The sequence below is a fragment of the Barbus barbus genome (assembly GCF_936440315.1).
Source record: "Barbus barbus genome assembly, chromosome: 2".
Classification (NCBI taxonomy): Eukaryota; Metazoa; Chordata; class Actinopteri; order Cypriniformes; family Cyprinidae; genus Barbus; species Barbus barbus.
Window position 1 is genome coordinate 9,300,884 of NC_136730.1, and position 113,508 is coordinate 9,414,391.

A 113,508-nucleotide genomic window follows, 5' to 3' on the forward strand; every position below is an offset into this window, starting at 1 on the left:
CTTGCATCTCCAAACAGTATCTCTCCACATGCGGCCACAGCGCAGTAGTAAATCCCAGCATCAGAGAGACTGAGGTTCCTCTTGGGCAGGTTGTAGATACATTTGTGTGCAGCAGAGTTCACATCAGAGCTCCTCTCACATTGAGCGTTCCTGCGCTCCTGAGTGAATATAATTCCTGGAGGAGATTCTCCAGATTCACGTCTGAACCAGACGTTATGTTCTCCTGCACAGCTCCGAGTGAGGACAGTGCACTTCAGCACCACTGCAGAGTCTTCTGGATGCACTGGATCTATCACAGCTCTCTCATGATCAGACTGCATGTTCACTTCTCTGCCTAAAAAGAAAATAAATAATAATAAAAAAAAAATCCAGTTATTCATTTAGCATAAATATACACTCACCTAAAGGATTATTAGGAACACCATACTAATACTGTGTTTGACCCCCTTTCGCCTTCAGAACTGCCTTAATTCTACGTGGCATTGATTCAACAAGGTGCTGAAAGCATTCTTTAGAAATGTTGGCCCATATTGATAGGATAGCATCTTGCAGTTGATGGAGATTTGTGGGATGCACATCCAGGGCACGAAGCTCCCGTTCCACCACATCCCAAAGATGCTTTATTGGGTTGAGATCTGGTGACTGTGGGGGCCATTTTATTACAGTGAACTCATTGTCATGTTCAAGAAACCAATTTGAAATGATTCGAGCTTTGTGACATGGTGCATTATCCTGCTGGAAGTAGCCATCAGAGGATGGGTACATGGTGGTCATAAAGGGATGGACATGGTCAGAAACAATGCTCAGGTAGGCCGTGGCATTTAAACGAAGCCCAATTGGCACTAAGGGGCCTAAAGTGTGCCAAGAAAACATCCCCCACACCATTACACCACCACCACCAGCCTGCACAGTGGTAACAAGGCATGATGGATCTATGTTCTCATTCTGTTTACGCCAAATTCTGACTCTACCATCTGAATGTCTCAACAGAAATCGAGACTCATCAGACCAGGCCACCATTTTTCCAGTCTTCAACCGTCCAATTTTGGTGAGCTCGTGCAAATTGTAGCCTCTTTTTCCTATTTGTAGTGGAGATGAGTGGTACCCGGTGGGGTCTTCTGCTGTTGTAGCCCATCCGCCTCAAGGTTGTGCGTGTTGTGGCTTCACAAATGCTTTGCTGCATACCTCGGTTGTAACGAGTGGTTATTTCAGTCAAAGTTGCTCTTCTATCAGCTTGAATCAGTCGGCCCATTCTCCTCTGACCTCAAGCATCAACAAGGCATTTTCGCCCACAGGACTGCCGCATACTGGATGTTTTTCCCTTTTCACACCATTCTTTGTAAACCCTAGAAATGGTTGTGCGTGAAAATCCCAGTAACTGAGAAGATTGTGAAATACTCAGACCGGCCCGTCTGGCACCAACAATCATGCCACGCTCAAAATTGCTTAAATCACCTTTCTTTCCCATTCTGACATTCAGTTTGGAGTTTAGGAGATTGTCTTGACCAGGACCACACCCCTAAATGCATTGAAGCAACTGCCATGTGATTGGTTGATTAGATAATTGCATTAATGAGAAATTGAACAGGTGTTCCTAATAATCCTTTAGGTGAGTGTACATGTAACAAACGTAACAAATTCTGTGACTTTTAATCTTACCTTTAACAATGAGATACGTGGCTTCATCAAATTTGAAATCGTATGAATATTTAACACAATAATATGTTGCAGTGTCTTCTGTGTTTGTGATGCTCAGATTAAAACTGTTATCATCTTGTGCTGCAAAAAAGCGGTTATGTTTGTCAAAGTCATTGTCAAATGTGCCAGGTAAACCCTGATATGATTTTACTATCGGAAGGGGGTTCACTCCAACTTTTTGTTGAACCCAAACCATGCTGGGTCTTGTATCTCTTTGAAAAATACAGGTGAAGTTAACACTGTCTCCAGCTTGAACAATCTTCAGATGATTCTGAGCCACAACGTCTGCATTATCTGAGCTGCCTGAATGAAATCAGCATGAATAGAAATAGGCGAGGATACTTATTCTTTCGCTCTTTTCAGAACTATAATTTAGCAAAGTAAAAATGTATGAATTTAGTCACAAAATACTTACACTTTGAAATGTTAAGAATTAAGATGAAAAAATTAAGCATTTTAAATTACTGGCTACAAACAGGCCCAAACGAAAATCTCTAGCATGAAAGAGAGGGGGGAAGAAAACATATATCCAAATGTATAATAATATTTATTTTCTGTAATATAATTAATAACTAATTTGACCATACAACCCAAGACAGTACCTTATAGGACACTGTTAATGCTTCAAAAAATCCATTACTGTGGTCCATTAGCTAATAAGCTTGACATACTAAAAAGTTATTTAAGTAAACTACTACTCTCTTTAAAACTGTATACTTCCAGGCATCATTGAAGATCATGGGGTTGTGCCATGTAAACCATCAGACAGGTCCCTCCTTGATAGTGAGACTGAAAGAGAGAAACACAAAGAGGTTTGCCTTTATATACTTTCCTATGCTAAAGAACAACTTTACATTATTCTAAGTGTGTGTGCACATGCATTTGTGTGTGCATAAACACTTACAAAAAGACATACATGCGTAAAAAAATACATGTATATAAATATTAGAGCTAACTGCCCTATTTGTAGATGTTTTTACACTGAATTCCCAAAGCACTCATACTAAATAAAACACTTTGCAATGAAATTAAGTGTTTTGCCCTCGAACTAAACGTGCCTACGTGATGAAGACATTTTTATCTAATGGTAATGCTAAATAAATAATGAAATGAAAAACATATATCAGTTGAACATCTATTGCTAGATCTTTAATGTCACTTTTCATGTCTATTAAATGTTTTAATCATCTGCCACATTAATGTCTTTGAATTACCTTCTTTTGGGAGATTTCTCTGGTCATTACTGATATATGATAAATTGACTGACAGCTCTGTCCTACAGTCGTCATTTCTTCTATGTGGATCACATGGTCCCTTCCCTAAGTAAATAAATAATAAAAAATAAATAAACCTTGTTCGAGAGCCTAGAGGTCACTTTGAATAGCAACCTTCTGTGTAGCACTGCTAGCAGATGTAAAAGAAATTAAATAACACCTATGTCATGGAAAGAGCTGCGAATATGGTCTCTTGAAAAGGGGTCTTGGCTGAAAGCATTGGTATGATCAAAGAGTAGAAAGGGAGGTCAATGTTGTGGTTGGAAAGATTGCTTTTTGACGTAAACTATTTTTAAATACACACTGTTGTTCTGGGAAATTCACCAAGTAAAAAGGGTACCAATGGCAAGCTGGTGAGCGTGCTTAGTTTGATCACTGATGCGCAGCCATTATGAATCTCGTTTTCAAAACATGTCTGACCTGCATGTACTGTGTTTTGTGCACTATAGGGAATTAAGCATATTTGGATGCTTAGAATGATAAGCATGGACTGCGGGTGGAAATTAGCATTTTTTGCTATAACCTGGCACATGACATCTCTTCTTTTTTAGACTAATGTTTTTTGTGCATTGTCCCTGATCAAATAAATAAATTCAATTCAATTCAATAAGGACTGTGGGCTATGACACAGAGTCATACTTAAACCGAATAATTTGTCCATATAAGGATAAGATGTTTTGTTAAACAGTTCCAGTCACTGTTAAACAGCAATCACAGTTCCAGAGGCCACAGAGTACGACATCATTTCCTGTAGAGTGGCTTACAGGAAAAAGCTTCTCAGTACAGCCTGAGAACTGCTGTGGTGAACATCAGCGGAGAAACATTTAACTTCTGCACTGACATAAACACAATACAATTATTATATTATATGATATTATATTGTAATGTAATATTAGAAATACTAGAATTATTAATGTGGACCAATATAAGACATTTTACCTAAACAAAAAATTATTTTCCAAAATTCATGTACAGTGCATATTTACCCAATCCACATGTAGCAAATGTGAGTTTATATTTAATGCACAATATGACAGTGATGTGACATACGGCCAAGTATGGTGACCCATACTCGGAATTCGTGCTCTGCATTTATCCCATCCAAAGTGCACACACACAGCAGTGAACACACACACACTGTGAACACACACCCGGAGCAGTGCATGTACAAGTTATAGGTAACAATAAATAATAAGTAAATAAAACTGTTTGTTTGCACCTACTTTTGCAAGCATGATTTGCACACATCGTGGTTTGATCATTTTCCAGCCACAGGACTGATTCACTGGTGTGTTTTCACACCTTTCTTTTAATCAAAACCACATATTCACCATTGTAAGAGAGAAGAATTATAAAAAAAAAATATCCTCCATTATGGGAGTCAAAAAATAACCCTTCCATGTGAACTTTTTTGTCATAGGTTTGAACCAGTCTAAACCATATAGTTTTAAGTTCAGCGGTGCAGGCAGCAAAATCTATTTAATAAGCAACCTGGTCTCATAAAAATACGTATATTGACAAGGAGAATGTGAGTTTTTGCGATAAATGGTGTGAAATTCTGAATAAGTGTGCTTTTGATCTAATGGCATTGACCATACAAGAGATATCTGCACAGCTGGTGAATATTCGAAAATAAACGGAGGAGGTTAAAATTCAGCGTGGAATATCCTGATAAATGACCAAGTAGGATTTTTTTTTTTTTTTCACGCACTGGTTCGCCAGCTGAACAGCCAATCAGAATGATCAGATGGCCTGACTGACCGATGAGCTCCGACGTCAATTCAATATGTCGAATCAGCCGAAAACAAGCCGAAGAGGACCAACTTTGTTGGCCGACGAACAAAAACTACCCGATGGCCGACCGTCTGCTTGGTGTGTACCGGGCTTTACAGTACGATGACAACAGGTACTCATCTGCCCTGTCGTCTTCTTCACTTGACCGTGATTCAGACTCCAGCTCTCTGTTCCAGTCTCAACCTTTTTTAGAAGGCGGACGACAATTCAACATCTCTCGTCAAAGAAAAAATGCAGGAGGCGCAAAAAGAGTTCCCGCAAGATCCCAGTCTGTGACATGAAGAATGATACAGAAGTGATTAATGTCATCAATTTATCGAGCAAAGTGATCTCTAATGACTGTCTAACTGTCCTTAATAAAGGACTTTTGTTTTCACCAACTGCACACTGCAATGAATTTGACATATTGATTTGCAAAAAAAATTTCGCAACTTGAGACTTAAAGAATTTTTTTTAATATGAAACAGGCCAGTTCACAGCAGATTCACTCATTGGACTCCTGGTGTTTCCATGTCTGAGATAACCTCTGAGTCACGGGATAGTGACTGTGGTACATCTATAGAGGACAATAATTCTAGTGAATTACATCAGACTGGTTTTAGAGGTAAATTCCTTTCAAAAATAGAAATGCCTCTTTGGACACTTATTGTAGGCTTGTAGAAAGTGATGTTGTATCTATATTAAAATCTAAAAGACAATACAAACTTGCTCATAATTTGACGAAGGCACAATTGTTGGAATTGGAATCACTTAAAGATTCGTCTATAGTGTTTCAAAGTGCTGATAAAGGTGGACCAGTGGTGATTTTAGATCAAAAAGACTGCAAATTTGAAATTCAGAGACAACGTTCTAATTCAGTTTTATTTTTATTTTTTTTAATAAAAAATTGAGTATGAATCCTTTGGATAATTTTAAGACATCTGTACACAAAACTTTACAACTCTTTGTAGATTCAGGTCTGTTGACAAAAGATGAATATGAATATATGTGTGTTGAATATCAGATTACACCGGGACTATACACTCTGCCAAAAATTCACAAACTGTATAGGGAAATCCCTTCTAGGAGACCCATAGTGGCAGCAATTGGGTCACTTATAGAAAAAAATTCTGCTTTTGTTGACTTTCATCTACAACCTTTAGTCACGTCTTTACCTTCCTATATTAAAGTCATGATGGATTTTATTGAATTTATGAATAATGTGAAATTACCTGATCATTCTGTTTTTCTAGTGACCATGGATGTTGAATCTCTTTACACCAATGTTCCATTTCAGGGAGCAATTACATTTTTTCTCGATCAACGTCTTTGTCAGGTACCAAGTACTGCATGTCTGAGTGACCTGGCAAAATTGGTGCTTTCACACAATTATTTTTTGTTTGGGTCAGATTATTATTTGCAGATTTCAGGGGTTAGCATGGGTTTCAAGATGGCCCCAAGCTTTGCATCCTTATTTTGTGGGATGTTTGAACATCAGTTTGTGTTAAACCCTGGTGCAAATGATTTTTTGAGACACATTGTTCTATAGAAACGATATATTGATGATGTCTTTTTAATATGGAGTGGTACTGAATCTGAGTTATTGGAGTTTCATAGTTTGGTAAACAGTAAGCGTTTAAATTTACGATTGAATTTCATCAAGAGAAAATTAATTTTTTGGATGTGCTTGTTCTTCGCACTGCATCAGGCATTGAAAATACTTTGTAACGCAAACCTACTGACCGTAATACCATCTTGCACGGACAATCTTACCATCCTGTGTCATTAAAGCGCTCATTACCAATTTCACAATTTAGTCGTATTCGTCGTATTTGCAGCAGTGATGAAGATTTTCAACAGCAATCACATATCTTATCGGAGAGATTCAGACAACGATCATATCGAGAAGAGTGGATCCAGTCAGCAGTGAGTCGTTTTAAAGAGGTGTCACACCAAGAGAGTCTTGTTAAAAAACAGAAAAATTTTGACCGTCGGATTAATTGTTGTATTCAATATTCGCCTGTTTTGAAGGACAACAATAATGTTTTATTGAAACATTGGCATATTGTAGAGAGTGATCCCAGTCTCAAGAAATGTTTTGATAAACCACCTCGTTTAGTGTATAATAAAACACCTAATCTTCGAAATATCTTGGCCAGATCTGACTTGAAACCTGCTCCTCATTTCTTGAACAAAATACCACATGGGAATTACAGAAGGAATTACAGTGGCAATTGTCAACAGTGCAATTTAACATAATGATGTTTTAATAATAAAGTTCGGGAGGAGCACGTCAGATACTTAGCCTAATTAACACAGGAGGTTCGCACTCAAGTTAATCAACCCACGGATATAAATAAAGCTGACATACCTCTATTCATTTGACGGATAATCAGCAACCCTCCACCACCCCTTCTCCACTCAAGAGGTATCACTAGAGTCCTCACCACACTATGGGGGGGTACTCTGGGTTCGGGCCATTCCTGAGCCCGGAGCCCTTCCCCAGGACAGCATGCCAACTACGCATTACTATACTCGCCAAACACACATTACCTTACTCGTGCTAAATATACGTAAGTGTGAACTTGTGAACAAGACGTTGACCTTTACACATCCTCACACGGCGAAAACCTTTCAAATTCGGGGCACTATCTCGTGTAAGACGGCTAATGTTATTTACTTGTTGCGTTGCCCTTGTGGCGTATGTTATGTTGGTAAGACCGCACGTTAAGTAATGCCATCCGGAGCGGCGGTGGATCGCTCTCTGTTGGAGGTCCCCTGTTTAGCGAGCGAAGAAACTGAGGGTGCACTCCACCCCGGCAAATCCGTGGAAGCAGACACACCGTAGGCACATCAAGGGAGCCAGGTACAATATGCCGTAACCAACGGCGGCGAAAAGGTACATCCGCCGCATGTCGAGCAGAGCAGTAAACAAAGATATCCATTCCAGCTTTCAGTCTAATAGCAGTAGGCCTACCTCTGTGTTTGCCACATCTTCGGCGGCGTTTCTTGGCAGTAGGCCGCCGACACAGGTGCTCCGGTATATTCATCCGGAATGATGAGTAGTGCGAATGAGAACCACTCCTTATATCATAGCCAATGTTAGTAACTGAGGTCCCAATATCTAGCAACGTTTGTCGATCGTAGACGAAGGTTGTCGGCCACATCTCAATCACCGAGAGGCAGAAAATACCAAAAAGAATCCATAATAGAGAGAGCGACAGACGGCTGGCCAAACACAACGGCGCCATCTTGACATCCCCAACACATATATAATATACAGGGAGAGGAAACAAAAACCCAGGACTTATTTAAAGCCTCCACCAACACAATAATAAAAACAGAAAGAAAATTTCTAAGCTAACTTTACCCTATCAGACCAGAATATACCCACCAGTCCAGAGTGTAATTGTACACTGCATTTTGAGTTATCATGAATATACCAACGCCTAACTATCAGTCCCACACAAATTCACTCATTTACATGCTCCTAGCTCAAATTTCATGGCTTTCAATTAAAACTCATTTTCTTTAGAGTAAAAACAATGTTCTGAATCTTTGAAGACATGTTGCCTGAAGGTATAAACTGTTTCTTTCACAACATTACCTCTTCACAATTTCTCCAACATCCATTTCAAGTTCTTCCCATATTTCTCACTGTGCTTCTCTGGAGTCTCATTTACTGAAATTCAAATGTAACATCATGATCCCAACCTTGGCCTTGCCAACATTATGAAGATAACATTGCATTGAAGCTTTTAAAAAGCTTTTTAAAACTATTTTTAATGATTGGAGACGGCATTCCCCTTCTGCCGGCCTCCGTGACAGACAAAGAACTGGTCTGAGGTCCTGAAGCTTTGCGTCCTGTCAACGTAGCATCTCAATGCTTGGACGGGACAAAGCAAAGCTAGGGCTGGGTCTGCCTCCTCCGAGGGCAGCGCTTGCAGGCTCACCACCTGGTCCCTGAAGGGAGTAGTGGGAACCTTGGGCACATAGCCAGGCCGGGGCCTCAGGATTACCTGGGAGTCTGCCGGCCCAAACTCTAGGCTTTAACCTTCTTGTCCCCCTAAGGAACCTGATGACCAAGTCATGCTTACCCACCGACTTCCCTTCCACGGGGTTGTGATTGGCACCAATCGCAACCACATAGACTTTAAGGGTGGAGGGAGACAGCGTTCGCTCCAACGCCTGCTGCAAAAAGGACAGCACGACTCTGATCAGGCACTTCCGGGGGTCTTCTCGGTGAGAAGAACACCACTCAACGAACAGGTTCCACTTCAAGGTGTAAACATGTCTCGTAGGCGACGCGCTCGCCGAAGTGATGGTGTCAACTACCTCTTGGGGTAGGTCACCTAGAAACTCTGCGTCCCATCCAGGGACCAGACATGAAGTTTCCAGAGGTCTGGACGCGGGTGCCACAAGGTGCCCCGTCTCTGAGTCAGTAGATCCTTCCTCAGAGGAATCTGCCAAGGAGGGGCTGTCACGAGGAGCATCATTTCTGGGAACCAAGTCCGAGTGGGCCAGTACGTTGCCACGATCAGGACCTGCTCCTCGTCCTCCCTGATCTTGCACAGTGTCTGTGCGAGAAGGCTCACTGGGGGCAATGCATACTTGCGAAGGCCCCGCGGCCAGCTGTGTGCCAGTGCGTCCGTGCCGAGTGTTCCCTCGGTCAGGGAGTAAAACAACTGGCAATGAGAGGTCTCTAGAGATGCAAACAGGCCTATTCCTGGACCACCATAGTGGACATTGCACGGCCCAGAGACTGCGCAATGACCTTTGTTGCTCGTAGCGCGAGGTCAGTAGTGGTACGAAGCTCTCTGAGAACTTCTGGGTCGTGCCCACCCTCGTGCAGGTCCTTCAGTGCCTTGGCCTGATGAACCTACAACAAAGCCATAGCGTGTAGGGCGGAAGCTGCTTCACCACAGGCCGCATAAGCACTGCCGGTCAAGTGGAGGTTTACACTTGAGCCCGACCCTCTCGGCGGCCTGGGCAAGAAGCATAGCCACCATTTCCGGATCCGAATTCGGCATCGCTGGCTGCCCAGAAGGTGGCAGCGGTGCCAAATCATCCCCTCCAGAAAGGTCTGACTCACCCTCCGATGCAGCAATCGACATCCGATCGTTGGGGGGGATCACCAAAGGATACAAGTGGTACCCCATGAGAGGGTCCAGCCTGTTCCCTTGCCAGCTCCACAGGCTGCGAAGTGCCAGTGGAAGGAGGAGCCCTCGGAGGTTGCTTCCTCAGAGGGGAATTCCTCACTGTCACCGTAAGAATAGTTCAGCTGCTGTCAGAAGTAGATCTAGGCAGAGCCATGGGCACCCCGCCCCTTTGCAGGAAACGGAATCTGGTCCTCAACTCCGCGACGGTCATTTTCCTGCAATGGGAGCATGACTCGTCCACGAAAGCCGCCTCAGTGTGATTAATGCCCAGACACGAGAGGCAACGATCGTGACCATCACCCGGCACCAGGTAACGACCGCATCCAGAAACGCACGGATGGAAGGGCATCTTTAAAAAGACGTTCCACCCGTGAATGCTCTTTTAGAGAAATTACTCTTTTAGTGTGCTGATGCGCACAGGGGAGATGGCCGCTTGCAACACAATCAGGGGGTAGTGCAATCCGATGTGTGCAATCCACTCGAAAAGGAAGGAACCACCGCCGCTGAAGCGCAGTGACACCAGCACAAGAGACTTCCGGAGAGCGTGCTTGACTGTCAGATACCGTAGTCGATAGGCTTTGTCAGGAGCAGAACGATGAACTGCTCGGCTCCGAAGCGAAAATCTGAATATGCGCTGCACCTGCTGCCTACTTATACTCACGCTGTGATCAGCAGCAGCTGGATGCAATAATCGCATGCCAATGTACATTGGCTCGTTTAGATACACTCGTAGTGGATTGGTCTCTCTAAGCAAGATCCAAATTCGTCGGTCACCGACGTGACTCGGAGTGACCGACTGATAGGGAACAGAATATACGGGGGGCGCCAATACTAATATCGAATACCCCTCAGGAAAAGTGCAGTTGCACCCCTGCCTTCAGATACACAAAATGGACCTGGATAAGTAATAGACTGACAAAAGGGAATTTAATTTAGAGATATATTTATTAAGAACATACTACATTTAATATAATACATATGTCTGCAAACGTGATTTCTGTGAATCGCATGCCATTTAGATTCAGGAGATTGGCTCAAAATATACTGCCAAGTTGTCAATGAACTATCGTTTTGAAAAAAATAAAAAATAAATAAAACTATGAAAACTAAAAATGGACATCAAATTTTGGATTAGTATGATCACAAACTTTGTTTGAAACTACAAAAATGTATAAAATAATTATAATCATATTAATATTTGCTGCATGTTCAAAGATTTGGAAATATGTATTTAAAGATATTGTAGATTGCCCTTTTATACAAATTTAAATGATTAGGTGCATTGAGCCTGTCCATTTGCAATAACATGTTTTCGACCAGCAGATGTCCTCGGTGTGTCAAAGTTTGCAAAGTAAATACTTTTTAATAATTTTGAATAAATAAAGCTTTATTTCTCCAATGATTAAATTAGCATCCTACTGTTATTATCCCTTGGAATTAGCTTACATGAGCCAGTTCACACCATTGCAGTCCATACACTTCTACTAACCAGCCAATATGCTCATTTTTAGATTATTGGCAAATTAGAGTGCATACGCCTACTTTAATGGCCCTCCTGCACGGCTATATGCAGTGTGTGTTTTTAGATAGTGTTCAATCTTTTGTCAAATCCTTGAATCTTCCAAAACTAGGTCAGGTCAGCTCTAAGGGAGGTGTAAATGTGCTTCCTTCAAACCATTATTGATACTTTCATTTGTGATATTATTGAATAATTCAAGATTCAAGAGTTTTATTTGTCACATACACAATTATACAGAGTATAACCAGCAGTGAAATGTAGGTCAGGTCCGCTCCAAGGACAATGCAATTATAAAGTATACAAATATTAAGAGAAGAAAAGTAGAAAAAATAAAATAAAATAAAAGAATAAAATAAAAAGATAAGATAAAAAATATAAATATAAATGTGCAGGTCAGTATGTTGTTGACTTAAATAGTACTAAGAGGAATGTGCAAAATAATGTGCAAAAAAGTTGTACAGGGTATATAATAGCAGCAATATGAGGTAGAGAAAAATTATGAATAGCTTATTGATATGGTGATATTTACATGGAGTCAAGTGATGTTATGACACAGAGTTAGAGTTTAGGAGCCTGATGGCCTGGGGGAAGAAGCTCCTCCTAAGTCTCTCAGTTTTTGCCATCAGGCTACGGAAGCGCTTACCAGATGGAAGCAAAGTGAATAGTCGGTTACCAGGGTGATTTGAGTCCTTGAAGATTTTAACAGCTCTATTTTTGCAGCGTTTGAGGTAGATGTCCTGCAGAGAGGGGAGAGCAGACCCTGAGATGCGCTCAGCTAAGCCCACAACTCTCTGTAGTGCTTTGCAGTCCTGATTGGAGCTGTTTCCATACCACACTGAGAGTCAATACACTTTCTATGGTCCCTGAATAGAAAGTTTTCAGGATTGCTGGTGAGACCCTGAATTTCCTCAGCTGTCGCAGATGGTACAGTCTTTGCCTGGCTTTCTTAACCTGTGTTTGGATGTGTGTAGTCCAAGTCAGGTTCTCGGAGATGTTTACACCGAGGTACTTGAAGCTGCTCACCCTCTCCACAGGGGTCCCACTGATCATAAGAGGAGTGTAGGGCTGCTGCTGTCTCTTCCTAAAGTCCATGATCAGCTCTTTAGTTTTGCTCACATTCAGAGAGAGACAGTTGTCCTGGCACCATGATGTGAGTCTCTCTACCTCATCCCAGTATGCGGTCTCATCGTTGTTGGAGATGAGGCCCAGAACCACAGTATCATCAGCGAATTTGACAATAGATGTGGAGCTGTGAGAGGACACGCAGTCATGCGTGTAGAAAGAGTAGAGCAGGGGACTCAGGACACAGCCCTGTGGGGCTCCTATGTTCAGAGTGATGGAGTTTGAGGTGAACTAATTATAATAGTATTTAATAGTATTTAATTTGAGGTGAACTAATTATAATAGTATTTAATATAAAAAGTGCATAATGCAAAAAAATTCTTAAACCATAGAAAACTTTTATTTATTATGCTACAACAAATCACACTGAACACACTAAGTCGATCTAATTGACAGCTGACATTTTTTAGGATTGTTTCTCATGTTTTTGGAAAGGAAATTTAGTTCTGCCCCTTTTTCTGAAACAACCAGTCAAAATTCAAAGTGTCACTGTTTGATATTTTAACACTGTTGTGTATAAAAGAGGAAGGAGAGCATCACTGGTTTGACTAAGCTAATACTGAACTAGTCAGTGAATTCTAATAAGATGTGGAGTTGTTTTGTTCGTGAACTTTTTAACAAATCAATTTAATGATTCAGTGACTTTTTCACATAACAGATGCTTATTTGTCGCTGCCTGGTGTAAATGTAGTTTGAAATATTTTAAAAAATTACAAATATTTTTGGTGAACAGATTCAAAAGTCTCTACTCATCTGGATGAGTCAAAATCCCCACCACTATTTATCCCAGTAGTGAGAATAAAATTTAATGAGAGATTTTGGACTCTACCCTGACACTATCCAGTAAATAAATCTATATTGCTTTTAAATTGGCAGATTGTCAGATAATTATTAAGTAACCATATCATAAATATACAATATACATAAATATGCAACACTAACTAAGGTTTAAACTCTGGCATAGGTCAGGTTTTTTTGAGAAGACAAAAATCCTATGCATATCAGTTCCATGTTGTACAATTAGAAAATAATTTATTTGAATCACACAGCATATCAGCACCTGCAGGGATGTCTTTCCATACTGCCACACATAAGACTAGTGTATTTGTCTTTACTTGCAGAAATTCAACAATATATTCCACTCCTCCCTGATTCACTTCTCAGAGAATGTCTAGCACAGTGCAATTTAAGATGCATTTTTTTGTTGTTGTTGTTTTTTGTTTTGTTTTTCCATGAGCACATGGAAATGAAAGTATACCTCACATATTTACTTTGAGGGTGAAGATTGTTTTTCTTGTATGACTGGCTTGGAGTAAAATTTTCTGGAATGACCCAACCAGAGCCCAGTCTTGAATTTAAGTCTATCAGTAATATGGCATGAAAATTGCAGTCCACAGACACTGGTAGAGCTTGAGATTTTGCTTATTTAAGGCTGACTTTACACAGCAAAGATGGCACAGAAGCTGTAACTGTAGCAGCGTCTGACCATGAAAGGGTACATTTAAAGCCATCAGGTAGACCTTAATAAAACTTGTTGTGATTTATACAGTATGTCATTCAAGTGCATCCTCTCTAGATAGAAATTACCTTAAGCTATCAATGAAAGAAAATGCACAATATGCAGTATTTTACCCTTAGAAGCAGTAACAATATATATATAAAAAAAGAAGACATTTTTAAGAATATTTGAAGAAAATCAAAATAAAATGTATTAAAAATGTATGAAAATGTATTATTTTAGCACAACACACCTTAACTCACCACTAAGAACATTAACATAACACACAAACAGAGTTTCTCTTGTGTTTGGTGACAAAGTTCAAAATGATTTGATTGAGTCTTTAGTGCGGCACAAAAAATAATCTGGTAATAACCTATATATCATTTTATGGCAGCATAAACCATATGTGTCTCCACATCACTCATGCTTCTTACTGGTCTTCTGTTCAACTTCCAGTGCATGTCTGGATCTTGATCCTGGCCATATATCTTGATTGGGAAATATACACACACACACACACACAAACAAGTTTGTTTTTTGTGAAAAGTAGGGACATTCCATAGGTGTAATGGTTTGTATACTGTACAAACTGTATGTGCTATTGCCCTACACCTAAACCTACCCCTTACAGGAAACTGTGCATTTTTAATTTCTCAAAAACAAAAACCTCACTCTGTATGATTTATAAGCGTTTTGTAAAATGGGGACATGGGGCAATGTCCTCATAAGTCACCTTCTCCTTGTAATACCTATGTCATACCCATGTCATTATACAAATGTATGTCTTCATTTGTCCCAAAAACACGCGCGCACACACACACACACACACACACACATTTTTTAATTATTAACCTTCTTTTTTTAATACCTTTTGAAAGTGACAGGGTGCCTCTTCATTGTAAACCTGAGACTGGGCATCTAAGAAAAACAAGAAAATCAATCATTAATTTGCATCCCAGAGCACAGTTTGTTTTGTTTAGATCTAATGGATAAAGGTTTATTGTGTATTTTAGTGCATATTTAAAATTGTTAACATGCCCTTCTGCTTGTTTCTTTCCCTCAGCCTGATTGAGACTACAATCACAAGTACAGTGGGAAGCAAAACAATAGCACTCAGAATCAGTGTCAGTGTATAATAGATGTGACAGGATCTTGAAATTTCTTCAGTCGCCCCTGTTAAAACCACTCAAAAAAAAAAAAAGAGAGAGAGAAAGAAGGGGAAAAAACAAAGAGAACAAGATCATTGTAAGCTAGAAATAAAAATGCAATGAACGCTGAATATGAAAAATGTTGGAATTAATAAAAGATACTGACTAAGTGAAGATTGAACTATTACCATTTACCACCATTAACTAAGAAGGGATGGATTTAGTTTAAAATGCATGGCACATACCACAATCCGCATTTGTTGTATCCCCTTTGGACTGACTAGTCTCTATGAAGATTTAAAAAAAAAAGAAAGAATACAAAATAGTTAGTAGTAAGTGAATAGCAATAATACTAAATAAAAATAATAATGCTGGAATAAATAAATTATTTAAACAGATCAAATGAAAACATAAACATTACAATTTACCACCACCACTAAATGTGTTTTGTTGTGAAACATCATGTGGTTTGTCAAAAAACTTCCACAGTAAAAAATTCCAGAGTCGGAGACGTCCACATTTACAATCTTCAGGGAAGAAAAGGTTTTGTTCACTGACATCTCTGCAGGATTCTTCTTAAAGCCATTCAAATAGACGGAGTCCGCTGGTTTTTCACCCACATATTGTGTGGCAATGCAAAGTGGCAGAGAATCATTTGTGTGCTTGAACCAGGCTATATAACTGGGCTCTTTTAGGATGTTTGAACACAGAAGAGAGACAGTAGTTCCCCTCTTTACCGTTTTCACGAAAGATAAAGATGCTTGTTTTACAAAGATGACACCTGAAAGTAATGAAATATGATGTCATAAGAAAAATGACTGATTCAAATTCAAATGGAAGCTACAGTTTGCATTTACATTGCATGTCTGAAATAACTAAAAATAAAGTAATTACTATATTTCACTATATATTTAATATCTTCTGTGGAACTCAAAAGGACGATGGATGAACTGTCCCATTAAAACTGTGAAGGAACTATATGAACGTTACAATCATTGCAAACATGGTCATTCTGTTTCATTGTCCCAAATTCTATATAGCAAACATTATAAAAGATATTTACCTATTAAAAAAAGCATCAGAGGATGTGTTGCAGACAAATTCATGTTTACGTTCCAGACAAGTCGACTCAACTGAGAAGAATCAAATTCAGCTTTATTTATTTGAAGGGGGTGTGGCTTTTACACTGTACATGCACCCATCTATATTAAAGCAGACTATAATATGCACTGTATAGAAACATAGGGTTGTCTAAAATAAATTATATTGCAATGTTATAAAATATTTAAAAATGCTAATAAACCCACTTCTTATAGATCTTGAATACTTTTTTCTTTTTTGCCATTAAATGCATCAAAATGCCATCACTAAAATGGTTGTGCATTATTTATTATCTTCTTAAATAAGTCCAAAAAAGCCCAAATAATGTATTTACTTGTAAGTAAATAAATAAATAAACTAGTTAATTGCTATTCAGTGTATTTTTATATCACATTAAATTCAAATGAAGCCTGTGAATATATCATGTTTTAGTAAATCATTAAATAAGGTGCATGCACCTTTTTTGTTTTTCTAGAGATATGGGAGCATAACGATTGTAGACTGACCACACCTCAAACCGCATGGCCGTGTTTGAACAAAAGCAGCCTCTCATCAAATAAAGTGTCGTGTTAGAAACAAAGAATCATTTCCTGTAGGGAGTGACAGGAAGTAGCAGTTCAGTGCAGAACAAGCCCCAGTGAGGTGAATTTCAGCAGACCAACACGCACTTACTGAGCTTTAGTTCAGTTTTTAGATTAGCAATAGTTGTTTCATTTTATTATTTATCACTATGTTAGCAATAACAGTTATATGCAAATCTACACATCACCAATCATCATGATTGATTATTTTATAGTCTCATAGGTGTGTAGAAAATTAAAAGGGCTCTATTAAATGATTTTTTTATTTTGGAAAAATCTCTATAGTCATTAGCTTCAGTCTGTAATTGGTATATTATGCTTGAGTGTGATACCTGAGAAGAAATACAAGATGATGTTTATTTCAGGTGTGTGTCTGTTGTTTCTATTCACAATATTGAGATATAAAGTATGACTTCATTACATATAAACCATATAACAGTGTTTATGTTTTTGTCCCAAAACACAAAAAAATACAATTGCACCTGCGTTTAAGAAAAATATAAAAATGATTATTTATGAATTAATTTAACAGAAGTCATTTTAATATTGAAGTTGAAAACTGTATGTTTTGCAAATATCAATATTTTATGTTAAAGTATATATGAATAAGGGAAAGTGTATATCTTGGGTACTTTAATTGGTCACTGTTTATTTAAAAAAAATGAATGTTTAATAGTCTTTTTATTTTAATTTGCATTTTAAATAATGACAAAAAATTCCAGTGACCACTAAATTAATATGAAAATCATTAGGTGGGTGCATAATTATTATCAATATAAAATGACAATGAAAATTGTTGGAGTGTGATAAGTGATAACTTTTTTTTCTCTGATGTTGGTAGATGCAGCGGCATACACTTACTTTATACACTTGTGGTTTTGGACTATGAGCACAGGCCACCAAACAAAAAAACAAACAAACAAAAAAAACCTTGAGAATGGAAAGAATGAGAACAGTGCTCACACCTCTGCGGTTGAAACTTTCCATTTAGCCACTTATGATTAAAGTGTGATAGTGACTAACTACACTGCAATTCAAGTGATATTTGACCTCATGTTTTAGACTGGTGGCATTAAATAAAAGGCCTACAGTGTAGTGCAACAATTTCATAAATGCTATTGTATATTATTATTATTATTATTATTATTATTATATAAAAAAAGAAGACTTGTGATCATTTACAAATCAGGACAAAATTTATTTATTTGATCAAAGGCAGGTGGAATTGTTCTGTTGCAACACACCTTGTAATGAACATTTGTTCAGCACCATGGACAGAGACATATTATATTTGTTACATTTCACATTTTGACACATTTTCTTTTTTAGAGGAATAGTTCACCCCAAAAAGAAAATGTGCAGCATATTCAAATGCTAATTTGCATTAGTTAGTTTGCACTTTGTGTAGCCCAGAATATCTTTCTTATTCATTAATTCATTAATTTTTAAGGTCAATTTTAGCACAAACCACAGGCTCTAGCACAAACAAAGTATAAACAGAGGATGTGACAACAAATGGGGTTCCTCTGATAATGCATTTATAATGTCTGATAAACACTGTGGAAATCTGTTTTTGTTTTAGAACAGGGAAATGATTTACTAAGTTACTCTTACATAGGAATCAGATTTAGTTAGATTTCTTTTCTGACACTGGAATAGCAACATAAAACTACAAAAGTGCATACAAAAAAAGACAATACCATCATAAATATTTGTTTAAATAAGCATCTAATTGGCTTGAATTTTCCAATGATTGCCATTGTCCAGAAATCTTATTATTATTTTTTTCCTGTTTGTACATGTTTGCATGTGTGTGAGGCCATTATGTACAAAGGAGTGAAATCCATGCTCTGTAAAATTAGTATGTTATAAGTGCAATAGACTCTCTTTTAATTTTATTTTCTCACTAAATACTTTAGGAACAAACACCACTACAACACTTTCCTGAAAAAAAATAAAAAATTAAAATAAAATAAAAAATCTTTATTTATGAGGTTGTCCTAACACGTGCAATAGCAAAAGACAATGGAACCGCTTTATTGAGCAGAGAACTGTGTGGTGGAACAGTAAATAACTTCAAAAGCAGGAGCAGGATACCAATTTTCTCATACCACTAGGTGGCAGTAGAGACCATGGGACAAAATGTGCACAAATACTTCGCCAGGGAACTATACTTTACACCAGCATCAGGAACCTATCATTTGAATCAAAGGAATAAAAAACACCGCAATTTCCACCATAATTTTCTCTCAATCCTCGGTGTTCCTATGAATTGCAAACACCACAATAGGACAATGCACATGAATACTCACACATGAATAAATGCACATGACATGCACATATACATTTATTAATTTAGAAGATGTAAATGAAACAAACATACACAAAATTATGTGATTGAACATGTTATGGAACATACCATAACATAACTTTTCAAAGTTGTCCAGAAAACAACACAATCTAACAAACCTTACTATGCCTAACAAATTCATACATCTAACCATATACAGTATAGAGTCTAAATAGCACAGTAACATTTAAAGACATTTAAAATGACCACTTGTATCTTGCAATCCATATTTTAATGACATTGTTAGCTACTGTTATCTGAGGTAACAAAACACTCTATTTTAACTCTTAGGAAAAACCCTGGACATGATCCTTATAGGCATTATAGATTCAACTATAATACATTACAAGTGTCTTTTAGAAACTAGTTGCCCAGTATATTTGTGATGACAAATTTGTGTCATCAGTGATAATTCATTACACTTAAAATCCTTTATTTTGAAGATAAGTAGAATTGACAGAAATTATTTTGACAAGTTAAACATATGCAGCCAAATATGTTTTTATGAGACAATGATGGAAACATTTCTACAGTGTAGAAGTCAAATATTCCTCTAAAGCTCTGAATGTCACTGGTGTGATCTGACCTGTGCATACAGAGACTGGTCCTGACTGATCTTTGCTTTGGCTCTTCTGGTGTTCAGAGGTTTCTGACCAAAACTAATGGCTGCATAATTCAGAGTGTCTTCATTCTAATATTAAGAGAGAAAAGAAAGTCCAATTATGAGAGGAAAAGGACATGTGATATGGCATAAAATACACCAAAAGTAATAAAGGTTTTATCTTTTGTACTTACACTCTTAAAAGTGCTGGGTTATTTCTGTAAACACACAGTTGGGTTGTTCATGCTGGTTCAAATGGACTGCAAGGGGTTCACCACTGAACACCTGGGTTGGGTTATTTTTCCTCTTCATCGTATCTTCTGGATTCTTCACTCGTCTCGTCGTCAGATGGTCAAGCAACTCGCAGCAGTAAATTAATATGATGATATGATTATTTACCTCTATTTTTTTAATAAGCTGTGGTAAGAGCACACTGATTTTACAGTTAATGTGATATTTGATCTGTCACTGTGCAGGTTAACATTAGCGTTATTCTGTGAATGAAGTAGCCACCTACATTATTTTGTTGACAAAAAATGCCTCTTTATCGTTATATAAAAGTTATATAACGTAAACCACGATATTACAGGTATGTAATATTATTCTTAAATATTGTTAAATGTAATGTTGTCTACAGTATGTAAAGTTAGGCTTAATCTCTCATGGTGTATGAGGTCCTTTTACGCTTCCTCTATTTTAGTGAATGCTTGTGTTGCTTTAATCAGGACACAAGAGGTTTATCCAGGTTAACAGTAAGTTAGAGAGGCATAATAATAATTATTATTATTTCTCTCTAACAGTAAGTTAGAGAGAAATAATAATTTGTATTTGAGATTGACGAATAATAGGCAGATTTAACAGAGTTTTTCATCCTTATTTTACAGGATCTGTTTTGCCTCCCAAAACAAATTGAGAAATGGGTTCGCAGCAATGGGTCTACAAGCATCCCAGAAATCTTGAAGGAGTTCCCCAGACTTTTTGAAAAACTTGGCATGGTAAGAAATAATTTTGATTTTATGGTTTCGTTAACAGAAATTTGAAATGGTTAAATTGTTAGTGGGGTTGTGCAGATAGACAATATAGTGTATTGACGATAGTCAGAGATATCGCTGAGAGCTGATGTCTTTGTTGATAGTCAAGGCGATATTACAGGAGCTGCCCCACATCTTTAAAATTTGAGCACATTGTTTTCTGTGAGTGTACACAGCAGCAGCACCTCTGCCAGAACGTCAATAACATCTACATATTCCTAATATATTACATTATGTTTGTCTCAGCAATCATTAATGTAGGCTGACTAAGTCACACTTCAGCCATGCCATTGTCACTTGGTCTGCCTGTGTCATTTGTTTCTGATCCAATCTATTTAAATCCAATCCAGTCCGATCCAAGCTATTTAAAGGAATGAAGACATTTTCACAGGAAAAGTGTTTCAATGTGTCGTTTTGATTGTGAGATCAGTTTCACAGCAATGTATTATTCTTATGGTTTAGATGTTAAAAGGGAGAGTGCTTTCAAAGTCCTGCCCACTCTGCTTCCCCAATCAATATACAAGAACGGAGGAAAGGTCTTCAGACCCACAACCACAGACTCCTGGAAGTCATTAATTTGTTTTTTGTTTTTTTACTTTTTCTACTCTATACACAGTACTATACAAAAGTTGTAGGCCACTAGTATTTTCAACAGTCAAAAATTTCTTGAAGCATTTTGGAGATGTTGCCACAGTTCTTCTGGATTTAGTCTGTCTCAGTTTGTTCTGTCATTCCAGACAGACTGAATGATGATGAGATCAGATCTCTGTGTGGAGCACTGGCTGTTGTCAGACAAAAATCTAACTGGATTATTACAATTAATGGCAAAATGAAAGTTTGGAAGTGTAAACTGACATTTCCTACAGACACATTACAGCAAAAGATCGAAAATTACTGACTTAAAACCATTTTATTTTTTATTTAGCTGGCTAAAATACTAGTGGGCTAAAACTTTTGCACAGTACTATACTATATATATATATTGGGGGCTTTAAATACCCCATAATTTCTGCCATGTTGGTTGGATTCAATTTAGGTAGACAACCAAGAAGTGCCAGTAAGCAGAAATAAATCTAAATCAGTAATACAATAAATATTTTGTTTGTGCAACCTTTACCAGACCCAGTTCACAGGAAAACCCTGATGGTTTGGCTGATTTCCATCAAATACATTTAAATGTTATTTAAGTCAACTTAAATGTTACAACTTGTAAAAATGTAAGTTATGTTGCAAGACTAAGTGTTGTGTAATTAACAGGTGGGGACCAAACATGTTGATGCATCCCTGCTCATTATGTGCCTTGGTGACGAGACAACGACATCCCACACCTTCGCCATTGTTTCGGGCCATGCCATTGAAACGGACTTGTTGCTTGAGGCTGTTTATCTTTTTGAAGTCCTTTTTTACACTAATATCTTCCTTCCTGGGAATTTCTCCTGCATACAGTATATCATATTGATGGACACGAGCCTTCATGTGTGAAGTATTTGAGGGCAACAGTTTTTTTTCTGGCCACTTGTAATGTTTTAATTTTTTATCACATGTATTGTCTGTTGTAGGTCTCTTTGTTTGGCTTAGGTTTAATGGCACAATGTTTGGACTGATTCTCATGTGGTAATAATAAATTTCATAGTGTTATTATGCTGCAATGTTGACAACGAATAGGAATCTACAGTACATAGTTTACAAAGTTTTGTGTTTTAAAGAATCTGATCTACAAAAACTGTTGTTTTATTTGTGTCTGTAGGGGTTGGATGTAATGTGCAACAGTAGCACCCATTCAAAAGTTGTTTTAAAAAGAAATGTGAAAACTCATTAAATTGATATTTACAGTTGCATTTTTTTGTGTTGTGTAATTGTATTACAGAAAAATTATACTTTTACATTCTTTGTGATTGTTATTTATATTATTGGTAATATTGGTAAATACAAAGGTAGCACGGCAATGAGACAACAAATAACCCAATGTTTAGGTAATGTTTAACCCAGCAACACAGTTAACCTGACCCACTGGTTGGGTCAAATGGCTCAACCCAGCACTTGGGTCCAAACAACCCAGCGCGTGTTCTGTCCTATAGTTACTCAGCGGCTGGGTTAAGGTTGGGTTATTTTTTAACCCAGCATTTTTAGAGTGTACTGTAATATTTAAATAATAATAAAATATACACTCTAAAAATGCATTTAAAAATAATATTATATACCTGTAATATCGTGGTTTAAAGTTAAGCGTAGCTAATGCCGCTAACTTTACTTGAGAAAAAAAAAACGCGAAAATAAGTTATTGTTGGATTCGGCACGTTGCAGACATTTACTTGAAAAAAGACCTTAAGATCAATTTTAGTATGAGATCTAATTATGACAAAACATTACAAAGCCATACAGAAACGTTACACAGACAGTAAGTTAACTGAACTTACCCATGTATTTCTGACCTAACGATAATTCAACTTTTCCACAAGGCGTTAAAATATATAGCTAAAACTTAGCACGCACACACACACACACACACACACACACACACACACACACACACACACACACACACACACACACACATATATATATATATATATATATATATATATATATATATATATATATATATATAAAAATATATAACTTTTATATAATGATAAAGAGGCCTTTTGTGTTAACAAAATAATAACGCTAACGTTAACCCGCACAGTGACAGATCAAATATCACATTAACTGTGAAATCAGTGTGCTCTTACCACAGCTTATTAAAAAATAGAGGTAAATAATCATATCATCATATTAATTTACTGCTGCAAGTTGCTTGACCATCTGACGACGAGACGAGTGAAGAATCCAGAAAATACGATGAAGAGGAAAAATAAACAAACCGGTTGGGTCAAAATAACCCAACCCAGGTGTTCCGTAGTGAAAGAACCCCTTGCAGTCCATTTGAATCAGCATAAACAACCCAACTGTGTTTACAGTACCTCAAACAACCCAGAATTATGACCCAGCACAAATAACCCAACAATGTGTTTACAGAAATAACCCAGCACTTTTAAGAGTGTAACTTTAAATTGATACACAGATTAAACGCAGTCTTTCTACATTTAAGATCTCATATAGAATAAATACTTACTAGACTCTCCGGAGGTTTGGGTGCTTTAGGAAACCAAGAAACAGTCTTGTCATTATAAACGGCCGAGTCATGTGTTATCTTAAATTACTATAATAAATTAAGAAAGTTAAAAAAGTTAAGTTTAGAGAATTTTACCTTTATTCTGACCCATGCATAGTTTTAATCCCAGAAAAACAACAAGGGCCAAAAAAATGATGTTTAAGATTCCAAGAGCAATAAAAGCTGGATTCACATAACCGCTCTCTTAAACAAAGTAAAAATAAATAAATAAATAAACTTCTTAGATAACATTTTTCCACATTTATTAGATAAGTTCGGCGTTGTGTACTGTAGTATATGAATCAAATGCTCTTCTAGAGAGGGAAGATCAAACCAAACATTTCAGCATTTTAAAGCAGGTATTTTCATCTTACCTCTAAAATTGAGCTCAGTTCCTTTTCCAAACAGTATCTCTCCACATGCGGCCACGGCACAGAAGTAAATCCCAGCATCAGAGTGACTGATGTTGCTCTTGAAGAGATTGTAGACACAGCTCTGTGTTTGAGACTCTGTGCTGTTCTCACACTGACCATTTCTCTCTCCTTTGGTGTAAAGCACTCCTTGAGATTCTCCCGAGCTTTGTCTGAACCAGTAGACACTGTGTTCTCCTGAACAACTCTCAGTGAAGATGCTGCACTGCAAACTCACAGAATCCCCTGGATGAAGCGTGTCTATCAAAGACTGCTGAAGAGTTGTGTTTCTACCTATGGCTGCATCTTTAAAAGGGACATACGTGAGAAAGAAATAGTAAGGACAAAAAATCAGATGCCACAAACAAAGCTACAATAAGAAACAGAAAAACTTACCTCTGACAAGTAATCTGGTTCCTGCACCCATACCAATAATGTAATGTGCTGCGACTACACAGAAATACATTGCTGAGTCTGAAGGCTTTGTCTTTAAAATGGTCAGATTAAAATGATCGTCTCCTTTACTAACATTAAAACGATTTGTTTTCTTAAAGTCCTCATTCCAACTGGGTTGTAGATTTAAATATGAAGATACAATTTGTAAAGGTTTTCCATCAGTCGTCTGTTTAAACCATGCTTTTGTTGTTTGCAGAACATTTGAAAATGTGCAAGTGAGGTTCACATCCTCTCCAGCTCGAACTATTTTTACATTATCCTCCTGAACAACATCCACATCAGAGGAGCAGACTGCAAAATGAAGCACACAAGAGGTACCTTTTTAGTTGAAAGTGTTATGTAGTGTTAAATAGGTTGTAAATAAACAGTCGTTTAATATTTTAAAAGAAATTTAGGTACATTTACCTATTGTTGAGGAGAGCAAAACAATTAAGCAGTATGTCATCATCAGTCGTATTCCAAAACGATCCTTGTACTTTGAATTTCCCTGTAAAAGTGAACAATGAGTACAATATAAATATATATAAATCAATATAAATCCATTAACACATACTAAAAAATAATGGTAGATTGTAGATTAGACTATAGACTGTAGCCTTACCATGTGTCCATCAGCCTCTACTCCAGACAACTGATGCACATATGCACTTTCACCTTAACTTTTATGCTTTCACAGCCCTTACCACATCAAAACGGCTAGAAAAAATTCTAACCCAACCATTTTCCATTACTCCAAAAACATCTCTCATTTATTAAGACACATTATAAAACACTGTTAGTTACCAGTTTATATTTAACAAAAGCTGTCTTCTCTCAAAACTATCTGGTTAATATGTTGTTTCATTGCTAAAAATACATTATGTGGTTTGACAGAGGATAAATAAAAAAATATGGCAACAATATTACACATCTTTTTTTTTTTTTAAGGTTTGATGTTTTGAATGGAATCTACCTGAATAAATCATGTAAAATCTCCTTATTAAAAAATTATTTAATCTGACACAATGAATTTAATATTATTAGTGAAATGTGCTCATTTATTTTAAGTTGATTCTCAAAAGTCTGTGATTTTGAGTAAGGCCTGTTTGAATCTGGCTTTAATTTATTTTGTACAATTAAAAGACAACAGCCAGACAACCCAAGTAGGAAAAAACATTACTGCACTAGCAAACTAGCACTAGAACTAATGCAAAGCTACTCCTCACTGAACAAAGCTTCATGCCTCATAGTACATGCAGTTATCCATAACCAAAAGTTCTACTCTTCTGCACAATAATAATGACGTAAATTTCAACATAGAAACTCTTTCAAATGTCAAACATTACTGCACATTAAACATTAATACGTTTCCCTTTACTCAAAAACACATCAAGTAGCACTTAATTGCAATCTTTACTCTCCATATACAGCCATAGGGTGAATTCGGGTAATCTGGGACATTGGGTAATCTGGGACACCTAAACCCCAGTGTGTTTATTTCCTGTTCTAACAAAGTTTAGTCAACAGGGCTTTTACTATAATTTTAGCATGGATGTAATGTGACTGAAATCAGTTCATGGGGGTGATTCCACAGAAAGGGACAGGGCACTTGTCAATCAAGAAGCTCCCCTGGGAATTGCATGACAAGGTCAGTGACATAGGATTCTGACTAAGGACATAAATCTGTCATAAATAAGACAATGTTCCTCATTGTTGTCAAATTATGTTTGTGATCTATTCAAGCAACAAAATATGTATTAAAGTGTTGAAAATGTGTTTTAGTTTTTTTTTTTTTTCAAACATTTTTTTGTTGTCCCACATTATCAAATATGATTGAGAATGTGGGACAGCATGCTTTGGGTAATCTGGCACAGTCTTCAAATGGAGGAAATACATTTGCATTTAGGGATTTTATAAGTCTAATGACAAGGGCCAATATCTGCCATAATGAGAAATGGGTGTTATTAATGCTGGAGGTTATAACATTAGTATAAATTCACAGTAGCTAGCAGCCCCCCTGACACACCCACACACACACACCCATCCATACACACACGTTTATTTTTGTGAAAATTGGGGACATCCCATAGGCGTAATGGTTTTTATACTGTACAAACTGTATATGCTATTGCCCTACACCTACCCTACACCTAAACTTAGCCCTCACAGGAGACATTGTGCATTTCAACTTTCCCCCCAAAAACCTCACTCTATGATTTATAAGCGTTTTGAAAAGTGGGGACATGGGTCAATGTCCTGAAAAGTCACATTCACCTTGTAATACCTGCCATTATACAAATTTACACACACACACACACACACACAGTCAGCTAACATATGAAAATATCCAAATATGGTACCACAGCGTCAGGAAAAGAGATGGCAACAGAAAGAGCAAGGAAGAGAGAGAGAGGGAAATGAGAGAAATACGAAGAAGCTAAACCAAAGGAATGAGAGTAGAATGAAGGGAGCTATTGGTGATATTGTGTTTGGCATAAAGTATGGTGAATATAGACTTTTTTAGGCCTAATACATATGTCCCAGATTACAAAGTGACCTGTCCCAGATTATCAAATTGAGGCAGAATCTTTTGTTTTTTGGCACAAAAACACTAAAAGGTATGGCATGTCTCTTCTGGGTATAATATCTACATTCTTTCTTTTGGTGTGGTTAGAAAACATCTTAGGGATTTCAAAAAAGTCTAATGTGTTGATCTAATGTGTTAGATAGATATCGAAATAAATTGCAGAAGTCAAAATTGCAAAAAGTGTCCCAGATTACCCGAATTCCCCCTATGCAAAGCATGCTGGGAACTAACAATCACCACCAAAATAAAACTGCAAAATTGAGCTAATTCTCTTAAAATAAATAGGTAGTTTTCTTACACTATTATTATTATATATATTTTTGCTCAGTTTAATCCTTTCATCAACTCAAACCTCAAAACTGCTTAAATTAAAACGTATCTGTTGGTTATATAACTAAGTGAAATGTTCTTAATATTTTCTATACAACACTGGACCACAATTTCTTTAATAAAATATACACATTAGGTTTTTAATTATCATATTATTTTTTTTTATGAAAATTACAAGACCCATGATTCATTTTTTTTTATTTTTTTTTTGCGGTGTAGTGATGATGAGCATCTAATATATGAAAATTTTAAATACATTTCGAAAATAGTTTGAATCAAGGGGTTGGCACATGGCAGGGCATGATCAAGTTTAACTATGTTGCATTGATGAATGCAAAGATTATTCATTCATACATGCATAGTCCATATTTGCACACTCCAAGGGAAGTCTATAATTGTTTAGACCTCTTGTGATGGTACTTGGACACGTCTTCAGTGATGAACCTGGGGACATAGGGTGTTTTGAGTCTTTGCTCATCCTACACCTTCGCCCGGGAGACCCAGCCAGGGGTGACCAGCCACAGACTCCTGTCCAAGTGGGGCACCAAGCCTCGGATCCCCCCTCCAGGTCCACAGCCATCTCGAGGCCTTCTCAGTGGTCTCCTGGATATTCTTTATGGCTCTTTTGCACTTTCACATCATGAAGTTTAAGTGTTTGCTGTAATGATCTGCAAGTGAATAACCAGTACCCTACTTTGTCCGGCTCACAGCAGGCTCTCCATCCATTGCTCCAGTACTCTCCTATGAGATCTGCATATTCAGCCTTCTTACGCTCATTGGCTTCCTCAATTCTTTCTTCCTGGGGGGACAGTCGCCTCTGATGTTAACACCATATCTGGGTGAAGCAGTGTGTTTACAATGTTTTTTTTTAACTTGAGCTGCCTTCCTAGGTCGACCTGGAGTTGCCAGTCCCATGTAGTGGCTAAAAGCCCTCCCATAGAGCTAGACCGATGTTTATTCCCAGCTCTGATAAAGGAGATGTATTTTTTGGGGCATTCTGCTTCTTGAACTCTTGGATAGCTGATCGTGTGCCCCAAAGACTTGGTCATGAACTTGATCATGGCACCAGTGATATATTCCTTCCCCCAATGCCTTTGAACAGCAACTGAGGATATGCTTCAAGGTGCCCCTCTGCACAGTTGACATGCAGGTGTGTCTGCCACTCCCCAGCTATGCAAATTGCCTGGACTGGGGAGATCGTCATAAACTGATTGAATGAGAAACTTAATGCATAACAGTTCGGCTCTCCAGAGCTCTTTGTTTGCCCATGACGACTATCTTACTGCATTGCTCTTCCTCCACTACTTCTCGTATCTCATCCTGTACCAGTTGACGCTTCTCTTTTCCATAGGTTTTATCATAGTGTGGTTTGGGAAGACTGCCCAGTTCTGCCCACCCAACCACCACAGTGCCCACCAAGATTCTGTGCCCGGCCAGCTGTGCCTCCGCTCTGTTGTCAGAGGAGTTTTTAATGTCAGAGGAGTTTCATTACATAATACCGAGTGTAATTTAATTTGATGTTAAAATTTGTTCTCTAATCTCAATACTGTTTATTTATGGGCAGGTTTTGGATTCAGTCACGGCATCTTTCAGCTACGAGTGAAGTGTGACGCCACGGTCTGAAGTTCACAGCTCCCCGGCGAACAGCAGCCCTTCACCGGCTCAGATTTCGGCGACACACCGGCACGAGAATTGGCAATTACAATTACAGAGAACAGTTGAATACACTTAAATTAAAATGCTACTTTTAAATGTTAAATTTTCATGTCTAAAAATGCTTGTTAAACGAGTTTATATTGTAATATTATAATCTATGCTGTATTGACCCAAATAAATTCAATTTGTTGTGTATTTTTTCCATGTGTTCTTGCTTAATAATAAATGTTCATCTTTTGATTAGTGTTGCCTCTTCTCTGTCTCTCTTTGTGTTTGTGTGTGTGTTTTTTTTTCAGTCCATTTTAAGCAAGCAATATAATAATTTATACAATAAACAATAGATGACTTAAATAAAACAACCCGGGATGTTGGGTAAAAACATTTAACCCAACCAGCTGGGTCAAAATAACCCAGCATATGTCCTGTCCAATATTTACCCAGCGCTGGGTTGCCAAATAACCCAAGTTGGGTTGTTTTTAACCCAGTATTTTTTAGAGTGTAACTTCACTGGCTCAAGTGACTTTGAACTCATGGCTGATGGGGAGCTGCAGCTTGGTGGAATGCCCATTCAGAGCAACGTTTAGAGACTGAGGGAGTCCCAACCACCTCCGGAGAAACTGACTGATGGCTTTTTTTAGAGCTTCCACTGTTGTCATTGGTACATCATACATTGGAGCCATAGGTATTTGTTAGGTCTAGCCAGAGTGCTGCAAGGTCTTCTTTGTTTTCCCTTGCTTCCTGGATCAGCTGAGTTACTACTCCTGTGTGCTCCAGGTATCCAGTCACTTCTGGGATTCCTCCCTTCTGAGGTGTCTATATATTCAATCTTCAAGAGGAACTCAGTTAGACGTTGGGCCATTATCTTGAAAAAAGATCTTCCCTTCGACACAGAGTAGCAAGATGATACGAAACTGTTCAATATTATTTGAATCCTCTTCTTTTGGTATCCACACACCCTCTGCATGCCTCCACTGAGCAGCCACCTGTCATCTTCACCAGATCACCTTCAAGATCTTCTAGAGTCATGCTAGGAGCCTTGGGAACTGCTGGTATACATTATATGTTACCCCGCTGTGTCCAAGGGCAGAGCTTGCTCTTGCAGCTCTGACTACTTATTTGACTTCTTTCAGGGTGGGCTCAGAAATGTTACACTGGGTCCCCGGGTCTGGAGGTGCCACCAGTGCCTCACCTGCTCTCTCAGGATGTCACTGAAATTGAGATTGAGGTGATTAACCTCCTCTATGGAGCAAATAATGTGGCCAATTCGCTTCAATCCTAGTAGTCTCTTAGTGTAACTAAAGGTTTTGGAAATGAAAGCACTGCAAAGTGCAATGCCCCTCAGCCAGCCTAAGTGTGATTCACCTCCTCTGTGTGATATCTGTTAAGTCTGACAGAGCAATTTTCTCTTCCTTAGCCAACTTGAATTGAAGCTTCAGGGATCTAAGTTCTTGTCTCAGCTGAATATAAAAATAGAGCCCAATGTATTGTGTTAATATGAAGGAATTTTTGCATAGATTTTTCAAAGATGTTTTACCTCTATGAAGCATTACATTGTATTGTGTTTTAGGGTAAGGAAATGTCTGCAAACTTAACTAATAATGTCATACTGGAAAAATATTACAGTTCACATTAGTTAATGTTAGAATGGCGCATAATGGATTTGAAAACTCTCAGCTAGATAGGTAAGTTCATAGTGTAGGCCAAGAAATGTGTATTTTATCCATTTCCATCAAATGTTCAAATTTTCAACATTACTTACCTGTTTTTATTATCTATTTGTTTTCGAACACAAAGGCAGACACAAACATTAGTGATGCATTGTGGCTAAAATGCTTATAGCTTCAATATTTTCATGTAATGACCTATAGTCAATAGATGCCTGATGTTACAAATCTATGCTACTATGGAAAAACAAAGTAAAATTACCACCAACAACAAAAATGTATTCAAAGAAAATATGAAAGATTAATAAATATTCCTTCCTAAAACATTATACTTTATACAAAATAGTTTGTGTTTATGGTCTAAAACTGTTTATTGCGCATTTCATAGTAATATTGAATGGCTGTACTTTCTCAAGAAATGAATGTAACTACAGTGCTACATGATGACAAAAGTAATTTAAATCTAAAAATAGACAGAAACTAATAAATATCTAATATTGGCTAATACTTTTGCCCAATGCAAACAAACAAACAAATACATACATACATAAATAAATACATACATTTAAATGAATGAATGAATGAATGAAGAGACAAAAGACAACGTGTATAAAGCACCTCTTAGTTAGAGCCAAGATCCAAGAATCATCCAGACAGAATCTTCCTTTACCATTTATTCAATTGCATTTTGAGTCTGTGCTGCGATTCATGCCATGAAAGCAGCATTTGACAGTGAACATAACATCCCGAAAACATCATACGTGACAGTGAGTCTTACGTCACAGTCAACTTATATGTAGTGGCATTTTATTTAACTTTATACAAGGCCGTCATATCAGGAATAATATTAGACTAGTCTTAGATATGATTGATTATAATCACCTTATTGAAGATGATAGTTTTATTTTATTTATTGATTTTCTATAAAGCATTTGATACGGTGATTCATGATTCATGATAAATTGTTTGTTTTTGGAGATATGTTTTTGAAAGCAGTTAAAACATTGTATAGTGGGTGTAATAGTTCTATCAAACTTGCTCATGGTACCTCACAAAGATTTGATATTCATCGTGGCATTAGGCAAGGATGCCCTCTCTCTCCTTTTTTATTTTTGTTAGTAACTCAGGTTTTAGCATTGCATATAAAAATGATGACACTGGAGTATTTTTGAAAAACAAATTTGAAGTACCAAAAATAATTACATATATTGAGGAATTCACTGGTGTTGAAATGTTGAAAAATGAATCTAGATAAATCTGTATTATTTCCTCTCAAAGACTGCTCCTCTTCAGAAATAGAGAACATTCCAGTTAAACATAAATGAACATATTTAGGTGTAATAATTTGTAAAAATTAAAAACAAAGGAGTCAGTTCAATTTTGAACCAATTATTGAGAAAACTAAAAAGAAATTTAATTTGTGGTTAATGAGGGACAACTCAATATTATTGTCAAAGGCGGAAGGTATATCTAGATCTGTCTATATGTCATTATCGTTAGAGGTGCCTCCCAAGACACTTAAAAATCTAGATCAGATTCTTTATAACTTTATTTGGAGAAAAAAACACACATTATTTAAAAAGGAGGTAATTTGTAATCCTAAAGAGCAAGGGGGACTGGAGGTCTTAGATTATAATGCTCTCAATAACACTTTTAAAATTAAATGGTTGAAGAATAGAGAAAGTCCTTGGAATGCATTTCCTAAGTATATATTTAATACTCTTGGAGGCATAGACTTTTTGTTGAAATGTAATTTTTCTGTTCCAGTTTTCACAGGCAAGCCCTGTTAGCATGGAAATTGGTGTATAGGCACAATTTTCACCCCACAACTATTTCATATGGAATAACAAGGACATATTATTTAAAAACAAATCTTTATTCTATCATACTTGGTTCAAGGAAGGTATTCTTTTAGCAAGACAGTTAATTCCCATGGGTACTTGTTGTTGTATACTGAATTTCGTCAGAAATTTAAATTACCAGTTAAACCAAGAGAATTTGCTATTGTTTTTGACACAATTCCAAAGAGTGTGATGTTACTTTAAAAAAACTGCAACTCAGAAGAAATCAACATGGTTAATCCTTGTGGAAACATTTTCATTGAAAATGTTGATGTTTTATAACAACAGTGTAGCAATAAAATTAAAAGGAATGCTCTTTGTTCTGTGTCCTTACCTGCAGCAAGATTTCTTTTGGTCTTCTTTATTTGGTAATATCTCTTGGGTTAAAGCATGGAAACTGCCAAATAAGTTTCGTACCAATAACAAAATTAAGGAAGTGTCTTACAAAATAATTTATCCTGCTAAGCATGTTTTGGAAAGATGTAAGCTAAATATTTTGTATTCCTGTGAATTTTGTGGTCAGGATCTTTTTTTCCATTGTATTTACTCAAGAATATTTTAGAAGGATTTGGAATTCTATGTGTGTATTCTATGAGTGGAATTCTATGTGTGTATTCTATGAGTGTATGATAGAAATTTGTATATTTGATGTACTTTTTTTTTACAGAAAATGAAAATTTGAATTGTAAAGAAAAACATATTATACATTTGTTTATTTTTTTAGGAAAATTCCATATACAATAGAAGAAGTGGGCTCAATATAAACCAAATTTTGCACATTTTATAAATGACTTTAAATTATATGTGAATCTCTTGGAACAAACAAAAAACAAAAAAAGCATTGAAAACGTAATGCTCTGAAAGCACTAAAATTTATGTTATATTTATTTTCTTCCTTTATTTTTTTCTCTTTCTTTTTTTCTCTCTCTCTGGCAGCTAATGTTGATTTGATTATATGAATATGTAATACCTCTTAAGCATAAAAAAATAACTTTAAAGTTGACGACATAACACTGAAAACTTATATGAATCCACTGTAAGCAATCAATAAGAAATCAGAAAACCCACAAATACACATACACACTTACCAATGATCATATGAAGTGAAAATGTGTTTATAATAAATTCATGCAGAACACGTCTGGCGAACATTTGTTACACCCACCAGGTTCAATTCAAGCGATTTGATTGGCTGATGAATCTGTCAATCTGAAACGAGAGGCCTGAATGATAATGCACGGAGCTCAGAGTGAAAACATCAAATAAATTGTTATTGGATGAAATTTTCGGCGTTGTTTGTTTACACGGACAATCAGTAAATTAGTAAATAAATACACATAAATAAATGAGAATAAGGAAATATGTTCCTGTTAAGCCAGCAGGTGGCTTTCCTGAGCATGAGAGTTTCACACTAAAAGAAACGGCTAGTATTTCAAATCGATAGGCCTACCATCCATGCACGTGCTTCAATATCTCTGTCTGCAGGCCTCTCCTAATTCTTGGAGAAACGTTTGTGAGGATGCAGTGCAGTCATATTCCATCCCAAGGGTTGTGGAATGGAATGGAAAATTCAGGAATAAGGTAAAGGTATTTGTTAGCTCTGAGTTTTCACATATGACCAATATTATGCATAGTGAAGTCATGATAATTATAAACTGGTGAATAAACTGGATTTGTTTGCTAACGTTTGTTGTCTATTGTAATGATTGGAAAAAAAAAAAAAAAAAAAAAAACTTGGACTGGGTTTCAAGAAAAATAAGCAAGGCCATTAGCATAAAATCAAGAAAATGTATCAAATTTGTTATGCAATCAGTAAGACCACTTTTCTTTTCTCTTCTTTTTTTGTTAAATGTGTTACCGGAAATATGTTGATTGAAATTGCATATTTGATAAATGAAAAGTCTGTTTGGATGGCTGTGTTAAATGGTCTGACACCAAAAAAAAAAAAAAAAAAAGAGAAAAAGATATGCAGCAGTGAATAAAAGATGCAGAAACAATAATGTATAAAGCAGACTTCATGTCTTGTTATTTACAGAAATGTAAAGCCACTCATATATTGTATTGCTATATTTTTGGGCAGAAGATTAAAAACATGTATGTACTGTAGACATAACAGATTTTTATATAACACAATTTATTCAAAATTACTTTGTAGATTGCACATCATGCCTTACATTTCTAATGAGAGTATGAAAAGGAATTTGTTCCATGTACTTTGAGACAAATCATCTGATTTTTAGATACAATCAAGTGTCAAAAACCCAATTTACTGTTATGTAACTAAACAGAGCAAACATCTGTGGTTGGATTTCTGTTCTGTATAGATGGCCATATGCACATGCAGCCAACTATATGTGAAACTTAAATAACATGTTAAAAATGAAATTACGTATTGCATTAAAAAGCAAATCTGCAAATCTGGCATGTATATTGTACATTGTTACAAAGCAGTACTGAAAATTTAAGCATGTTTTGCCCCATAAACTTATGCAGCATTTAGGCTTGAACTGAAAACTGCTGTTTCTAATGACCTTGAGCGATTGTTTTTTTTAGTATACATGCTGTATGTCACAAGAGAATCATCTTCAGGAATCTTTACTTCGGGTTAATTTGCCATGAAATAACATTTTGCTGCAAAACTCAGAATGTCTTCACTCTACAATAACGAGGAAAGAGAAACAAAGTTCAGAGAATTAAAAATGTCACATAAAATGTAAAGTTGAGTCTTAAGAAGACATCAGCATGATCATTTGCACTTAAGACTGACAGTAATTATATGATTTGGACCTTTTGAAATCACAAACATAAATGTAAGCACTTACTTGACACTCTAGAGATTTGTTGATTGTGGATGAATAAAAAAGGTCATTAAAAAGCAATTAAATATAATATCTTTGTAGTGTCAGTTATTGCATTTTTACATATAAATATATTATTAGTATACAGTATGTGTGCCAAAATTAAACCTTACTTTTATTTGGATCCTGGCATAGTTTTATGGCCAGAAAAACAGCTAAAGTCAAAAATATGATGCTTAAAATTTCAAGAACAAGCAGTGCTGGATTCACATTGACACTCTCTGAAACTGACAAAAATTCAAGACATAGTTCAGAGAGCTAACAGTAAATCAGTTCAATTATATTATTTTCTCTTATATTTGAACAAAAATTTTCTACTGAGTGAAAACATCAAATATTTATCCAAAAACCTTACCTCTAAATTTTAGTTAAATTTCTTTTCCAAACAGTATCTCTCCACATGCGGCCACGGCACAGTAGTAAATCCCAGCATCAGAGTGACTGATGTTGCACTTGAAGAGATTGTAGACACAGCTCTGTGTTTGAGACTCTGTGCTGTTCTCACACTGACCATTTCTCTCTCCTTTGGTGTAAAGCACTCCTTGAGATTCTTCTGAGCTTTGTCTGAACCAGTAGACACTGTGTTCTCCTGAACAACTCTCAGTGAAGATGCTGCACTGCAGACTCACAGAATCCCCTGGATGAAGCGTGTCTATCAAAGACTGCTGAAGAGTTGTGTGTCTGTCCACAGCTGCATCTTGAAAGGTGACATAAGAGGGACAAAATGGTAAGGACAAAAAATGTGACACCTCACACCAAACAAAGCTACAATAACAAACAGAAAAACTTACCTCTGACAAGTAATCTGGTTCCTGCACCCATTACAATAATGTAATGTGCTGCGACTACACAGAAATACATTGCTGAGTCTGAAGGCTTTGTCTTTAAAATGGTCAGATTTAAATGATTGTCTCCTTTACTAACATTAAAACGATTTGTTTTCTTAAAGTCCTCATTCCAACTGGGTTGTTGATTTAAATATAAAGAGACAATTTATAAAGGTTTTCCATCAGTCGTCTGTTTAAACCATGCTTTTGTTGTTTTCAGAACATTTGAAAATGTGCAAGTGAGGTTCACTCCAGCTCGAACTATTTTTACATTGTCCTCCTGAACAACATCCACATCAGAGGAGCAGACTGCAAAATTAAAAAAGTACATTAAGGTCTGAAATTTTCGTCAGAATTTTATGCACGTTAAAAAATAAATACGACCTCTCGTTGTGTCAACCACGTTTAGACACTGCCACACTGAAACTTTTGTCCGTCATAAAAAAATTTGGATCAGATTCGATTTTCTGCATTTTCACATCCATAAGAAGCATATTGATAGGAAAGGATGACGAATATGAAAAAAACTAAAAAACGCATGCGAAAATTTCAACTTAGTGTGCAAGGACCTTTAGTGTTATGTAGTGATAGATTGTTGTAAAGTATTAAAGTATAAAAAAAGTACATTTACTTATTGTTGAGGAGAACAAAACAAATCTTATGATCAGTGGCCTTCCAAAATCCCCCTGAAATAAATAAATAAATAAATTGATAAAAACATGAATCAGCCCCCCACCACCCATGCCAACAAAAAAAAAAAAACCTTTCACACCAACTAATAGAGGTAGATCAGTAAACTGTCCATACCATGTCTCCTTCAATCTCGGCTTCAGACAAATGAGACGCATATGCACTTCTGTCTTATTTATTCAGTCCTTTACGAGCTGATTGGTCACTTGGGTTTGCATTGAGCTGAAACCACTTGTGTGACAGCAGCCAATCAGCTCATGTCATGAAGTTTGCAATGTTGCACTTTTGTTTCTTTAAGAAGTCAATATCTAAATGTAATATAAATGTGAAAAAAAGAAAATTATGATTAGAATATTAACAGTTATTTGTTTTGCTATTTGTATTTACAAATTAAGCACTTTTTCCTGATACATTCTGTATTGTTTTAAAGCAGATTTGCTGAAAATCACAGACCAAAGGTACATTGTAACTGAATATCATAAATATTATTTTTAGCATTATAAAGTTAGTTGCATTATAAAGTTGGCAGGTGGGTCAGATCTGTGTTAGTGAGTATGTCACTAAATAGTTTGCACTGAGACTTGTTTCTGTTTTCACACCTCATGCTCCATCAAAACCACAACATGTTAGGACGCAGCTATTTCATAAAAAAAAGGTTATGTACACAGCTGACATCTGATAAACTGCCTATATTAAAACTAAAGGTTTACATAAAGTTTTGCATCTGTACATACATATGGAGTTAATGCTTGATTATCTGGTTCGTAACATAAGAACAAAAACAAGAAATGAGTCTCTTATGTTGTAACAACAACAATAACAATATTTAAAGGGGATATAACACACACACACACACACATTTTCATCCAATCTCATGTTAATCTTGAGTACCTATAAAGGAGTATTGCATCCTTAATATCTCCAGTCTTTAGCTTTATCATATTTATAAAAGAAAGATACAACTTTTCGATTCTCTCCGAAAACAGGCTAGTTCCTGGAGGCGCGCTGTGGGCAGAGCTAAAGAGTGAGAGCACTTGAGCGCCGATTGCCAACAAAACACAGACATTTGATACCGTTTCACTTACCGTCTGCAGTTCTGAATCATGACCGGATCTTTTATCGCTGGGACCACTCCATCTTTCAGTATCAAATGATGTGCAAATCCAGTGTCGAACTGGGTCTTGTTTTAAAGCGTTCATCAACAAACACGTTTATGTAACGCTGTGTTCTTCGGGAAGCTGAACAAGGTTATCTTTCCCTAACAACCAAAAACACGCTTCATTGGAGACATTCTTCCCGAGCAAGTCCTATGCAGTGCAGCTGAATGAAGCACGTTGATGTGCTCTGGTTGTGTGTGCAGGTATGCTCTTACAGCAGAAGTGCCCATATAAGGAGTTCCACCTTTCATGACGTCATGAACAGCCACGACTGACAAAAACTTTCTGAAACTTACAGAAATACTCTGTTCTACATCCAAATAATTTTTTGAAACTCTGGCCATGTTTAACATGAGAATCTAATTCTTTAACAGTGTAAATAACTCAACATGCATGAAATAGCATTAGACCCCCCCCCCCCCCCCCCTCCCTCTTAAATATTGGCCTGATGTTGCCTATCATTTTAGTGGGTGTAGCAGTGGACATTATACTTTTTTATTAATTTAAAAATTAGTATTAAAAATACGTCTCTCTTGTCCACGTTCATTTCGTACATCAAAGAATTAACCATGAGAACCAGTGCTTTGTGCTTTTCTTTAGGCCTTAAGGTCATTAAAGTCAGAAGTTTATGGGCCACATATTTGATATTTCAGCACCAAGGACAGAGACATAATCAATAATTTTACACTGCCATAGGACATGACCTAGCAAAATCTTTTTATATTTGTATTCATGCAGAAAACACAAGCAGACACAACGTTTCTGTGTAAGCATAATTTTGATTGAAAGAAATTGGCATGACCATTGTTACAATGTATTGCCAAAGCATAGTGTTTACATTGAATCTAGAACATATATGTATTTTAATAAATAAATAAATGTGTATATATAATTAAATAAAATAGAACAAATCAATTCTATGAATTCTAGCATTCAATCAACCAATCAATCATCTCTCTCTCACACATGCACACACACACACACACACACACACACACACACGCACACACACACACACACGTTTACTTTCAAAAGAGAGGTTTTAAATTCAGAAACACATCCCACTGTTCAGTATTCTGATGTCTGAAGGTCTTTGCATATTTCAATAGCAACATGACTAAAGCCATTTCCTACCCACAAGACTGGCCTCTGTCTGTTTTTTGTTTTTTTTGCACAACACTTTGAATCGAAACCACAGAAACAACTTTCAAAAGGCCAACTACTGAATATTGCTTTCCTTTGGCAGAAAAAAAGATATGCTGCAAAAAAATAAATAAATAAAACAATAATAATAATAAAATAAAAAAAAGCTATGACAAAATGATGAGGTAAAATATAGAATCCTACAAACAAAAATATTTATCCATTAAGTGTCTTACTTAACATGTCAGCACCTTTACTTTTACTTTTACTCATACTTGTTTAATTATTTATTAGTGTTTTTTAAAATTATTTATTCAAATGAAGACAGGAGAGTAACCCATGTTAACATTAGAAGAAAGCACAAGAACTAAAGAGTATAATTTTCAAAACAAAAGAACAAGTCTGAGCATATTTATCAATAACAAATTTTGTTCTAGACAGGGATTTCAACTTCTCCACCTCTTCTCAGCCTAAGACATTTTCAGCAAATCAGTAAATCTAAAACTGATATGCTGTGTTGATGCATAAATCTAACAAACAGGGGTCCATGATAGTCATTTAAAATTGCAGTTCAGTTTATTTGATAAAATAATTTAGCTTTTTTTTTTTTTTGTCCAGAAACATTTTTATTTCAGAAATTTCTAGTAAATTTCATAATCAATTAGAAACTGCAAGTAAAACACTGACTTAAATGTGAAATTTTTAAGTATAAAAACTAAAATATTTTACTATTTTACTACTGTAGTACTCTAATAGCATTTCAGTAATCTTTATCAATTAAAGCACTTTTTTTTGTAGAATTTGATAATTTATTTTTACAAAATGTATAGATTTCCCATGTGCAAATATTAAATTATCTTGTATGTTTTTCTCTGGGTCTTCTAGGGGCGCTGGACTTTTGTTGAAAGCTCAAAGCAGCATAATTCAAAGCATCTCTGTCTTCATCCTAAAACAGCAATTATGATACATTCAGTCAGATATATTGCCTATAAAGGCAACATATGGTATAAAAGCACATTAAATATTAAACAGCTTACCATTAAGTGACCAATCTGAATATTCTGAGTCCCATCTTGAAAAACAATAAGAATTGGTACATGTAACTGCACTGTCCCTGAAAGATGTGGATTTTCTTACACATTAGAGAAATTTTATGCAGTAATTCCTACCTTTTCGTCGCTGCATGTACAGCTGTGTGCCCAGAAATATGATCACAATCACTGATAAACAGTTTAAAGTTCCTAAAATCAGGGCAATTATACTCCAAGGTTCCTGAAAACCTTAATTAAAAATTAAAGTAATTAAAAAATGTGCAACAAATCTGTGAACAGACAGAACATTTTGCAACTTAAATGGACACCTGGCATGTCGGGTTTTCTTGCATCTCCAAACAGTATCTCTCCACATGCGGCCACAGCGCAGTAGTAAATCCCAGCATCAGAGAGACTGAGGTTCCTCTTGGGCAGGTTGTAGATACATTTGTGTGCAGTATAGTTCACATCAGAGCTCCTCTCACATTGAGCGTTCCTGCGCTCCTGAGTGAATATAATTCCTGGAGGAGATTCTCCAGATTCACGTCTGAACCAGTAGACGTTATGTTCTCCTGCACAGCTCCGAGTGAGGACAGTGCACTTCAGCGCCACTGCAGAGTCTTCTGGATGCACTGGATCTATCACAGCTCTCTCATGATCAGACTGCATGTTCACTTCACTGCCTAAAAAGAAAATAAACTATAATTACATGATGGTAATTTGACCAGACACAATGTACTACACGTGTCACAGTAATATTTAAGTGAACATTCTGCTTACCTTTAACAATGAGATCAGTGGCTTCCTCAAATATGAACTGATATATATATTTAACACAAAAGTATGTTGCAGTGTCTGATTCTATTGTATTTGTGATGCTCAGATTAAAACTGCTCTCGTCTTTTGCTACAATAAAGCGATTATGTTTGTCAAAGCCATTTTCAAACACGACATCTAAAGCTTGATATGATGAAGCAATTGAAAGGGGTTTCTCTCCAGCTTTTTGTTTGACCCAAACAATAGTGGTTCTTGACTCTGTTGGACAAACACACTTGAAGGTAACATTGTCTCCAGCTTGAACAATCTTCAGATGATTTTGAGCCACGACATCTGTATTATCTGAGCTACCTAGACAAATTCAAAATGAAATTTCCTGGATGAGAAAATGGTTAGTATTGCTTGCTGTTGAATTTCTTTATTATGCAGTACAGGCATATAAATACTTACATTTTGAAAGGTAAAGCAAAAGGATGAAAAAAATATTAATCATTTTTAGGAGATCTAGGAGATTTAGACCGGTTGATTCAGAACCTCGAGTGAATCATCTAGAAAAAATATCAATAGTAAAAAATTACATGCATGAAGATTTTTATTTTATTTATTTACTCTTTTTTTGTTGTTGAGTCAAACAACTTGTTTTAGATATTACTCATTTTTAGGTTACCTGACAACTTTTACAACTTTAGTTTTACATTGTGTGGATTAAAAATATTTTTAATGCACGTCATTCATGGATATGTGTTAAAAATGTTGCTTTGTAAAGCTGATTAACAAAACAGAAAATAAACAAAACAAAAGGCTCTGTTTTAAATCTGTACTTACAGACTTCATTTAAGATCAAGGTTGGTTTTCATGTAGGTTCTATGACAGGTTTATCTTCCTTCTCAGCACAGTCCAAAAGAGAAAGACACACAGAGACTCACCTTTATATACTGTACCTCCCTGTATGAAAGAAAATTTACATGATCCTATTGGCTGATTCAACATAATGCTCATCTTAATGGCATGTTCACAGTCATAGTAACAGCTAATTTAAAGTTTTGTAGCAGACTGACACATTTACACCTGAATGCAAATGAAACATCTACAAAACATTTATTGACACAAATGAATTTAACACATCGAAGTATTTATGTTGACTTAAATATGTGCATGGCATATATTATAGTGATATTTGAGAGGTGTTTGTTTGTTGTTTTTCAGCAGAGGAGGCTGTATCTGTGTCAAATAATACTGTAATTATGTAAGGAGTTATGTGGAAACTTTTTTTAACACAGCAGTTGGCTGTGAACATAACTGAAGTGTATGTTTTTCTTCCTTCCTGCTGTCACACTTTGACCACAGCTAGAGGATCCTGCACTACTGTTATGCAACAACAGAAATTCATGAGCAGAACTGAGGCCGGTACCAGTGTAAAACCTTGACCTTGAAAACCTAAAGGTCTGTCTGTGCTTGCCTTGTTTAGCATTATAACTATAACATGATGCACAGAATTATATTTAATCAAAGTAAATGGAGTATTTGGACCATGACACCACTTAATTATGAAGCAAATAATATGATATAAATGGAGAGAAGAATTTCTACGTTATTCATTATTTGGCATTATTATTCTGCCTTCTCTCAGTTCATTATTATTAATTATTGCAAATATCTGTTAGTTAGTCACATCAGATATGACTCACTGTTTATCTGTTTATGTATTGAAGCATCTTCTAAATGTCCTATTTAAAAAAAAATTGCTATTTTTTGGTAGTTGTTGAACTTACTGTATAATTAGTGTCAGAAAAAGAAAAAGGAAGAAACAAAAAAACAATGCATGTAATGGAAAAGAGCAGTGAAAATAATTTCCGCTGAGAACGGTGTTTGTGGGCTGTGAATGAGCGTGGGAGGTAAGAAAAAAAAAATAGCATGGTGGTTAAAAGGACTAAAAATATATAGATCACATGAGCTGCCTGATAAATAAATCATTGATTTATTCACTAATTTATAGACACCATTGCTTATGTAATTCCTTTCTGTAATTCCTCCATCTTCTGTAAACAATTGTTAGTATTTTACACTAGTGTGATTTAATCCTCTGATCCACAGCAACATTAGCAAAAGGAAACAGCAGTAATAAAACAAGGGACATTTTCTATTGTTCTAAAGCCATTTATTAGAGTGAAGCACTTGAAATTTTGAATTTGTTTTTGCTGAAGTCTGCCTTAACAAGTCTATAAGTACATTGAACAACTACAGTATATTTTTATTTGTTAACTTTCTGTGTTCTTGTATTTTGTAGTTGCATTAAAAATGTACCACACTGTATATCGATGTGTCTCAATGTGAATGAGAAAGGGAGAATTAAAGGGCACAGGTGAAAACAAATCAGGACTAGAGTATATCGTCCTGGTTTGTGCTGCTGCCGACTACACAGCAGACCTTACAGACTATTTTGATGGCCTCAGGGTAGTTTTACTGCTTCCACCAGAGGGAGTTAATCTGCATCCAATTTGTCCATCATACAGTATTTACTGTATGCTCACCTGTATTATTCACTGTGATATTTAACTTACAAAGATGTTTAAGTGTCATCACAAATGTTTGCACCATGTGTCTCTCAGGGCTGACCATCATGTACTATTTGAGATTTGCTGCTATATTTGAAAGGACCTATTATTAAGTCAACCGCAAACATGGCAAAATGCATGCAGCTAAAGTATAGCTATTTAATAGTTAGAATATGAAAAGGTTCAATTTAGAACAATCAAACAAAAACATACATTTGATAAATATTATTTATGTGAAGTTAATTGCACATTAACCATTACCTGTGTGTAAACCGTAATCTCAGTCCTCATCTTTTATATTTGCAGGTAAAAATACGGTTACAATATAGTTTCTGAAAATGGCAGAAGACAATTATAAAACATAATTGCTGTGCGCTAGTTATCTACAGTGTGTGAAATGAATTAAAAAATAAAATAAAAAATAAAAGGTTATTTTGAACCATGATCTACATGGGTCAAAGGTCAAGATGAGCTGTTAGTACAATCTATTATTGAATTAATTGCACATGGGAAATTAACTTCCTTGTGTCACACTTTAAATACACCAGCAGTTTATTAATGGACTTAGTCATCTCTTTGTGAACAAGCATGCCATCAATTTCGAGATAGATTTACTATCTAATGAAGTCGTGCTATTACATTACAAAAGCAGTAAAACTCAAGAAATGTGTTTCAGTACCATGGACAGTGATTTAACGCCATTTCAGCACATTTTGTTAATATAATGTGTTGTTTACACACCAGCTTCTAAAATTTAGACTGTTACTATAAGACAGAAATGTGTGTGCCAATATATGCCACATGAGTGTATACATTTATGTATACAGAAATAAAGGTAATGTTTAAACATTCAATAATAACAAACACTGGTACTTTGATTTTATGGGTTTCTGAAATTTATCACAGGTGTTAACTTCTGTTATAGGATAATAATTAAAAATTTAGTTTGACTTCTAAGTGGTACACTAAGGAAAACCAAACACTGCGCTGACTAATGCAGTGGTCGGCTGGAAGAACATATAGAAGTAATTATACATACATGCTGAATTTTCAGCATCATTACTCCAGTCTTCAGTGTCATATGATCCTTCAGAAATCATTCTAATATGCTGCTTTATAATCAATGTTGGAAACCGTTGTGCTGCCTCATAATTTTCTTTGGGACCTGTGATGTTTTTTTAGGATTCTCTGATTAATAAAAAGTTAACCAGAACAGCATTTATTTAAAAAACAAGTTTTGTGTTACAATATACAATGTTATTCAAAAGTTTGGGGTCAGTACATTTTTTCTTTCTTTTTTTAAAGAAATTAATACTTTTATTGAGGATGGATGTATTCAATGAAATATAATAATAATAAATACTTATATTATTAGTAAAGTTTTTTTTTTTGAACAAATGCTGCTCTTTTTAACTTTGTATTCATCAAAGAATCAAAGAAAAAAAGTGTCACGTTCCAAAAAACAATATGAAGCAATGCAATAGTTTCAAAACTCATAATAAATCGGCATATTAGAATGATTTCTACAGGAACATACACTGAAGACTGGAGTAATGATGCTGAAAACTCAGCGCTGCATCACAGAAATAAATTCTATTTTAAAGTATATTAAAATAGGAAATTAATATTAGAAATTGTAATAAGATTTCACAATATTAGTTTTTTCTGTAGTTTTGATCGAATAAATATAGCCTTGATGAGCAGAAGAGACTCCCTTATAAAACATCAAAAATGTTACTGATCCCAAACTATATATATATATATATATATATATATATATATATATATATATATATATATATATATATATATATATATACATACATACATACAGTACCCCCCCCACACACACACACACTCACACATACACATATATATATATACTCAACAGGTTTTAATTAAATACATTCTTGGATGCAACTTTATGGATTTATAAATTCATCAATAAATGATAATGATTAAGGTTAACTTGAGTAGAATTTAATTAAGTACTTGCACACTAAATAGCTCACAGCTTGTTTAATCTGGTGGTCTTGGATTCTGACTAACTTTAACTTCTAAATTTTAGGGCTTCCAAATAGAAACCTCTGAACACTTTTCAATTTCAAGTAATTTTATTGATATCTCACACTTGTATATATTGAATTGTCTTGTGATTTTCTTTCTCTGGGTCTTCTAGAGGTGGAGGGGTTTTGTTGAAGGCTCAAAGCTGCATAATTCAAAGCATCTGCGTCATCAGCCTGACACAGAACAGTAATTATGACATATTCAGATGGATTGATGGATTGCATAAGAACATAAAATTCATTGAAATATTTTGATTGGTAACAGTGATCACATTCATTGAACAGATATTTGTACTGCATAATATCAAGAAAAAAAATATTTAGCTTACCATAAATTGACCATGCTGAGTGTTATGCATCTTATCTTAAAAAAAACAATATGAATTTGCACATATTATAGTTCCACTGATATTGAACACCGTATTAAAATTTAAGATTGGAATGTTAATATGAAATAATGCATACCTTTTTGCCGGTACTTGTACAAATGTGCACCCATAATAATAATCACGATCACAGATAAAGTTACTATAATCAATGCGGCTGTAATCCATTGTGTCTGGAAGCATTTGTCTGTAGTAATGCAAATAAACAAAATGTATTTTTAAAAATATATCAGAGCCATCTCAGGAAATTATTTTCATTGAAACTTAAATGGACACCTGGCATGTCAGGTTTTCTTGCATCTCCAAACAGTATCTCTCCACATGCGGCCACAGCGCAGTAGTAAATCCCAGCATCAGAGAGACTGAGGTTCCTCTTGGGCAGGTTGTAGATACATTTGTGTGCAGCAGAGTTCACATCAGAGCTCCTCTCACATTGAGCGTTCCTGCGCTCCTGAGTGAATATAATTCCTGGAGGAGATTCTCCAGATTCACGTCTGAACCAGTAGACGTTATGTTCTCCTGCACAGCTCCGAGTGAGGACAGTGCACTTCAGCGCCACTGCAGAGTCTTCTGGATGCACTGGATCTGTCACAGCTCTCTCATGATCAGACTGCATGTTCAGTTGTGCATCTAAAAAGAAAACATAAATAATATTCAGTTATTTAATTAAACAGAATATAGAACATATAATAAAGCTTGTGGTTGTTCATCTTACCTTTTACAATAAGATCAGTTCTGTCTCCAAATGTAAACTTAAAAAAATGTTTAACACAATAGTATGTCGCAGTGTCCGATACTTCTGTGTTTGTGATGCTCAAATTAAAACTGCTATAATCTTTTACAATAAAAAAGCGCTTATGTTGTTCAAAGTCATTTTCAAATGTGTCAGGTAAACCTTGATATGATGAAGCCATTGAAAGGGGCTTCTCTCCAACTCTTTGTTTGACCCAAACAACACTGGTTCTTGGCTCTTTTGGAAACATACAGGCAAAGGTAACACTGTCTCCAGCTTGAACAATCTTCAGATGATTCTGAGCCACAATGTCTGCATTACCTGAGCTGCCTAGAAATGAAATCAGCATAATAGGAACAGGTGAGAGGATACATAGTTTTGCTTGCTTTTAAGAACAGTCATATAGCAGAGTAAAAACAAGTATGAATTTACTCTGTGTAACAAAATATAGTTACTTACACTTTGAAATCTTAACCATTAGGATGAAAAAATGAAGCATTTTGTAAAGCTGGCTGCAAAGAGACTGAAATGAAAATCTCTACCATGAGAAAAAAAGAGTGAGTGAACACATATCCAGAAGTATAAATAATAATAATAATAATAATCATTATGACAACAACAATATACTTTCAGGACACTGTTACCAAACTTCAAAACATTCATTACTGTGGTCCATTACTCTAGTTAAGCAACTTGACATACTATTATGTTACTCTAGCAACCACTACTCTCTCTAACAAACAAAACTCTGTTTTAAAACTGCATACTTACAGGCATCATTAAAGATCATGGGGTTGTGCCATATAAATTATCACACAGGTTTCATGTCCCTCCTTGATAGTGAGACTGAAAGAGAGAAACACAAAGAGGTTTGCCTTTATATAGGCCTACACTTCCCTACATGCCAAAGAAGAACTTTACATGATTCTAAGTGTGTGTGTGCGTGTGTGTGTGCGTGTTATGTACGCTTATGTGTTGTGCATAAACACTTATACAAATACATACATATATAAACAAAGGAAGTAGTAGAGCTAATGCCCCTATAGAAATTTTGTGCTGAATTCCCAAATTTGTTTGATTTGTTTTCTTCTGGTAATGCAAATGCTAAATAAATAATTAAATGATAATAATATATCAGTTGAACATTTACAGTTAGATCTTTAATGCCACTTTTAATATCGGTTCAATGTTTTGATCATCTGTCACATTCATTTATTTGAATTACCTTCACCAAAACCTTTTTAGAGAGCCTAGATGTCACTTTGAATAGCAACCTTCTGTGTAGCAACGCTAGCAGATAGAAAAGAAAATAACACCTATGTGATGGAAAGAGCTGTGAATATGGCCTCTTGAAAATGGGTCTTGAGTGAAAATGTTGAGTATGATCAAAGAGTTGGAAGGGAGCTCAGTGTTGTGGTTGGAAAGACTGCTTATTGGTGCAAAGTATTTTTAAATACACGCTGTTGTTCTGGGAAATTCACCTCAACAAGTTTATAAGGTACCAATGGCAGGCAGCTGAGCGTGCTTAGTTTGATCACTGATGCTCAGCCATTATGAATGATGTTTTCGAAACACATCTGACCTATTTGTACTGTGTCTTGTATACTATAGGGAATTAGATGGTGGGAATGCTACTATATTAAATGACAGTCAAACACTGTGATACAACAGACAGAATAAATGATAGCTGCCTTTAAATATATATATATATATATATATATATATATATATATATATAAAGGAACCATTTTAAATATCCTATTATTTTTTTTCATGTAAATTACTGGAACCCCAGAAATAATGAATGCATGATATATACGAGTTTAGAGATAAAGGCATTTTACCACATCAGAAGTCTCTGCTAACTGATTGAATTTTCAATCTGAAATCAAGAGACTATTTGAACCACATGTTTACCACAAACGTCCACAAGCGATTGCAACATCACAAAAAGAATGTGATAAAAGGATAGTGAAAATATAATACCAAAACGCTTGTCTTGACTGATGAGGACTGTGGTAGCAAGTATTGCCTCAAATCACACAGTCATGCTTAAATAGAATCATCATTTGTTGTCCATATATGGAGAAGATACTAAACAGAGTTCCAGTTAGAGGCCACGGTGTATAGCATCATTTCCTGTAGAGTGACTGGCAGGAAGAAGCTGCTCAGTACAGCCTGAGAACTGCTGTGGTGAACATCAGCGGAGAAACATTGAACTTCTTCACTGACATAATCGGAAAATAATAAAACTGCATTAACAATATTTTATAATGTGTTATACTTAATATTAGAAATATTTATTTGTATCAGTATCAGACATTTTATCAAGAAATTCTATTTTATTTTATTTACCTAATCCACCTGTAGTAAGTGTGAGTGTATGTGTGTGTGTGCATGTTTATGTGGTTTATGAGGACACAAATTTGTATAATGACATGGGTATGACAGAGGTATTACAATATGAAGGTGGTTTATGAGGACACTGCCTATGTCCCCGTAATTCAAAAGGCTTAAAAAACATACTAAATGGTGTTTTTTTGAAAATCTAAAAATGCACAAAGTTTCCTGTGAGGGCTAAGTTTAGGTGTAGGGCTGGTGTAGGGCAATAGCACACACAGTTTGTTCAGTATAAAAACCATTACGCCTATGGAGAGTCCCCATAAACTACAAAAACCAACGTGTGTGTGTGTGTGTGTGTGTGTGTGTACAAGTTATAAATAAGAACATAAGAGTGTTTGCATCTCTGTGCACACATTTGCATGCATGATTTGCACACATCACAGTTTGATAATTTTCCAACCACAGGACTGACCCACTGGCTTGTTTTCACACCTTTCTCTGAATCAAAACCACACATGCACCATTCTCTGACTAAAAAATGACTTGCCTCCATTATAGGAGTCAAAAATAACCCTTCCATGTGTACATTTTTGTCACAACTTATTCCTTAGTTTTATGTCTAGTAGAAACAGCGAAAACAGCTAAATCTTCTCAATAATTCACTACACCGCCGTTTGAAACCGAAAGGGTTCTTTGACTCATGGTCTTATATACTGTAATAATTAGTATAAACCAATGCTGCAACAATATTTATCAGGCTCAGCTTTTACACCTTGAGAGCCCACTTTACACCTTAGAGCTGGGGTCGGGCCTGCTGATGTACTTGAGAACATGTGTGGCTTTTATACTGCAACCATCCTTCAGATACACATAATGGACCTGGCCAGGTCATAGACTGTCAAAAGGCTATTTAATTTAGAGATATGATTACTAAGAACATTCTACATTTAATCCATTAAATATATCTGAAAATGTGAATTCGGTGAAATGCTTCCATGCCATTTAGCTTCAGGTGAATGGCTCGAAATAAACTGAATGCCCCTGAGCAAAAAGTCACAGTGACAGTCAATGAACTAAAAAAATAGTTCTTAGAAACTATTCTATGAAAACATATTTGGACTAGAAGTACATAAATGAAATAAATATTGGATTAGTATGATCACAAACTTTATTTGAAACAACAAAAATGTATAAGATAATTATAATCACATTAATATGTTACATATTCAAAGATTTAGAAATGTGTATTTAATGATGTTGTAGATTGCCCTTTCATACAAATGTGGCAAAAATGGCAGTGAGCCTTGAGCCTTTCCATTTGATTTATCTGTCGGAAAATATGTTAATAGATTTGAACTATACTTAGCATGAAATGAATGTATTTTAAATATATTGCTTTTTTACAAGGGTCTGTCAGTGTATCCTAATTAGAACAAGTGTTGATTCTATTAATCCATTAATGTTTAAGTGTGTGCCTCGACAGATTTTCTCGCACAGAGAGAGGAATTTCTTTAGCGAGTTTTGTTTGTGCGGTCGAATATCTGGGGAATAGACATCTGTAGGATTTTTTTCCCCTCTCTCTGTTTTCATAAATGTAACTATATTAATTGCTGTTTGGCTTTACACTGTGTTTGATCCCAAATATTTCTGTATGTGTTGTGTTAAATTAGCATCTTGCTGTTAATTTTATGTATAATAATTCCCTATAGGAATTACATGAATCGGTTCACACTGTAACAAGCCATACACTTCTACTACTCAGCTGATATGCCCATTTTGAGATTATTGTCCAATCAGAAGTGGTGGTTTACTTTACTGGCACTCCTGCACAGTTATTTGCAGTGTGTTTTAAGATACTGTTGTGTTGGATAATAAAGTAAAATATTCTCTCTGCATTGAAGCCAAAAAGTTCAGTTTTGTGTCAAATCCTTGAATTTTTCTCCAAAGGCCAGGTCAGATCTAAGGAAGGTAGTATGCATCCAACAAACTATTGTTGATACTTTTAAATAATATTAATATTTAAATACTTTTAAATGATAGTATTTAATACAAAACTGCATAATGCAAAAGTTGCACAATTAAACCATACAAAACTGAAATTATGATATAATACATCATACTGAACACACTAAGTGGATCTTATTGCCAGCTGACATTATTTCGGATTGTGTTTCTCATGTCTTCAGTATACTGGTCAGTAAAGAAACTATTAAGAAAATTTCGTTCTGCCCCTTTTTTAAAGCAACCAATCAAGCTTCATAATTTGAGTGTTTGATCTTTGAACACTGCTGTGTATAAAAGAGGAAGCAGCCTAAAATAAGACATACTAACAAATTGAAACTTTCATCCACATAACCAGGGCCCTTTAGTTCTTTTAATTTGCTGTATGAATCTGAGCTTAATACATACTGTATACTATATTAATATGTCTACTAGATGTGTTTTACTTCTGTGACCCTCAATCGTTATTGGGAGGACTGTAATGTCAAATCTTTCTATTAAGGTTGTAAGTAATCCCTTTAAACATTTAAGATCTTTACCTAATTAATGATAGCAAAACTAGGTATACCTGTATTTTTTTTTCATTTTTCCTTTATTGTATTATTTTATTTAAAACATTAATGAGTTCTTTTATCTTAGTTTTGGATGTTAACAGGGTCAGTATGCTTAAATTGTTAGTGATCTAAAAGTCATTCATTTTGTCCATTTAAACATGTTTGCATGCTTCGGACTTCTTTATAAACAAGTTTATTTCTCTTATATAATAAGTACAGGTGCTACAAAATGAAGTTCAGAGTTTTGTCTACCCTTTTTCTCCTTACATTTGCAAGTATGTTTAAAATTGTGTTTTGATTGACCATTTTATTTCATATTTCTGCTTGTTACCATATTGCTTTTTTGTTTTTAGATGGAACATGGGAAAGTGATCATTTTATTCACCAAGATCCTTTGCTAGTTGCTGAGCTTGGAAGCAGTGTGATTATACCCTGCTCTCACTCAGACGACTTTATAAATACTGTTTCATGGTATAAACATTCTGTTGGGAAGAAACCACTTCTCATAGCATATTCAGAACATGGCTCTGGAAGTGTTACATATCAAAATGTCTTTAACAATACAAATCGATACTTTATCAGAACTGGTATTAATTTGACCATCATACACTTGCAAGAATATGATTTTTGCAACCTACTATTGTGCTGTGAGTTTCTTGAACATTATTACATTTGGAGAAGGGACGATTCTTCTACGTAAAGGGGAGTTCATGACTATATCTGAGATTTACCCTCAATTTGACTGCACATATGCGTGTGTTGTTTTAATGTATTTACAGAGTGTTACATTTCTTTCAGAGAGTGATGGGATAAGAAGGACCACGGTTCTCCAGCAGCCTGTGTCTGACAGACTTCATCCAGGAGATTCAGTGAATCTGCAGTGTTCGGTCATCAGTCAGATCTGTGCTGGAGAATACAGCGTCTACTGGTTCAGACATTCATCAGGACAACCTGATCCAGGAATCATTTACACTCATGATAACAGCAGTGATCAGTGTTTGAAGAGATCAGAGAACGGCTCTCCTACCCAGAGCTGTGTCTACAGTCTCCCTCAGACTGAACTCACAACATCTGATGCTGGAATTTATTACTGTGCTGTTGCCACATGTGGGAAGATACACTTGGGAAATGGAACTAAGTTGAATATTGAAGGTACAGATATATTTGATTTTGATACAGAATATATAGCACCACACTATCTTCAGTCGACAATTTGACTTATTTCTTTGCATTTATGGTCTGTTACCATTACAGCATCTTTGACTTTGACTTCTTGGAATCCAGTTGTTATAACCCTCTTCACAATAAGCATAATATCCATTATTGTGAACATATTTCTGGTGAGACGGATTCACAAGAATCACAAAAAAGGTACAAAAAATATATTAACATAAGCTTATGGTAAAATTATATGATGTACTAATATTAAACAGCAAATTGCTATTTTTGAAATTCGGATGTTTAATTAAAATATATATATTTTTCAAATTATTATCCAAAGAATCTTCAAAACAACCCAGAAATCAAGGGAATCAGGTAATCCATTTTTATTTGCACTTCATAGAAAAGAGTTTGGGTGTTTTATAAAAGCACATTAGCCTACATAACTGCTGACAACTCATAGTAATGATAAATTTTGACTTCAGAAAAACAATTATATGTGGATCAATGTCAAAATTTAGCAACTAGATTAAAGCTTGTTTTCTCAAAGTTTTGTCTTAAACCATTTCCTATGTATAGTACATGTGTAGTTTCTGTAGGCTACAGTACATTTATACCAATTCATAAAATGTGTGGTTTTTCAGTGATGTAGTTTGATGTGTGTGTGTGTGTGTGTTTTCCTCTGCAGGAAACAGATGCCTTAAATTATATAGCCCTGAGTTTTCCCAAAAGGCTTACAACCTCAAAAAGATCTTCAGGGAAAACCAGTCAAGAAGAAACTGTTTATTCACAGATCACAAAGCAATAGTTCAGATAATTATTAATACTATTGTTGTTGTTGTTAACATAGTTTTTGTAGTAGATGTTAATTTCACCAATCTGGACATTATAGGATATAGAATAGAATACTACTTTATTGTGACTGAGCAAATGTACAACAACATGTAGTGCTTCTCCTCAGACGTACATCTGAATTTATTTTTTTTTAATTTATGAATATGAACAGGATAAATATAATAAAAATACTTTCCACAACTTCCACACCTTCGTTTCAGTCAATCATGTGGGGAAAAACTGTTGGGTTGATAGATTGTTCACATTAAAGTTGAGCGGTAACTTCATCCGGTTGATTACCGACAATTGCTGGACCAGCTGATACATGAGATTGTAAAACTGCCAACAGTTCCAAAACACATGCTTCCTTGATTTATTGCTTCATTATTTATTTATTGATATTTTTATTTTTGAGCTAGAGCTAGCTAAACAGAGTTTAGCCACTAACCAGTCGCATTTTTTTCCAAATTAAAATGATTTATGCAAATAGCATTGATACAGCAATATGATGAACACAATGACACAATGGATTATTCCAATACACAGAGGACAATGATAAAACCTGAAAATGGACAGAAAGCTAACTATGCTTAATGCCTCGCACTTAACTGTGTTAAACCGAAGTGTCATTTGAGTATAGTGTTTGTTAAATTGAAAGTAATAGCCTGTGAATGATATGGGGTTTATGGAACATATTTACAGTATATTTACAGTGTCTGCTGGATCAAACATGCATCAGAATATACTGATCCAGGAATCATTTACAGCCATGATAACAGGAGCATTTTTACGCAGCATATATATATATATTTTGGAAGTATGGAAAACACAGCTGATTGTGAGGTTCATCTACTGGTTGCCATTATGTACATCATGCAGTTTAGAAAACTAGAGCTGTAACATGCTATGTAACAGCTTCAGTCTGATATTACAGCTACTGTATTTGTATCTTTCAATTGTTCGCTAATTAAAAGATCTATTTCCTTGACTTAGATCATTTCTGAATGTCAGATAATTATTAATTACAATAAGTATTATATCACAGGAACACTCATCAGATCATCTTGCATTCTGTGATAAGGAAATCAAAATATATTTTTTTGTATTTTCCCTTTGTAGTCTGAAGACACAGCAGACATAAATTATGCAGCTCTTTATTTTACTAAATAAATAAATTAAATTATATAAAATAAAATAATAACCACCAAATATGCTCAAAATGAGCTCTACTGTTTACACAGATTATTTACAAATGATGGTGATGATTCAAAGCTTTGTATAGCAAGCAAATTGATGTGTACTGTACACTGCATTGTCATATTGCTTTAAGAATATGCTTGAATTTTTATAATTGTTTAAATGAATAATGAAAATCATTTTTATTATATATATGTATATATATATATATTGTGGCGGGAGGAGCCAACGACAGACACAGTGGGCGTGGCGTCAAGCCTCGGAGAGGTTTTTATTAAACAAAATATTAAAATAAAGTGTCCAAAGGGGGAAAAGTGTCCAAAATAAACAGGGATCTGGTGTCCTCGTTGTGCTGCGGGGCTCGTGAAGGAAGGCAGTGTTCAGGAGGGAAGGGTCCAGGTAAGGGGCGGAGTCCGGCGGCCGCACACGCTCCCGTCTGGAGGTCCCGGGGCGCGGGTGACGGCGGCTTCTGTGGCGGCTTCGTCCAACTCCTTCATCCCCGGGTGCTCGACGGGATTCCACGGCCCGGCGTCCTGGCCCGACGGCCGTATCGCGGGTGCGGTGTCGGCCGGACTGCGGGTCCGGCCGCTCGCGTCTCTGGCGGCGGCGGGTAGTTCCCTCTACGCTCCCTTTCCTGGACCCACGAGGACACCAGCGTGCATGCACGGGGAAGAGACCGGTCTCCCGAGGAGAGGCGCGCTCGGCGTTTAAACGGCGGCGGTGATGAGGCTCTACTCACGTCAGGTGCGCCTCATCACACGCCGCCAGCCCTGGCTGTTTCAGCGCCCCTCCTCTCTCACACACCCACTCCCGTCGGGAGCCTGGTGAAGGGCGGCGAATACGGGACGGGGTGGTGATGATAGACAGGGGGGAGGCAGCCGACTCGTCACAATATATATATGATACATTTTATTTTTTAAAGCACTTTACATTTTGAAAAAAATCTCAAAGTGCTACAAAAGTATCATAATAAAATAAAACAGTTTAAGCAATTAAGAAACTCAGTTATAAACAACTACCAACTGAGAGCAACACAAGTTAAGCACTAAAAGAAACATAAAACTTGAAAGTTTTTTTCAAAACCATCAGTCATTTGTGAAGCCCTCAGATGTTCAGGAAGGGACATTGAAGGACTTTTTAAAAAGGTACATTTTTAAACCCTTTTTAAAACCATCAGTCGTTTGTGGAGCCCTCGGATGTTCAGGGAGGGCATTCCACAGGCGAGGGACAGCACAGAAGGCTATGTCCCCAATTGTGCGGGTCTTGGTCCTTGGAGGAAGGAGTCGGTGAGTGTTTGTGGAACGGAGAGAACATGCTGCGATCTGTGGAGTAAGGAGTTCTTTAAGGTAGGAGGGGGCATTTCCATGGATACACTGATGTGTGAGGAGAAAGACTTTATATTCGATCTGGGCAGAAATGGGAAGCCAATGTAGAGATTGAAGAATTGGAGTGATGTGTTCGTATTTACGAACTTTAACCTGATGACTTTACCAAGAGGGAGCATGTAGAGAATAAATAAAATAGGTCCGAGAACTGACCCTTGTGGAACCCCGCAATCAACAGCATATGAAAGGGACCTTGAGCTTCCCATCGCCACAGATTCAGATCTGTCTGTGAGGTATGACTCAAACCAGCGCAGAACAGTATTATTAAGTCCAATAGAATGGTATAGCCGGTTGAGAAGTATACCATGGTCAACGGTGTCGAACGCTGCAGAAAGGTCCAAAAGGACAAGGAGGGATGGTGAACCAGCATCAGCTGTCATCAGCAGGTCGTTTGTAACTCTCACAAAGGCTGTTCCCATGCAATGGGCGGAGTGGAAACCAGACTGAAAGTTTTAAAAAATCTTGTTGTATTTGAGATGGTCCTGAAGGTGCCTGGCAACAACTTTCTCCAGAACCTTGGAAAGAAATGGCAGGTTGGATATGGGCCTATAATTAGCAAGGGTTTGAGGATTAAGGGTAGGTTTCTTGAGTAGTGGTCTGATTATTGCCATTTTTAAGGCAGATGGTACATGACCAGATTGAAGAGATTAGTTTATTATCATGGTGATGAGGGGACAGATGGCAGAAATATTTGCTTTCACCAAAGCTGTAGGAAAGGGGTCGAGGGCACAGGAGGAGGATCCCATCCCCCTGATAGTATCTTCAACCTCAAGTTGAGTGACTTCTGGAAAACAGCAGAGCAGCCTCGAAATGCCAGACTGCAGATCAGCAGCTGGGACAGACGAGGAGGAAGGGACAGAAAGGGAGGAGCGAATTTTGGCAATTTTTGTTCTAAAAAAGGTCATAAAATTATTACATTGTTCTTCCGTGGCTCCTGTGAGTGGAGCAACTTGAGGTTTAAGGAGATGATTTATAGTGGAGAACAACCGTTTAGAATTGCCAGGACTATTTTGAATAATATTTGAATAGTACTGTGACTGTGCTTCTTTGATGGACTTTGAATAAGCTTTTTGGTGGTCCCGATAAGCCAATTTATAAACAGTAAGTCCAGAGGCTTTGTACCGCCGCTGAAGGCGTGACCAGCCGCCTTCAATTTCCGTAGGTCACTTGTGAACCAAGGAGCTGAACGGGAAAACATAACTGTTCTGACTTTGATGGGTGCATGGAAATCCAAAATACTGCTCAATGTCTTATTGTAAAATTCCACAGATTCAGTGGCCGATGAGAAATCTGCAGAATGAAGATATTGAAGTCTTGTGGTCAGGTCTTCTACTTTTATGTTCTTCAGGTTTCTGAAACGTATTTCATGTTTGTTCTTTTTTTTTTTTTTTTTTCAGTGTTGCATGCACTTTATTAAACTGGCTAAACGAACTGCTATCAATAACGTGCACAAAGGCTGCACCTGGTAGCCATGGCATCTGGCATGGCATTTTCACATCCATTAATAATATAATTTCATGTTTGTTCTTGATATAGGAAGACAATAAAGGAATCTCCACAGAGATGACCTTATGGTCAGATACACCAAGATCATACACAAATGGTGCACTTAGGGGAGCAGACTCAGTAATGACCAGATCAAGAGTGTTCCCCTTGGTGTGTGTGGGAACATCAACATATTGTCTGAGGTTTAAGCAGTCCAGTAACTGCAAGAATTCTGTAGCAAAATGGCAAGAGGGGTTGTTAAGTAAATTGTACAACTCTTAAATGAAACATTAATGTTGCATTAATTCTTCAGATATTAAAAGCAGGGAATGTGTCGTATCAGCTATAACCATTACTTCTGTATTCTGAATCTTGCATTGGATGGTGACACACACAAACCAGGATGAAGATGAGGGAGCTGACTTTGAGAGAAAAGCAAGCAATTTGAATGCTAAAAGAAAAGAGGAAGTCAATTAGAGGTATAGCAAAAACAAAGGGCATGGAGAAAACCACCAGCGACACCAGCAACCAGCAACTACCTGATCGGCTGAGAAAACAACATTAGTTGATGACAGACAAATAATAAAAGCTGTGAAAATGAACCATAAAAGATGTGTCTATAAAATCACCAACATCTTCCAGAAAGCTGGGGTGATGCTCTGACAATCTACTGTCCTCAGGAGACTTTGACACAGAATTACAGATGCTACACAGCAAGATGCAAACCTCTGACCAGCACCAAAAATAGAAAGGCAAGATTAGAGTTTGCAAAAAAGCACAAAGGGCCAGAAGAGTTTTGGAACTGTGTTTATGATAATTTTTGATGAGACAAAGATGAACCTTTATCTAAGTGATGGGAAAGCAAAAATGTGGAGAAAGAAAGGGAACTGCAAATGATCCCAAGCATACAGCCTCATCTGTAAAGCATGGTGGAGGTGGTGTCATGGCATGAGCATGCATGGCTGCCTCTGGAACAGGCCCTCTAAACTTTACTAATGACTTAATGTATGATGACAGTAGCAGAATGAATTTACAAAACCATCTTGCCTACCAATATTCAAGAAAATGCCACCAGATTAATTGGGAAGTGCTTCATATTGCATCAGGACAATGACCCAAAAAACCCTGCCAGTTCAGTCAAGGAGTTTATACGGGCGAAGAAATGGAAAGTCTTAGATTGCCCAAGTCAATTTCCAGATTTAAATCCGATTGAACATGAATTTCACCGGCTGAAGAGGAGAGTAAAGGCAGAAACTCCCCCAAAACAAGAGACAATTGGGATTGGCATTAAAGGCTGGGAAAAGTATTTCAAAGGATGAGACCAAGAGTCTGGTGATGTCTATGGGTCACAGACTCACTGCTGTGATTGTGTGCAAGGGATCAACTAAATAATAGCTTTTAATCTTTTATATCTGCCTTTTGTTCAACTGTCCCAATACTTATGCTCACAACAATGAGTGGGATGAACTCTAAAAGTGCTGTTCTTCTTATTTGGTAAAACATGTATGTGTTGAAATGGCTAATAATAAAATGAGACATTCTGTAGTTTTGTCTCATATTCATCTTTTAATCATATTCGCAAATGTCTTGAGTCCACAGCCAACAGAGCAATTTTGTCTTTACTGTTCCACTACTTATGGAGGGCACTGTATATATATATATATATATATATATATATATATATATATATATAATTGAAAATTAAATATGATATGTAAGGCCATCTGGGCCATTAATTCATTTTAACAATATAGAGAAATGCTGATGATAAACTGAATGACTAAATTATTTTAGATATATTTTGTAAATTAGAATATAAAATGAATTAGAATATAATTTTTATAAATAATATTTAAAATATAAAAAATTAACTAAAATATTCAGAATTTAAATTAGAAGATGACATATAAGTATATCTGCCCCCCCCCCTTTTTTGCAAGTTAAATTGGACCCACTATTCAGATATCTAGTAAGATCACATATATATTAACTCCCATTGTTTTTTAAATTCACCTGTGTTCAGTTGATTGACTGTATATAATAAATATTTTTGACCTTGTCAGATCTCACAACTTAAATAGTAGATCATATGCTGCTGTTATAAACCACAAAATTTATTTGAATGCAGCATGCCTGTCAATCATGGTAACACGAGACACACCGGGGGAATATTCATGTCAATTTTTGTTATCATTATTCGGACCCTTCATGGCATCACACCATATCACCATCAGCAGATCATAAATCTTTCCACACAGACAAACAGTTCAGATTATTCTGCAGAGTACCAAATACTACAAAGGTGGCACAAAGGATGCATCTGTAGCTGCAATAGCTACATTTACATAGACTGTTTAATGTTGCAGAGGTGCCATGAATGTATTTACAAAGGATTTACAATCGTTGAAATACTTGATGAAATTAATGTTTTAAATATGAATTTATAACTATGAAAAAACAAATTCATTAATGAAAATAAGACCTCTTTCATAGATCCTCTGAAATTATCAGGACGGAGAGAAGTCCAGTAAAATTGGATCTAACACTAGCTAACTGCAATAAGTGCAATTAACAGTGATCTGTGGTTTAGCATAAGCAGAGTTTCACTCGTTTTTGTTCTGTGACAAAGGGTCTGATGATCTGTGGGTCACCGTGTGGCAGCATATACAACATTTGGCTCCACCTCCTTCAGTCTTCTTACTGGTCTTCTGCTCTTCTTCTTGTCTAAACTTAGAGCTGCATAGTTCAAGTCTGCATCTTGCTCCTGGCAATATAAAAGTGCAAACACATTATGGATGTGCTCTGCTCAGCCTTTATATATATATATATATATATATATATATTTATATGGGCCTGTCATTTAACGTTATAAACCTCAGCACAAATCAAATGTATAACATGTAAGGCCTATGAGATACCTGCTGCAACTGTTTGTTCATCTCGTTGTTTTCACAGTGCTGGGCATCTAAGCAAAACAAGACGATCATCATTATTTGCCATCCTAAGGCAGTAGTTATTATTTATGAAACTATGGTAATGTATTATTTGGTATATACGGTAACACTTTAGAATACTGTTTCTTATTTACTGCATAACTATTAAGGAATTATTGAAGAACTAACAGGTAATGATTCATTAACACTTAGCGCACTACTGTTAACTACTAAGGAAGATGTGTTAACTAATCAGTATGTAATACAATTTTATGATTGTGTTAAGTAACAGTTAGCTAAAGAATTACTAATGTATTCTGTCACACCTCCTGAAGAACTACTATTAATTATCTACTAGTTAAGGTTCAATAAAAATAACTATGAAATAACTACTACTGAACAATTATACGCAAATAGTCACTATATTAATCAGGTTGTGGCCCACAAATCAAGTACTTGAGCAAAAGTACAGATACCCAATAAAATATTACTCCAGTAAAATTATAAGTAGGCCTATTAATTTTTAAAATTACTTGAGTAAAAGGACACTATAGTGCCAACTTTGTTACAGTCCACTACTACTATTATTAGCCTATAATGGAAATGAAATATGCATTTTGTTTGCTGCACACCCAAAAGGACTCATTACTATAATTGTACATAAGGAGGGGTGAGAACCAGAAGGGCGTAAGTGACATTTTGGGTGAAATGGATATATTTAATATATATATATATATATACTGGCAAAAGTATACTGTCATCCATGAGTATACAATTTTTTTATTATAAACGATTGAAATCAGTGCACAAAGTCAGATCAACCTATGGTAAGTTTTTGTTTTGGCCCTCCTGTAAAGTTAGTGAAATGCCACTTAAGCCTTTCTGGTTCTCACCCCTTATGTTTTTGCCTCTATGGTAAATAATTTCCTTGTTCTGTAGGAAATCTGCTTCGGACAGGAACCGCAACTCAACTGTCTTGCCATAACTATCCAACTTACTACAGATACAGAACACTCTGTAAAATGGTGGTTTGTTAATTAATCAATTAATTTATTTTCTGAAACACTGGGATGAAGCTGTTGGGTCATATTTGTTTTTTAGTCTTAGGTAGTTTTTGTGTTGTGTTAATGCCTAGTTAACGGCAGTTTCCCTGAGCCCAGCTCCCGTATAAGTAATTAATTCCTTATTAATTACTAAAGGTTTCCACTATATTTCCACTTTAGAATAGGCCTACTCTTGCAGGTTCAAAATAGGTCCAGCATAATTATTTGATAATTATTTATTAATTACTAATGGGCTCCCTATGTTTTCACTTTAGAATACTGTTTCAGGTTCTAAGTAATACTTGAAGAATTATCTAATAATTATTTATTAATTACTAAAGGTTTCACTATATTTTCACTTTAGAATAGGCCTACTCTTGCAGGTTCAAAATAAGTCCTGCATAATTATTTGATAATTATTTATTAATTACTAATGGGCTCCCTATATTTTCACTTTAGAATACTGTTTCAGGTTCTAAGTAATTCTTGCGGAATTATCTAATAATCCTTTATTAATTACTAATGGGTTACCTGTATTTTCACTCTCCCTCAGTCCTTGCTTTACATACAGAAATTGAATTAATAGTAATATGGTATATGCTGAGGAGGCACACATACAGTACTTTATATAAAATATAAAAACTAAGGTAAGTTATCGCATGGCACTGGAGAGGTGGTGGGGTTCCTATCGGATGCTGATTTCTTACAAAACAAACTCAAAACAATTCACTATATAGGCAAAACCTCTGTAAAATTTATTGCATTTATTAATATTGCATTTTCATACTGCTACTACTGCTAATAACATTTATATGAAAGGGTCACAACTCAATGTAATTGTGTATGACTGTTCATTAGTAGTTACTTCTTAATTATTTTTATTGAACCTTAACTAGTAGATAATTAATAGTAGTTCTTCAGGAGGTGTGACAGAATACATTAGTTATTCTTTAGCTAACTGTTACTTAACACAATCATAAAATTGTATTACATACTGATTAGTTAACACATCTTCCTTAGTAGTTAACAGTAGTGCGCTAAGTGTTAATGAATCATTACCTGTTAGTTCTTCAGTAATTCCTTATTAGTTATGCAGTAAGTAAGAAACAGTATTCTAAAGTGTTACCGTATATACATAAGCAGAACTATGGTAATGTATTATTTTGTATGGAAATATGGTAATATCATTATTAATTACAGAAACATAAAACAATAAATTATTCTTATAGTTAAAGGTTTTTGTAACTGTATTTACTATTATCTATGTGCTATTGCATTTTTCACATGCCTTCTTTCCGCTTATTTCTTTCCTTAAACCTGATGAAGACTACAATGGCAAAAACAGTAGAAAGCAAAACCAAGCCGCTCATGATCAATGTCAGGGTATAGTAGATGTGACAGGATCTCTCAGTTTCGACAGTCACCTCTGATAAAACCAATCAAATAATTAAATAAATAGAGAAGGGGGAAGAGAGAGAATAACATTATTGATGTAATATAGAAATAAAAAAAAAATATGATAAAGAAGAGACTAATTTAGTTTAAAATGCATGGCACATACCACAAGCCGCATTTGTTGTATCCCCTTTAGACTGACTAGTCTCTATGAAGATTTTAAAAAATAATACAAAATGGATAGTAGTAAGTGAACAGTAATAATACTAAATAAAAATAATAATGCTGGAATAAATAAATTATTTAAACAGATCAAATGAAAACATAAACATTACCATTTACCACCACCACTAAGTGTGTTTTGTTGTGAAACATCATGTGGTTTGTCAAAAAACTTCCACAGTAAAAAATTCCAGAGTCGGAGACGTCCACATTTACAATCTTCAGGGAAGAAAAGGTTTTGTTCACTGACATCTCTGTATGATTCTTCTTAAAGCCATTCAAATAGACGGATTCCGCTGGTTTTTCACCCACATATTGTGTGGCAATGCAAAGTGGCAGAGAATCATTTGTGTGCTTGAACCAGGCTATATAACTGGGCTCTTTTAGGATGTTTGAACACAGAAGAGAGACAGTAGTTCCCCTCTTTACCGTTTTCACGAAAGATAAAGATGCTTGTTTTACAAAGATGACACCTGAAAAAAATACATAGTCTAAAAGTTCTTTCCATAATTTCTATGTAACTTTCAACTGCAGAACTCAAAAGAAGATTAAGAAAACCATGGCATCCAAACAACATGGGAGACCTTTGAAAAACACTGAGGCATTATTCAAAATGTCTTTATGTTCCACAAAGAAGAATGTAAGTAAGTAATACAGGTTTGGAAATATATTCAAATTCAGTTATTTAAAGCAAATTAAATATATGATATAAACAAATAGTACTACAAGTATATAGTAAATATACATTACACAATTCATTTTTCATTGTCCCACATTTACTATCAAACATCATAAAAGTATATTTACCTATTAAAAGGAGCGTCAGAGGATGTGTTGCAGACAAATTCATGTTTACGTTCCAGACAAATCAACTCAACTGAGAAGAATCAAATTCAGCTTTATTTATTTGAAGGGGGTGTGGCTTTTACACTGTACATGCACCCATCTATATTAAAGCAGTTAAAGCAGACTATACTATACTATGCTATGCTATGCTATGCTATACTATACTGTACTATACTATACTATACTATACTATACTATACTATAAACTGTATAGAACTCATTTGAAAGAGGGCTGGAGAGATGTCTAAAATGAATGTTGTAATGTGATAAAATAATAGAAATGTTAGTAAACTCCTTAAAGGTTTTGAATTTCCTTATATATATATATATATATATATATATATATATATATATATATATATATATATATATATATATATATATATATATATATATATATATATAAAAGTGCCATCACAGCACTTCTGATCTAATTAGGTCTGTAGACCTAGCTGTACATAATATTCTAAAATCACTCAAAAAAGTCAAAATAATATGATGAACATGTAAATAAATAAATATATAGTTAAGACAGGCTATTGTTGTCTCGTGTATTTTAAAATCTCTTATTTGTCTACATCTAAATGAAGAAGCTTAATAACAGACCCGAATGCCTCCCTTACATTGCATAATTTTGTGAAAGTCTTACAACATTCACAAAACTAAAGCTAAAGGTCAGCCGATAGGTGGAGACATTTCTGTCATAGTATCATGATTCATTTTTATGAGCATGGTTGAAATGTTGTGGGTCATCAGAGCTGGCAAGCAGGTAGGCCTACATAAACAGCAAATTTCAAAAAGATGAAGAAGGATTATTATTATTATTATATAATGTTTATTCAACCTAAATTAAGAAACCGGTGATAAGTAGTACTATAGCTGTAAGTAAAATACATATGTAGGCTACAAGCTAAATAACAAAATTGTGCACAGTAAGTCTATGAATCCATCATATTTTAGAGCATTATTAAATAATTTGCTTGTATCTTATTAACATTTTTTTTTTTCAGAAATATGTGAGCATAGCAATTATAGAACTGCCACACCTCAAACCGCATGGCCATTCAAATAAATGCAGCCTCTCATCAAATAAAGTGGCGGGGGATGGAAACAAAGAATGGTTTCCTGTAGGGAGAGACAGGAAGTAGTAGTTCAGTAGACCAACACACAATGATTGAGCTTTAGTTCACTTTTTAGATTAGCAATAATTGTTTCATTTTATTATTTACCACTACATTAGTGATAAATCTACATATCACTAAAATTATTTTATAGTCTCAAAGGTGTGTAGAAAATGTAATTATATATATATATATAGATAGATAGATAGATAGATAGATAGATAGATAGATAGATAGATAGATAGATAGATAGATAGATAGATAGATAGATAGATAGATAGATAGATAGATAGATAGATAGATAGATAGATAGGTAGATAGATAGATAGATAGATAGATAGTGTCAAATTGTGTATAATTGTATATTTAATTGTGTCATGAATATTTAAATGTACAAAAATTACCTCTCAATTAATATAAAATCATTTGGTGTGTACATAATTATAAATCCAAAATGCCATTTAAAATAGTTGGAGTGTAGTAAGAAACTGTCTTGCTTTCTTTCTTTCTTTCTTTTTCTTTTTCTTTCTTTCTTTCTTTCTTTCTTTCTTTCTTTCTTTCTTTCTTTCTTTCTTTCTTTCTTTCTTTCTTTCTTTCTTTCTTTCTTTCTTTCTTTCTTTCTTTCTCTCTCTCTCTCTCTCTCTCTCTCTCTCTCTCTCTCTCTCTCTCTCTCTCTCTCTCTCTGTTGTCTGATGTTAGTAGAAGCAGCATCACAACACTGTATATGCTTGTGGTTTTGGACTATGAGCCAAGGCCACAAAAAAAAAAAAAAAAATGCAATCACCTAGTAAGACTGAGAATGGAAATAAAGAGATAGCCTCATCAGTGCACGCACCTTTGCAGCTGAAACTTTCCATTGAACCACTTATGTTTAAAGTGTGAGCGTGACTGACTAAACAGAAACACAGTGAAGTTTAGCCTTGTAGCATTAGGCCGGTAGCATTAAATAATAGGCCTATAGTGTAGTGTGGCAATTTCACACACTCCCAAATGCTACTGTTTATTTAAAAATGACTTGTGATCATTTACAAATCAGGACATAATTCATTAATCTGATCAAAGGCAGATGGAGGTGTTCTGCTGCAACACACCTCGTCATAAAAAGGATTTCAGCACCACGGACAGAGACACATTATATATTTGTTACATTTCACATTTTATACTTTTAAAGGAATTGTCCACCCAAAAAAGAAAATTTGCACCACACTGTACCATAATGTCTTAATATTCAAATGCCAGCATTTTCACCCAGCAAATTGGGATAGTTTATTTTTTGTGTCCTACAATGCAAATTCAATTTTCTTAATTAATAAACAATTAGTTATCAGTTTTTGATTCATCTTAGTAATGTTATGTACCACATGGGGAATTTGCCCTTTACTTTGATGATTCATTTTTCAGAAAGCACATGGCTATGATGTCAAACTGATACCTTTATCTTGTTTGCCATACTTATTTGACTCAGTTTCACATGCAAGATTAAGCATTTAATGTTTTTTAAGCCTCAAAAGCACCTACATGTAAAATCATTAGCCCCTAGAACATCTCAGTTAGTCATATATCTGATAATTATGAGACAGATTATCTCATTTGTTTGTAAAAGGTCAGTTTAATCACAAACCCCTTTTGCACAAGAAATGCATAAGCAGAAGATGTGACAGCAACTGGGGCTCCAACCAGAAGACAGATTGTTAGCAGCATCACTTCCTGTAGAGGAGTGACAGAGAGAAGCAGCTCAGTACAGAGAGAGAAGTGCTGATGTGAACTTCAGCGGACCAGCTATAACATTCACCTGAGTGAACTAAATAAAACATTTGATATAATCACATTTTAATGCAGTCAGCATTGATATACTTGAAACTTTTAAAATCATGAATACAGTACTTCACAAACTGAGTAAATGTAAAATGTAAGGCAGCTATTTTTTTTTAATTACATAAAAAATTATAAAAGCAACAAACTCTTAAAAGAGTTTCTGAAAGAAAGAGTGTATTAACATTACAGTTATTTTTGATTAGTTAAATTTGTGTTGCACTTATTATTGAAATACAGGTAAAAAGATTAAAGAGATCATGAGATGTTTGTTTGCACTTGTGTGGGTACCTTTGTGCATGCATTGCTTGCGCACATTGTGGTTTGATAAATTTCCAACCACAGGACTGACCTCTTGCTTCTGTTTTGAAGCCCCTTTCTGTATCAAAACCACAAAAACATCCTTCTCAACAGACAAACATTTCTATGTAATTAAAGAAAAAAAATCCCCAGTTTAATGGTGACTGGTGAAGTATATATATATATATATATATATATATATATATATATATATTATTTTTTTTTTTTTTTTTTTTTCTAACATGTAGATTTGCATGTTTATGCATGAAATTCTGTTGAGTTACAGTTTATCTGTGCTTATTTGACCTACTATATGCATCATGTGTGCAGTATAAATGCATTCCATACAATTTGAGACATTTAGAACATAACTTCATGAGAATTGTTTGAGAATTGTTTTGTAATGATATTATGGATTCTGGACAAGTATAGAGTTTAGATTTTAAAGTAAAGATTTTTTTTTTTCTAACATAAAAAGAGATACGAATAAAATGTTTTTGAGACATACAATTAAATGGTCATATATTATTATTATTATTATTAAGTGTTTATTACAGACCATTGTTATTTGTACAACTGCAGACTTTCAAATGCTGACGTTTTATAGACCACAAAAAAGAGGTCGCTCTGTATTGCAGCCCTATGGTAGAACATCGCCTCATTTCTCACATTGTACTGTGTGGCTTCTTCCTGTTTCTGCAGGAAATGACACTCTTCTTTGCTCGCTTTCTGACTTGAGTCCCACCGTTGCAAAGTCACACTTCTGTGGTTGAGAACAGACCTCTCAATCAAAAACATTCTGACTTCAAAGGTGAGATTATCACAAACAATAAAATGTTTATTGCAGTGAGCTACAGTATTAGGAAACTAAAATAGCTTTGATGTTTTCCTGTTACAGACCAAGGGTAAAATAAAACTTAACCTCTTAAGGTGTACATTTCTGTCTATAACGGTCTGTGAGTTTAATCGTTCTCACGTTCAGATATGATTTTTAACATTGAGAATATGACCTTATGAAGTTAATAATGTATTAATGCACAATGTGTTGCAGTGTTGTAGAGTTATCAAAAAAGGAATATAGGGAAAATATTATCACATACTGCCCCCTACTGGTCCCCCCTTCTTTTCACTTGCTGTCAATATTCTCACCTACAGCCAGGAATGGGAAGTATTTCAAATACATGTATTTAAAATACATATTTTAAATACAAAATACTATTTTGTATTTAAATACCATTGAAAAATACATTTAAACTTAGTATTTTTGTATTTTCAAAATACATAAAATACTTTTTGCCAATCAAACTCTTTATTAGGCTTTTGGTTTCCTGTATCAACTAGTAACATGCCACTTTCATGCATGTGAGCTGCAGCTGTATGACGCCATCTAGAATTGGGTAAGCAAGTTTTCAGAATTTCAGAAGTCTGATTACAAGCTTGTCGCATTCAAGTGCTGTTGGAAAGAACAGGAATCATGGAGGGCGCCAGGTTTCCTGGGAAAATCTTATTAAAACCAAAATTGTAGATATATAAGGTATTTAATTTTGAATAAAATGTAGCATCCCATTCGTTGACAACCATATAAACATTCACAGAACTATCTATATATTTTACCTTGTTGATGATTCTGGATTTTCAGTCAAATACATGCTGTTTTGCTGTGTATAAAACACACAAAATGCTTGAAATGGTTATTGCACTACAGTGTGCATGATTTTAACATTAAACCAAGGTGATCTTGAAAAACAGGAGAAAAAAAAAACATCTGTCCCAGCAGCAACTGTCTTCCCCTCCACCATGTTTATGGCCTGCACAACTCAGAAACTTGGGTATAAAAATTATTTTATTAGAAATGATGAAATTAGAAAATATGACAAACTAACCAGTTTCCAACTAGAAAATTAATATTTACAAAAAAATAAGTGAATAAAAAACGTCTGAAGGAGGGAACGGAGACGTCACGTTGGATGACCGACGAAATTGGGATCTCGCCAGAGAGACCAATCCACTTCGAGTGTAACTAAACGAGCCAATGGACATTGGCATGCGATCATTACATCCAGCTGCCGTTGATCACAGCGTGAGCATAAGAGGCAGCAGGTGCACCACATTAATTCATGTTTTCGCTGAGGACCCGAGCCGGTGACCCGGCAGCTCAGCAGTGGTACAGCGACTGTGGCGACGGGACGTGACGTCTCCGTTCCCTCCTTCAGGGAACGAGGGTTACATACGTAACCAAGACGTTCCCTTTCAGTCGGTCACTCCGAGTCACATCGGATGACCGATGGAATTGGGATCCCTACCAAAGCGCCACAGAAGCTGCCCCTTCCAGTGCCCTGTGTAGGCCTCCTGATCCTTCCTATAAGGCAGACGATAGGACCGGGCTCTACACAGAGAAGGTCAACTACTGTTGTTCCTTGAGCAACCCACCAGTAGGACTTGGATAACACTGGGAAACGTGCCCTTCCCTTTGGAAGAGGCACACTGCGGAGTCACCTCCTCCCAGAGGGGGTTAAGTGACATTTAGACATGTGAAGTAACCCCGTAGGGCCCTATAGCACATGGAAGTCTCTGAGATGGCTTAGGCTGCATCATTAGAGATGGCAGAATGTGGTCTGCCAGGGGAAACACGGCTCTAATAATCATACCGTGGGATACACATATGGGATCCCGACAGGGTCTCTCATATGGGCACTAGCCTCACACCAGATTTCAAGAATTCATTGGCTGAAAGGCCTGGCGCTGGACGCTCCGCCACGTCCGGATGCCGGAGTGCTGGAGGACTCGACAGGGTTTGCCTGGTTAAGGAACTCTCTGGAGAATTAGGCGTAAGGACGCCGCAAGTGTGACTCTGAGCCGGGCCTCTCAGTGCCACTACCCATTTGAGGTGAGAACACAGGAGGAAACCGGCTCGACACGTAGGCTATAAAACCTAACGAATGTGTTGGGAGTCGCCCAACCCGCAGCTCTACAGATGTCTGCTAGCGAGTCACCATGATCCAGCACCCAGGACGATGCGACACCCCTAGTGGAGTGAGCGCGCAACCTGAGCGGGCAGGGCACACCTTGTGCTTCATAGGCCAAGGTGACAGCATCCACTATCCAGTGGGCCATCCTCTGCTTGGAGACAGCCTTCCCCTTCTGCTGTCCTCCGTAACAGACAAAGAGCTGTTCTGAGGTCCTGAAGCTTTGAGTTCTATCCACGTACTGTCGCAGTGCGCGTACAGGACAGAGCAAAGCTAGGGCTGGGTCTGCCTCCTCCAGGGGCAGCGCTTGCAAGTTCACTACCTGGTCCCTAAAGGGAGTGGTAGGAACCTTAGGCACATAGCCGGGCCGGGGGCCTCAGTGTTGCACTGGAGTCAGCCGGCCCAAACTCGAGGCACGATTCGTCGACCGAAAATACCTGCAGGTCCCCTACCCTCTTGATCGAGGCCAATGCAGTCAGGAGTAGGGTTTTCATAGAGAGAAACTTCAACTCGACTGACTGCAAAGGCTCAAAGGGGGCAGTTTGTAGGGCTCTTAGCACCAATGCCAAATCCCAAGAGGGTAGGGAGGGAGGCCTAGGAGGATTTAACCTCCTGGCCCCCCTAAGAAACTTGACAACCAGATCGTGCTTCCCCACCGACTTCCCCTCTACAGGGTCGTGGTGAGCGGAAATGGCAGCAACATAAACCTTAAGGGTGGAGGGGGACAGCCTACGCTCCAACCCTTGTTGCAGAAAGGAAAGCGCGGCTCTGATCGAACATCTCCGGGGGTCCTTATGGTGAGAGGAACACCATTCGACGAACAGGTTCCACTTCAGAGCATAGGCCTGTCTTGTGGACGGTGCACATGCTGAAGCGATAGTGAGTGCTACCTCCTGGGGTAGGTCACCTAGAACCTCCGTGTCCCATCCAGGGACCATACGTGGAGTTTCCACAGGTCCGGACGTGGGTGCCAGAGGGTGCCCCGTCTCTGAGAAAGCAGATCCTTCCTCAGAGGAATCGGCCAGGGAGGGGCTGTCGCGAGGAGCATGAGTTCCGGGAACCAGGTCCTGTTGGGCCAATATGGAGCCACTAACAAGACCTGCTCCTCGTCCTCCCTGATCTTGCACAGTGTCTGTGCTAGTAGGCTCACTGGGGGGAACGCATATTTGCGCAGGCCCTGGGGCCAGCTGTGCGTCAGTGCATCCGTGCCGAGCGTTGCCTCGGTTAGGGAGTAGAACCACTGGCAGTGGGTGGTTTCCGGAGATGCAAACAGGTCTACATTTACATTTACATTTACATTTATTCATTTAGCTGACGCTTTTATCCAAAGCGACTTACAATTGCTATACATGTCAGAGGTCGCACGCCTCTGGAGCAACTTGGGGTTAAGTGTCTTGCTCAGGGACACATTGGTGTCTCACAGTGGATTCGAACCCGGGTCTCTCACACCAAAGGCATGTGTCTTATCCACTGCGCCATCATCACCTGGTCTACCTGAGCAACTCCGAACCGACTCCAAATCAGCTGGACCACCTGGGGATGGAGTCTCCACTCCCCTGGAAGTGCTGCTCGAGACAGCTCGTCGGCTGCCCAATTGAACACTCCCGGGATGTGGATGGCATGAAGGGACCTCAGATGCTTCTGACTCCAGAGGAGGAGGTGGCGGGCGAGTTGCGACATGCGACGGGAGCGTAAACCACCTTGCCGGTTGATATACGCAACGGTCGCAGTGTTGTCCGTACGGACCAGAACGTCCTTGCCCTGAAGGCGCCCTCTGAGGCGGCTCAAGGCAAGGCGTACTGCCAGCAGCTCAAGGCAATTGATATGCCAACGCAGTTGGCCGAGGCATCTGTGAATACCACAGCATGCCTCGATACCTGCTCCAGGGGCACTCCTGCCCGAAGGAATGAGGGATCTGACCACGGGCTGAAGGTTTTGCGGCAGGTCGGTGTAATCTGAACCCGGAGAGTACCGCGTTTCCACGCCCACCTCGGGATTCGGCCATGGAGCCAGTGCTGAAGCGGTCTCATATGGAGCAGACCGAGCGGAACTATAGCCGCAGCTGCAGCCATATGCCACAGGAGCCTCTGAAAGTGTTTCAGTGGGACCGCCGTCCTGCCTGATAAAGTCTTGAGGCAGTTTAGCACCGACTGAGCACGTTCCTGGGTGAGGCGTGCTGTCTGGTTGACCGAATCCAACTCCATGCCGAGAAAAGAGATCCTCTGCGTTGGCACGAGTTTGCTCTTTTCCCAGTTGACCCGAAGGCCCAACTGGCTGAGGTGCCTGAGCACCAGGTCCCTGTGTGCGCACAACTGCTCTCGAGACTGTGCAAGTATGAGCCAGTCGTCGAGATAGTTGAGGATGCGCACAACACGTTCTCTCAGGGGAACAAGGGCCGCCTCTGTGACTTTGGTGAAGACATGAGGCGAAAGGGACAGCCCGAAGGGCAGGACCTTGTACTGATATGCCCAACCCTCGAACGCGAACCGCAGGAATGGCCTGTGCCGTGGGAGAATCGAGACATGAAAGTACGCGTCCTTCAGGTCGATTGCTGCAAACCAATCTAGGGGACGGACGCACCCGAAAATGCGTTTCTGCGTCAACATCTTGAATGGCATTTTTGTGAAGTGCACGGTTCAAAACTCGCAGATCCAAGATCGGTCGTAACCCACCGCTTTTCTTGGGCACAATGAAGTAAGGGCTGTAAAACACCGACCTCATATCGGCTGGAGGGACTGGCTCTATCGCGTCCTTCGCTAGCAGGACTGTGATTTCCGCACGCAAGACAGGGGCATCGATGGGGGGACGCCGGGCGAACTGAATCGCGTAGCCGAGTCTGATGGTCTGCAGGAGCCACCGAGACGGACTGGGGAGCGCTAGCCAGGCTCCGAGAGACCGTGCCAGCGGGACCAGCGGGGCCACCGACGTACCTGCGGAGGGGCAGCGAGGTGGAACACAGGGACCCGCCCTGGGGCCTGTGACGGCCTGGCTTGTGACGGCAGGGGGCGGGGTCTGGGTGTGTAGTGTAACACTCACCTGATTCCTCCTCGTGCGGGAGGAAACACAGGAACCCGGCTTGAGGCTTGTGACAGCCCGGCGTTTGATGACTTGAAGCGGGGACTCGAGTGCTACCGCCCTTACCTGGTTCCACGAATGGGTAGGAGGGGTGCTCTTGGGCAACCACCCACTGCCTGGTGAGAGAGGAGGAGGGAAGTGATCCTGTGATGCACGGGTCACCACTCTCCTCCTCTTGAGACCCAGAGATTGAGGAAATCGCTCTTTTATAGATGTTTTGGGTACCGCTGGCTGCTGGGCCAGCGGCGGAACAAAAGCAAAATGAAATAAAAGATTCTCCACCCGGCCCTCCTCCGGGGGAGGGAGTGGTGCGGTCACCATCTCCCGATGAGCAGTCTCCTCTATCTCTGGGTCGCCCGTCTCAGGGCCTCTTGCACTTGCGCTTACCGCCAGGTTTGGCGGGGGCCTGGACGGGCTGAGCGTCCTGCCTGCGACCGGCTCCACGACGCTGCCTGGTGGAAGGCTGCTGTGGCTGCGCGGGGGGGCCACAGGGGGGCGCCCACAGCGACGAGCAGGCTGAGGGGCTGCAGCCGGGGTGGAAGCAGCAGGTTTCCTCCGGCGCATGATGTGTTTGATCGCCTCAGTCTGCTTCTGTGCTGCCGAGAACTGCTGGGCAAAGCTCTCGACAGCGTCGCCGAAGAGGCCAGTCTCTGACATGGGAGCATTCAGGAACTGTACCTTCTCCTGCTCCTTTATGTCAGCGAGACACAGCCAGAGATGGCGCTCCTGGACCACTAGCGTGGACATCGCACGACCCAGAGACTGAGCGGTCACCTTTGTCGCTCGAAGCGCGAGGTCCGTCGCAGCACGCAGCTCATGTAGAACCGCCAGGTCGTGACCACCCTCATGCAGGTCTTTCAGGGCTTTGGCCTGGTGGACCTGCAATAACGCCATGGCGTGGAGGGAAGAAGCCGCCTCCCCACAGGCTCTATAAGCACTGCCAGTTAGACCTGACGAATACTTACAGGCCCGTGAGGGGAGACACGGGTCACCCCGCAGGGTGGTAGCGGCTGTTGGACATAGTTGCATGGCCACAGACCGCTCCACCGCGGGGACCGCACTTAGCATGAAGGAGATTTGTTTCGGGCAGTAAAAGGTGCCTTCCACGATCTCGTAAGCTCCTCAAGCACTTCCGGAAAGAATGGCACCGGAGGGGGGCGCTGAGAACCAGCACGATCCCCACCGAGAAACCACTCGTCCAACCTCGAAGGATCGGGACGCGGTGGAGGATTCCACACGAGCCCGACATTCTCGGCGGCCCGGGAAAGTATAGCCGTCATCTCTGGGTTTGGCTCGGACAACGCTACCACACCCGAAGGGGGCAACGCAGCCGAGTCGTCATCCCCGGAGAGAGAGTGCTCACCTTCCGATGCAGCGATGGACATATGGTCGTCAGAGGGGGACATCACCTCTGGCAACATCACCTCTGACTCCACCCGACGCAGCGTCACCCCGGGTGCCAGGACGAACGCTGGATCGCAGCAGAGGCAGAGGGCCATGTTTGACATAACGAAGCCTATTACGCAACTCCGAGATGGTCATGTCCCCACAAGAAGAACATGAACCATCCACGAAAGATTCCTCAGCGTGCTGAATGCCCAGACACGTGAGGCAGCAATCGTGACCGTCCTGAGGCGCCAGGATACGACCACACCCAGAAACGCATGGGTGATAGGACATCTTTAAAAAGATGCGATCACCCGTGTTGCTCTTTTAGAGAAATTTGCTCTTTGCACACTCTTAGTGTGGTTGTCAGCCGGAAAACAATCTTTTTCCCGTCCGACGTGACCACCGCTGCTGCGCCGTACCGCCAACACTTGCTCGCTCTTTCTCACTCGCAGGATAGGAGAGCAGTAATGCACTGCCACTCGGCTCTGAAGCGAAAGGATGAATTAATGCGGTGCACCTGCTGCCTCTTATGCTCACGCTGTGATCAGCGGCAGCTGGATGCAATGATCACATGCCAATGTCCATTGGCTCGTTTAGTTCCACTCGAAGTGGATTGGTCTCTCTGGCGAGATCCCAATTTCATCGGTCATCCGACGTGACTCGGAGTGACCGACCGAAAGGGAACTGATTGCCTGTGAAGGCAGCATAAGTTAAGGTGAGGATGTCATGGCCGGTTGTACTTGTTGATTAAGGTTAAAATGGAACACCATTCAGGGGTGCGTTTCCCAAAACCAACTACGGTTAGCTAACGATGCTTTTGGGAAATGCATCCCAGATTAGCACTTAGCATGAAGGAGAAAAAAAAGAGCACTAGCAAGAGAAACATACCATTAGCAGTAGTCAGTATTGATAGTTTTTTTTGTTGTTGTTTGGTCAGATTTAGGTTTTTATCACCTAGCTCAGGGGTCATCAAACTTGATCCTGGAGGGCCGGTGTCCTGCAGAATTTAGCTCCAACTTGCCTCAACACACCTGCCTGGAAGTTTTGAGTATACCTAGTAAGACCTTGATTTGCTGGTTCAGGTGTGTTTAATTAGGGTTGGAGCTAAACTCTGCAGGACACCGGCCCTCCAGGACTGAACTTGGTGACCCTTGACCTAGCTAGTCAAATGTGTTCATTCAACTTTAAGCATTACTGGTTGCTATGCCAATACGACAATATATAATTGGTGGTGGTAAAGCGCTTTGGGTAGCCAGAAAAGTGCTATATAAAAGTAAAGAATTATTGTTATATATTAGGGCCGGGACTTTAACGCGTTAATTTAGATTAATTAATTACACAAAAATAACGCGTTAAATTTTTTTAACGCATTTTAATCGCACTTATTTTTGCACCGCGGAACGTTTCTCACTGGATGAGTTTCGGCGGACCGATTATACTGGAGCACCAACTAGCGTTCTGTTTCTCAATTCCAAGAACGCAAAGAACGGACTTGCGTTCTCGTGGAGAGTGAGACCGGTCTTGCCAAGCTTCCTTGGAAGAACGAACTCGGAAGGACGCGAGAACACAGAACGCACACTTATGAGAATTGAGATGTACTGCATTCCTGCTTAACTGACCGCATAGTCTCAGCATAAGAAACGGCCAATGAACAATAAATATTACAAAATGTCATAACTTATTAAAACATTTCATACTATTATAGATATTACTTTCATATAATTGTATTGTTTTATTTTACAGCGTTATATGTTTTACTGTTAAGAGCTTCCGTACACCGGCCACCCACAGCGTTTTCTGGGATTTCTAACGGCTCGATTCTCTCAAGTCTGCACTCGATGCATCCTCAGTTTCAAGAACATATCCGGGCACTTTCATGAATCCTCTATACTTGCTTTCTTGAGAATTGGAACTGAACTTCGACGGTTAATGATGACGTAGAACGAGAACACAAGGACGCAAGATCGCTGAAGAACGCATATTGAGAAACAGCCAAAAACAAACCACAGTGAACATGGACAAAGAAGCTGATGAGACCGCTTTGGTTGGCCCTGTGGATGGGAAATTTAAAAATCCATATAAAAAAACTTACTTCTCACTGTTCTCAGGTCAAATATTTATATGCGATTAAAATGCGATTAATTTCGATTAATTAATTACAAAGCCTCTAATTAATTAGATTAATTTTTTTTATCGAGTCCCGGCCCTATTATATATATGTTGGCAAAGATATAAAGTGTAAAGCGATTTAACTTTTTCTATATCATCTATATATCGTCATGTTATGCAAATATATCTGTGGAGCTTTTAGTGGGCAGGAGTTATTGACACGTCAGAGCGATAAAGAAACATGCATAAATGAGTAATAAGGAGCTTTCTGTGTGGGTATCTCAAGACAAAGATAACTATAATGCTAATAATAAAGATATAAACTTCAAAAAACTTGTTCTAGGGAATACTCACACTAGGCAAACCCTACTAAAACCCAAGCACGGTTGTTCTTTCGCTATCAGAGGATTATTACAGAGGCAGCTGAGTATAATGGTGGAATTTGCAGCTTTACTCATAAACTACGATACCTATTCATCAAGATGAGAGCCAGACCCATTCTGAATCTAAATGTACTCAAATTAAATTAATTGAAATAATGATAACAATAGCGCATACAAAAAAATGGTAAATTAACTGTTCCATGCTCCGGCGTGGTTAGAGATCACACTACATGCGTACTGCACACAAGCCAAGTCTTCAAGCAGACCAGGGCATGGTTAAACAAACCACACTGGACACGGTACAGAGCAGTCACACTTGTGAAATGAACTGGACTTTGGGGGTCAATCGTGCTCAATCAAGTGAACAGCAGATAGCACACTACAACTATAACCATAACAGCACAAAAAATTATGAATAATAAAAACACTGACAGCCAATCGGAATCATTTCTGCTTGAGCTTTAGCATTTAAAGTGGCAGATGACAGAACTGCATTGTATACTTAGAATGCACTCATATAGCTATCCTTATAATTATCAGTTTTGGTAAGGTACAGGCCTTAATAGTGTTACTTTACCGGATGGCCAATTTCACATGTATTTTGTGTATTTTCAAAATACTGCATATTTATTTAAATACATTTTCCCACACAGTATTTTTTATTTGTATTTAAATAAATTTTTGCATGCAGTATTTTGTATTTTTATTTTAAACACATTTTGATGTATTTGTGCTCATCTCTACCTAGAATTAAAGAAGAAGAAGAAAAAAAGACGTTTTGTTGTTATAAATTATTGTTATAAATTATTGTATTTAGGTTAATTTAGCAATTTTAAATTTCTTATTTATATATCCAGGGAACAGGTAATTTAGATGTTACCATATTCAAGTTACCATTTTTTTCAGTGTAGTAAATATAATAGTTTTATATATATATATATATATAAGTAAGCTAGGGAGCTTGAGTGCTACTATATCGTTTATTAGTGAAGTTTTATTCAAAATAATGCCTTGATGGTTCCTGTCATGCTTTGCATGCATTTTGGTAAACAAAAGCTTTAATGAGGTGTGTCACTGAAACTTTACTGTGGTTTCACTTCACTTTGCCCTTTGTTTAATTTACAATTATAGCAAAATTTAAAACTAACTTAAAATGAAAATGAACAGTTTGAATTTATTTTTAAAATAAAAGCTGCAATTGTAACTGAACTAAACAAACAGTCTAGAGATTGTGACTCCTTAAATATTAAGTATCAGCTTTCTGTGTGGCCAGTTGAGGTTAACTTCAGGTCATTTGCCACAATATTAGCAGTAATATGTTGTTTGTTTTTCTGCAGCAAATGTATGTTGCATTCAGGCATTCAGGCTTTTTGCAGTTTGCATCATTTGCATAAATTTGTTAATCATAGTTTGAGCCTTTCCAACCCACAACAATGACCTATTTTCATGTCTTTGTTTCAAAACCCCACAAATAGAATTGTTAGCAAAACATTTTCCATTACCAAAAGCAACTGACTGCATCAGTAATTATTAGAAATGTTTGTGAATTCATTGCCATTTTGTGAATTTTGTGATTTTGTGAATTCATTGCCATTTTACTTCCATTGTCTTTATTGCACAATTTGCTGTTTGAAGAACAGAACATATGATCAACCATTTAGTTTGATGCTTTATGTTTGCAGACAGATGAGATGCTACATGCAGTTTCACTTTTCTTCTATGATCTCAGGCCACAAAGCTCAACCTGCAAGTGTGAAAATAAACCAAACCTCAGAAAGCCCCATCAGAGCGTACATTTATGTGGTCAAACATTTCCTGAGAAACTGTTCACACTGTACTTTTAATATAGAGGTAAATTATTCCCATAATAAAGTTCACACTACACTAATATCCCAGGGGGTGTTTTCATGACAGATAGAAATATGTACAATAAAAACAATCAATGGAACTCCTATAGATCCTTGAAGCTAATGTGTTATTTTTCAACCATTAATAAAATTATTTATTATCAAATATTTTAAACAAAAGAACATAATTTATAGTTAATACTTAAAATGTATACAGTCAGCACCATGGACAAGGACTTGCAACCTTATACTTACCACTGTCACTGTCACTTTAAATTCTGAAAATGTACAGAGTATTTTTGTGGCTAATATGGCATATTTGCTATGAATAATTTGGCCCGTGCTATTAAATTAAATTAACATATGTGTCAACAGCAAAGTTGGATTTGGTGCATAAGTGTATTTGGTGCACTTTTTTTTTTATGATAACCTAATACTTATCTGATATGCTCTAATTAATTAATATGTAATTTAATAATGCAATTAAATATGAAATATAAAAAAATCTTCACATTAGGTAATTGACATAGTTTGGTGGCGATGTTTAAAAATCTGAACACAAAACATATTAAATTAAACAAGATTCTAAATGTAAACATTGAAACAATATATAGTTAGTTTGACATTCATTATGACTAAATGTTGTCTTAACATGTCTGTGAACCAACATTCAGTGCAAACCCACACCTGTGCACTTTGCTCTCCTTGAGTTACACAAGTCTATAGTGTATGTCGTCCTATATAAAGCACAGCTCAAAGCCGCTCTCTTCACAGCACTGTGTGATGAGTTCTCGCTCTTTGGCACTCAAGTTAATGGATGCGTAAGTCAGTTTTACTACTTAAACTGAGATAAGTAGGTATTTACTAAATATTTTAAATGTACAAAATAGTGTTAAACAATCCTATTTTATGTCTCTCTGTTTTAGGTGGAAAAATGCCTGGTAATATTTCTATAATATCTGCATGTGCAAATTGTCTCTCAAGTTTCTGTAATATACAAATACATACTGACTTCAATATTACAGTTGCAATTTCCATAAACTGCATTGCTTGTTGAATGAAAATTACAACTTATTTGGTGTGGAATTATTTAATTATTTATGTTTAAAATATTATAAGAGCGAAAAAAAAAAAAAAAGTAAATGTAAATGTGTATCTTGAATGCAGAGAAAGCCGCTTTGGATAAAAGCATCTGGCATCATTTATTATTATTATTATTTAGAATAATCACACAATTTTGAAGTAACTTGCTTTTGGAAATCAATATTCCATCCAGGAAATAGAATATTGTATATTTTTATTGATATTATAATTAGTAATTTGCTAAATATCTGACTGATAACTTCTTTTGCAGTAAGTGATCATGTGTAGAACCAATGCATTTTTGATATATAAATTTATTCTCATTTATCCAATCAAGATTATTTTTTTAATAATTATTATTTATTTATTTTGTAAATGCAAGATTTTTGTAAATTATAGGCCTTTGTATTTCTGTATTCGAAATGTCAAACAATAATTATAAGCAGTTGTAACTTTACAATATAATAGTAATAATAATAATATTATTATTATTATTATTATACATCTCACAGATTAATATAGATTATATATAGATTATGTTTATATTTTTCCCCCCAATCGTTTAGAACAATAATAGAATAATATAATTACAACACACATTCTTAAGTAACTTGCTCACACAATATTCCACCCAGGAATAGAATAATAATCTATAAATTTCCACTTGATGCAAAAGAGGACGTTATCAGTCCTATATTTAGCAACTAATACTAATTATAATATATACAGTGTATACATATAATTTGTTCCATAAAGATCATTGTTCTTTCTTTCTTTTTCTTTCTTTCTTTCTTTCTTTCTTTCTTTCTTTCTTTCTTTCTTTCTTTCTTTCTTTCTTTCTATGTCATCCTTTCTTTATTTATTTCTTTAGATTGTTCAGCACTCTTCCATGTGGTGTTTGTCTGCAATATTGTGATTTTGCTCTTCAGTGGAATCGTGAACATAATTCTATGTGACAGACTGAAGAGAAAAACATGTGAAGTGTGTGCTGGTAAAGTACATTTTAATGCTGTTTTAATTTTGTTTCCTGAAATGCTAAATAAAACCAATATTGTAATGTTATGAAGACATTCAACAGATGCTACACTTTATGAATGATTTAATAATGATTAAATTATTGATTGATTGATTTATTAGAAAGAGAGAGAGAGAGAGAGAGAGAGAGAGAGAGAGAGAGAATTCATCAGTGGCCATTCATTGTAATATTATTTTAAATGATACTTGTTACCATTATTTTATTTTATCCCTTTCCTTTTGATTCTTGTAGCACATCGGAGGAGGCTTCATCTAACTGTCTCTCATCAACCAAATTCAGCATCTGATGTCAGTAGTAATAGTGTATTTCATAAGATCTAATTAGTTTAATTTAAAATTTGGTACTCAGGTTAAATCTTCATGCATTGTAATAGAAAATACATATAAATTTTTTTGTGTGTTTGTTTTATTTGTTTGTTTTTTCCCTCCGTCACAGGATCAAGGGAGTATGGACCTTAACTACACAATGCTACAGTTCCCCGAAGACAACACAAAAGCAGCGAGCTCAGAGAATGAGCAGAGAGAGAAGTGCAGAAACATCACAGTCTATTCCAGTCTTAAATATCAAATATCAAACGTCACTGAGGAAAACTAAGTCAGAATTATCAGGTGACTACTAGAGCTGTGGACATAATTGTGAATTTTTATGTTTTTTATTAATTTTTTTTATTAAACAAATGTATTGCTCTTCTTTTATTCGCGTGAATTTCCTCTAGTGGTTCCTCAACCATACATCATACAGATTCTTTATTAGTCATATTCAAATTCACAGTTGCAGCAGTATATGTATATACAATATACATAAAAAATATACTATACAAAAATGTGCAAATGATGCAAATATAGACTGCATACAAAATACAAGAGAACTAAACATTCACTATGTCAAAGAATAATTAAATATCCAAGTGGTTGTGTTTTCACCATATAAGAAATCAACCTATATAATGTAGACTATGCCTAGATAATGTAGATTATGTTTAATATATATATATATATTATTTCAGATAGCTGCCTTTTCTACATCCAGACTACAGCAACTCTATTTTTGAATCAATTTACTACTGAAAAAGCAGGTAACATTTGCAGACAAAGCCTCTGACTTGCATGCATACGATAAAATATACCAGCATGCATGATAAAACCGGAAAATTGACAAAGAAATCCACCATAAGTAGTCAATATGGCATGGCAAATGACAAAAAGATTTATGGTTTTGACCTTTTGCGGACAACGTGTCCGGTTTCATTCCAAGGCACGGTGTGTTATGGGCTCTATCTATGGGAGATGAAGACCTTATATTTGAATTATTCCACATCAAACGATTGTTCTTATTTTATTCATCATCTTCAAAATTGTACACTCGGTGTGATGAAACATGCAAAAGGCTTTGTGTATGTTTTTTATAAAAGTAGTAACATTTCTAATATCTAAGAGTGGCACGATGAATCGGTGGTTAATGCGGGTAAGGAGTGGAGCAGATGTTCATTTTGAACATTTATCTAATCCCGACTCGGGAGGGTTTCAATACTTTTTAAATTATTTATCTAAAATTAACTCAGCCTTTATTCTTCGAATTTGACGTTGGTTGTGTTTATTTCACAGCGTTTTGTCAGAAAATCATCCCAGAGACCCCCAAGAATTGTTGGAATGTTACGAAGTCAGAACAAACCATTATGTTGTGTTTAAATAACAGTGCTCGGTGTATGTACATCTGTTTCAGTTCTAGCCCTAACAAAATAAATTATTCTGATTTAGACATGTATATGCTATCCCGGCTATTTTCTCAAACTTTCAGGTATCAAACACGATATAAAACAAAGCAAAACTTTGACACTAGTTTTAGGTAACACATTTTTTATAATGAGGAACCAGTGACGTGGAAATAAGTAAATAAGTAAATAAATATTTTAACAGGCAAACGTTAAGGGATGTTGTGGACCCCACATTGAAGGCCATAAACATTATTTTTCAATATTTTATTTCCATAGACATATTTAAATTCAATTCACGTTTATTTGTAACTTTTTCACAAAACAAATTGTTGCAAAGCAGTTTCTACATTATATTTAGAACCTTTAATATTTATATTTACATTATATTAATTAATTTTATACTGTATCATCCCCTAAACCTATCCAGCACAGTAAACTTTCTTAATTTTTCAATATTTTCATAAACATCATTTAGTATCATTTTTATTTTATTTTTTTAAAAGCTAATTTATTTACATTTTTTAATTTCATTAAAAAAAGTTATGCTCGTGAGTACAATCATTTGGGGTATTACTACACTCCATACACACCCTACAGACAAAATTATTTTTACTGTACACCTACCAAAATTCTGCATACAACCATTTTTAATAAAATATTGTTTTTAAGCGATCTGAATTATGAGGACTCAAGAAGTTTAATCATAAACCACGTTGTCATATCAGAGTAATACCTATGTCATTATACAATTTTGTATCATGATAAGTTACATAAACAAGCATGCACATAAACACCTAGCACTGTTATTTAAACACAACATAATGGTTTGTTCTGACTTCGTAACATTCCAACAATTCTTGGGGGTCTCTGGGATGATTTTCTGAAAGATTGTGAAATAAACAAAACGCTGTGAAATAAACACAACCAACTAGTGTTGCTTTCGTCAACGAAAATTATGACTAAATATCGTTGTCAATGAACCTTTATCACGTGAAGAAAATGAGAGAGAGGCTACGTAAATGCTTCACACAAAGACTCGACTAAAACAGGCTGCCAAAAACAACACTACAGCCAACGTCAAATTCGAAGAATAAAGGCTGATTTAGTTGTAATTTTAGATAAATAATTTAAAAAGTATTTAAACCCTCCCGAGTCGGGATTAGATAAATGTCAAAATGAACATCTGCTCCACTCCTTACCCGCATTAACCACCGATTCATCGTGCCACTCTTAGATATTGGAAATGTTACTACTTTTATTTAAAAAAAAAAAAAACATACATAAAGCATTTTGCATGTTTCATCACACCGAGTGTACAATTTTGAAGATGATGAATAAAATAAGGACAATCGTTTGATGTGGAATAAGTTTAAGTATAAGGTCTTCAGATGTAGGGAAACTGCTTATTTAAACTTAAAGTTTTCTGTCTCACAACGGGCCAAAATGACGGGGGCGGGGGGTGCCAACATGGTACACACACACACACACACAGACAGACACAAGCACTATCACTCTGGCAGAGAGAGAGACAGAGAATCTCAAAGAAAAAATTCTTCTTTCAGCTTAAACTAAACACAATTTTTTGTAAACCTCTCATTGGAAGATGCCTGCGCGAGTAGGAAATATTTTTCTCTTGAAAAACGTAAGGGGTTTTATTTATTTATTTATTGTTTTATTCCCATTTAATTATTAGGAGTGTTATTTAAAATCCTTTTTATATAACCAACAGAGTACAGTACATTGTGATATGGTCGTATATTCTGTTAAAATTGTTTATTCTGTTATTGCTTTTAAATCCAATATCTTTTTCATACATCTCCCATAGATAGAGCCCATAACACACCATGCCTTGGAATGCAACCAGACACGTGGTCCACAGAAAATCTTCAAAAACCCCCGAAAATCTTCAAAAACATTCCTCAGGACTTCATTTATCTACAGACATATAAAAACATCATATCTCATCCACAGATGATGTTGAAATTTCACACATGCCTATTCCAACATCTGGATCTCATTTGAAGGGTCACGGGGTCAGCACGACGTGGGTGGTTGCGATGTGGGTGGGCCGTGTGGGGGAGGGGAAAGGTCAAAAGGTCAAAGCCATAAATCTTTTTGTCATTTGCCATGCCATATTGACTACCATGGTACACTGCCAACGCAACAAATTTTCTCCATAAGTGTCGCTTCGCTTCATCTGAATATTTTGTGTACTATGGATATGGGTAAAGAAAAAAAAATTAAGTGTAAGAAGGCGGTAATAGGTTATTGTACGTTTTTTGTTGTTGTTTTTTTTGTCTTTGCACGATTTTGGTGTGGTAGTTACTTTTCCCCTTGGATATTGTGGTCGTTATGATGTAGGCTACCAACAAATGAAAAAAGTTCTTTAATATGAATACTCATTTTATGTACATGTGTGTTTATATACTGTATGTGAGCATAGACTCCCAATGTTGGTTGATGTGTCCTCAAACACCAGATACATTATAAAGGTTACTTTATTAATGATATCTAGCTGTGTATGATCACAACATGAAAAACAAAAAGATTGATAAAATCAACTTTATATCGACATTTCAATATTAATAAAAAATGGCATATCGATTCTGGATTACACATACTGTATACATGATATGTTAGAACTTTAATGTCATTGTGTATATTAAACAAAAATTAAAATTTGCTCACCCTCAGGCCATTCAAGATCCAGCCATCTAACCTTCGGGTTACGAGTCCAACTTTCTAACCATTAGGCCACAACTTCCACACATTCATGACCACACATTCATTTTGTTAAGCTATGTATTTGTTCAAGATTGATTAGTAGGCTACAGTCATACACATTTTTTTTTTTTTTTTTTTTGTGGAATGAAAGGGGGGACGTTTGAGTTCTCCCTCTTTTCCTCACAATTCGTCGTCAAGCAGTTGTTTGTTTTTAGTTTGTTTGAGTTTTCCCTCTTTCCCTCACTTTCCTTTGCTTAAATAGCTTATAAGAGCACCATGCGCATTTTACTTTCACTTTTAAATGAGAGGCAATTCGGCATAAATTGCTTGAATTCAATTCAAGCAAAAACAAAATACAATGTAGAACATAGAACTTTTATTAACAAAACAAATAAAAATACACCATGCTAAACTATATGCCGAATATAAAATAACAAATAACTTACACAAAGTTTAAATAGGTATACAAAACTAAAAATCAGCAAAGAATGAGGAACAAATAATTATGAAACGTAGAACGTTTATTAGCAAAACAAATAAAAAGGAGGCACGGACTGCATACACCTTGATGTAAAATAATGGGGAAAAAAAGTTTAAATAAAATTAAAATCAGCAAATACTGTGGAACCAAATAAATGAGAAATGAATGTTTAAAAAAAAAAAAACTACCATTATCACTTAGATTAATGGCAGAAGTCAACAGGCTTTTCAAAATCCAAAATAGTTTTAAAACAGGCGCTTTTACATTTCGTTTTGAAACTCTTCCGCCATGGTCTTGTCTTTTTCACCTCACTCTCCTCGGGTGATAAATTAAATCTGATCTGTGATGCGTGACTGTCACTCGGTTTTAATTGTAGTGTCCTCTAACTGAACTAAATGATTTTTCTTACTATAATAAAAAAAAAAAAAGAAAAAAAAAAGACGGTGGGGGACGGTGCCACGGTGGGCAAGTGACGTAACCGGTTTTGCGGCTTAACATCGGTATCACCACCAACACAGTCTATCACAGCAAGCCTACCCAGTACCAATGACTAGCCATAAAGCACAGTCCAGTCAACACATTCTTCAGTGTCTCCAGACCAAATCCATATGTATAGAAAAAAAAATATAATCAAACTCTGCCTTTGACCAAAGCTTTAAAGGGGTCATTTAGTTTTAGGGGTCATAAATTTCAGAACTTACTTTACTTCCTCGTTAGTCTAAAACCAGCTTATAACCAGAAGCCCACCTGCCAAAACTGGAATGTGCCACTTTATGACATAATAATGTGGCTAAACACTGCCTCTGCAGAAGAACATCAATGCCTCCTTCTACAGCGCTGCCAGTTTAGCCCTGCCCACTGATTCGCGCACATAGTAGGTAAATGTCAAGAGCTACAAATGCAGTTCTTCGCAGAAACCAAATGATAAACTTTATTTGATCAACTTTATTTTTTATGAAGTGCCAGACCACATCAGTAAGAACTTGGTCCTTTGTTCACTTCATTTTACCCCAGATTCATTTACAAACAAGGCACAATTCGACACACGATTTTCAAAAAGACTGAAACTAAAAGACTGCTGTGTTAAATATATTGGACCATGTGTAACTGTTTTCATTACGTGATCAGTAGTGCTTTGTCTATTACAGATAATTTGATATGAGTATTTATCCATTTTTAACCTATATCACAGGAGCGTCCATCTGTGAAGGATATAGATTGTCAAACACACACAAGCCAATCATAGCAGTGGGTGTTTACTTCAGAGTCTATAATCCACCAGGCCTGTTTAAACTGAGTGTTCTGATGAGGTGAGTCGAAACAGGACAGAAAATAGCCTATTACTTCTAAATTATTGCTTTTTGATGTAAAAAATAAGAAATCTTGATAATTGAGCGTAGTGTTAGTTCTGGCAGGTCACCTTAGTCAAGCTCGCTTCAGCTGACTCTCAGCTGATCCCCATCTACCTTTAGGAATACGACACCTATCTAAGCATCCATATATAGGGTTGTCAGTATTATCAGCAGTTTTCACATTGCTCAATAGCTAATTAAATGGCGATTTCGGCAGGCAATAATCATCATTATCACAAGGAATCAGGAATTTAGCGAGTGGAATTTGTGTCCCCAATGGACTCACCTAGAAATCATTCAAGTTCGTTAACTTGAACACGTGAATTCGCCTCATAATTTGTTCTGCCCGATTCGGAAGTGACTGAGTTAGCGTTTCTTCACGCATGGCTAAATTTTTGAAAGAACTCCACAAGTTATGCGACCGACTCAAGAACAAGTTCAGTTGGGAACTTCAACCCCAAGAAGGATATTAAGAAATTAAGCATTCTCGCCACAGCTGCTATGTTTTCCGCTCTCTCGAACGTCTTCACAAGCTAAGTTCCTTTTAATGCTCTCAGCTTATTGGCAACATGCGTGTTGCTATGGGTATCCGCGTTGCTTAAGGTCATTAGTTGTTCAGTTGGTAATGTGTGGTACTGTTACTGGCATACGCTTGTCGTTGCAATATGCTACGCTTAAAGGGGGATACAACACCATTTCATGCATTCTAAGTAGTTTACACTGTTAAGAGTCGGATTGTTATGCACGTGCGCGCACTCAGGGTCCCGAGCAAGAGCGCACCACTCAACACATTTCGTTCATGGTACGGAAGTCATTGGCAGCACAGCAGTACTTGCTCTAGAACAGTGCTTCCCAAACCTATCCTGGAGGACCCGCTGTCCTGCACATTTTGGATGTCTCCCTAATCAGACACACCCAATTTAGTTCTTGCAGTCTCTACTAACGAGTTGATGAGTGGAATCAGGTGTGTTCGATAAGGGAGACATACAAAAGGTGCAGGCCAGGGGGGCCTCCAGGACAGGTTTGGGAAGCACTGCTCTAGAAGAATGTCTCTAAAGATGTGTTTTGGAAGTGAGGAAAGGATAACGTTTTCAGTGTTATGTGAACAGTGGATGCAATTTGTTTTTCCGGGGCAGCAACAGAGTTTCACAACGTGTTTGTTCCCGTCATTTCTGTTTTATAACAAGGTACATTCTGACACTGGATTTGCACATCGTTTGATACTAAAGACGGAGCAGCCCCAGCGATATAGATCCCCGTCATGACCAGGAGCTGATGTTAAACTTCATCAAATATCTGATTGTTGTCAATCGGCCCGTAAGTGCTCGCGACTCTTCAGCTCTGCCCATTTCTCGCCTCCAGGAGCTCTGCTGTTTTCGGAGAGAATCGTAAGCTGTATCTTTCTTTAATAAACCCAATTAAACTGAAGACTCTTCGGAGATGTGAATGATGCAATACTACACTATAGGCGTATCAAGATTAACATGAGATTGGCCAAAACTGTGTCTTATGTCCTTTTACCTAGTCAAGTCACCTTTATTTTTTTAGTAGGCTACTTACAGCACAGATTTAAGCAGCAGAAAATAACGACCATGTTGCAAACGGAATCATTTCTGCTGCGGCGCAGCTCCAAGAGAAAATAGTAAACAGTCGTTGTTCAGTGAAGTCGTCTACTCCGAAACCTTTGCTGCTGACATGCTGCTTTTCAGCCAATGACTTCGCAGGCAGCGTTTGTTTATGAAGGTCATGCAACTGACCTCAGAAACCATCTTTATTTTGCTCAACAACACAGGATTGTGGGTATCAAGTCAGTTAAGGATACATCTATTCTGCTTTTAATTATCGACCAAATTAAGCTATCTCAGGAGGCAGGAAGTAAGGCTAACATTGGATTCGATATGTCTTGATGCCTTCTTTCCTCGAAATGTGTCTTTCAAAAGCAGCATTTTCCAGTTTCGAATGCAGCCTTCATTTCAGCGTTGATTCTGCGCCGGTATCAGACAAGTTTGTTCTGTCTAGTAGTTTTGGGAACATGCTTGTTCTTAAGCTCTTGGTTGTATTGGGAACATGCTGGTTCTTAGTTATAGCTGTATTGTTGGGAACACGCTTGTCCCAGAGCTATCTGGTTGTTATTGGAACATGCTTGTTATAAAAGCTGTAGTTTTATTGGGAAAATGCTTGTTCTAAAAGATGTAGTTGAATTGGAAACATGTTTTTCTTAGCCTATCAGGTATTATGCAGAACATATCGCGTAAGCTTTTAAGGTATTGGCAACATTCATTAGACCATCTATTGAAGGCAACATACTTGTTGCTACAGGTTATGTGGGATTTTGCAAAATATTTGTTTTGGTCATTGGTTAAGGGCAACATTTGTATTGCTAAGGCTTTGAGATTTTGCTATCAGTTTGTGTTGGGGGATATCAGCATATGGTTTTGTTTTGGGGGGTTATCGCTGCTCTCCCTGCTCTCATCCATGCTAGGCTGCATGGATGCGCAGGGAGTTCTTGCCCAGAACAAGACCATTCCACCAATCCAAACTGTATGCTAATTGTCAATCATCTTTGACGATAGTGGTCCTGACAGAAAAAATATAAGTGGACCTTAGAGAACCGTACAAAATAAAAATTAAAAAGGCAGTTCATGACCCCTTTAATTTCTGAACAGAAAATCTACACCGTGAATCCTTTGTAGGAATTCAACGATAATGTTATCACACCCTCTAATGTTTTGAAGATAAGAAACCAACACACACATTTATTTATTTATTTATTTATTTATTTAAGACACTGACCAATCAGATTTTTACTCTCTTCAGCTATTTGGGTAACAAATGATTATGCATAATTAAGAGTACAAACTCCAAATTGTGCATGACTAAGAGATCTTGCCATAGACCTACTACAAAATGCGAGCAAGCAACTGAGTTAGTATAAGTGTAGCCCCTCTGCTTCTACTCCCCTCATTCTTGCTCCAATCAGGATTTGAACCAGTGTTTCGGCATGGGAGGTTGGTGCACTAACAAGACACCTCTTCAGGGGAGTGAGGTTTACCTGTGCAGGTCTTACCAGCTGCCTCCGTTACATAAGAATTCACAGGATGACCTGTGACTACTGTAAAATGAAACCGGATAAGGGATAGCTCACCCAAAAATGAAAATGTTATTGTCATTTACTCACCCTCATGTCATTCTAAAAATGTATGACTTTCCTTCTGTGGAACACAAAAGAAGATATTTTGAAAAATAAACTTTCTTCAAAATATGTCCACAGAAGAAAGATCATATATAATTGAAATGACTTGACGGTGAGTAATGGCGGTATTTTTAATTTTGGGTGAAATATGAATTAATAACAATCAAATATTGATGTGCATTACATCTCACAAATGACACTATATTTGATTACTTTTATGTTCACCTTCAAACAATGTCTAGTGTTTTTTTTTTTTAATACACTAATTCTGATGTCTTACTCGCTTTGGTATATAATTTAATTAAAAAATCAAATCTTTGTGCAGAAATTTTAAGTTGACCAGTGACTTTTTGGGGGGGAATTTGACCTCTGAAAACCACAACATGAAAATCACGACTGCATTTGTGTTTGGGTAAACATACAGGATAGGATACAGTTTACAGTACAGGTTGTACAGATAAATTCTTACAAATGATACGCATACATTAAAAACAATATATTTGCTGAATTAACAAAATTAAACCATAGGTAAAATGCTAATTAAAGGTCCCTTAAACCTTTTTATTTTTCTCTAAATATACCTGTGCAATTCCTATTTTACACTAAATAAAACAGTAAATGCATAAACTTACGAATGTTAGTCTTATCAATCAAGATTTCAGTTTAACCTGTTAGCCTGCACCAGAGCGACCTCGCACTGAACGCTCTTTGTTTGCATGTGTCATTGTTTTCTAATAGAATAAATGAAACGGGACAAAGTTAATCTTGTCAAACTCTATATCATTCTGAGGGTCTAAGCCTCAAGCATCGACGACAGATCGCTGTTTTTCGATGGAAAGCTTATAAGGAATGAGTGGCACAAATTTGCTACATTTGTGTAAGCAGTACACATCCAAACACGCAGAGTAAAAAAGCCGTACGTACCTTTATCATTGTAATAACGAGCCACAAACGCGTCCACTGCTGAAATCCCAGTTTAGTTAGAGAGGTAAGGGTCCACAGAAAAACATCCCAGCGAGCACTTTTAGTCCAGCGAAACAATAACGTTGTAATAAGGATGAATATTCCTTTGTTTACGTTTCATTTCTTCAGAGAGTTATTGTTCGCGTCCGTTATGGAATAAGTTACGCTCAAAAACAGCGTCTTGGTGGTAAAAAAACAAAACGATTTTGTAGAATACGGTCTTACAAACATAATGAGACCGTCTACGGAAAAAAAAGTCTCAGAAAAGCGGAATATAGATTATTTGAATTTGGCGCTCCCTCCTGCCGGCAGTGACGCTTCTGTGACGCACGCTGTCATCTGAGCGGGGCATAACTTAGCGATCTGCTTTATCCATAAAAAACTGTTTTTTTTTTCTTCTACATTTTTTATATGTGTGTGTGTGTATTGTGTGGGGAATGTGGCTGTGTCTGCATGATTATAATCTGTATGGACGCACATCAGCGTGTTTATTAGCGACTCTATGACGGCTATCATTGTGATTCATTGATCAGCTATTATTGATTATATGGCCCATCTGTTTGATTATAATCTGAATGGAAGCACATCAGCGTGTGTTTACTGACTCTATGACCATGTCTGGCAATATCACTTCACGTCTGGCAGTGATATTTATCATTGTAATAACGAATAACGAAGAATACTTCAGTATACATACTATATACAAAGCATTTTTTTCTATTTTTTTTCCTTTTTTATTACTCAAATAATTATTTTTGTATTTTTTAGTGCTCAAATAAATCTGTCTATTATTTTATAATTGAAAAACTATGCAGGAACATGTATAATGACTAAAATAGCTTGTATAATTCTGCAATCCATTTGGTGGTTATTTTTCCTCAAACAGGGGGTGGGGGGACTATAAATAGTTTCAGAAAAAATATTGCAGGAATCTCATTTTTCATGGTATCTTCTTCAAATTTGAAATATGAACTGATGAGACACATGGCTTTCGATCCATTACTTTTCTGGATTGCTCCAGGACTTATTTCATGTATTTGTATATGAAATAAAAAAACATTCAGTGTGGAAAAATATTTTTCAAGGCACGTCAGTGTCTATAACTTTTTATCTTTTTGAGCATTATCAACTCTGGATGATAGATAGTAAAGCCCAGAGTCTCTTCTTTCCAAAGATACCTAATTTGTTTGTGTAAGCACACTTTGTCACAAACTGTTACCATTTTAATTCAGGTAGGTTATTTTCACCTGCGAGGCCCTAAATGGGGTTGAAGGTTAAAGTGTTAACTAATATATTTTTAAATAAGGCAAAATATATGATGATTCTATGGCTAATGTGTCAGATTAAAAATTATTATATAGTATATGTATGAAAAAAATATATATTTCGTAATTGCAAAACCCTAAAGATTGGTTACAGAATCTGTTTCAAATCAACTGAGCATATATATATATATATATATATATATATATATATATATATATATATATATATATATATATATATATATATATATATATATACACACTAGGCTGTATGTGAAATTTTACATATTAGAATACATATTTTAAGCACTTTTATGGCTTCTTAAGGCAGAGAAAATTATGTCTGTCCTCACAGTCTGTGGGTTTCCAGATGTTCTCTTCTCTGTCCAGAGCTCCACAGCGCAGATTTCCAGCAGGACACTGGATCTCTCCCTCCGCAGACCAGGCTTTATATTGAAGATCATCTCCACTGACCCAGAACCAATGACCAGCCATAAAGCGCAGACCAGTCCACACATAAGCTGTCTGGGATGTTATGGTGTCATTTATCACCTCTTCCATAATTGCCTCAGAACTTAGACTTGCCAGATCAGTGTACTCTTTTCTGCCATAGTCCAGGGCTTCATCCCATGTCTTATTCTGATGCACCAAAACTGGGCTGAAGACCTCCATGCAGTAAAAAGACAAGAGTCTCAGAGCATGGAATATTGTGCAGTTTAGAATTGGATTGTTTTAGTCCGCCACAGTTTTCAGATTCATCATTTGGTTGATAACTATCCCAGTTGTCAATTGGTTCCCTCTCACCTCCAGCCCAAATCCATTTTTCTGGGTTGTTAGAACTTCTGTATAGTCCAACCCAGTTAAAATGATACACAGAGTCTGTATAAATGGAGAGCATTTCTGCCTCTTCTTTATTGATAGTGGAAAGGTCGTCGTAGCGCTCTCTGCAGTATTTCTGTGCATCGTTCCAAGTCATTTTTTCTTTCACAATATAGTGGATTCTATAGACAATGAAGTTCAGTTCAAAAAGACTCAAAAGTAAAAACACAGTGACTGCAGCCTTCATTTCTGTATGGATGATTTACACAGTAATGCCTATGTGTGCGCTCCGCAACTATAATATTATCACATATCTTAAATGTTTTTTTTCTTTTTTTTTTTTTGTAAATAAGAGACCAATAAAAAAGCTGTAAGGGAACTGGCCAATGAGAAGATCACACCAGTATTTGTGTAACAAATTTAAAGAAATCATGCATCATTGCAAATATTCTAATGGTAAAGAAAACAGGTCATGCAAGTCGAGCAAAGCACAACAAAAAATCTGATATGGCACACTGTAAGAATCAACATAATAAAAAATAAATAAACAATAGGCCTGTGTAATATTTTCTAGGAACTGGAACTGTAGGGAATTTAATAATTCTGGTTTCTTATTGGTTCTATTACCACTTGTTTTGCATTTTAAAGAAAGAAATACATTTGGAAATAAGCAATGGAATTATTATTACATTTACAATCCTCAGCAGTTTGTTACCACATGATGATCATTTTATATATAAAACAACATAATACAAATCAGAAATAAATTTAGTTATTTTAAAAAGTGTTTACACAGACTTGACAGTTTATTGTAATATATAAATGCAGTCTAGTAACTATATACTAAAAAGACCAAATATTTAATGACATACTTCATTCATCCTTTCATTTTGTTTAAAATACCACAGGTCTTGGTTCATTTTGGATTCTGGCCTACTTGGTGTCATTTAAGAGTCCTTCAGTGGCTGCACGAGCATGGTTTGGACTGAAGAATATAATGCTGCCAAGGACGACCTTGCAGGTTTGTTTTAATTAGCCTATTAATTTTTCATATTCATATTTATAAGGTAATCTGTTGCATCGCTTTACTAGTTTACTGTGTGGTAAACTTTTCCAAGCGAATCAGTGGGTGACCTCTCCGATTGATACCGACCACTTTTTTAACCTATTTGCTCAACCTAGGCTCATTCGAAATATGCGCTCCTCTTAATTTCATCATTTCATCAAACCGTTATTAAATAGGCCAACCTTACTGCACGTTTCAAAGTGAAGCGTCAGTGAGTCGCGCTAAAACGAGGGTTCAATATGTGACCCTGGCATGTTTTTGTTACGTTGATGTAGGCATGTACAGTATTGCTGTGTTTGTATTACGTTGCTTCAGGTAGGCTACGTATTGCAGTGGTTCAAAATTCAGATATCTGATGAGTGTCGCTAAAAGTTAATGCTGGATCATGCTGGAAATATCCCCTACACCAAACCCAACCCTAAACCTACCTGATAGTCTTAACAAATGCAAAAGTGATATAAAAATGTACTTGATGATAAAGCTGTGCTATTTTAACTTCCTTACATGGACCTGAGCCTTTTTGTTGAACAGTAGATTTGCAGGGTTTGTACCGAAGTGCAACACCATATCAATTGTATATCAAATATCAATGTACTTTTTTATACAGAAAATAAAATTTTTAATTGTAAAGAACAACATATTATACATTTGTTTATTTTGTTAGGAAAATTCCATGTACATAAGAAGTGGGCTCAATGTAAACCAAATTTTGCACATTTTATAAATGACTTTAAATTATATGTGAATCTCTTGGAACAAACAAAAAAGCATTGAAAACATGTAATGCTCTGAAAGCATTGAAATTTATGTAATTTTCTTCCTTTGTTATTTTATATTTTCTCTCTCTCTGGCAGCTAATGTTAATTTGATCATGTGAATATGTAATACCTCTTGTTCTTGTGGCATTGTGAAGTGAAGTGAAGTGACATTTAGCCAAGTATGGTGACCCATACTCGGAATTCGTGCTCTGCATTTAACCCATCCAACGTGCACACACACAGCAGTGAACACACACACACCGTGAACACACACCCGGAGCAGTGGGCAGCCATTTTATGCTGCAGCGCCCGGGGAGCAGTTATGGGTTCGGTGCCTTGCTCAAGGGCACCTCAGTCGTGGTATTGAGGGTGGAGAGAGCGCTGGACATTCACTCCCCCCACCTACAAACCCTGCCGGCCGGAGACTCGAACCTGCAACCTTTGGATTACAAGTCCAGCTCTCTAACCATTAGGCCACGACTTCCCCTGAATCAATAAAGCATAAAAAAACAAACAAAGTGAAAACTGGAGGCGGCCCATTCAAACCAGTGCAGATTCGGCTACATAAAGAGCTTAAAATATCATTTTGTTGTGATGTTGGGTGCCAGAATCAATGTTGTAGAGGCTCCAATTTGAAATTTTAAAACCGACGACAGCTGTGGTGAAACGAGATAAAACAAGCGGACTGGACAGAAACGATAATCAAAAATGCTGGCGTTTGCAGCGCACTCTTCTTATCAGAAAAGCAGTAGCGGCGCTAGGGCGGGGCTTGACGGGCTATAGCCCCATCAGAAACTTGGTTAGCCCCGGCACAGCCCCCTCAAGTATTTTGATTTTCCTGTTTTTTAACTCTAGGCGTCACTCTCATTAACACTGAAAAATAAACATTAAAAACCTTAAAAAGTGATTAATATGTTGCCTGCAAACAATTCATATTATGGGGGAGGGGCCTTTTCATTGATGACTGCAGTTTTAATCATTTTAATTATAGGCCTATAATTCATTGTATAAATTAATAGACCTGATTAAAAAAAATTAAAAAATAAACCTTTTTAAAAACATTTTCAGTGAGGAGTAAGCTAGCCTATTTTATTATCCTCACAGTGCATCATGCGGAGATGCGCTATAAAATTATTGCGAGGCAATAATTCAATGTAATTTTATAATAAAAGTAATCTGATAATAATAATAGGCCTAATAATAAGAAGAATGTAATAGGCCTACATAAATTGGAAATGCTAAATCCTCTTAATATTGCCAATTTTGATGCTTTTGACAATATCTCTGGCTATCATCTACACATAATATGATGCAAATCAGCACGGGGAGGTTATCACCCGCAATGTGCACCCGTATGCTGTTACAGGGCATATGCTGTACACGTGAGACGTGCGGATTCCATTTGCAAGCTTTATTCAAAGGCGTGGTTACAAAACAAGCATGGTTCATTCAGTGGCAAACAGGTACAACACAGGCAAGACAAAGAGATATTCTAGGGCAAGCGTGGGTCGACGATCGGCGAACAGTATCCAACAGGGCAAGGCAGAGAGATAATCCAGGTACACGAGCAATAGTCCAAGAGAGGTGCAAACAGAGTCTGAATGGCAAGGCAAAGGGGTAAATCCAGGAAACACAGGCAAGAATCAAAACAATAGAAAACACACAAGGCAAGGCAAGACCATGATAACTGTGTGGACTCCGCAGAGTAGCTATCGCTAGGAGAGTGATAAACGCTATATAATAAGAGAGGAAGAGGAAGTCCATGGTTTATGTAGGGTGTGTGATCAGTGCAATCAGCTGTGTGTGTCGTCAGTGCAATGGATGATGGGAATTGTAGTATGAGGTGGCGTGTAACAGTTAGTGTGATGCAAGAGTCCATGTGGTGAGCGAGTGACCTCTAGTGGTGAGTTAACAGAAGTTCATAGACCAGATTCATGACATATGCCATGTGTGAAATAGTTTTATGAATTGTTGTTGTCTGCACTATAAAGTAAATGGTTAGAATTTACCATGTTTTCCTAACAGTTGGCATTGAGAGTGACTGACACCTGATGGTCAGAAAAAAATTAGTAGATGTGTACGCGTGTAAAAAAAGAAAAAAAAGAAAAATTAAATAAAATAAAACATTAAAAACCCCTATTTTCTCTTTTCTATATTCGTTCATAAATTAAATTACTTTGTAAGTGTCATATTTGGCAGTTGGCATTAGAAGTAGCCTAATATTACTAATAACAGTAGAATATGAGATGTTAAAGTGACCACATAAAAAAAATAAAATATGCCTTTTTCGAAGCACCAGTGAACAGTGAGATTTTTGTTTTTTAGAGAAGTCTCTTCTGCTCACCAAGCCTTCATTTATTTGATCCAAAATACACCAAAAACAGTAACATTTTGAAATATTTACCATTTAAAATAACTCTTTTCTATTTGAAAATATTTTAAAATTAAAGTTATTTCTGTGATTTCAAATCTGAATTTTTAGCATCATTCTCCAGTCACATTCTTCAGAAATCATTCTAATATGCTGATTTGCTGCTAAAAAAACAAAACATTTATTATTATGTTGAAAAAAGCGGAGTAGAATTTATTTTAGGTTTCTTTGATGAATAGAAAGTTCATAAGAACATCATCTATCTGAAATAGAAATCTTTTGTAACATTATAAATGTCTTTATCATCACTTTTGATCAATTTAAAGCATGCTTGCTAAATAAAAGATTATCCTTGGCCACCCCATGTATAAAACTCTAGCTCCACCACACACACTTCACCTAATCTAACCAAAAACCTAAAAACGTATGTAATAATTATGTATGCTGTAAGTTATGACAGAACAAAATAATTAATTTATTAGAATTCATTTATTATTAACATAGACATACACACTTACCCAGCCATGCAAGTGCAATGCCCACTAATAACCTCCCTGGTCACCTTAGCAATGAACCAAGCAGAGTACGTTTTGACAACGTTTGACTTGCCAAACACATTGTATGAGCAAATGCTTACAACTTTTCCGCTAACGAGTAACTGTTGGCAGACTACGATATGCCTTTACCACTTCTCTTGTGTAGACGCACTCGGTCTCAACCAGATAATGATACACGTCTGGATACGTTATAACATTCTGAGTGAAAAGTTGTCGCCTCAGTGTCTGATTTAAGGGGTCTGGTAATTCAATTTTATCGTATATTCTTAGTTTTTGAAAATATCTTAACTGTTCTGTTTTAGTTAGACTTAAAGTACGTGCTAGTCATTTTGTTTTGACAGGTCTGTGATTTAAAAATGGCGCTACCGGAAATGCTTCAGGACCAGATATGCGCAGTAGCGTTCCAATTAGGCCTTTGTTATTGTTATAAATCATTTACAAGTGATTAGTTTATGATGAACTAATCATTTGCAAAACATGACTATACCTTCACAAATGATTAAGTAATATGCTAACAAGTTACAAATCTGTCATAAGTTATCTTTAAAAAATAGCATCATGAAATAATCAAACAGATCCTTAATGGTTAATAGTTACTAGTTAATATATTATTAATCACTTATAAATCATTGAAATGTCAACATTGTACTATTATCTAAATAAACATTATAAATAATTTACAACACTTTCTGCATCCCCTAATTTAAAGTGTAAACTACTCATCAATTTTAGAGAAATTGTGGTGCCCAGAAATCTGAATGACTCCACTGCAGTCACAGAGCTGTTCATGATGGTGAGTTGGGGGAGAGCAGGGGGGTTTCTCCTGAAGTCACAATCGTCTCCACAGTTTTTAATGTGTTGATGCGAGTGCTGGATGAGAATTTTCCCAGCCTCACTAGCTGCTGCCTGTCTGTCAGGAAGCTGGTGATCCACTGACCAGAGGTGGGTAGTAACGAGTTACATTTACTTGAGTACATTTTTTGGGTAACTAATACTTTTAGAGTATATTTTAAAATGGGTACTTTTACTCTTACTCAAGTATATTTTTAGAGAAAAAACGGTACTTTTACTTCGTTACTGTGGGCGACGCTCCTCTCGTTACTGTATCTTAATGCAATACAAGTTAAAAATGCTTCGGTTTATTCCAAACACGCCGTCTACTTTTCTCTGGGCAATGGACGATGCCCATTCGCGAATGATTCATTCTTTTGAGTCGATTCTGTTTAAAGGCTTTATCAAACCAGTTGGCAAACCAGTGAATCGGTTCGCGAATCAGTTTGAATGATTCGTTCAGTTCCCTGCCGCACGTGCTGAGTCTCTGAAGCGGTTTTCACTCAGATAACAGAGAGTTTAAGAACATCAAGAGCGATGAAGACGTGGCTTTGGATCTACAGTCAGTTGAAAGCAAATCTGCAAAGGCTTGTTTGCTAGAGCTATATGAAGATCTTTTATTAGATGAACACCGCGTGTGCTGTCTACTGTTCCACAGGTATAGGCCACGATACCACTATGACATCACCAGTTTGTTGTACATGTACCTTACATTAAATACAATGTATAATTTATACATTAAATAAACTGTCACAGAGTATGAAATGAACACCCGCGGAACCCGCGTTAGCTCTGAGCAGCGGCGCGCGGCCTGTTCTAGACACAATTAATATTCATATTTTTACTATATTTATGCTTGCAAAAATATAGACTACATTTGTTTACATTTTGCAGAACAAAAGATCCGTCAATATGCATTGTTTCGTTATGTTCAGAGCTGTCATGTGAGGCGTTTTCAGAGGTTTCAGTGTCAGAGGTTATAGGATAATACATAATTAATTTACTTTAAAATATAATTTAATTCAGTGATGCAAATCAGAATTTTCATCAGCTGTTACTCCAGTTTTCGGAGTCATATGATCCTTCAGAAATCATTATAATATATCGATTTATTACCAGTGTTGGAAACCGTTTTGCTGCTTAATATTTTTTGGAACCTGTGACATTTTGTTCAGTATTCTTTGATGAATAGAAAGCTAAAAAGAGCAGCATTGATAATAAATCAACATGATTTCTGAAGGATTATGTGACTCTGAAGACCGGGGTAAAGGCTGATGAAAATTCTGATTTGCATCACTGAAATAAATTACATTTAAAAAAAATATATATATATATATATTTTTTTTTGAACGACTGTGTGTGTGTGTGTGTATACACATACACATTACATAAATGTAATCTATATATCTAAATAAAAATAGACTATATTCAGTACCTATATGATCCAAAGTAACTAGTAACTAACTACTTGAGTAGTTTTTTTTATCCGATACTTTTTTACTCTTACTCAAGTAACTATTCAGACTATTACTTTTACTTGAGTAAATATTTCTACAAGTACTTTTACTTGAGTACAGTTTTTGGGTATTCTACCCACCTCTGCCACTGTCAGACAGAGGTGGGGACGGAGAGCTGAGTTAGTCTGAGCCGAGTTGAAGTCCACAAACAGGATCCTCACATAAGTCCCTGGTCTGTCCAGGTGTTGCAGTGTGTAATGCAGTCACATGTTGACTGCATCATCCACAGACCTGTTTGCTCTGTAGGCAAACTGCAAGGGGTCCAGTAAGGGTCCAGTGATGTCCCTCAGATAAGCCAAAACCAGTTTTTCAAATGACTTCATGACCACAGATGTTAGAGCCACAGGTCTGTAGTCGTTAAATCCTGTAATCTTGGGTTTCTTTGGGATGGGGATTATGGTGCAGCGTTTGAAGCATGAGGGGACTTCACACAGCTACAGTGAGCTGTTGAAGATCTGTGTGAAGATGGGGGCCAGCTGGTCAGCACAGGATTTCAGACAGGCTGGTGTCACACTGTCTGGGCCTGATGCCTTCCTTCTCTTGTTCTTTTTGAAGACCTGACACACGTCATCTTCTCTTATCTGCAGTTCAGGTATGGGGAAGAGGGGGGTTACAGGAGGTGTGAATGGTGTTTTTTCAAACCTGCAATAAAACTCATTCAGATCGTCTACCATTTATTGATTCTCCACAGTGCTGGGGGATGGTTTCTTGTAATTGGTGATGTCTTTCAGACCTTTCCACCCTGAAGCCGTGTCACTGGAAGAGAACTGGATCCTTAGCTTATCGGAATAATTCCTCTTTGCCTCTCTGATCTCCTTTTCCAGTGTGTATTTGGCCTGTTTATACAAGACTCTGTCCCCATTCCTGTAAGCATCTTCTTTGGCCTAACGGCGCTGTCTGAGTTTTGCAGTGAACCACAGTTTGTCGTAGGGGTGGGCGATATGGGAAAAATATCATATCACGATTTTTTATAGAAATATCACGATTCACGATTTTTATCCCGATTCTTTGTTAGTTTTACTATTTTGGTTTTACAAGTTGTCTGAGCATTACAGCCAAACTAGAAAGACAAAGATGCATGGCAGATATTTAGGCCAAAGTGGGTGAAGATAAAAAATCTTTGTCATTATTTGATTTTTCTTATTAAAAAATAAGAACAAAGATACACATTACAAATACACATAATATACAAATAAAACAAACAGTGCTTTATTTCCAGGTACAATAGGTGTATTTAGCAGAGCATTCAATGAAATTGAATGAACAAATATAAAAATAAAACACTAGATAGACTGATTCCTAAAGCAACTGTATTAAAGTTTTTCAGTCAAGAATAGTGAGTGATTTTTCTCTTTTGCGTTTTGTTAACGTTAAATGAATAGTTCCCCCACAAATTAATATTCTGTCATCTGTCTGTCAATTCTGTCATAATGTTGTATTTTTATATCATCATTTACTCAAAAGTTGTTTTAAACCGGAATGAGTTTCTTTCTTCTGCTGAACATTTATAAATGCTATTTTGAAGAAGGTGGAAAACCAAACAGTTGCTGGTCCTCAGTGACTTCCATAGGATTTTTCTTTCCTACTATCAAAGTCAATGTAGACCAGCAACTGTTTGGTTTTCCACTGAGTAAATAATGACAGAAATTCAATTTTAGGGTGAACTATCCCTTTAATGACAGTCGACAGCATGTTTAGTGTCCTGTCCCTTTAAGAGCTGCACGCATCTAATATACAGTACAGGCACGCATCCGTTTCTCTCTTAACTATTTACTTTCATTTTAGAGATAACCAACTCAGTCTGTATGTAAACCTTGTGTGTTTTGACAGTATTAGCGCAAAATATAACTTAGTTGAGTAATCAGGCGCTGTTAGACAGGCGTTTTAGTGCGCGTGCTTCAGGTGTATGCGCTCAGAACAAGCACACGTCAGACCAGCGCGCGAATTAAACATTTAACCAGCAAGGCTTGTATGCAAATAATGTACCTTTGCGATCGCGAATAAGTGCAGTGTCCTGTCTGAGTAACTCTACTGCTATATGTCGTGTTGTACAGTACATAGAGACGGCGGCGCCAGAACTGTATTTGACAATGTGCGCGGTAGCGCGATACTACGATATTTCTTCAAAAGCAGATCGTGGAGACATTTTTATCGTCCACGATCAAAAATCGTCATATCGCACACCCCTAGTTTGTCGTTGTTATAAGTTAGATGAGTCCTCGTAGTAATGCACATATCCTCACAGAAACTGATATAAGATGTTACAGTCTCTGTGAGCTTGTCCAGATCGTCTGCAGCAGCTTCAAAATCACTCCAATCAGTAAGGTCAAGACAGGCTTGTAAAACCCGCTCTGTCTCATTAGTCCATCTCTTTACAGTCCTTAATACAGGTTTAACAGATTTAAGTTTCTGCCTATAGGTTGGAATAAGATGAACCAAACAGTGATCAGAGAGTCCTAAAGCTGCTCGTGGTACTGAGTGATATGCGTCCTTTATTGCTGTGTAACATTGATCCAATATATTCAGGGCTCCAAACTGCGACTAAAATGGTCGCATTTGCGACCAAAAATATTAATTTGCGAGTGAAGTTTTTGCCGAGGTCGCCACTGGCGACTATATATAATTTGCATGAAAGGACTTTTTTTCCCGATTGTTTTGCGCTCACATCTTTTGTTATGTTCACGTATTAAACTTACATAAGACGATGCGCATCAAAGTTTTACTGGAAAAGAGTTTCAAACAGTCCTTGTCTCTGCCGCACACAGTCTGCTGAACGCAGTGAGAGAGACCTGAAAGGGCCTGTTTACACCTGGTCACTTCATGCATTTTCTCTGATCGGATATCTATATGATTTGTTAAAACGTTTCCCCATTTACACTTGGCCACATAAATGTGTCTTCGCAAAACGGATATAAATCCGTTCTTCAATTCCCGCTTCATATGCAAATATAACGGAGTTCACGTCAATGAAAGCAATGGATAATTTTATTAATTATCAGCTAATTTCAATATCACAGACCACAACAAGAGAGCGCGCGGCATCAGCACTGGAAAGATAGGCTAGTCTCGCTACTTTTAATGAAGACGATTGTGTGTTGAGCGTCTGCGACTTACTTTCAGGTTCATTCAGTTTGCGCGTCGCTTGCTGAAGAAATACTCCGCTACTCATCCGCGGTGATGCTTGTTGCATTGCGCTGTCATATCTGACTATAACATGCCATATAGCCTATAAAACGCTCTCACACGTCTATTATTTTAATATTATGGGAGGAGTAAAATTACCATATGTGGTTTCAACAACCAGATGCATTTGCACGTGTCCGGTCGATCTTCTTATCGAGATCTTAGTCTATATGCTGTGTTCTGTTAATGCATGGACTTCCTGTTATTTGAAGCGCACTTGCCATCCAGTAATCGCAAAAAGCTTTGTGCTGTCTTACTTTTTAATAAACAAAGTATCAGCTTTAAAATGCTACGAAATTCAAATGATGCGGTTTGGGTGCTCTTTAATGCGGACCACAAGCGCACACTTTGGGTAATATAAACACCAGTACCCCGCGTCCACACGGTCCGTGTATGCGTCTGGATCGCGCGAGCGGAGAGTATCGCACCTAATGCTCAGGCGCGATCTCTTTAGCACTTCAGTTAAAGCAGCAAGTGAACCCATTATATATTTCGATTTACTACTATAGTATGAAATGAACATGATCAAAAGGTAGGCAATAAGAAAGCCTATAGTACAACTTACTGTTGTACTATATATATATTTACATAAAACTTAATGTTTTATGTAAAAGCTCATTCAGTGTTTCAAACTGAGGAAATGTATAAAGCTTGTAAACATTGCATTGTAATACATTTACCTCAGAATAACCACTCAGTGTCCATAAACTCATCAGTCAGCTAGAAAAATAACTATAAAGAGGAGCGTTTTGCTATATTCATGCGCTGTTGCATATTAATATTTTTACTTATTCTGTTGTACATGATTCAACTCCTATAAAATTGCATTTTACTAATGAAGAAAAACAGACTGAATGTGCGAAAGACGTGACAACATTTATAGGATGCACTGCACTCAGTTGCCAAGTGATGCTTATGGTCCATGATATTGGTACAGATTCTGTGTAACGAACAATTCTTTGTGACTGTATATTTCAAGTTGTAAAAGACATTTAATTCACACTTTAAGTGAACCTTAGTCCCCCGGTCGACCTGATCATCTACAAGATGGATTAAAATGCTGATAAAGCCTAGAAAAGATAAGACATAAACACATGACAAAATGATTGAAATGTTAAAATAGGGGGGAAAAATAAAATGATAATAATAAAATAAACCACTTTTATTCTGTGGCACCTAAAAAAATAATTTGGCGCCTAAGTTTTTCTTTTATAGGAGCCAATGGCTCCTTACTCGATTTTTTTGTCTGGAGCCCTGATATTACTGTCTCTGATGGGACATGTAACATGGTGTCTGTATTTTGGCAATTCACGGGAGAGATTTGCTTTATTAAACTCCCCTAGAATGATTAAAACAGAGTCCGGGTGTTGTTGTTCTATGTCTGTGATCAGATCACCGAGTTTCTGTAAAGCTGAGCTCACGTACGCTTGCGGTGGAATGTAAACATTCTGAACAGCACATCTTCTTTAACACAGTTACATCTGTACCAGGGCTCCAAACTGCGACTAAAATGGTCGCATTTGCGACCAAAAATATTAATTTGCGAGTGAAGATTTTGCTGAGGTCGCCACTGGCGACTATATATCATTTGCATGAAAGGACTTTTTTCCCGATTGTTTTGCGCTCACATCTTTTGTTATGTTCACGTATTAAACTTACATAAGACGATGCGCATCAAAGTTTTACTGGAAAAGAGTTTCAAACAGTCCTCGTCTCTGCCGCACACAGTCTGCTGAACGCAGTGAGAGAGACCTGAAAGGTGATAATATAAACACCAGTACCCCGCGTCCACACGGTCCGTGTATGCGTCCGGATCGCGCGAGCGGAGAGTATCGCACTTAATGCTCAGGCGCGATCTCTTTAGCACCTCAGTTAAAGCAGCAAGTGAACCCATTATATATTTCGATTTACTACTATAGTATGAAATGAACATGATCAAAAGGTAGGCAATAACAAAGCCTATAGTAGCTACAACTTACTGAAATGTTTTATGTAAAAGCTCATTCAGTGTTTCAAACTGAGGAAATGTATAAAGCTTGTAAACATTGCATTGTAATACATTTACCTCAGAATAACCACTCAGTGTCCATAAACTCATCAGTCAGCTAGAAAAATAACTATAAAGAGGAGCGTTTTGCTATATTTATGCGCTGTTGCATATTAATATTTTTACTTATTCTGTTGTACATGATTCAACTCCTCCTATAAAATTGCATTTTACTAATGAAGAAAAACAGACTGAATGTGTGAAAGACGTGACAACATTTATAGGATGCACTGCACTCAGTTGCCAAGTGATGCTTGGTCCATGATATTGGTACAGATTCTGTGTAACGAACAATTCTTTGTGACTGTATATTTCAAGTTGTAAAAGACATTTAATTCACACTTTAAGTGAACCTTAGTCCCCCGGTCGACCTGATCATCTACAAGATGGATTAAAATGCTGATAAAGCCTAGAAAAGATAAGACAGAAACACATGACAAAATGATTGAAATGTTAAAATAGGGGGTAAAAATAAAATGATAATAATAAAATAAACCACTTTTATTCTGTGGCACCTAAAAAAATAATTTGGCGCCTAAGTTTTTCTTTTATAGGAGCCAATGGCTCCTTACTCGATTTTTTTGTCTGGAGCCCTGTGTACACCACCTCTCATTGATGTAAAAGCATGTCCTGCCGCCACGCGATTTCCTCGTTGATTCCGCATCGTGATCTGCTCTGATCAGCGGGAAATTAGGCAGATGTAACGCGCTGTCTGGAATGGCGCCGTTCAGCCAGGTTTCCGTGAAACACAGAGCAGCAGAGTTTGAAAAGTCCTTGTTAAACCGGGAAAGCAGAAGGAGTTTGTCCGTTTTGTTGGGTAGAGAGCAGAGATTAGCCAGATCGATGCTAGGCAACGGCATTCGAAATCTGCGCTGTCTGAGCGTCACGAGCGCACCGGCTTGCTTCCCCCGTCTGTGCGTCCTGAAGCGGCTAAAGAGCACTGCAGCTCCGCCGACTACTATGTTCAGCAAAACATCTGAATAATCGAAAACCGGTTGGAGATTTTGTGGAGTGTTCTGCCGAATGTTCAGCAGTTCTTCCCTGGTGAAACTGATCGTGTTAGACAAACAAAAAACAGGAACAACTAACAAAAACACTAAAACAACTGGAAAGCCGAGCAGAATGGCTGCCATGCCATCTTGATGAACAATCTGATTGGCTAATTCAGTTGTTTACCTCCGAGTTGTCTAACACAGGGTTAACTTGTGGGTCGCAGAGTGGGACAAGGTGGGACGCACAAAGTCACTTGGCTGCCACTAAATTTGCGTTTCAATGACACACACAGTTCAGTCTAGGGCTGGACGATATACCAACATTAATTACGAATTGCGATATTGCTCAGTGTGATTTTCGAATGGCAAATGCTGCGATTTAAAACATGAGTTGCGTGTTTTGAAGCGCGGGTGCGCACAAGTTGCAATAAGAGAGGGTCTCAGAGCAATCGTTCATTAATAAAGGCTCGGCCCGTATTATTGATGAGAAGAAACTCGCTCACATCACTGCGCTGTGTTCTGCATGAGACTGCATAAACCGGAAAATTCAAATGTTACGAAAACTGTTTCAGGTATGTTCATTCAGTTCTATCGTCTGTTTGAACTTGGCACTGTCTGTCTTTCCGAGAGATAGGCCTAATGTATAAATAGTTTGTTGTTTTCATTCCATCATATGCATATGGGTACCTACCAATAAGGAAACGGTCTGTAAAAACATTTCACATGTACTGTATACGGGCTGAGCAGGGCACAAACACAGATTTAATTCTATCATGATTTTAATATTTCCACACACTAGCATAACACTATTTACAAAATGTCCTATTCCTCACCATGTCATCACTATGAAGAGAAAAAAAAATGTGCCAAAGTTCAAAAATCTTTTGAAGATATAACTGAACATTTATTTAACGATTGCAAAAGTAAATTTCTGGCTGAAGTAAATGTTTCAGCTCGGTTTTTAGTGTTTTGTTTAAAATGAGACGCAACTTTTCATAATTTTTTACATTTATTTTAATCTCCAAACAGTTAGATAGTTCTACTGCGCTTCTTTTGCTTTGCAAAAAAATTTAATAAAAAAGTGATGGGTTGTTCTTCGCTCTGCCTAATTAATCATGAATGCATTTTCTGTGCTGAACTCCGCCATGAGTTTAACAACACTCGCAGCGCAGATTACAGTATAGCTGCACCGGGTTGAGCGTGTTTCAGTTTTTATGGACATATTTCATAGATATTTCATGTAATTATTAGTTGGGAAATTTGTACTATAAGTTGGGAAGTTGTACTATAAAATGAAATGGTTATATTTCGGCCATATTAAACTTTTAATTAAGAATAAGCTTACAGTAATTGCAATAGTTTTTTTTTTTTTAATCTTAAATATTTTGGTGGGTCTCGAAATAGATTGTACTTGTCTAGGTGGGTCATGGAATGGAAAAGTTTGGGAACCCCTGGTCTAACAAACAACAGGAGGGTGTTCTTTAATATGTGTATTTCCTTTAAATACATATTTCTGAATTACAAATCAGAACATTTTTGAAGGTATTTTACTCACTGATATGAAAGGACTTTCTAGGGGCCATAGATTATATAATTTATTAGGTGTGGGCGTTTTGTAGCCTCACCACCAATGTTAAAATCTAACTGACTTTCACACACTAATGACAGCTCCTCTATAAGATCTATGGTGGTCTATATAAGGCACTGTTCAAAGCCTGCCCCCCTTAGATCTCTGAGAACTCTGATCATGTGAGACTCTCTTCATACCCAGCATGTGTTAGTTAATTTCCTCTTGTATCATATTACATTGTCAGTACTTGAGTGTTACAGATATATTTATTATAACATTAACAGGCCTATTTTGTGGTTTCCTCTGTAGGTGAAAAAATTAATGCGAATGTTTATGAAACATGTAAAGTTGTAAAATGTGACGCAAACTTTTATAATATACAAGAACATGATTGCTTCATTTTTAGTATTGATGGTTCAACAGAACCCTTACATTATGAATGCATGCAGCGTAACCAAATCATGTGGAGAAATTCAAGCCTATGTTTTAAAGGTAAGAACTACTTCAGTGTTTACTGCTAAAACAAAAGTTTTTGTATTAAAAGAATTTAGCAAAAGAAAAGTGCTTTATGTACTGTACATATGACATGCAACATAGGATGTCAGTGCTTCCAAAACACCATGCAACACAGATTAAAAAGCATTTTACACTAGTTACACTAGTTCATAACATATATGTATGTATGTATATATACATATACACATATTATACTGTAATTTCATATGTTATAAGCACTTTAAATGCTTTGCCAATAATCATTTTGAGATTCAACATAGATTTTCTTTTTTTTTCTTTTTTTGTTGCTGTTATTTGTTTCTTGTACATTACTGATATGCCAGCTTATTCATTTGCATAACCAAAATGTTTTCCCCATATTTTAGAGAATCAAGTTCAAAACTGGCCTTACCATGTGGTGTTTGTCTTCAATACTCTCATTTTGCTCTTGAGTGGAATAATCAACATATTGCTATGTAAAAAACTGAGAAGACTGAGTGAATTGCTTGCAGGTACATTTCAATTATGAAATGAAGGCCTCGGTTGTTTTAACCCCATTATTTTCTACTTTACCAGCACTACAAAGCTATTTTTAATATCTTTCAGACGTTTCTGACCCATATCCACCAGACATACCAGAGCCTGATGTCAGTTCTTCTTTTGTAAGTCAGAATCTCTAAACATTTTTACACTGTAGTATTTACATTCATGCACTTCATCTAAAACTTACATTGCATTCAAAGTATACTTTTTATCAGTTCAAGCACTCCCTGGGAATTTAACCCATGACATTATAGCACTGCTACGCTGATCAACTGGTTGAGCGTCAGGAATGCAGCAGATAAAGCTGCTGTGCTAAAAGTTGGTATTTGCATTCATTGAGCAAATGCCTTTCCTTTTTCTCCCCTCACAGAATCAAGATAGACTGAACCCAAACTACACAACCCTACAATTCCTTGAAAACAATGTCAGTAGAGAGAGTTCAGAGACTGAGCCAAGAATGAAGAGAAAGGATACAATCTACTCCAGCCTTAAATGTCAAAAGTCGGACATAACTGAGGGAAGCTAAGCTGTTTCTTAATTGTTATAATTGTTATTGATTCTTATTTTTAATAATGACAAAACCTTATGCTTTACTATGGAGGTTGTTAGCTCCTAAAGGTGAAGGCAATCAGTAATTGGACCTGCTTAACCAGATACAGCTTTACTCCTGCAATATGTACTTTCCTGCTTTCAGTCTATTTTGTAACATTATTAATAAAATTGCACTTCTACTTTTTTGCACTTCCACTTCTCTGTTTTAGTAGCTGTTTCAGCTTAGTCCATGATCAATATTCAACTGATATTATTAAAACTGGACCTGATCAATATTAAAACTGATCAATATAAAAGCTGAAGGGTTCAGAACATAATAATAATAACATCCAGTACTTCTGAACGTTCCTTGTTTGCCTTCTTTTATGTCTTGTAATGGGGTCAGAGGCAAATATGCTTATACATTTAATGAGCTGTTGAGACCCTTGTACGTGCCCACAAGAACCAAAAACTAAGAGAGAAACATCATGTGGTTTCAAAGACAGGATGGTACACAAAGTGGCCTATTTTTCAAACTTTCCTAAAGGTTCATTGTTGTAGCATACAGAACAAAAACAGGCCACCACAACTTCAAAACTAAATGTAAAAATGAAGAATGCATATGTAATGCAATGTTTGCAAAATATCATTATTAGGATTACTTCAGATTACTCAGATTATCTTAGTCTGTCACTTTTATTCCAGCTAAATCTGGCCTTATTTTATAACGTCTTGTTTTCATTCGCTTTATATGTTAGCTTTCATAATTTTATTTTATTTTTTTTCTAAAGTGCATAATCTAGCTATGGTTAGCTATAATCTAAGCATACTCTTAGGCAAATGAACTTCGAATTTCCTTTAAAACTAGAATTTGACAAAGACTTTGACATTGATTTTAAAAATGTACCTTGTTAACTGATAGTCCCACTTTTAGAGCATAGAACTAAAAAGGAACATTTTCAGCTCAAATTGTTGTAAATGTTGAATGCTTTAGAGCACATACACAAGGTTGATCCCATTTGAAAGCAGACCCTTGGCAAAATATTTTAGAGGTGAAAAAAGGTTATAAATGTAAATTTTAAGTTTATGAATGTGTACAAATCTACATTTTTATATTTTATATTAAAGATACTTTGCACTCAAAATAGTTAACTCAGACATAAATGGAGAATCTATCAATATTTCTTTATATCCTAAGATTTAATTTTTTCCTCAAAAGGGGAAAATGTATATTATTTTTTTAACTCTTGGCATGAAAACTAACCAAGGTATCTACCAATCTTTTATAATTGTACATGTGCATTGCTATTTTCAAAATAAAAGTCTGTAGTCACTACTCATGAGTACTTTGTCACAAATTCATAAATTGAGCCATTTCAATACAAATATGGAAACTAGATTCTCAAGTTTTTCTAAGCATATATACAGTAGTTTTTCAAGATTAGTTTAGAATTTCATTAAATGTTAATAATATATAAATATATAATAGCAAATTTTCCACCAGTGGGTTTAAAATATGATGTCAAAACATGTCCTAAAGGGGGAGGGGGGGGGGGGGGGGGCTGTTGGTTAACCAATGAAAGGCAACTCTGACACCTGACAACATCTGCCAATCAGCTCAAACAACATTTTCCTTTTGGTGGCCTGTGTCTCTCATTCTTCAAAATGAGCAGATGCTTAGAAAATATGTATGCTGTCAGTGCAATCATCCTTGCTTTTTGTGGTAGGCAAACATTGTTAATCTTCTTCTCAAATACATTGTTAAAGCATGGACTTGTATTTAATTACATTTTTTTATTTACTTTTTAAATGCAGGTTGCTTCACAGCCCAAAATATTAACCAACCAAAACCTGTGCAACAAGCCAAAATTGGAGACAGTGTGACAATACAATGTTATTTTAGCAAAAAAGATTTTAATCTCATTGCGTGGTACAAGCAACTATTAGGAAAGAACCAGCAGCCCATAGCAATGTCCTATTATATGAACGATGTCCATTTTCTAAAAGGCTTCGATGATGGACGCCTCGGTGTGACAATGGGGAATGGAACTTATCATCTAAACATTTTCCCAATAACACAAGAGGATGTAGCAACTTATTACTGTGGAGTGATTAAGCTCACTGCATTGTATTTCAGTTCTGGAACGTTTCTGAAGATAACAAGTAAGTTAAATTATTGCAAAGCTTTGAACTCATTCAATCTGTTGTCTAAAACAATGAACTGCTATATTTTGAATTCATTTTTAAGGAAAAAATTCAAATAAAAGAAGAATTCCACAGCAACCTGATTTAAAACCTGTTCATCTTAGTGATAACATCACTCTGCAGTGTACAGTTCGATTCATGGATGACTGTGAACAACACAAAGTCTATTGGATCAAGCAAAGCTCAGGAGAATCCCTGTCTAGAATTATAGATGGCAACAAATATGCTCATTTTGCAATGGTTGCTACACAAACGTGTGTTTACGACTTCACAGTGAGGATCCTCACACTCTGATACTGGTACCTACTACTGTGCCATGGATGTAGATGGAGAAATAATCATTGGTCATGGAACTAAACTGACTATTGCTGACACAGGTAATATTCAAAGTATTGTTTTTATTTAATGTTCATGAATATTATGCTGGTACAAACATAACCATGTACAATATGTACTTTGCAGATCAGAACATTATGAATCCAGTGACTCTCATTTTAGTGTCTTCAAACATCATTTCAGCAGTAATAATTATTATAATCATAGTCAAACAACATAAAAATAATGACACTCTGTAGGTAAGTGCATTCTTATCTGTATTTGCTATATGTTTTATGATTAGTTGTCTAATATTTGTTTAACATTAACAGTTGCTA

At 36.8% G+C, this 113,508-nt stretch overlaps 4 protein-coding genes, 1 long non-coding RNA gene and 2 pseudogenes across 7 annotated transcripts; 1 reads left to right on the top strand and 6 right to left on the bottom strand.

Moving 5' to 3' along the window:
• Positions 1 to 13,552: 13,552 nt before the first annotated feature.
• Positions 13,553 to 16,329, bottom strand: LOC306882162. Its single transcript, XR_013785223.1, has 5 exons — positions 16,258 to 16,329; positions 15,440 to 15,975; positions 15,085 to 15,219; positions 14,915 to 14,964; positions 13,553 to 14,534 (listed from the first exon to the last, which is right to left on the bottom strand). It is a non-coding gene; the product is annotated as an uncharacterized lncRNA (long non-coding RNA).
• Positions 16,330 to 19,451: 3,122 nt separating this feature from the next.
• Positions 19,452 to 25,494, bottom strand: LOC306877111 (uncharacterized protein). Its single transcript, XM_079428646.1, has 7 exons — positions 25,480 to 25,494; positions 25,284 to 25,365; positions 24,819 to 25,169; positions 24,387 to 24,728; positions 24,109 to 24,216; positions 23,974 to 23,996; positions 19,452 to 19,917 (listed from the first exon to the last, which is right to left on the bottom strand). Exons 1-7 carry the CDS (start codon positions 25,480 to 25,482, stop codon positions 19,795 to 19,797), a joined length of 1,032 nt encoding a protein of 343 aa, XP_079284772.1. The 5' UTR covers positions 25,483 to 25,494; the 3' UTR covers positions 19,452 to 19,794.
• A 10,667-nt stretch (positions 25,495 to 36,161) lies between these two features.
• Positions 36,162 to 38,220, bottom strand: LOC306881025 (annotated as a pseudogene). The gene is made up of 3 exons: positions 38,202 to 38,220; positions 36,585 to 36,929; positions 36,162 to 36,490 (listed from the first exon to the last, which is right to left on the bottom strand). The product of its transcript is annotated as an uncharacterized misc_RNA (transcript).
• Positions 38,221 to 40,163: 1,943 nt separating this feature from the next.
• On the bottom strand, positions 40,164 to 42,325 carry LOC306882144 (uncharacterized protein). Its single transcript, XM_079436626.1, has 7 exons — positions 42,244 to 42,325; positions 41,869 to 41,966; positions 41,422 to 41,769; positions 40,971 to 41,324; positions 40,780 to 40,890; positions 40,648 to 40,682; positions 40,164 to 40,556 (listed from the first exon to the last, which is right to left on the bottom strand). Exons 2-7 carry the CDS (start codon positions 41,909 to 41,911, stop codon positions 40,464 to 40,466), a joined length of 984 nt encoding a protein of 327 aa, XP_079292752.1. The 5' UTR covers positions 41,912 to 41,966; positions 42,244 to 42,325; the 3' UTR covers positions 40,164 to 40,463.
• Positions 42,326 to 46,072: 3,747 nt separating this feature from the next.
• On the bottom strand, positions 46,073 to 48,013 carry LOC306882117 (uncharacterized protein). Its single transcript, XM_079436597.1, has 7 exons — positions 47,930 to 48,013; positions 47,618 to 47,696; positions 47,141 to 47,488; positions 46,702 to 47,055; positions 46,505 to 46,612; positions 46,369 to 46,403; positions 46,073 to 46,213 (listed from the first exon to the last, which is right to left on the bottom strand). The coding sequence occupies exons 1-7, from the start codon at positions 47,936 to 47,938 to the stop codon at positions 46,088 to 46,090; spliced, it is 1,059 nt and encodes a 352-aa protein (XP_079292723.1). The 5' UTR covers positions 47,939 to 48,013; the 3' UTR covers positions 46,073 to 46,087.
• Positions 48,014 to 52,285: 4,272 nt separating this feature from the next.
• Positions 52,286 to 54,257, top strand: LOC306881029 (annotated as a pseudogene). Its single transcript, XR_013785785.1, has 6 exons — positions 52,286 to 52,331; positions 52,410 to 52,752; positions 52,855 to 53,208; positions 53,311 to 53,427; positions 53,558 to 53,592; positions 53,906 to 54,257. The product of XR_013785785.1 is annotated as an uncharacterized misc_RNA (transcript).
• Positions 54,258 to 60,765: 6,508 nt separating this feature from the next.
• On the bottom strand, positions 60,766 to 75,330 carry nitr7b (novel immune-type receptor 7b; the record flags this gene model as incomplete). Its single annotated transcript, XM_079434912.1, has 6 exons — positions 60,766 to 60,882; positions 61,037 to 61,083; positions 63,383 to 63,520; positions 63,825 to 64,184; positions 73,898 to 74,005; positions 75,195 to 75,330. The coding sequence occupies 6 exons, from the start codon at positions 75,328 to 75,330 to the stop codon at positions 60,766 to 60,768; spliced, it is 906 nt and encodes a 301-aa protein (XP_079291038.1).
• Positions 75,331 to 113,508: the final 38,178 nt, after the last annotated feature.

Bases quoted from the DNA above. Each gene is read 5' to 3' on its own strand.
- LOC306877111 (XM_079428646.1), bottom strand. The intron at 24,729-24,818 runs GTAAGTTTTTCT...TCCCTTTTAAAG, and splicing joins AACCAGATTACTTGTCAGAG to ATGCAGCCATAGGTAGAAAC. The intron at 23,997-24,108 runs GTAAAATTCTCT...GGTTTCCTAAAG, and splicing joins ATGCATGGGTCAGAATAAAG to CACCCAAACCTCCGGAGAGT.
- LOC306882144 (XM_079436626.1), bottom strand. From the start codon at position 41,911: ATGATTAATATTTTTTTCATCCTTTTGCTTTACCTTTCAAAAT. The intron at 41,770-41,868 runs GTAAGTATTTAT...GAATTTGTCTAG, and splicing joins TTTGCTTTACCTTTCAAAAT to GTAGCTCAGATAATACAGAT. The intron at 40,683-40,779 runs GTAGGAATTACT...TTGTTTTTCAAG, and splicing joins GTACATGCAGCGACGAAAAG to ATGGGACTCAGAATATTCAG.
- LOC306882117 (XM_079436597.1), bottom strand. The intron at 47,489-47,617 runs GTAAGTAACTAT...TTTCATTTCTAG, and splicing joins AATGGTTAAGATTTCAAAGT to GCAGCTCAGGTAATGCAGAC. The intron at 46,404-46,504 runs GTATGCATTATT...GTTTTTTTTAAG, and splicing joins GTACAAGTACCGGCAAAAAG to ATAAGATGCATAACACTCAG.